We start from the raw sequence: 144,179 nt of genomic DNA on the forward strand, positions 1-144,179 counted from the left end.
CCATAGACTATAAACTAGGAGACACTGGAACATATCCAGGGACATAAAACAAGGTGTAAAAATTTCATGGTCTAAAGGTATTGAAATCATGCAGCATCTGCTTTCTTATTATCCACACTAACCCATTTGAAAAGCAATGTGCAAATGTCAAGAATCTTAGAGATGGTTTATATGTGTTAACATCTTTAATCCAATTCTAGACATCTGTCCTAAGATTTCTATCCCAGAAAAACCTCAGGTAACAGGGTGATTGGGTAATGGTAGTGACATTTCCATAATCTGCCCAACTCCTGTGTTTCAGCTAAACATTCCAATCACCATTCTTCTAAAATGGATTTTTGAAAAACAAAACAAAAGAAGGCAGAGAGAGTAAAAATAAAAGGAATGCTAAACATTTGGGAGCAATAGAAATATTAAATTATGAGAGGTATTGTTATCAATTCAATGAAACACTTTTACATCTAAAAATGCATGATTAGATGGAGATAAATCATCAAATATGGTAGATTTAAACACAAGTATAATGATAATTTTTTTAAATTAGAGTCTCATTGCTTTACAATGTTGTTAGTTTCTGCTCTACAACAAAGTGAATCAGCTATATGTATACATGTATCTCCTCCCTCTTGAGCCTCCCTCCCACTCCCCCCAATGATAATTATATTAAATGTAAATTATCTAAAGACTCCAATTAAAAGTTGTTAGTTTTGTTCAAAAAGCAAGATCCAAGTATGCCATATAAAGAAACCAACTTTACACATGAAGCTATTATAACATTTGAAAAAATTGGAGGTATACCAGAGGTATCTGCCATCATGGAAAAACTTTAGTAGAGTGATCCATTTTATTAATTTTCTCTAACATAGTTCTATTAATTTGACTTATCAGAAGCAAAAATAAAAGATATAAATGAAGAAGGACTCTTGCTTAGATTTCTAAATTTCTGGATCATAAAGCAAAATCAGATTAGTCATCAAAAGACTTGTTAGGAAGCAAAAAGGAAATCATGTATTATCTCTCTGATCTTTGTTTTTGAGTTGCTTTTAACCTCCTTTCTCTGTTCTTCACACCTACCTGCCCAGAACTGGTATTGGGATTTGTGGAAACACAAACACATCTTATTGGCCAAGGTGGGTTTCCAGACCACACCTGTCCACGGTTCCCACTCACAAGTGGCTTACAGTCCTTTAAAAACATGGCCAGGCAGGTCAGGCTCAGAGATGAGGAAAACAATGAGCAATTCTCTGGTCTTCTGATGGTTGCTGCTTCTTAACCCTTTCACCATTTTTGTTAGTGTAAAGAAAAGCTCTTGTCATTTCGACCATATTAGCTAGTTTTGCCTCATAATAGGAGCACTAGTTAGAAATGAAATTGAGTAATAGGAAATCCTCCCACTTGTGTAAGGCACACATTACCCACTACTAAAGACACTGAATATTTTTCCTTCAGGGTTGTTTCATTATTGACTGTTTTTCTGTCAGACTTCTCTACCAGCTCTAAGTTTTTTCAGACTGGGAACTGTGTCTTGTTCATCTTTATGTGTCTTAGTCTGTAGCACACAGCCTGGCGCATAATGCCCACTGAATGAATGAATTTCCCTTTCCTAATTTCCATCTTCATCCAGGCCCACTGAATGAATGAATTTCCCTTTCCTAATTTCCATCTTCATCCAGGCCCACTGAATGAGTGAATTTCCCTTTCCTAATTTCCATCTTCATCCAGGCCCACTGAATGAATGAATTTCCCTTTCCTAATTTCCATCTTCATCCATTGTGAATTTTTGAATGGGTGCAAGGAAGCTTTTACTTGGAAGGCAGGAGGCACTGTATTTCACTGACACTCTAAATCCCTGTTCTCAGTAATCAATAAATCAGGATTCACATTTCACAGATTTATAATAAAGATTTTAATCTCTTGGAGCCAGTTTCAAGCAGGGTTCTGACAACCATTAATTTTTAGTCCTGTCAAATACTAGTATAAGTGTATCAGGCACAAATTTTTTATTTGACCTTCTATAGACTCTTCACTCTGCGCACCAAGAGCTCTGATGTAGGCTGTATAAATTATCATGGGGTAAAAATAGCCTACGCCAACATTTTGAGAACCTAAGAATTAACTTCCCCAGTCACACTTACTTTTTAACAGTACATCCATGTAGAAAAATACTCACTTTAGAAACTTTGGTTTATATATTTAATGGTAAAGTTCACAGAATTTTTCTAGTTTCTATAATAGATTCTGCCTATATTGAGATAATACTCCCCATTAAACTCTTCATTAGGACTGTTGACCCTTGGAACATAGTATTTTTTATATACTATAATTTATTCTTATTCTTCAAGCTATATTTTTAAAATGTCATTTGGATATGCAAACAGTTCTTAATGAGAATGGTTGAATAAATTCTGTTTTTGGCTTGCAGTGGAAGTGTCAATATATGCATAATTTATTGTTATTAATTTCTTCTGGAAATTAGCCAAGTAGGTGTTATAAACAACATGTCTATTTTTTCCTTTTTTCTTTTTTTCACCCACAAATATGACAGAACTCCAAGCAGGGTGCAAAGTGCTACAGAGTCTCTGGGTACACACATGACCTCTGTCCTTCCTCTTGCTCTCTGTGATGTGTGGGTGTGAACACACTCACACAAGGCACTTGCATGTGGGTGGAAAGGGCTTGTCAGTGAGTGGAGAAATAGCAAACATTGAGCTTGAGCTGTGAGGACTGAAATACCTGACACAAACCCTAGAACTGTAAAAATTCCATAACCAACATTTGCATTTAGGTGTCTGTGTGTCCATCCCAAATTCTTCTGAATCTTCCTCTATCCAATAACTGGACTCCAGCCTGGCTAGACTCATTTTTCCAGATCGGTCAAGGGGCATTAACAGCAGAACAAGGCTGTCCGCATGGGAGTGTTCTATTGTTATTGATTTTGTGAATAAACAAAAATACTAACAAACAAGTTAAACACCTCTGTCTAACAAATCCTGGCATGTCATGTTCATACCTGCTGGAAGATACTGAGGGTATCCAGAAGATGTGACACTCTATTCCTGGATCAAAAAACCATTTCCTCCAGTTTTTTATTTTCCAAGGTACATTGTCATGTAAGACACATTAGTGTTCAGCTTTGTGTAACTGCTCTAAGAGCATGCGTTGATCTGGCAGGGCCAGAAAAAAGGAAGGAATCTGGTCACAGGCAGGATTTGCGTTGTGATCGATGAAGCAAAGGTGATTTTCCATCTTCTCTGAAAGAAAGAAGCATTGGCTTTCTCCACGTACAGTCCCTGGAATATAGGAAGTGGTCAAAAATGTTTGTTCAATGAGTAAGGGAATGTGTAAATAAATACAATAAGCAGGAAAGAAGTTAAGGGGGTAATCACGATTTAAACCAGAGGAGCTGCTGCTGCTGCTAAGTCACTTCAGTCGTGTCCGACTCTGTGCGACCCCATAGACAGCAGCCCACCAGGCTCCCCAGTCCCTGGGATTCTCCAGGAGAGGAGACCATAAATGTACTAAAATATCATACTGAAATAGCTCTGTGAACCTACCTGTAAGGATCAAGTTAGAAATTTGAATGAGGTAAGAGGTGAGAAAAAAAGAGTTGTTATTAGTTTTCTAATTCTAAAACTTGGATTTAAATAATCACAAGAAGATACATAATATTATTAACCATGAGGACTTCAGTTCAGTTCAGTCAGTCACTCAGTCATGTCCAACTCTTTGCGATCCCATGGACTGCAGCACGCCAGGCTTCCCTGTCCATCACCAACTCCTAGAGCTTGCTCAAACTCATGTCCATTGAGCCAGTGATGCCATCCAACCATCTCATTCTCTATTGTCCCCTTCTCCTCCTGCCTTCAATCTTTCCCAGCATCAGGGTCATTTTTCAAATGAGTCAGTTCTTTGCATCAGGTGACCAAAGTATTGGAGTTTCAGCTTCAACATCAGTTCTTCCAATGAATATTCAGGACTGATTTCCTTTAGGATGGACTGGTTGGATCTCCTTGCAGTCCAAGAGACCCTCAAGAGTCTTCTCCAACACCACAGTTCAAAAGCATCGATTTTTCAGTTCTCAGCTTTCTTTATAGTCCAACTCTCACATCCATACATGACTACTGGAAAGACCATAGCTTTGACTATACGGACCTTTGTTGGCAAAGTGATGTCTCTGCTTTTTAATATGCTGTCTAGTTTGGTCATAGCTTTTCTTCCAAGGAGCAAGTGTCTTTTAATTTCATGGCTGCAGTCACCATCTGCAGTGATTTTGGAGCCCAAGAAAATAAAGTCTGTCACTGTTTCCATTGTTTCCCCATCTATTTGTCATGAAGTGATGGGACCAGATGCCATGATCTTCGTTTTTTGAATGTTGAGTTTTAAGCCAACTTTTTCACTGTCCTCTTTCACTTTCATCAAGAGGCTAGGTTTTGTTTGTGCCCACCAAGAGTCTGTTTCCCCAGTCCTGTGTAAGTTCTGAGGGCTGTATGGTGGGGTTAACGGCAACCTCCTCCAAGAAGACTTATGCCACACCGAGGTCTGCTGTATCCAGAGTCCCTGCCCTTCTGGCAGGCCACTGCTGACCCATACCTCCGCAAGAGATACTCAAACACTCAACGGCAGGTCTGGCTCAGTCTCTGTGGGGTCTCTGGGTCTTATTGAGGGCTTACTTTGTGTCAAAAATTTTTATAAGCATTTTACAGCTATCAGCTCATGTAATCTTCACAGTGATCCTGTGGTGTAGATACTATAATTATCCTCATTTTTATAGATCAGGAACTGGCAATAACAAGATATAAAAAAACCCAAACTTGTCCATAATCACATAGATGGTAAGTAGTTATAGAAGAGACAAAACGTGGTGACCTAGCAGTCTGTTTCATCTATTTTATCCACAAGTGGACAAACAAATGCATGATGATATAAAAGCCAGATTTTCTCCCCCAAGGGGAGAGAGAATCCAACAAGCAAGTGGAAGAAGAGAAACTGAGGGAACTTGGGGAGAGCTGAGAACCCCACGGGCGACTGAAATGAGTCTGATCTCTGCTCCTCCTCTTCTAGCTGAGCATTCACAACGGAAAGGATGGTGGGGGCCCCCAGTGCAGGGAGTATGCTTTGCTTTCCAGGTTGTAACCAGAGAAGACCTCACCTAGCAAGGCATGACCGGAGGAGGAGCCAAGACAGATAAATCAGGACAACCACTCCGATTCTCTTGTGTCCTTGGAGAACAGTAGTAAGTTTCCTATGTCCCTGAATAGGGCTCTGATGTAAGGCAGTTGAGAGCCAAAGATGAGAAGAAGCCTTAGGATGAGACAAGGGGAGTTAGATCTCTCCAGTCTGACTCTTACGGCAAGGAAAGAATCAAGGCAAGTTTTCAAAATGGATCTTCATGTCTACTGATGGCGCCATAGAAATTTGATTACTATATGTGAACTTTTGCTATTTATGAACATTTGACCATAATGTAATTTTTAAAAACTATTTTAAAAATAAGCTTAACATTTTTGCTCAAATTTACTTTTGTCCCATGTATATCTGATGACCTGCAGAAGTAAAACAACTGGTTTAATTCATTTTGTCACATAAAATAAAGAAGTACCAGTATATTTCATTACCTAGAGGTAAGGTCATCATCAGCTATATGGGTTAGACTGGGACCTCCTCATTTTAACATAGAAAGTCTTTTGTATCAGGAGATCCTCAGTCTTTGGTAAACCAGGGTAGTTAGCACCTGCACACAAATCGTATTTCGCTAACATTAAGGGAATTCAGATGTCAGTCCAAGTATGACTGGTTTTAAGCTCTGCAGAATGTACTGATGTTCCATCTTAAGCTCTAAGTAGCCTCTCCTCATTCAGACTCATTGAGGACTTCTTGAGTCTTCAGCAGGTCTCTGAATTGTGGGTTTGAAATTTTTCTTAATATTTTCTAGGAAGATGCAAAATATCTAAGTCTGTGAAACAGCAGGAGCTAGGTGATAAAGAAGCATCTGTGATAGCTTCACAGACCATGCAGGGGTAACATAGGAGCAGGTGCTTTTGATTTTTGTGTCTCTGGAGATTAGGAGTCAGGACAGGACAAGAAATTCTCTGACAGCCTCTTTTGCCCTAGCAGCTGCCAGGAGCCAGGATTTTGGACTTTGTTGTCAGCTCTCTTATTAATTCCCTCAGCAGTCCTTGGCATCATAGCCAAACATCATTTTAAGCTCTCAGTCTGTCAACTCTGGGTAATTCTTAGCTATCTCACAGTGTTGTTGTGGGAATTGATTAATATTTATGAACACATTTAAATGGAGAAGTGCAGTATAAATATTATTGAATGAATTGAAAAATTGTTTCCTACATAATATTATGCATAAAGGAAAATAAGCCATAGAGTGTAGTGTCTTCTTGGAAGAGTTTTAAAATAATGATCAGTTATCTGCCATTTCCCCTTTCATCTTTAATAAGTTTAGTGTTTTGTTATTTAATGTTTCCAACAATGATTTTTGCTAAATTTATTTGTTTTTATTGTTATTGTATTGACGCATTTTGTTTCCTGTTAAGTTCAATTCATCTCTTTATTTCCAGTTAAGGTTTTATAAATCACTGACCATGGTTTTTCTTCCATTGAAATTTATCTAGTCTAAAAGGGACATTTGTCATTACTTAAGAGTAACTATTTAAACTCATTGCTTAAGAGAATAGATATTTCTCTAGTCAGGATTATTGCCTCAGATTTCTGTTACATAAATTCTTGCCCCCTTCTTACATTTTTCTGGATAAAATTAAAAATACATTTACCTGGAAGAAAATGGGATTTTCAGCATAATAAAATTCTACTTAAGTTTTTGGTTAAGCTTATGAATTATGTAAAATAGGGAAGTAAGACCTTTTAACAAAACACAATAACAATTTTCAAAATATTCATAACGGTAGTATTTTACAAATGGCAAAAAATACAATCAATGTTAAAAGACAGTCCATTTCAGAAAGATTATTTTAAGAAAATGCTGCCTCATATGTTGTGACATCAAGGAGTGCTGCCTGCTGTTGTTTTAACAATTCAACACATAACTGCTTAACTTCTGTATCATGTCTAAGACCAAAATTATTATTGTAAATATTTCTTTCCTTTCTCATAGCTTCAACATACGTAACTCTTGCCAGCCATAGCTGCTATTTAGTTAAGACCCTGACAATGCTGTCTCCCATCACCAAATGCTGTGTCACCTAAGGATGGCAGGCATTTCAGACTGAGTGTCTTGGAGCATCAATACCTTAGTAGAGTCAATGCTGATGCAGGGCCTGGTTCTCAATAATATATATTTCGAAACTTTAAAAAAATCAATTTACTCCAAATGATTGAATTTATAAAATATATCCTAGTTAGCCATATTCCCGGGAGAATGACTTATGAAACACACATCAAAATTTTAACTCCAAATTAAAGGTATACTTGCTGAAACTAGTAAGGTACATGCAGGAGCCCCACACAAAGAAAACTGCTTACTGAACACAGAATCTAGAAAAGTAAATTGTTACTTAGAAGATGAGACTTCACTCTAATATATTCTAGAATGGGAGCCTTTCTCATTCTTACCAAAATTCTGTAATTATAACTGATAACCAAAAGTAGAGTACATACAGCAGAGACACATTAAAGTATTCTTTATGTTTACTCCTTTCAATTCTTCTTGTCAGTAACATACCCGGAAAATCCTTCATAATTATCTAACAAATTTCCTCATGACAAACGTATTACGTTTATTGGAATCTATTTCAAAGGGCTACTTCCTTTTTCAGGGAGCACCCTAAGTCTTTTGCTGAGATTTGAGAATCACTCTAATCTTACCAGAGGTTTATTTGATGTTCTTCTAAATGTCTCCCACTGCCCAACTCTCTGGTAGTTTCCACAGAGGTCTAACTTTATCTGCATTATCAGTCAGTTAGGGTTAGGTTAAAGTCTGCAAGAAACAATACTTAAAATCTCTGAGGCTTAAAACAACCAAGGTTATGCCTCCTTTAGGTTGTATGTATCTGCCTGGTAAGTGAGGTTGCTTCCCATGTTTTGCTTAGTCAGGGATGTAGGCTAATAATCACCTTTTGTCTGGAACACTGTTGTCATGGTAGGGAAGGAAATGCAGTTAATTGCACTCTTCCTCTTACAGGCTTCTCCTTGGAAGTGATACATACTAGTTCTAATAACGTTTCATTGGTCAAAGCAAGTCATATGGTCATGCTTACCTTCAACGGGATCAGTTCAGTTCAGTTCAGTCAACGGGATAGGAAAGAACAATTCCACTATGTACTTGGAAGAGGAAAACTAGAAATATCTTATAACAGCAATAATAAATACCACATCTAGTTATTTTGATTAATATTTTCATTTTTAAGGAGCAGTGTTTTCTGATCTAGTTCTCAAATGAAAGGCTCACTCAACAAATATTCATTTGAGTGTCAACTTTTTCAATCTATTTTGCCAAATGCTATGAATGATACAAAGATGCAAGAAGTATGGATCTAAGGACTTGTGTATAATGGAGTACAACAGTATTTTTATAGAGCTTGGTACTTCTGCTTCATAGTCCTTAGCAAGCAGTGATTATTTCTGCAACTATTTGTGTCGTGTTGTCTCCTACCCCCGTTTATATATTCTATATATAGGTTATGGGCTGTATCTCTTTTCATGTCTATTAATATAACCTCAAGAGCAAGCACCATGCCTAATACCTAGTAGATGATGTTCAGTGATAATCTACTGAATACACTATAAAAGAAAAAAACTCATGAGGAAGTCAAAGAGAGAGACATTACCTCCAAACAAATATATACCTTATTTAGACTTGTATCTCCCTTTGTATTGACAGTATTTATCTGATCAGTATATTGGTTTGCAATAACGTCGCTTGCGTGTGTGCTAAGTCACTTCAGTCATGTCTGACTCTTTGCGACCCCGTGGACTGTAGCCTGCCAGGCTCCTCATCCAAGGGATTCTCTAGGCAAGAATACTGGAGTGAGTAGCCATTCCTTCTTCCAAGGGATCTTCCTGACCCAGGGACTGAACCTGTGTCTCTTTACGTCTCTTGCATTGGCAGGTGGGTTCTTTACCACTAGCGCCACCTGGGAAGCCCAATAATGTCCTAACACAGGAAAAACAATGCTTGTTTGACTTATTTTGTATCCCCAAGCACTAACCCAGTGCCTGACACATGATAGGGGCTCAGTAATCTTCGTTGACTCAGAGAAGCAAAGGAGATAAGCCCTGAGGACGACTGAAGTAAATAACTGTCAATAGATAAGCCACTGTTATACAGCAGTCACTAGAGTGTGCTTTCTTCAGTCAGTTAGTAATATATGGTTTAATTTTCTAAAGCATAAGTGTTACACACAGTTGCTTCTGATAGGCTAATAGATGGGTGTTTCGGTAATTGAACAAAATTCCAATTGCATTGGACACAACGGGGCAGTGGAGCTTTAACAGATGACTTCTAGTGTCTGGAGACCTTCCCTCGCTGGATGACAGAGTAAAGAGTGACAAGAGGGAGGTCTGTCGCAGTCTATACAGTTGGGGCTAGGTTTGTAGCATGGGTTTGTGTCTCAGTTCATATGTACTATTTTAAGTTTTGGTATTCTGAATTTCTCTTAACTGGGGAGATGTAAAAATGTATACAAAGGAGCCTGGTGGGCTACAGTCCATGGAGTTGCAAACAACAACAAAAATGTGTACAATCAACCGTAGTATAATGAATACTTTTTTCCAAAGATGAATATAGCACACAGATTATAGGTCCTTCAGGTTAACATGAAGCAAATGCATGTATCTCTCTGCACATGAGGGTCCAGATGTGACTTGTAGTTTAACTTCAACTGAGGAAATGCAAACTACCTTCTAATAGGCTTTTATTATATGCTGAATATATTTTCTTTGATAATTCTCCAAGGAACATAAATACTGAGACTTGGTTACATTTCCAAGATGATCAACCACCTTGCAAGGTACAGGACAGCAATTACACCAAGTAGAAGTCTGTAAATCATTGTGCCATATGCACCTCTACATATTATATGGTTTAACAAGAGATTTTCAACATAAATGTTGCTAAAACATCATTAATATGAGCTTAGTTATTAAAATGCCAGGAGTTTGAAAAAAAAATCTAACCATCATAAAGAGTCTTTTGTTATTTTTGAAAATTTATTAGAGGTATTTATCTGAAGTCAACCCAAATATTTCCTTAATCTTGACTTTCAATAGTAGGAATTTATGAAAATAATAGGATTTGTTTTTCTTTTAAATCAAGGAACAAAGGAAAAGAAATGCTTAAAATTGAGACAATTAGGTAATAACCACCTATGTAAGCAGTGTAAATCTAAATGCGGTTACTTAGGAATAGTTCAATATCAAAATAAAGAATGCCAAATATACTACTTATTTATTGAGATACAGAAAAAGGACTGGCAGAACAGGAAATTCTTGAAGCTCTGCCCAATTACTTGGCATGGACATCGGAAAATTCTAAATCTGGGAAGTTTAGTGTATTTAATAATATTTTCTTTGTGTTTATATAAAATCATGTATGTATAAGTAAGAACCAGTGCATTTGTTATTGTTGATAATGAATAACAGAAATAAACCTAATGTAATCTCTTTTAATTGGAGAATGCCTGTTGGACATATGGCAATATTCCTTTCACCCTTTGGGTTAGGATTTTGTGAAAAAATTTTTGCAAGTACTAAGAATACTAAAGAAAAGTACTATTGGGACTTATCGTATCATAAATGAGGCATTTTAAGAAAGGGAAGCCTAGGTTCAGGTTAGATGATTCATGGACACCTTAATTGTTGGTGGTGTTGTTCAGTCACTAAGCTGTGTCTGACTCTTTGCAACCCCATGGACTATAGCCCACCAAGCCCCTCTGTCCATGGATTTCCTAGGTAAGAATACTGGAGTGGGTTGCCATCTCCTTCTTGAGGAAATCTTCCAGACCCAAGGATCAAACCCATGTCTCCTGCTTGGCAGGTGGATTCTTTACTGCTGAGCCACCTGGGAAGTCCAGACACCATAATTAGAAGGATACAAAATAGGTTGTCCAGACTGAAAATCAGGAGACTGGAGCCCTATCCTGAAGCTAACATAACCTGGTTCTGGGATCTTGAATAGGGCCATATCAAAATTATCCTTGGTCCTCTTCATCTTCTGTTTCTTGATTCCTCTTCCCCCAGCTATGACACCAAAGATTGTATGGAATCCTCTTTTGACTGAACTTCTTGAAGCAGAATTCTATGTGGTGGAGAGGAAGGAACCTCCAGGGCAGGAATGCTGGATATTCCTGACTTTATCATCAATAATAGCTCAGTGACCTGAAGCAACTCACTTCTTGTTTCTGAGCTATTTCTTTCATTCTAAAAATGAGGTGACTGGGGCTTCCTTAGTGGTCTGGTGGTTAAGAATCTGCCTGCCAGTGCAGGCAGGGACATGGGTTTCATCCCTGGACCAGGAAGATCCCACATGCTACGAGGCAACTAAGGCACAACTTCTGAGGCTTGTGTGCCCCAGAGCCTGCAACAGGAGCACTCACTGCAGTGAGAAGCCCAGGCACCAAAACTAGAGTCGTGTCTGCTCACTGCAACTAGAGAAAGCCCTTGTGCAGCAATGAAGATGCAGTGCAGCCAAAATAAAATAAATCAAATAAATTAAAAAAAACACAACGAGGTAACTGGACTAAATGGTCTTTAAAATCTCTTTCAGGATAAAAAAAATCTAAGAGACTAGACAATAGCATTACTTTCAAAGGTAACTGATTGCCAACTGAGCATTTATTTGCTGATGTCTTGCTCAGAGAGTTGTCACCAAATTTCTGCTACACAAACTGTGGTCTAGAAATCAGCAGTGAAGGCATCTTCTGAGTCCTCTTTAGAAATGCAGATTCCCAGACCTCATCCCAGACCTAAATCCCAGAATTTATGTTTTTACACAAGCAGATTCAAGTTTGAGGAGCAGCCAGGCTAGATCAAATTCATCAATGTTGATGCCGTCTCAGCTATGCTTTGGGTCAGAGGTGAGACGAACAGAAGGAAGTCCAAAGCCCAGCCAGTTTCCCTTGACCATCTGCAGGTCCCTCAGCTTGAGTCCTTTCTTGTTTGATGTGAGAAGTTAAGCAGAGTTGAGACTTCTCTGGATCTGGGTGAGATTTCCTGGAATTGTCAAGTGAGGATAGCCTTTAGTTTTCAAAGCACACCAGTTCTTCCATTCCCTCTGGATCTCTACACTTGCTTTCCTTCTGCCTGACACACTTTCCATCTTTCACTCCCCCTTTCACTTCTTTTTTCACTTATTCTTATTTCACTTACTCTTTCTTCCAGAGTAAGAAACTCTTATGTAACTCTTATGAAACTCTTGTGTAACTCTTATTCTTTCTTCAAGTCTCAGTTTAGATGTCACTTTTTCTAAATGCCCCCTTTCCCACATGCTTATCTGAGATAGATATTGGTAGGTTCAGTATATCTCATTAACAGAAATATTGTGGCGTGTGTGTGCATGGGCACGCACACACACAATCTATTTACTAATGACTCTGTTAACTTACATGGCTCATGCAGACCCATTCTCAGACTTTTCAAAGGCCCTTTCGTATTGAAAACAAGAGCAAGAAAGAGACTCCTCCACCCCATTCATGGGGCTAGGACATAACAGATGTGAACAAAGGCATTCTAGTGTTTCTGTAACATTATTTTATCATTTAAAATTGTATAGCAAATTTTGGTATTTTGGTGTCTTTTATCACCAAATATTAAAATAACACAAAATATAAGATGGAAACATATTTTAGTTGATCTACTTGGGTGATGCAGGTATAATTTTAATGGTAGTTCACACAAACTTATAAATTGTTATTTTCCTGACAGAAAAATGCAAATGAAAGAATGGTGAGAGATGAGGAAAGGGGTACAGTTGGGGAGGGTGAGAACTCAGAAATGATGGGTAGGATAGTAGTCATATGGAGAGAATTTCTGGGGAAAATCAGAGATTTTAAAGGATGTTTTCCCATGCAATCTAACTGTTTCCTTCATATGCTCACAGAACAATAGTTTTGGCTATGTATGTAGCAATGCTTTTGAAACTGGATATGTAGCCAGCCTTTTGCTTTTGTTTAAAGAGGGAAGTGAGTTGGAAATGTGACAATTTCCTTAGTCGCTTTCAGTAGTACAAGTGAGGTGGCCCAGTTCATATTTTCACATTAATGACTAATATTTATTGGACATCTTTGTGTTTTGGACAGTGGGATACAAATTTTATTGCATTTTCTCATTTAATTTTTATAACTTTATAGGGTAAACATTACTGTTTAGGAATTGTCAGCGTTTTACAGAAGAAGAAACTGAGGCTCGGCAGTCAAGAATTTATCCAAGAACACACGGCCAAAGAGTGCCAAGGGAACAGGAAATCTCACCCACAAGACCTAATGCCTCCTTGTGACAGTACACCGGAGCCCTCCACCCAAATGACATTGCTTAACAAGCAGTGCCATTTGGGTTCATTTCTTCAGCCAGTTGTGATTCTATCTAACTTCACTGTTATCTGATGTTCACTAGAAAAATATTACTCCTAGCAATGTTGATTAAGACTTAATCTTTTGACAGGAGTTAAGCCCCAACAGAGGCATGGCTCTGCTAATCTTATTTTGCACATGAAGTTTGGAATTAGTCAAGAAACTTAGAAGATTAACAGTAGGAAGCATACTTTAATACTACACATGCTCATGCTCTGTCTATCCAGCCAGAAATTTTCTATCTCAAGTTTGTCAAAATAACAGAAGAGCTTAAGGAAAAAGCAAACAAACAAACAGAGACTTCTAGGTGTTTTCATTTTTATCATTTGGGGAAATTGTTATGGTCGCTAACAGACTAGAGAGAGTCCTGAAGATTACTAAAATAATTTTGCTGCTAGATAAATGAGAACCTTGATTAATGAAGTGTTTGTTTAACAGGGAAGGACAAACCACCTGAGTGAACCATGCATATCTATCTCCATCTTAGAAAAGGCTTATCAGTTGCTTCCAGGAGATTGTATATATGAGAATATTAACTCCTTTTTGAAAGCAAGTGGAAGTTCCATTGGTGCGCCAATGGTTAAGACTACACTTCCCCTGCATGCTTGACCCCTGGTCAGGAAACTAAGATCCTACATGCCAAGTGGTGCCACCAAAAAAAATTAAAGAAAGAAAGAAAATTCATTACCCCTTTACAGATATCTCTAGAATATTTGGTTAGTATCATGCTGAAATCTAGACATATTATGTCTATTTCAAGTCCTTGATAGTGACAAGAACAAAACAAAGACATTTAAATAGGTTTTACCTTTCTTTAGTTAAAAATTTTAAAAGCTTTCTCTCTGAAGCTGAATTGATTTACTTGTAGGTAAGAGAATTCATATAAGTAAAGAAATTCACTGCATAGTTTACTGAGGGGAAAAAATGGTGGTTTGTGAAGTGTTAGAAATGGAGTTTCCTGGCTATACTCTTGAAAACATACCCTCTGGATAGGACAGAACGAGTTCAGCATTTGCCTATGTTTAAAGTAGTCTATTGTCATTGGTCAGGAAGGATGCCTTAGCTACAGTAAGGATCTAGCATGTCCCTCAAAATTCATATCCTTCAACAGTTTTATCTTGTTTCAACTAATTCTGAAACACAGGTTTGGCTTTGATATTCCCCTAAGTGAGAGTTGGACTGTGAAGAAAGCTGAGCACCGAAAAATTGATGCTTTTGAACTGTGGTGTTGGAGAAGACTCTTGAGAGTCCCTTGGACTACAAGGAGATCCAACCAGTCCATCCTAAAGGAGATCAGTCCTGGGTGTTCATTGGAAGGACTGATGCTGAAGCTGAAACTCCAGCACTTTGGCCACCTCATGCGAAGAGTTGACTCATTGGAAAAGACCCTGATGCTGGGAGGGATTGGGGGCAGGAGGAGAAGGGGGCGACAGAGGATGAGATGGCTGGATGGCATCACCAACTCGATGGGCATGAGTTTGAGTAAACTCCAGGAGTTGGTGATGGACAGGGAGGCCTGGTGTGCTGCGATTCATGGGGTCGCAAAGAGTTGGACACGACTGAGCGACTGAACTGAACTGAACTGAAGTGCTTCTATCCAAAGTGGCCCAGAGGTAAAGAATCCACCTGCCAATGCAGGAGATGCAGGTTTGATCCCTGGGTTGGGAAGATCCCCTGGAGTAGAAAATGGCAACCCACTCCAGTATTCTTGCCTGGGAAATTCTGTGGACAGAGGAGACTGGCAGGCTACAGTCCATGGGGTCACAGAAGAGTTGGACACCACTAAGTGACCAAACATACAAGCATGCATAAGTGCTACTAAAAGTGAAACATTTTCCCTTTGCAAAAATTGGAGTGAATTAGGCATCTTTTTTTCCCCCATTTTTGAGTCCATGTTGGCTTCTGATAATCAAGATGTCTGCTGGACCTCTAGCCATCTCAACTCAACCGAGTTTCAGGCAAGAGGAAAACGAAGAGAGGGAAGGGGAAAAGAGTAGATTCTCCAGCTGAGTATGTTTTCTTAAGGGATTTTTCTGAAACTCCAACTAATGACTTTTGCTTACTTTCTTTTCTAATTTTAACTGGAGGATAATTGCTTTACAATGTTGTATTGGTTTCTGCCATACAACAATGTGAACCTGCCCTAAGTATTGACCACTTCTGGTTGTAAGGAAGGGTGAGAAATGTAGTCTCCAGCATTTCACTTCTGTAAAAGTAAGGTTCTGTTAGTAGGAAGAAGAAACTGGACACTGGGCAGGCAAGTAAATGGTTTCGTCTCAGAAGGAAAGAAATGTGCAGGGATTTGCAGATGCAGATATATCTTTTTGATGCAGGAGGAGGACATTGAATCTGTTCATGTTGAAGAGATTTGGAATTTCTGTGAATTTCAGTGACAAGTTCATCACTAGAGAAAAGGGATATTTGCAGACAGTCTGAGAAGTATGGGGGGTGATTTGGAATAATGCTATGAAAAAATGACAAGGACCACATCTTAGTTGACCGGCACATAAAAGAATGGTGATAAGGGCTTAGCAGGAGCTGGACATCATTAATTTGTCCTGGTACAGAACTGAGTAGCTGTGGGATTTTCAGCTATTCAGTGCTCAACAAATCAGATATAGGAGCGTGGCTAAATTCATTTAACGTTGTGTGTGTGTTGGGTGTGGGGCTGTAGGAGCTAGAAAAAAATCAAGGAAGAGAAAAATTATTTTGGCAGAAACAGACAAAGTAATTCGAAAGGAGGTGTGGGGTTTTTATTCAGGCCTCAAAATGCAGGCCGGAGTCTGCTGAGAAAGGAAGGAACCCCAAGCAAAAGAATGGAAACAGGATCAGGGATGGGAATGAGCAAGACCTATTGAAGATACAGTAAGTCTATTTGGCTGAGGAGGAGGGTTAATCTAAGGCAGTAATAGAAGGCGGATGTTGAAACAGTACATCTGATAAAGACCGAATAAAGAACAAATTCTTTAGTCCTGAATTCCAGGCTGTATTTTCCAGGCAATGAGGACCTGTTGAAGGTTACTATGCAGGAGACTGATTTAAGAAGACTGATGTGGAGGCAGGGTGCTGTAAGATGAGAAGAGAGTGGTTGTGGAAAGGAAAACTGGTTTAAGAGGCTGGCGAAGGACTAACATTCGGGAAACAACGCATAGAAAGGAGGGGGCTGGGAGGCAATGGACAGAAGGTCACTAACCTTCGTGCTCCCCGTTTCCACATTCTGGCTCTCATTTGTGAGTACTTGTCAAAGTGTTTATCTTACCCCACTGGCTCCTTCCTGGCCCTTCCTTCCTTCCTTCCTTCTTTCCCCTCCCCTCTGCCCCATCCCTCTTCCCTCCCTTCTCTCCCTCCCTCCCTCTTTCTTCTTTCCTTCCCTCCTTTCTTTCTACAAATACTTACTGAATATTTACTACTTACATACTGGACATTGTATAAGGCACTGCAGAGTCAGAGAAGGAAATTTTATTCCCTTGGGGAATGCAAACAAGTAAGGAAATCAAGTGGAATTTAATAGGGGATCAAGTGGAAGTGTGTGTGCCAGGTTTTAAGGGCACAGAGAGGAGGGTCCTCTAGTCCATTGTGGCAGAGAAGATGCTATTTTAACCTGCCTGGAAAAATCACCAGGGAAGCAAGTAGAAGAGGGAGCAAAGATGCAGCAGGAAAGAGGAGCCCGGGCCTCAGGGGCGGCTGGTGGCTTGGTGAACTGACCACACTGTGTCTGTGCGGGAGCAAAGGGCCGTGAGGCCCAAGAAATTGCCAGAAGCTTGTGTGTCCTGCTAAGGACATTAGATTCTATTCCAAACATGTTTTGGAATAGAATTTTACAAAGGATTTTACGAAGAATATTAGCCTTTTAAAGAGTCACTGAAGGGGCTTCCTGGGTGGCTCAGTGGTAAAGAATTTGCCTGCCAATGCAGGAGACCCAGAGACGCAGGAGACGTGGGTTCAGTCCCTGGGTCAGGAAGATTCCCTGGAGGAGGAAATGGCAACCCACTCCAGTATTCTTGCCTGGAAAATTCCATGGGCAGAGGAGTCTGGTGGGCTACAGTCCATGGGGTCACAAAGAGTCCAACGCGATTTAGCGACAAAGCATGCAGGCAGAGTCATTGAAACAAAGGAGTTAACATTTCAGGGCTGGAGTCAGATTGAGACCAGGGTGTTACTTGTGGTTCAGCTACTTGGGAACTGTGTGACCTTGGGCAAGTAACTTAACCTCTCTGCTTCAGTTTCTTCTTCATTAAAAAAAGAAAAGAAAAAATAACAATAACAACAAAAACTACCTTCCTCATAGGTTTTTTTTTTTTTTCTTGATAGTTAAATAAATCACCACGTGTAATATTCTTAGCACAGTGCCTGGCCCTGAGAAAGCCCTCAAAACTGATAGCTACTTTTACCAGTACTCATATCACCTCTGGCATTATTACTACGACAATAACTGTCCTGGGAGTGGTGTGGAAGATGAGAAAAGCTGGAGGAAAGGAGATTTGTTAGGAGGCCTCTGCAATACTCTAGGGAAGAATATTTGTTTTATCCAATATCCAAATGTCATTCAGAAGGAATTAAAAATGTAGAATAAATGAAAAGATGGACAAGTAGAATTTAGTGACTGATTAGCTCAAAGAAACCAAGGAAAGAGTAAAAGATGACTGCAAGGTTTCAGGCTCAGGTGACTGTAGAATTCTGATACTATCTACACAAGGAAGCTCTTTCTCTTTCTACCCATTATCTCAAGCTTCTCAGGCCATTGCTCGCCTGACATCTTTGGAAGGCCAGTTCCTTTTTCACTTTCATTCACTAGGTCAGTGGCTATGCTGTGCAGGTCTGCCACTCTGTCTTTTTCTGGAATGCACTGTCAAAATCATAATGAAGGCATATTTCAATTTAGAACCTTCAAATTTCTGAAGTCTTAAACTCCACTTAGAAATCGGTTTTGAATAAATCTTTCTATGCTTATGTCCTAAGTCACTTCAGTTGTGTCTGACTCTTTGTGACCCTATGGACTGTAGCTGCCAGGCTCTTCTGTCCATGGGATTCTCCAGGCAAGAACACTGGAGTGGGTTGCCGTGCCCTTCTCCAGGGGATCTTCCTGATTCCTGGGAACCTGCTTCTCTTACATCTCCTGCATTGACAGGCAGGTTCTTTACCCCTAGCACCACCTGGGAAGCCCATATAGCTCTCTAGTTACTTCCAAACCTTATTTCATATTCTAGATCATATGTTTCATATTCTAGATATTCTAGATCACATAGCTATCTCTAGAAAGACTTTAACATCTATGCCTCTGTTTAGAAGCGTTAATAGAATTCTATACTTCTTACAGTTTACATTGCGTTTGGAACAAAATTTTATTATGCCTTCTTAATGTTATATACTCTTTATTTTCTCTTCTGTTTTATATTGGAATTATATTTTTGGTCTCATATCACAAATAAAAAGGCAGTCAAACCCGGCTCGGCTTTTGGCTTTTCTCTTTCTGCCAAGTTAGTACTTCTGCTCTGACTCTGAAGGCTTCCCTGGTGCCTCAGTGGTAAAGAATCTACCTGCCAACGCAGGAGACACGGGTTCGATCCCTAGGTCAGGGAGATCCTCTGGAGTGGGAAATGGCAATCCACTCCAATATTCTTGCCTGGAAAATTCCATGGACAGACAGCCCGATGGGCTACAGTCCACGCGGTTGCAAAGAATCGGACACAACTGAATGACTAAGACACAAACACACATACAATCTGACTCTGGAGACAATTGGGGAAATCTGGAAGTATGACTTGAGATCTTGTTTTAACCAAATGATCTGTCCATCATGAATGCTTGGTTTCAGTACAAGGAAATAGGAAGGAAGACTAAGGCCACAGTTCTTTTCTTTCTTTTCTTCTTTTTTCCTCTTTTCCTTGAGTTGAGTTATTCTGATTACTAAAAATGCTTTGCTGATTGACAAAGAACAGAAATTCTGAGTTTGGATGGGGTTCAGGGATCCAGTAACATTCAGAGAAATTGTTTTTAAGAGAGAAACTTTAAAATAAATGCCTTATACAAAAATGAGTGACACAGCCTAAACAAGTTGGCAGAGTACTCTCCTAGTGAAAATGGCCTTGTGTTGATCTGTCTAAACTCTTTGCCTAGGTTTCTTGGGATCCAGGGCACCTATCTGTGAGACATCTGTCTTGAACTAGGGGAAGTAGAACAAAACTCACTGCCTATTGGAATCTCCGTCCAAGATTTTGGCTTCCTTAGTCTGAATTCCTGCCAATGAAGTTAGCAAGAACTAGTGCAGGCTTAGAGGTCAAAGTTGAACAGAAAGAGCCTCCACACCAGTTCATATGCAACCCTTATACTCTTTCTCTCCACTGGTCACCTAGTCTGTGTGTGTGTGTGTGTGCCCCCGTGTTTCATAAATAGTACATGAGGGATGGGAAATTATCTCTGTGGGAAAAGGTAGTATTTTGGGTTCTCAGCATTTTAGTCATCTGCTCTTGTATTTTTCCAGACTGTGAACTTATTTTGAGGCTATTAAAATCTATTCACAGTGATTAAAAAAAAAAAGGTAGGGACTCAATAACTTTCCCAATTGCCCTTTTGTCTAGTAGCAAATACTCAAACACTTTAATTTCTCTTTCTATTCCCTGGTGACAAAACAATCCTACTCATCTTTATGAAAGGACCTATCTCTGCCTTTATTTTCTGTGCTGGTAGCTCAGCAGGACAAAACAGTCCCTGGGCTAGCTTGTCTGTCCAGGAGTAAGGATTTTGGCAGCTGCTTCAAGAATTGGCTCCCTGGTGAGGGCGCTGGTCTCCCTTGGGTGTGGGAGAAGGGAGAGGTAGAGGCGACCAGAATCCCATTAAGGTCACAGGCACAAAGGAATCAGGAAGTAAGAAGAAATTATTACAGTCTGTTCATCGCTCAGGATGTTAAAGGCAATAGCCTGGGCCGGTTGGTTAGTCATTAGCAGAAAAGAAAGAGCAGTGAGGGTCAGGACTGGTCAAACCTCTGAGACGGACTTGAGGCGGGGAGAGAGCTGCTGGCAAAGGCAAGACGTGGAGACAGACTTACTTGGAGTTCACCTGTTTCTCTTGGTAACTTTTTCCTGGGCCAAGAACCAAGATGCCTCTTTTCTCTTCTCAGGCATTTGTCTAAATAAGGCGTTCTCAAATTTCTTTTTGTGGTGGGAATCCTGAGAAACCTTGCCACCGATCAGCTGCCCACTTTCTACCGGGTTTTGCCCTGGGGCCACAGAAAGGGAGCCGGTGAGTCTCTGCAAGCAGGTTGGCCTGCTGTGAACGGGGCTTTGTACACTCTCCCAGAGCCGGCAGGATTGGTGCTGATTGCAAAGTTTCCGGGTGGAGGAAGAGAAAGTGGATTGCAGCGGGTGAGGGGAGAGGGAGAAGCCCCTCTCCCCCACTCTCCCCGCGGCCGCCATGGGTAACCTCTGCCTGAGGCTCCGGCCCTGCCTGGATCGGTGTCCCCACTGCTGGTGGTCTGAGGAGGCGGACAAGCCCGGGGTGATTCAGAACCCCTGGGCTGACAGCCCTCCCGATCCTCCCCGGCCGCCGGCTCCCGAGCCCGAGAGAAGCCAGGGCCAGTTCTTTGTGGCTCTATTTGATTACCAGGCTCGGACGGCCGAGGACCTGAGCTTCCACGCGGGTGACAAGCTCCAGGTCCTGGACAAGTCTCACGAGGGCTGGTGGCTGGCCAGGCGCTGGGAGAAGAGGGCCGACAGCTCCGGCCGGCAGCTGCAGGGCTACATTCCTTCTAACTACGTGGCTGAAGACAGGAGCCTCCAGGCAGAGCCGTGAGTCTTTCTCAACTCTCTGAGGGCGGGTAACGGGTTTTTCTTTCTTACCTAGCTGCAAACCCATTAATTTTCAAAGAGCTACTTAGAAAGTTATGAGGAAGTACTGGAAAAAATCCCTCTAATTGAAACACAGCTCCCCTGAGAGGGGAGAGTGAAACTGGAAGGTAATTGTTGAAGTGACTTCCGTTACAGTGGTATACTCCACCTGTCCTAGGTACATTTTCACCAACGTAAACAAATGGTGTATTTAATACTCTCTCTTTTCTTTGGCTGTAAAAGAAGTCCGGCTTCCCCGGTGGCTCAGACGGTAAAGAATATGCCTGCAACAATGCAGGAGACCCGGGTTTGATCCCTGGTCGGGGAAGATCCCCTGGAGAAGAAAATGGCAACCCACTCCAGTATTCTTGCCTGGAAAACCCCATGGACAGAGGAGCCTGGCAGGCTACAGTCCATGGGGTCACAAAAGAGTCAGATACGACTGAGTGAGCACAAAAGAAGTCATGCCACACATTAACATAGAAGTGTTTTCTTTAGCAGGTGTATCATAGATCTTCCTTAAACCACACCTTCAAACCTAAAGTCCAGCTCGCTCTTTTTCTAAACTTTTGAAGCATCAGCTCCAGTCCTGATAGACACACAAAGCCTAACTAACGAATTAATAGAAGGTCACATTTAGAAGATGTCATCTTTTCCTAGTAAAATCATGACTGGATATTCTTCTTTGAATCCCATTTGGTTTTTATTATAACTAGAAATTAGCCAGCTACAGATGTTCAAGAGGTTTTAAAAAGGAAAATAATGACAGTATTTCTCCAGAGAATGGGATAGACTTTACCCTGATATTTGAATAAATCCTATGACTTATAGTGGAACCAAGGAAAAAAATTTTATGTACTTAGACACTTATCCATCCATCTGTGCACCTATCCGTCCATCCATGCAAGTGGCAGGTGGAGCAGTGGCATGGGGAGTTGGGGGAAGGGCAAGGTTATGTTCGTGCTGGTTTCAATATAAAATAGATAGAGCAAAGTCTTGACAATGGATACTTGGGGTGTGGTGAGTTGAGAAGCAGGCTGACTGTTACTTGCTGAAACTGTTTCCACCTCGTTCCAATGAAACCCAAGACTGGGAATGTTTCTCAGGACTCATTTTATAGAGTGGATTCTTAGTAAAGGAACCTCTGGGGACTCACTCATTTTCTTATGTGTTTTCTCTTTTGATATGAACTGCAGCATTTTTTACTGGCCTGGGGAAAAATATTGTAGGAAGAGCTATGGTGCATTGTTGCTGCTTTCCAAACTCAAATTCAAATACAGAAGAGGGTTAGGGGACTTTGAGATTTTTTTTCCAACATCAGGGGTCTATGAATGTTAAGAAGCACCTTATTTTAAACCTACATAGAAATGAATTGAAATCTAGACTTCTGACAAATGGAATTGATCTGTTCTCAGATAAGAAAATCACCTGTATGAACATTTATTTCTGTGATAATCTATATGAAATGTCTTTATTCACTGAATGCTTAGTTATATGCATGTATAGTATGATTTTTTTCTACTACATGATTTCCATGTAAGATATGGTATTATATATGTTTTATATTTAGTGTAACAACATTAATGCTAGTGCTTTGAATTCATAATATACTAGTTTTGAATATATTCAATTCATTTAACTGCTTAGGACTCTGTTTCCTAATCTGTAAGTTCTCTGGAGTCTCCTAGAGCTCTAGATTTCTCTATTATATAGGAATGTCATGACCTCTTATGTTTCAAATGTAGTGGTTCAACTACATTCATACTTGACAGAACAATAAGTGCTGAAGGCAGCAAGTGAATTGAAATAAGCATTTCAAAAGCAATAATGTTTTGGGTAACAGGATCAAACACAGCACCCCTTCTTTAGATTCTTTTTGCCTAACAAAGTAAGACAGTTGCATTATCATGGCTATTTTTCGATTCTCAGGGGTTGTCTGTAGCCAAGAATACTTTTTCCCTCTGTATGTAACTCCTGACCTTTCTTCTTGGAATTAGTTCTCAGCAGTGTTCCCATGTGTTACTACCATCCTGGATCTTTGAGGTAGGTTTTTCTTGGGATCTTCACATCCACCGGCATAAAAACGTGATACCCAGGAATAGAGACGCAGATGTAGAGAATGAAGCTGTGGACACAAGGGCAGAAAGAGGGTGGGACAAACTGAGACAGTAACATTGACATATATACCCTACCCTGTGTAAAGTAGAAAGCTAGCGGGCAGCTGCTGTGTAGGCAGGGAGTTCAGCTTGGTGCTCTGTGATGACCTAGAGGGGTGGGATGAGAGGGGGTGTGTGGGAGGGAGGCTGGAGAGGGAGGAGATATGTGTATACATATAGCTGATTCACATTGCCATATAGCAGAAACTAACACAACATTGCAAAGCAATTATACTCCAGTTAGAAAATAATTTTTTAAAAAAACGTTTGATGCTCACATACTGCTCTCATGCCTCCTGGTCAGCATGAGCCACTTGTTTCCTTTTAAGTGTACACCATGACTTTCACCTGTGAACCCAGGTTGCTAATGAGCTTCTTGCAACTAAACGGCTAAATTGCTTCAATGCTTTTTTGCAGGTGGCTGTAGCCTCTAGAATTTCACCCCATTTCAAGTAGAAGCAATTTTCACTTAGTCTTCTAAGTGAAAGTATCCAAGTGATCCACAGTGCCTTAATACCCGGGGAATTATTTTTTTTTAAAAGAAGCTTCTTTTAATAGCTTTCTTATGTGAGTTTTAAAACTTCTATTCCTTATGAATAAATAAATAAACTTCCTCTTTCTCCTTATGAATTCTATGAAAGTTAATGTTTATTTTACAAGGAGCTCAGTATATAGTATTAAGTAAAGATTATTATCTTCACATGTGTGCGATGAGTGGCAGTGGGAAATCAATGAAAATCATCATTCAGTTCCTTATTAGACTAGTTTAGTGCAATGCATTTTAGTATTTATTGTTAATGTCTTTATCTTTGACTTGCATTAATAAGAAAACAGTGCAAATACTTTTGGAGTAATTAGTGGCAGGGCATGTCAGTTAAGTTTCAGTGTTGGTTTGTTCCTTTGTTTCTTTTCATGTTAGGAAATAAAGATGTTAGAAAAAGAACTAGACTATTATTAAAAGACAATTAAAAGACAATATAATAATTGATTACTAAATTCCACCTAGAAATGCTTTACCTTTTCTGAATACTTTACATTAGATGATATAATAAATTCATTCTTAATGATTTATTTTGTTTCTAGGAAGAATCACTGTTTTGTCTTCATTTTTAATTCCTAGATCCTTTCATAGATGAGTGTTTTTCTTCCACATCTTCAACATGGAATCCCTCTAAAAATCTTACTCTTAGGCTCTGATTACTCAGAACTCACTGCACCCTTTTAAATTTCGATGTTCTTAGAGATATAGTTTAAGTTCTCCCAGAAAATAATGTCATGGAAATTACCTATGAATCTTGGAGTCAAGAACAATGGCTTTAAATTCTATTGCTAAAAAAATTCAAGTGATGAAATAGATTGATGAAAAGCAAAAAGATGAGTAACTGTATAATTTCCACAAAGCATCATTCATCTATGAAGGGTTTAAAAGTTGTTTCCATAATTGTTTCTGTGCATTTGGTGGTTCCCACCTTTGATGTTAAACTGGACTAGACTCACAAGTACTTTGTGAAAAGATTTTCCTACTCTTATTGCCATGTAAAGGTAGATTGGGCTTCCTTCATGGTTCAGTGGTAAAGAATCTTCCTGCAATGCAGGAGATGGGTTCAATTCCTGGGTTGGAAAGATCCCCTGGAGAAGGAAATGGCAACCTACTCCAGTATTCTTGCCTGGGAAACCCCATGGGCAGAGGAGCCTGGTGGGCTACAGTCCATGGGGTTGCAAAAGAGTTGGACATCGACTTAAGGACTAAACAATAATAACAAAAGGTATATTGTTTACAGTTCCTCTCCTATTCACCATGATGTAGACGGCCTTGAAAAAGAGCACAAGGATAAATATTTGTAACTTGTAAACTTATTGTTAATTTATGCTTGTCAGATAAAAGTGTTAGAATTTTATGAAGTTTTAAGATAATAGAATTTCTGTTTGTTTAAGGAATATTTTTCTAATCATGCTCCTCTTTAATGTGTCAGACTAAAATTCTGTCAAGATTTTATCTAACTTAAAGTCATTGCTACTGTCTAGCTTGAAGAAAGTAGCATGGGGAAATAAACTAGTATATGCTCAGAAAGAGAATTGTCTTACACCACTACCTAAAAATACAATTGCAGCTTTACCACTTGGTTATTTGAATGCTGTTGAATTTAACAATAATTATCCAATATAAGTTGTACACAATGTTCCTAGTTGTTTTCAGCCTAGATGTCAGTAGATGTCTTTCTCTGCTAGGATATGAAGCCTGCCTTTGAATCTTAAAGAGAGTGGAACAATGTGTTTTAAAAATTATTTACCATCAATAAATAAATAAATAAATAAATAAATAAATAAAAAGGCATCAGGATATTCACAAATCAATCTAGCATATCTACTTTGAGTAGTTGAAATCATTAGAAAATCACCGATGGGTAAGCAGTCACATAAATATTCTTAATCTACACCATTTCTTTCTTTTTCTTTGTTCTAGTTTTCAGGGAAGACTAAATGCATATAGGTAGAATTGGAAAATAACATATTTTCGATTTCTCTCCTTGAAGACAAAGTATTCTTAGATCTATAGTTTAAAAAACTAAGTAAAATGTTTATTTTTATATAAAAGTAAAATGCATTATAAGAATACATGTGGCTATTTATCAAATTAAATGTTTTGGATAATCCCAAGATAAGAATTTTCAGACAAACAGTTTAAATCAATAAAAGCATACTTCTATGCTGAGATTACCTGGAAAACTCTGTAATTAAATGACTGCATTTCTTATAAAATTATGATGTAATCTTATTTCTTTATCGTTTGCTATAAAATAACAGTGTGATAAATTTATTGCTCAAATACTTTGTAAAAATTAAGACCCAGCAAAGCCAGAAATAAATAAATAAAATTTAAATAAAAGAAGTAAAATAAGTACTTTTAAGATTTATTAAAAAAGGGGGAGGGGGGTTCAGGATGGGGAACACATGTAAATCCATGGCTGATTCATGTCACTGTATGGTAAAAACCACTACAATATTGTAAAGTAATTAGCCTCCAACTAATAAAAATAAATGGAAAAAAAATTACATTTCAGGTAGTGTTACATGATTTTTCATATTAATATAATTGTACTACATTTATGTTTATATAGCTGTGTTTATATCCATTATTTAATGCATTATATGTATTTTTCATCATTTTTAAGAAAAATGATAATTAACTGCTACATTAAATGCATTTTATAAGAACAATGGCAAAATTACAGAAATGAGGAAAAGAGAAATCAGAATTTCATTAAAATCAGAGTAAAAGTATAATTAATAACAGTTTAAAATAGTTGACTAATAGCAGTAAAACTTGATTACATGCATCTCAAAATATTATTCCTTTGAGAAGCAATGAAGTACCATAGTATGGAATTATTAAAATAAGTCAGAAGTCAGTCATTTAATTGGTAAACTTTATTTGGAAGTTTCAGCTGCAACATGCCATTCAGAACCACTCTCTCTTAATAAAAGTGTGGGTTATTTTTTCCTTTTCAGATTTTCAACAAATTTTTAGTGAGGGAAAACATTATATGTGTATGGAATATTAATAACTCATAAACTACTGTGCTTCAGTCCTAAAGATTAGAATTTAAATTCCAGCTTGATTGAATTCCTTCTTTGAGAAACGAGGAAAGATTCTATTGGTTTGTTTTTTTTCAAATTGGTTTGATTTTGTTTAAGTGAATTTATTTAAAAGTTTGATTTGTCTCTGTAGATAGATCTTAGTATTACTTTTTCAAGCATTTCACAAAACTGACATAAAAGTAGACACAACCTTCTATATAGTAAAGTAGGACTATTGTTAAGCAACCGCTGTGTCCTATGGACTAGGTCCTGAGGCTTCCCAAAGAGAAACAAACAAGACTTTGCCTCAATTAAGTGTCTGATTTTCAGCTCAGAAAGCTTTGTATTTTGCAACTGCCTATACCACAGTGAGAATCTATACAGTAAATGAAAATCAGAGATATTTTTTAGTTCTTCTGGTGGATATTTTAACTTGGTCCAAATGTTAATGGTATAGAATTTTGATTGAGGTATAATGCTGGTTGCCCTTTTTGATCTGGCCTGTGGTGTGCTGAAAAACCAGGCTATGGGTCCCAAAGATCTGAATTTGAATTTGGCTCTGTCATGACTTTGAGTGACTTACAGTAAATAGGAATAAAAATGACCCCTATCTCATTGGATCAACATGTGACATAAATTAATTAGGTTGTTATACAGAAAGCACGCACCATAGAGAACCTGACACATAAGTCAGGGCTTAAGAAATGTTATCTCTTATTTAGCTGGTCAGCTCTTTCTTTACCCCTGCCTAAATGGATAAAGGAATTGACAACCCACTCCAGTCCTCTTGCCTGGAAAATCCCATGGACGGAGGAGCCTGGTGGGCCACAGCCCACGGGGTTGCAAAGAGTCAGACACGACTGAGCGACTTCACTTTCAAATGGATAACATTTTGCACACCCCACTCCAGCCTCAACTCACAATATTCTTTCCCTATAGCAGCATTCACATGATGAGCATCTTTCCATCTTTCTCCCATACACTCCTTTCCCTGTGGTCTTTAGCTTCCTGTTTGTGCCTGCTCAGTCACTCAGTCGTGTCCGACTCTTTGCGACCCCCATGGACTGTAGCCTGTCAGGCTCCTCTGTTCATGGGATTTTCCAGGCAAGAATACTGGAGTGGGTTGCCATGCCCTCCTCCAGGGGATCTTCCCGACCTGTGGATTGAACCTGCGTCTTTTGCATCTTCTGCCTTCTTTACCCCTGCGCCACCTGGGAAACCCCAGAAGTGGGTTATTGTGCTTGCAAACTCTCCCTCTTTTTTTTCCCTGACCAATTCTCATTCATCCCTCAGGTCTTACTTTGCTTGTTCCTCTCTCCCTGAAGGCTTTCCTGACTTTCTAGAAGACATCAGGTCTTCCTGCTCAGAGCCTTTAGTATCAGCTTTCATTATTCTCATTATTTTCTCTAAGACTCTAAGCTTTGTTTGTGGGAGGTGGGGAGATGAGCTATTGCCTTGGGCTCTGAAACTTTGTGTAGTGCCTGTGCGTAATAAACACTCATAAATGTTGGTTGAGTAAATGAATAATTAAATGGTGATTGCTTATCTATAAATCTCAGATCTTCTATTGAAATAAGAAGCAGCTGTCTTATGGAAATAAGAACCACCTCTTCGACTTTTTCTCTCTGAGTTGCTTTTTTTTTAACCTACCAAGAAAATTACTGAGTTTCCTCATTTGAGGGATAGACCATTTTGCATTTTTTTCTCAATGAATTGTCCATGTCTCAATTTCTGGTTATACTCATAGTCATAATAGCATAATTTCCAGGCTCCTAGAAATTAGTGGCTTCATTCGGTCCCTAAGGGAAAAATATTTAGGGGGTTATAGACTGATTTGAATATTCTATGTAATGTAGAATGAATACCAAGCCAGGAACTGATTGTGAATTTCACTGAAGTGATATCTAAAAATAGCATATATACATACCTAAACTATACTGTGGTTAATTTAAAGTAAAGGAATCACTGGCCTGAGCTTTTAATGGATGGAAAACCAAAACCCAATTTACAAAATTAATGTTGTGGGACCAGAGTTATAATTTCAGTTTTTATGCTGAACATATACAACTTCAAATTATTATGTGTATGAAATATTTTTCAGTTTGTGCATGCTGAAAGTTTGACTTTTTTTTTAACTGAATATTAGGATTGTCACTATTACCTTCTAAAACATTACCGAACAAAATAATTACATGTTTTTTTTTTTACCAGCTTTCTTACTAATTAGCTATTAATTTCTCTGCAGCATTCTCTCATTCCCAGTTCTTAGCATATCATAGCACTTGAAGGACTTTCTGGGGAAGGTAGTTGTGCAGATTAATTTCAGCTTCAATAATATTTCAGACCTCCTAAAGCTCTTTTCCTGAAGACTGCAACTTTAGCAGTTAGTCTATGTGAATGTTTCTTTGAAGATGAACGTAACAGAAGAATTTTTCTAAAATGCATAGATGCAAATGTAGAACATGTGATCTGTATTACCCAACTTATTGCTCATTTGGCTAATTTCAGATACTATAATAAATTACCCTTGTGTAATATCTTTGTCATGTCATTTTTTTTCCCCACAAAGTTTTTCAGTTAGATTTTTTTTTCTATTTAAAAACTGAACTAATTTTAATGTTAGCCTTTAATTTTTTTTTATGTTTTCTTTTTTACTCATATGACATTATTTTATACAGCCTTTACATTCAGAATAAATTTCTCAATTAGAGTTTTTATCCATTACTTTTGTGCCTTCTTAAGGGTAAAGTGAAAATACAATTCAAGAAATATTATTGCTGAGGACTTTTGAACTTTATAAAAGTGACAGTGTTAGTTACTCAGTTATATCTGACTCTGCGACCCATAGACTGTAGCCTGCCAGGATCCTCTGTCCATGGAATTTTCCAGGCAAGAATACTGGAGTGGGTAGTCATTCCCTTCTCCAGGGGATCCTCCTGACCCAGGGATTGAACCCGGGTCTCCTCCATGGCAGGCGAATTTTTTATTTTTTTTTTAACCACTGAGCCACTAGGGAAACCCTTGAACTTTATATTAGGTTTCTAATATGAAGAGCTTTTAGAATCTTATTTTAAAATAAATCTTTCCACAAACACAAATGTTGCATAACACACGGCAGTTGATTTGGATGATTCAGAAAAATCCTATATGTGTGCTCAGTTGTTTAGTCGTGTTGGACTTTTTATGACTCCATAGACTATAGCCCGCCAGGCTCCTTTGTCCATGGAATTCTTCAGGCAAGAATACTGGAGTGGGTTGCCATTTCCATCTCCAGGGGACTCTTCCCAACCCAGGGATCGAAACCAGTCTCTGTGTCTCCTGCACTGAAAGGTGGATTCTTTACCACTAATGTCACCTGGGAAGCCTATATAGTTCCAGTGAAAGGCCAGTAATTTGACAGAATAAAGTCACCCCACTATCACATATATCTTTTAGCCATTTCTGAAAATTAGTTACAACATACCAAGATTCCCATAAGGGACACTATTGCAAGCTCCAGAATTGTGCTCCTTGTAAAGTCGCTGCCAGAATGTCGTCTCTGGAGGTGCCTGTGTTATTTCTCTGAAGTTGGACTCAGGATACTTTCTGCATATCTTTTCAGCATTTCTAGTCACTGAAGAAGATAGAGTCTACCAGATCCATGTATCCATTCAATACACTTTTTGTGTATATTTACCATGTTAAAAGCACTGTTTTTTGAACAATGGGAGATAACAAAATGAATAAGACAGTGCTTTTTCTCCAGATAATTTTACAGTTTCTGGAGGTAAGACTATTAAACCAAGAATGTATGTCAATGCCTATTAGACAAAGACTACCAAGAACACACCTTTAGTAGTTTATTATTCATTACAAGGAAAGAGACGACACCCCATGGACAACAGTGGAGCATCTCAGTAGGAGTATTAGAACACATGAGAGAATTTGGGGCAGTGACTTTGGGGAGATTTTAAGAAGCAAGACTCCTCTGGATGGATTGCTGTCAGGAAGCAGGGTAACTGTATGGTTTCGTATCTTAATCTTATTGAGAAAGAGGGAAGACTAGATCAAGATTAAAGTCATGGTTGGTGAAGAAATAGCAGTCATTTATGTTAACCAAAATAGATGGATGCTTGGTCATTTTTGTGCTTGGACAATGTCCATTTTTTGTGCTTTGGACAATATAATTAAGAGTGAGCTGATCTTGTTTTTGTCTTGATCTGTCATGGTCACAGAGTGGCCTTGTGTGCTGTTGGTGTTTTGTGAGGTTGTTTATGTTCAACAGGAGAACTCCCAGGCCTAGTCTGAAGTGCCAGGCAAACTCTTGGGTGCCAGAGCTGCTTTCCTCTCTCAGTCACGTAGGACAGATGCTGATAAATGCCGTAGAGTAGCACAACTGTCTGTCATATAGCTTGCACTTAAAAATAGTATTTTAAAGGATGTTGAAGAAACGAATACATGGATGAATATGTGCAGAGGTAGAAGAGATATATTCTGGCTTGGGGAAAATCTCACCCTTCTTTCAGGGTTCTGCTCTCATGACCCCTTTCCAAGAGCCTTTTTCTAACCTTTATAGAAATAATTCATAGTTTGTTTTCCCCATAATTTTGTATATCTTGTTAGTAGAACAGTAATAAATAATGTGCACGCTAGGTCTCTTCAGTTGTGTCCAACTCTTTGTGACCCTATGGACTGTAGTCCCCACATACTTTTCTGTCCTTGGGATTCTCCAGGCAAGAATAACGAAGTAGGTTGCCATGCCCTCCTTCAGAATAATAAAAAATAACTGGTATTTATTGAGACTTTATCATTATGCTATTCAAAAAATACAAAGTAATTGCACTTGTATTACCTTATATATTACAACCTGCTGAGGTAGCTACTTTCCCTGGTGGCTCAGAAGGTAAAGAATCTGCCTGCAATGCAGGAGACCTGAGTTTGATCCCTGGGTCAGGAAGATCCCCTGGAGAAGGGAATGGCAACCCACTCCAGTATTCCTGCCTAGAGAATTCCATGGACAGAGGAGGCCAGCCAGCTATAGTCCATGGCATCGTAAAGAATCGGACACGACTGAGTGAATAGCACTACACTTCACAGATGAGGAAATTGAAGCTAAGAGAATTTAAGCAAATTGCTCAAAGCTACACAGCTGATAAATGAGGAAACTGAGATTTGCCTGCCTCCATCCTGCCTCTGGAGTCTCTACTTTTATCATATAATGGCTAGTTGCATAACTTTCGTCTTTCATATGAGACTGTGAAGTCTTAGAGGGCAGGATACTTAACATTTCCTGCATCATGACTGGAAAACTGTTTAAGACAATGTCTGTGCTCCAGTCAATTTGTAATCCCAGGAGGTGAGACTCTCTATTGTGTCCTGAAGTTGCAAATTCCCTGTAGTAGAAGCACTGTCTGATTTAATTTTACTCAATGCTTATCCATGAGACAATTCAGTACAAATTGTTGAACATGCGGGCAGGGAAGTAAAAGTATATCCAGGGAATGGAAAGTTGTGTAATTTAACTGAAGTATTTATGGAGAGAGCTATGAGAAATAAATCTGGAGAAAGAGGTTGGCACAAGGTTTTGGAAAAGACCATGTATGCCAGGTTAAAGAGTTTGGGTTTTGTCTGATAAGAAACAGATGGAAAGTCATGCTTTGAACAGACAGTGATGATGTGTAAATAAAATGGACAAGAGAGAGGCTAGGGCTTAATTTCTAATTGTGGTACTGTTAAAAAAGGAAGAGTAGGAATATAGCAATTTCATGAATGAAAAATCAAGAGGACTTAGGGGAAGAGAAATAATTAACATTTTTAAGTATCTTTGATGGGCTGAACACACAAAACTGTATACATGAGCTAATTTAATCTTTGTAATAGTCCTGCAAGGCAAGTTTTCTTATCACTGCTTTTAGGACAAGAAAACTGAAACTCAGATTCAAATAAATGCAAGATAAAATAAATGCAAAATATCTGGTAAATACTAGAGGCAAAACTAATTAGATGTAGAAGAAGAAAAAGAGAGGATTTAAAAATATGTTTTTTGAGACCATGTGAAATATTAAGAGAAATATACATTTCATAAAGTCCTCTTTTTATTGGGGGCATGGATGAAACAGAAAAAAAAGACAATACGTTCACTTTTAAGAATGTCGAATGTGAAGTACTAATGAGTCATCTCAGTGGAAATGTCCAGGAGAAATGCAAAAATACAAAAATATGGGCAAAAAGAGGTCTATCTTATAAAGATAGATTTTTGAAGGCATTCACTCTGAGGTGTTATAGATGTTACAGGAATATGAGAACTGCAGGGCATTGTAGATTTCAGAACTATAGTGTGAGAGGCTAAGAAACAGAAGGAGTCAAAGATTATCTCTTTAGAAATGCCCATAGTTTAGGTGTGTAGACGCTGTGAGTAGATTATAATAATGACTCTGTTGTTCACACCTCCTTGCTACACACTCTTGGGTAATCTCCTCCCATACAGACTCTCAGTTGGCCAAGAAACTTGCTTTGTCCAGTGGAACAATTATAAACGTGACAAAAATAGAGATAAAAAAGGGCTTACACGTTGGGGCTTGCTTTTTTATTGTTCTTGGAGTTCTGCAACTACTATGGAAAAGCTCAAGCAACCTCCTGGAAGATGGAAGATTATGTGAAGAGAGGCCCTGTTTGTCCCAGGTGACTCACAAGCTGAGTGGAGACTCATGATCAAGCCCAGCTAAGATCAGCTGAACTCACTCCAAATTGCTCACTTTTAGATTCCTGAGTTAACCAAATATAGTCAGCTCTTCATATCTGTAGGTTCTGTATCTGTGTATTGGGGTCGCAAAGAGTTGGACATGACTGAGTGACTGAACTGAACTGATTCAACTAAATATGATAGAAAATATTTGGGAAAAAAGTTCCAAAAGATGAAACTTGAATTGTCACATGTTGGCAACAGTTTACATAGCATTTATGTTGTATTAAGTATTATAAACAATCCAGAGATGATTTAAAGTATCTCTAAAGGATATGTGTAGATTGCATGCAAATAATATATGATTTTATAAATATAGGGGACTTGAGCATCCACAGATATTGGTATTCTGGAACCAACCCCCTCTGATAAGGACGGAAGACTAGCTATTAGAAAGCAAGACCTAACTAATATAGGGAAGAAGAGCTCCTGAAGGAAAGAGTGAAGAATTCAAAAAGAAGAAAAACAAACGGCATCTTATCAAAATGGAATGTCAAGAGAGAGGTTTGGGGTCAAATGCTAAACAAAGGTCAGAGTAATGAGGAAGAGGTAAAGACCATTAGATTTACTGGAAGATTACTGGTGACACTAAAAAGCAGTTTTATCATGTAATTATGGATGCTATCATGCATTGAAGAGTGTAGGTGAGTTATAACACGGAACTTCATGCTCTGACTGGGACTCTGCCCTGGGAGGCGTAGGCTGGGTTGAGCCATAGTTTTGTATGATAGGGCTCTACTCATTGGACTTGGGTCCATCCTGAGAATCAGAGCCGAGGAAAGACAAAATCAAAAGAGGCAGTGGAACTTAGCTGCCTCCATCTCTGAGCAGAGTATGCAGGGTCTTAAGGACTATGTTTCGTTGGGATTTTCCAAAAGTGTCACCCTCTTTAGGGCATCAGAGTTGGTAGCTTTGCCACATCCTTCAGTGAGTTAGGTATTTGGATTTGGAAGTTAAGGCAGAATGAGGATAAATAAAGGGTTCAGCTTTGGTGCAGTTTGGGCTTCCCAAAATTGTTGGAAAAATTAAAAAATTTTCTCTTGGGTGCTATAGTCTCAAGTTTTAGGGTCATGTGGAAAGACTGAGCGTAGTTCAAGGTCTTAAAGTAGAAGCAGCAAATATGTAAATAACTTTTAAATAAGTTTGTCTGTGAAGGAAAAGAAACATATAGGAAAATGCAGATGGTCCCTAACTTTCAATGATTTGACTTACGATTTTTCAACTTTATGATGGTGTGAAACCAATCTGTATTCAGCAGAAATCATAATTTGAATTTTGAATTTTGACCTTTTCCTGGACTAGTGTTACAGGGTCCTATGCTCACTCATGATATTGAACTGTGGCAGTGAGCCTTGGTTCCCAGTCAGCCATGCGATGGTGAGCTTTTAAACAATCTGTACTCTTAAAATCATCCTGTACCCATACTCCCATCCTGTTTTTCACTTTCAGTATATTATTCAATAAATTACATAAGATATTCATCACTGTATTATAAAATAGCCTTATATCAGATGGTTTTGCTCAACTGTAGGCTGATGTAAGTGTTGTGAGCACATAAAATGTAGGTTATGCTAAGCTATGACGTTCAGAAGGTTAAGTATAATGAATGAATTTTTGACTTACAATATTTCCAACTTATGATAAGTTTATTGGGACATAACCTCCATCCTAAGTCTAGGAAGATCTGTATATTAAATAGGCTTGACGATCAAAACTTACTTGGAAATACTTAGTCACTTTAAAAGTTCTTTGAAAATACTTCATACTTTATTATATATCTTCATCTACATTTTTAATCCTTCTTTTTTATGGTGTAGTTGTAGTACTATTTCACAAAATAAAAAGAATGAACTCAGATACACCTGTTTCAGAATAAAAAAGCAATATGTAGTCCTACTTTGAATAAAAAGGCTAGGTAGTCCTCTTTGCATTTTCTTAGAAGACAAATAGGGAGTCCGTTAGGCAAGCCCTGATTGTCTTCTATTATATACTATAGTTATAGGATACTCCTGGTTTAACTTCAGGGTATTATCATAGAGAGAATAGAATAATATTTCAAATAAAAAGAGTACAAAAGTGATTCAGTTTCTTGTATCTGTATTATGCAATAGTTTATAGGCACATGCTGGTCTTGATGCTGAATCACTCTGAACTCTGTACTATCTCTTATCAAAAACTTTACTTTAAAAAGCAGTAGTTAAGAAAAATGGAAAGTCATGCTATTGATTTTGTAGGTCCTGGTAAAACGGTAGAAAGTGAAATAGTTACATGAGAATTAATTGACATCAAAGGATCTCAATAGATGATTTTTCTCTTATGATAGTTTTGGTGCTTAGTGAAACCACTGAAAGCTTTTAAAGCATTATGGTTCACTTTATGAAAAAATTAATATTACAAAATATTCCAGTTTACCAATGGCTTTTAAAAAGTTATATTTAAAAAACACATTCTATAAATACAAAAGAATGTGTGAAACTTAAGGTAAGATTTAAAGAATGATGAATAATGAACATCCATTTAACTAGCTAGCTCATGACCTTGACTGTTACTAGCAAATAATCTGTGAGTTCTTCCCCTCCCCCTTCTCCATGGTAAATTTAACCTTTGCCTAGGAAATGTAGATAGCAATTCAATTTCTAGTAGTGAAAGACTGGCATCAATCCAAATGTCCATTATAAGAGAGGGGTAAACTGTGGTTTGTTTATCCAATGAAATATTATACATTAATGAAAATGATGAATTGAGTGGCATGCAACAACATGGTATGTTTTCAAAGTATAATGTTGAGTGGAAAGAAAATTTTAAGAGATTGCATATAATATGATTCTCTTTTCTGAAGTCTACAAATAAAACCAAATAATATATTGTTTGGGCATATATGTTAGTAAACTAAAATAAGGTAAGGGAATGACAAACAGCTGTTGGATTTGTTTATCTGAGTCTTGTAGATTCTGTGTTTCTGTTGAACATTTAAAGAAATGAGTAGAAGAGTGATTTTCATGCACCAATCAGGAAAATTAAAAGTAACAAATATGCTGGCCAAAAGGTCAAATGTAGATATTGTGATTAATTTTATATTGTTCATGACTTTGCCTTTCTCACAATATGGTGTTCACTGACTTATTCTTTAATATTGTCCTCCTAATATAAGAAAGACCTAAAAATAGAGCTTTTGCAATTACCGTTGTCATTATCCACTATGACTTTTAAGATACTCCTCCAAATTTCGGTGACAGTAATTCTTAACCTATAGGCTGTGGACTCCTAAAGGTTCCAGAGAGGGGCCTGAGAGAGTTCATGAGCCCTCTGAAATGGCAGATAAAATTTGTGTGATATATATTCGTGCATTTTTTAGGATAAGGTGTTATAGGTTTTATCATGTTCTAAAAGGAATCATGTTTTTAAAAATATAGGAACCTGCCATTAAATTAGCACACATAGTTTGTTTCTCTTGAGAAATTGATTTACTTCCTTATAGCAGATAGTAAATTCTTAATTTATTACACATCACATTTTTATTCTTAGCTACGAGGAAGCTCAGAGTCCAGTTAAATGTGTGTTCATAACAACTGGATTTGACCTTAAGTCTATCTTATTTTCTTCCTTGTCTCTCTTTCTGTTTTTGAATTCTTTTTGTATTTCTACTCTCGAGAATATATATTGAGTTTTATAGGGGTCTGTAGAGGTCTAGACATGTTTAATGTTTTAGGATTGAATTATAAAGAAAATAATTTTATGTCTTAATCTACTTACTTTAAAGAGTACTTAAAAAACCTGTCTTTTCTTGAGCTTTGTTGAGACACTAATTCTAAGCCAAACTAACAGGTTGCTTGATAGAATACAATGAAAGACTTGGTCGAAAACCTACCTCACTGTTCCCTTACCTTGCTCCAAGTTGCTTTTCTGGTTCTAACACTAGTTGGTGCTGTCTCTCCTGCCTCGTACTTGTCTGTTTCATTTCTTTTTTTATTTCAACCAGGGACACCTATCTTTGTCTGCTGGGGAATTTGATGCAACCTCCTGGCCCTTCCTCCTTGTTTCCAGGATAGCGGTTAGTGTGTTTGTGCGCATGTGTAGGATTCATTCTGGTTTTCTCTTGATCCATAGGGAAGTCAGAAAAGTGCCCTCCCTAGAGACTTTAGCCTTCTGTGAGGTCCACATGCATTAGAGGAGAAACACGCAAAGAGCCAAGAACAAAAGGGAAGGAAGGCACACAGTGGTTCAAAATGTGAATAAAAAGGCAGATGATTTTTTTTTCTAACTTTTTATTTTACACTGGGGTATAGCCAATTAACAAACAATGTTGGGACAGTTTTCAGGTCAACAGCAAAGGGACTCAGAGAAAGCGGATGAATTTTTAATAAACCCCATCAGAAGAAGAGATGTAAGGAACAAACTGAAGATCTCATAAGCTACAATAAAAGAATATAAAGTAAAACTGGTGTTTAAGGAAAACAAAGTGAGAGTATGTGAGGGATTAGAGAGAATGGGAAAGGGAAAGAATTGATGAGTAGACAGACAATAGCATGGCTTTGTTTGTAGTTGAGGAAAGACTGGTAAGGATACTTAGCATCTCCATGCTAAGAATGGAAGTCAGACAAATGTGTGTATGCAGGGAAGTCCATAATTCTAGGCTTATAGTATGTTAACAGTATTAAAAAATATCCCTCGAGTTTTTGCATTTGTGTTACATAAGTGTTTATACTAAGGAGACTATAACCAGATGTAACTTTTCAAAGGCAGGCTTTCTGTTGGGTCCTATAGTGAAGAAAATAAAATGCTAATCATTACATCCTTTTCTTCCCTCATTCTACCTTTTTCTACCATGCAAATGATATGTTACATTTTAGTGCTGATCACCTTTCACAATGTGAAAACAAACGAACCCACAAAAATATTCCTCATACTGAGATGAAACCAAGTGATTGATTCAGTGACCCAAGAATGACTTGACCTCCTGCCTGGACTGTGGCCAGTTTGGGTTAAAGCAACTCCATAGTGATATAAGAAGTCTTTTGTATTTTGTATTCACTATGGAAAATTGGCTGTATGGGCAAAGTAGTAAAACAGAAGACTTCTGCAGGGACTTAGAGGAATTAATAGCCTTGCTCATTCCCACTGATGGAGAAGGTCTCACAAAGAAAGTCTGACATTCTCCATTTAGGCAAACAAGAAGGATTTGTTTGCTGATTTAATAGTCAAACAAATACTATGTTCATAATAGTAAAACCACTTTTGTTCTGATGACATGTTCACATATAGACTATGAAATCTTTTGAGGATTTAAAAGAATAGACAGTTGAATATTTATCAGGTAAAGTTTGCATAAGCTTCTGCACAGTTCCAATGATGATTTTTCACTTTTCATTTACTTTGTTCACCTTATCTATACATTTACATTTGCAGTTAAGAAGACTCATATTTATCTTGTAAAACTATTTCATTTATATAATGGACAAAATAGTATTTTTTTTTTTCCTTTTTGGAACTTTTTCAGTTTATTTGACTTTGAAATTAACTTAATAGAAGCTAATCTTCAAATGCAAAGGAAGAACATCTCCCAGGAAGTTTTGCTCAACAGTTCTGGGAACATAAAATATTTAGAAAGCATTTTGTTTTAGCATTCTAACTGCATTGTTGCAGCTGATGGAGGTCACTGAACACACTTACTGATTTAGTTTTGTACAGAGGGTATTGTGAGATGAGTGATCCCAAGTTGTTTTTCAAACCTATGTTCTTATTCATTCGGCATATGTCAGCAACTTGTAGTTGCTCTAGTTTTGGGCCATTGTAAAAAAAAGATCAGTATCAGTCCAGTCACTAGGTTGTGTTCGACTCTTTGTGACCCCATGAACTGCAGCACCCCAGGCCTCCCTGTCCATCACCAACTCCCGGAGTTTACTCAAACTCATGCCCATTGAGTCGGTGATGCTATCCAACCATCTCATCCTCCGTTGTCCCCTTCTCCTCCTGCCCTCAATCTTTCGCAGCATCAGGGTCTTTTCCAATGAGTCCGCTCTTCACATCAGGTGGCCAAAGTATTGAGTTTCAGTTTCAACACTGTGTTTCCACTGTTTCCCCATCTATTTGCCATGAAGTGATGGGACCAGATGCCATGATCTTAGTTTTCTGAATGTTGAGCTTTAAGCCAACTTTTTCACTCTCCTTTTTCACTTTCATCAAGAGGCTCTTTAGTTCTTCGACTTTCTGCCATAAGGGTGGTGTCATCTGCATATCTGAGGTTATTGATATTTCTCCCGACAATCTTGATTCCAGCTTGTGCTTCCTCCAGCCCAGCGTTTCTCATGATGTACTCTGCATATAAGTTAAATAAGCAGGGTGACAATATACAGCCTTGATGTACTCCTTTTCCTATTTGGAACCAATCTGTTGTTCCATGTCCAGTTCTAACTATTGCTTCCTGACCTGCATACAGGTTTCTCAAGAGGCAGGTCAGGTGGTCTGGTATGCCCATCTCTTTCAGAATTTTCCACAGTTTATTGTGATTCACACAGTCAAAGGCTTTGGCATAGTCAATAAAGCAGAAATAGATGTTTTTCTGGAACTCTCTTGCTTTTTCAGTGATCCAGCGGATGTTGGCAATTTGATCTAAAAAAAGATAGGATTATACATAACATATGGTTTAGTTTGATCCAGCAGAAAGTAAGTATATTTGCTAAGTGCAACCCAAGTAATTGGCAAGGTTACTGCATTCCTGTAGCTTACCTTATCTGCTGGATCTTAGTCTCTGCTGAAAGAGAGGAGCAAACTAGTCTTATCCCTGGAGGATTTGTCATGAGAGAAGCTTTGTCCAAGCGAAGAAAGTACCTGTTATTACTTCTTAAATTGCAGCTCTATTTTAGAAACCAAGTATTTTGTAAGATAAACTTTTTAAAAAAGGGCAGATAGATCTCCTACGGCATGTCCCTTTTCTTGTACAGACACTTTTCCTGGAATGAAAAATTGAAATCATGTTTAATGGAACCTAGAGGTAGGGGTCATTGAGAAAGAGAGTCAGATGAAGGGAAAGAAAATGGAGTGAAGATAAGATGGAAGAGATGAAGGAGAGGATAAGAAGGCAATACTTAAATTTCTGTGACAGAGGAAAGTAACATGTCAAACAATCACTGTGCATGTTCTTCTCTACTGTAAACAGAAACCATAGAAACAGACATTCACCTGCTCACTATTTATTTGTGAGAAGTTGTTGCAACACAAAAACTCATTACCTGTTAGTTTAGCCACCAATATTGAAAAAAAAGTCAGTACGTTGGAGTATTAAGGAAAATCTTTAATAATAACTCTATTAAGAGGTCAATGAGTTGGAAAGCTTGATTGTAAACAGTGGCTACACAATTTAAACAACAATTTCTCTTGCTTCTACCATTTTTGATTCAGTCATTTGTTACATTTAATTCAAATGAATTAACTATCATGCACAATACTTGGCTAACCAAGTATGTTGGCAGATTATAACTTTGAAACTGAATTTTCAATCGTTGTTATTAGGTAGAAGGTTTCTGACCGTATGTTTTTAGTGAATGAATAGGAGTGAAAAACGGCTGTGGGCATATTGGAAAAGAATTAACAAGTTTAGAATGTGCTTGAATCTTTAGCATTCTGTAGGTTCAACTGAAATTGAATCTATGGATATTGATTTCTTCTAAAAATTCTTGACCTCTCTTAAGTTCACCACTATAATTTACATCCCAGTTAGTAAAGAATTAAATTATCTTTCAGAACTAATTTCCTCTTGGAAAGCCATGCAGCAGCAAGCAAATAAAATCAACATTCTTAAATCTTAAAAACAACCCTTCACTCCTCTCCGCCTCTGGCTATTGCACATTAATCTCCTCTCCTATACAGCAAAGTTGTGAAAAAGTTGCCTTTACTTGGAGTCTTTTCTTTTTCTCTCCCTCAACCATGCTACTCCTTTAAATGTCTTTACATAGAAATTTTCAAACATTTACAAAACTATAGAAAACTGTATCCCATGTCTCATCACTCAGCTGAACAAATTTCTTGATAATCCTTCTTCCAACTCCTACTCCCACCCTACCAATGGGTTATTTTGGAGCAAATACTAGGCATCAGGGGCTTCCCTGGTGGCTCAAGTGGTAAAGAATCTGTCTACAATGTAGGAGTCACAGGAGACACAGGTTCAATCCCTGGGTCAAGAAGATCCCCTGGAGGAAGAATGGCAACCCACTCCAGTATTCTTGCCTGGAGAATCCCATGGACAGAGGAGCCTGGTGGGCTATAGTCTATGGGGTCACAAAGAGTTGGACATGATTGAAGTGACTTAGCATGCACGCAGCAGGCATCATATAATTCTATCCATAAATTCTTTTGTAGCTATCTCTGAAATATAATTCACAAAATACTTTTAAGAAACAAGAAACCAAACATAATTACAATATAATGATTACTCCTAAAAATATTAAATAACCTAAAATATAAAATATCATCAACTACCTTGTTAATGTGAAACTTCCCACAGTTTTATAAATGTATTTTTAATACTTTGAATCTAAATTTTTATGGATTTACTTTGTGATTTGTTCATCAATCCATTTAAAGCCTACACATTACAATTGGTTTATCTCTTTTAATATCTCTTAACATGGATTCCTCTTCTATGTTTATTCCTTGCCATGTATTTCTTTTGCTTTCCAAACTGGATTTTGCTGACTGATTCTTTCTTGAACTAACTGCAGTTAGACTTTTATCACTCGGGAAGCTGCTCTTATTAAAGGTCTCCAAGAAAACTCCACACAGAAAGTCCATTGGTCCAGTCTTAGTCCTCATCTTAGTTATTTTATCAATACTATTTTTTTAAAATTAATTTATTTTAATTGGAGGCTAATTACTTTACAATATTGTGGTGGTTTTGCCATACATTGACATGAATCAGCCACGGGTGTACATGTGTTCCCCATCCTGAACCCCCCTCCCACCTCCCTCCCCATCCCATCCCTCAGGGTCATCCCAGTGCACCAGCCCTGAGCACCCTGTCTCATGCATCGAACCTGGACTGGCGATCTGTTTCACATATGATAATATACATGTTTCAATGCTATTCTCTCAAATCATCCCACCCTCGCCTTCTCCCACAGAGTCCAAAAGACTGTTCTATACATCTGTGTCTCTTTTGCTGTCTCACATATAGGGTTATTGTTACCATCTTTCTAAATTCCATATATATGTGTTAATATACTGTATTGGTGTTTTTCTTTCTGACTTACTTCACTCTGTATAATAGGCTCCAGTTTCATCCATCTCATTAGAACTGATTCAAATGTATTTTTTTTAATGGCTGAGTAATATTCCATTGTGTATATGTACCATAGCTTTCTTATCCATTCATCTGCTGATGGACATCTAGGTTGCTTCCATGTCCTGGCTATTATAAACAGTGCTGCAATGAACATTGGGGTACATGTGTCTCTTTCAATTCTGGTTTCCTCGGTGTGTATGCCCAGCAGTGGGATTGCTGGGTCATATGGCAGTTCTGTTTCCAGTTTTTTAAGGAATCTCCACTTGTAAAATAATGAAACTAGAACACTTTCTAACACCATACACAAAAATAAACTCAAAATGGATTAAAGCTCTAAACATAAGACCAGAAACTATAAAACTCCTAGAGAAAAACATAGGCAAAACACTCTGACATAAATCACAGCAGGATCCTCTATGACCCACCTCCCAGAGTAATGGAAATAAAAGCAAAAATAAACAAATGGGACCTAATGAAACTTAAAAGCTTTTGCACAATGAAGGAAACTATAAGCAAGGTGAAAAGACAGCCTTCAGAATGGGAGAAAATAATAGCAAATGAAGCAACTGACAAAGAATTAATCTCAAAAAATACATAAGCAACCCCTGCAGCTCAATTCCAGAAAAATAAATGACCCAATCATAAAATGGGCCAAAAAACTAAACAGACATTTCTCCAAAGAAGGCATACAGATGGCTAACAAATACATGAAAAGACGCTCAACATCACTCAGTATCAGAGAAATGCAAATCAAAACCACAATGAGGTACCATTTCACACTGGTCAGAATGGCTGCTATCCAAAAGTCTACAAACAATAAACGCTGGAGAGGGTGTGGAGAAAAGGGAACCTTCTTATACTGTTGGTGGGAATGCAAACTTATCAATACTATTTAACACACTTGATAATTCCACCGTCCTCGATAACACTTCTTTTAATTGATCACAAGGACACCCACTCACCTGGCACCTGGTTTACTCCTGTCACTGCACCTTTTCTTCTCCTTGACCACTAAATATAGGAGTGCTCAGTCCTTTAACTTGGATCCTCTTCTCAATCTGGCCTCATTTTCTGTGTCAGCTCATTCAACCTGATGAGTGTATATTCAGTGATCTACTTGACCTCACTATATCCTCATGGGAATTTCCAAATTCCAGGCATTTCCAACATTCCAACATTTCCAAAACTGAGCTTCTATGTTTCTCCTGTGAACCTCTCCCACTGTCTTCCCCAGCTCTGTCAATAGCAATCTCTCCATTTACTCAGGCCAAATATCTTGGAATCACGGACTGCCATTTTCCTTTCAGTTCTCACCTCTAGTCAGAACGTCATTAGGCCTCCATCCTCAATAAATATCAACAAGTCAGTACCTCACCAGCCTCTGCCACCATCTGGTCCAACTCACCTTGATCTTTCAGTCTGGCTTACTGTGATAGCATCCTAACTGGCCTCCTTGGTTTGACTGTTGCCTTAGATATAGTCTGTACCCAACCTAGAAGGTAGAGTGTTAAAATGCCAAGAAGTTAAAATAACTTCTCTGCTTGAAACTCTCCGGCAATTTCCTATCTCACTCAGAGCTAGTGACCCCAAGTCTCCTTGAAGTGACCCCCCCCCCCCATTTCCACCTTTGCTTCTCTGATTTCACTCTTCATTTCTCTCCCTTTGACTTTTCTTCTGCCACATGATTGTTTTGGGAAGGTGCGGGCAGAGGGAGTGTGGGTCTAACTGAAAATGATGTTGTTAAGTGGTGTTTACGGGCTGGAATTTGAGTTAGTATCGCTCATTCAACCTGTAAGAAATAGGCAGAAATGAAGAACATTGTAGATGGTCTCACAGATGCAATGTCTTGCTTTACCCTGAACCATTGATTTACAAGGTATGGCTAAATTACTCCCAAATTGTTTATTTTGATATTAAGGGAGACGTCTTTCTTGGTCCATGAATGTGTACATTCATCCTAAGAATATTGGTGAACATAACCAGTTTTAGTTGTATTAATTCGTGTAGGAAAGATTATGATTTTCGCTTAGATTTTCAGAATTGAAGAGTGGCCTTTTAATTAGCTTGTGCTGATGTTTCATCTGTATTTGGCATTTCAAACTGACTGTTATTAATAAGGGGCATCCTGTAGGCCATTGTACAGTTTTGAGAGCACAGTCTTTCTTGCCCATGAATGCTGAGGGCAAAAAGGGAAAATCTGGGAGTTGAACAAATTGATCCCTTGTACTTCTAACATCAGTGAAAGGCTGTGTTATTAATAAACGGGTATCTAGATTTCAGTCCTAGGCATTTCAAAACCTTTCATATTGCGTTTGCTTTTCTCTTATTTATCTCTTTTATAAGACAGTTTTTCTTAATGGATTCAATGCAATGTATGCACTTCTAAAAATAGCTCTGAATACAAAAATATTATGAGTAATTCTGTGTTGTCATCATGTAAAATTACCCTGTACATCTCAAACATGTTTCTCCCTCCACTAAGAAATTAAACACAGACATGAAATATAAATAAATATGTGTTTGCTGTAATGCTACTTGACATTTTAGTTGTAATTAACAGGGCTTCAAATATTAGCCAACATTAATTAACAATGTAAAATACCTTAAACATGAAGTGTCGTAACAGTGCTGAGCAGATTAGGCACATTCATCAATATACCTCATGGTTATTAAAGATTTGTTTTTGAGTACTGCATTATTAAACAGGTTTATTATGTCTCCCACGTGAATCTTTGGTTTCTGCTGTATTTGTTCTGTAGATATTACTCCTTCCTGAGGCTGTTGTGGTGTTGAGCACAGGCTCCATGGTCTGAGTATGCAGAGTGAGAGGCTGATTTGAGGTGTGGTTTTGGGAGAAGCAAAGCTGCCTTCTGTATTTGATTTTGGTTATGTTAGTATTTTATTTTTCTTAAGTGTCAAAGTGAGTGGGGCAGGGGAGGGGAGAGCAGAAGGCAGAGAGAATGACCCTTCAGGTGTCCCACAAATGCTATTTCTTTGGGTGTGGTATGCCCGGCATCTCTATGATATTGTAAACTTACTTCCAATGAATCCAAGAACTCAGAAAAAAGCATTTCCCAGGTGGTGCTACTTGTGGATTCTGTTCACTCATAACATCGATATCCTTAGTTTTCATTCAAGGAGCGCGTGTCTAGAATGGCTTTGTGCCTTAGCCACCCATCGTCTCATGACATTATGTTACACAGTCCCTGCCTTGGACACTTTTTATGAATATTACAGTGATTTTCACTTTTCCTTTCTTGTAGATACTGGCTGGCTTCTCCCTTGAGCCCCGATCCTACTTCTGAATAGTTCTTTTTGATTAGTGTCTCCAACTACCCTGCCTTACTCCTGGGTGTGTGTGTGTGTAAAGTTGCTCAGTCATGTCCAACTCTTTGCAACCCCATGGACTGTGACCCACCAGGCTCCTGCTGTCCATGGGATTCTCAAGGCAAGAATACTGGAGTGGGTTGCCATTTCCTTCTCAAGGGGATCTTCCCAATCCAGGGATGGAACCCATGTCTCTTATGTCTCTTGTCCTGGCAGGCAAGTTCTTTACCTCTGCACCCCCTGGGGAGCCCCCTACTCCTGTACATTAGCATGAAAAGAAATTAAAAAACCTGCAAAGTTCTTGTTTCACTTTGAAGTTTTCTTCTAATTGATCTCAATCTTTTTAATAATTTTTTTTCTTCTTTAAGCCATTAACATATTTTTGTTTACTGCATCTGCTGTAGACCTATAATACTGTATTAAAAATCTCCTGTTTTCACTTTTAATTTCAAATAGTTCTTGCTTTATGTTATTTTGATTTATCCTATTACACATATGAACATATTTTAATTTTTAACTATAATTTTTTATCAATTACAATGACTTTATTTTGATGCTATTAAAAAACTCCAAACTCCTCTTTTTCTAAATTAATGTTTTTTTTGAGATTAAAAATTTAAGTGGATAAGCAGCTATCTAACATTGACTTTTATTATCTCTAGGTCTTTCTACTTTCTATCTTTGGTGCCCCAAACAATAAGTCACATAGTTAGGTTTGGTCTTATAAACAGTCTTAAATTCTATGACTTGATGGACCATTTAGTCTGCTTATATCCATTATTCATTAAATAATATTAATTTGCTTATATAATGTTTATTGTTATACGTATTGTCACTTATCATTCTATTTGACACCTTAAAAATTATAACTCCTTTTCTTGAGGGTCTTTATTTGAGACTTTTTATTTTGCTCTATTAATACGATGGATAGACATTATTTCATCTTAAAGAATAGAAGTGCTTAAACACTGCTAGATGATTTAAATGTTTTCTCATTAGTCCCTTCATCATGTGAAGTTATTAATATTTATTATCTTCACCACAGCAGTCAGTTTAGGATGTCCCATGGCCAGCTCTTTAAGGCCCGATCCTAACCCTGTTGTGAGCATATCACTCTGCATAAAGCAAATATGATGGCCATGTGCAATACATTTTGAGATTTATTACTCCTTATCACCCCTTCCCTGATCAATACCCTTATTTCTTGCCCCATTTGACACATCTCCTCAGGTCCCAAGTCATGCCATCATTTATTATAGGCTGTGTTTTCCTTCTTCTGGTAAATCAGTTACAAGGATTCTCTCTCTAATAACTCAGCTTTTGTCTTCTCAAAACCTTTTCTTTCCTGATTACTCTTCTAGGAAGAGTAGCCAGCTTTCTCTAACTTAAATCCTTAAGAACTTGGCTCCTTGAAGGATGTATTATTCACATTCTTGACACTTTTTCATTAGTGAAAACAAATCGAATTTTCTATTTATTGATCTATCATCTATTAATATTACTTTCTTATACTAACTGACGTTTGGTCTACTTTGGCCCCTTTGTTGTCTCTGTTATGTTTTACCATGAATGTGGTAACTATTTAAAGAACAGTAATAACAACACCGAGCTTCCCTGATAGTTCAGTTGGTAAAGAATCCACCTGCAATGCAGGAGACCCTGGTTCGATTCCTGGGTCAGGAAGATCCCCTGGAGAAGGGATAGGCTACCCACTCCAGTATTCTTGGGCTTCCCTGGTGGCTCAGCTGGTAAAGAATCCATCTGCAATGCAGGAGACCTGGGTTTGATCCCTGTGTTGGGAAGACCCCTGGAGAAGGGAAATGCTACCCACTCCAGTATTCTGGCCTGGAGAATTCCATGGGGTCGCAAAGAGTCGGATACAACTGAATGACTTTCACTTTCATTTCACTTTCAATAACAGCAAATTTTGGGACACTGTTACTCAAGAATTGCTCTAGGTACATCTCTTCTTCAATCACTTAGAATTTCCTTACTAATCAATAGGTCTTGTTCATCATCTCATTGACTTCAAACATTTAACTGGGAAACTGGAGCCCAGGAATCGGTGCCCTGTGGCTTTTTCCTTGTCATCTTTCTAGAAGTGGATGTTTCTCTTCTCTTGTTTTTTTCTTTACTTTCTTTTTTGTTCTATCAATATATGTTATTTTTGTTTGCTGTTCCAATTTGGATCCTTGAGAACAGTAGCAGATCAATTACAATTAATACTAATAATTTGGATACTTTTAAACACAAGACACAGTTTATATTTCAGCATCTTGTGCCACAGTAATCTGTAATTGCTACAACTACTCATGCCTGATGGCACAGATGAAATAAACCTGTTTCTTCTATTAATGACTCTTTTATTTATTAAACAATAAAGCACATTGAATTTTAAGCAAGTGAAATAACTGATTCCACTCTGAGTTTTAAGAAACTGGGCAATCTGTAAGCATCAGTTTTTTTGTTTGTTTTTTTTTTAAATTGAAGGGTAGTTGATTTATAATGTTGAGCTAATCTCTGCTGCACAGTGAAGTGACTCAGTTTTACAGATATACATATTTTTAAAAAAGTATTATTTTCCATTATGGTTTATTTCAGGGGCTTCCCTGGTGGCTCAAATGTTAAAGAATCTGCCTGCAATGCGGGAGACCTGGGTTCAGTCCCTGGGTAGGGAAGATCCCCTGGAGAAGGAAATGGCAATCCACTCCAGTGTTCTTGCCTGGAAAATCCCATGGACAGAGGAACCTGGTGGGCTACAGTCCGTGGGGTTGCAAAGAGTCAGACACAACTAAATGACTAACACTGTACTTTTTATGGTTTGTTCCAGGAGATTGGACATAGTTCTGTGTTCTAACAGTAGGACTTTATTGTTCATCCATTCTAAATGTACTAGCTGTAAATATCAGCTTTTGAGTTAATCATTTTATTTTGAGAGAATGGAAAGTTCACGTGGAGTGGACAGAGATTATACAGAGATATTTGGCATCTCTTTTGCCCTCTTTTCCCTAATGGTAACATTTTTCAAAACTGTACTGTTGGGATTCCCTGGTGGCCCGCTGGTAAAGAATCTGCCTTTACCAATGCAGGAGACATAGGTTCGATCTCTGATCCAGGAAGATCCCACGTACCTCAGGGCAGCTAAGCCCATGCACCTCAACTGTTGAGTCTGTGCTCTAAGCCCGGGAGCTGCAACTCCTGAGCCCACATGCTGCAACTGCTGAAACCCATGCACCCCAGAGCCCGTGCTCTGCAAGAGATGCCCCTGCCATGAGAAGCTTGCACACCACAATGAATAGTACCTCCACTCACCGCAGCTAGAAAAAAGCCTGCATAGCCAAGGAAGACAGTGCAATTAAAAAAACAAAAAACACCCCAAAAACTGTACTTTAATGTCAGGACCAAGAAATTGATATGGAAGCTGTCAGGATTCAGGCAGTTCCATCGCCACAAGAATCCCTCTTCTTATTCTTTTGTGTCAACCACTGCCCTGCTTCTCACCAGTCCCAGCCCTTCCAGCCCCCGGCCCCAACCCCTGAAAACTATTAACCCCCATATCCTTAATTTTACTTCAAGAATCTTACATAACTGAAGTTATACATTTTGAGACTGGATTTTTTTCCTGACCAGTGTAGTTGCCCAGCAATTCATGTAGGTTGTTGCGGGTATTAGTAGTTTGTTCTGTTTCATTGCTGAATAGTATTCCATGATGTGGATGCACACAGTTTGTTTAACCATTCATCCACTGAAGGGCATTTGAGTTATTTTCATATTTTGGCTATTATAAGTAAAGCTTCTATAAACATTCTTATTCAGGTTTTTGTGAATATAAGTTTTCATTTCTCTAGGATGCATGCCCAAGAGTACAATTGCTAAGCCTATGGTAACTGCATTTTGTTGTTCAGTTGCTAAGTCATGTCTGACTCTTTGCAACCCCATGGACTGCAGCACACCAGGCTTCCCTGTCCTTCACTGTCTCCTGGAGTTTGCTCAAACTCATGTCCATGAGTTGGTGATGCCATCCAACCATCTCATCCTCTATCATCCCCTTCTCCTCCTGCCCTCAATCTTTCCCAGAATCAGGGTCTTTTCCAATGAGGCAGTTCCTTGCATCAGATGGCCAAAATATTGGAGCTTCAGCCTTAGCATCAGTCCTTCTAATGAATATTCAGTATTGATTTTCTTTAGGATTGACTGGTTTGATCTCCTTGCTGTCCAAGCTGCATTTTAGTTTCGTACAAATCAGCCAAACTGTTGTCCAGAATGGCTGTGCCATTTTATGTTCCCACCAGCAATGTATGAGTGATTCAGTTGCTCTGCATCTTCACCAGCATTTAATATTGTCATTATCTTTTATTTTAGTCATTTTGAAAAGTAGTAATGATATCTTTAGATTTTATTTTGCATTTCCTTAGTGGTTAATGATGTTGAACATCCTTTAATGTGTTTATTTACCCTTTGTATAACCTCTTCCATGAAGTGTCTCTTTATGTCTTCTGCTCATTTCCTTAAGGAACTTTTTTCTATTATTGATTTTTAAGAATTCTTTATACATTCTAGACACTAATCTTTTGTCAGATACATGGTTTGCTTATATCACATGTCATTTTCTTTCAGTCTGTAAATTGTCTCTTATCTCCTTAATGGGATCTTTCACAGAGCAAGAGTTTTTAATTTTCCTGAGGTTAATTTTATCATGTTTTCCTAATATGTGTCATACTTTTGGTGGAAAGTTTAAGATCTCTTTGTGTAGCCCTAGATTCTGAAGATTTTGTTTTTGATTTTACCTTAGTGCATTTTAATTGGAGCCTTACTTCCTGCACTCTTCTGAACTGAAATCAGTTCAGTAGTCTTGATTCCGAAGTCATAAACTATGTAAATGAATACATGGATGAATTAGCCATAGTCTCTATATTTGCTGGAGTCTTTAAAAAATATTTTTGATGGCTCTAGCATTGTCAAGAAATACAGAGTGCCTCAACTGTAGGTACTGTCATGAAGGAAGAAGAGCATGGAAAGTTAGGACCCTTGCTCTCTGTACCTTATAGCGCTATTGGTAGATTACCAGAATAAGGGACATCCTATAGAAATGTTGAGAAGGAAGCTGAGGTCAGAGGTCATACAGCATGTGAACAAATTTATAGCCAGAGATTAAATGGAAGACTTTGGACTTCAGCATCAATGGAGAACTTTTAGCTTGTTCTCCTAAGAGTGTTTACCATCCTGGATTATGAAATCCATGTAACATGACTCATAGTGTTCACAAAGGATTATGACACATGAAAGGTTAGTAATAGTTGAGAACATTGCTGAAAAATAGACTATCAGAGAAAGATATCATCACATACCTTGAGTGTTTGGGCCTTCTTATAAATCTGGTCTTTCAAAAGGTCAAAATTATAAAGGTGTGGCTTGCAGCTTCATTATTTCTAAAAAGGGCTTGATTACTTTGAAAATATGTTTGTGGTTCAGGCATAAGTTCACAATGACATCATCAGTAGGGGTAGATTCCTTTTAGTACTGAAATTTAAAGTACTTTTTTATAGTTAAATAAGCATAGAGTCCATATATAGATTTTAATATGAAACTTATGGTCATTTTTCAAAGAGAGACAGCAAACAGTGTGTTTTTGTTTACTTCTTGGCCTTAATATTTCCCTTCTAAGAAAACTAGCTAACCAGAAGCACAACTTTGTATGACATATTGAAGATTAGATACCTGCTTTCCTGTCTTCTGGTTTTAAGCCCCAGTTTAGTCCCCTGAAAATGTATATCTATATTGTCATAATCAAAGAAGCAGTGGCAGTCTTATATGGTATCATTTGACAGATGTTATGAGGCTGCACTAATCCCAACTTTCCTTTACATGGAGCCTGGAATTTTTGCTGTCCTTTGAGTTAAAGCCTTCTTTCCAGAAGATTTTTTTTTACAAAGGAAAATAACTTACCAGGGAAGTAGATATTAATATCTTCAATAGATTCACATAGCCATACCCAGCCATTTCCCTGAGAATATGACCCTAAGGAAGCACAAGCCAGGACAGTTATATTCATGTGGGACATCTAAAAAGTGGGGGTTTCTAGAAAGCTGACTGCTGAAGAATCGATGCTGTTGAACTGTGGTGTTGGAGAAGACTCTTGAGAGTCCCTTGGACTGCAGGAAGAGCCAACCAAGTCCATCCTAAAGGAAATCATCCCTGAATATTCATTGGAAGGACTGATGCTGAAGCTGAAACTCCAATACTTTGGCCACCTGATGTGAAGAACTGACTCACTAGAAAAGACCCTGATGCTGGGAAAGATTGAAGTGGGAGGAGAAGGGGATGACAGAGGATGAGATGGTTAGACGGCATCACTGACTCAATGGACATGAGTCTGAGTAAGCTCCAGGAGTTGGTGATGGACAGGGAGGCCTGGTGTGCTGCTGTCCATGGGGTTGCAAAGAGTCGGACACGACTGAGCAACTGAACTGAACTGAACTGATGGGAGCGCAGGTACATTTTATTAAAGGGAGATTTCTGAGAAGCTCAGACTTTCCAAGTGAATCTTTTTCACAAATGCCAACCTATGTATTTTCAAGTTTAACTAAGGGAGTATTGGCATTATAGAAACTAAATAGTATTAGCTTTTAAAAAAGTAAATTTTACGAAGTACAGAGTACACACCACAAAATGCTCATATCCTAAACTTCAGTGGACTTTGATCAATGTGTACTTATGCCTGTAGAAACGACACAGCAGTTAAGATGTGAATGTTCCCATCACCTGAGAAAGACCTCTCATAGTCCTTTTCCAGACACCTCCCTTCTTTTGTCTCTGGACAAACACTGTTGTGATTTCTTCATTTTGCTGCCTCTTCTGCTCCTTCACATAAATGGAGCCCTATAACATTTACTTTTTGGGGCCTTGCTTCTTTTGCTCAAGATAATGGTTCTGGGATACAACCATGTTGTTGCATGTATCATTAGTTTGATTTCTAGCATTAAGTACTAGTTCACTGTATGACTGTACCACAGTTTGATTTTTCATTCTCTTCTTGATGGATGTTTGGGCTGTTTCCCAACTTTCCCCATTACAAGTAAAACTGCTCTCAGTATGGTCTATTTATGACCATGTTTTCATTTTTCTTAAGTAAGCATCCAAGAGTGGAATGGCTGTGTCCTAGGTTTACCCTATGTATGTTTAACTTTATAAGGTATTGCCAAATAGGTCTCCAAAGGGTTGTACTCTTTTACACTCTTACAACAACAGGTGAAAGATGTTTTGTATCTTGCCTGTGTTTGATATTCTTGGTCTTTTTTTAAATTTTAGCCTTTCTACTGGGTATAAATATCTTATGCTAAGTTGCTTCAGTTGTGTCCGACTCTGTGTGACCCTATGGACTGCAGCCCACCAGGCTCCTCTGTCCACAGAATTCTTCAGGCAAGAATACTGGAGTGGGTTGCCATTCCCTTTTTGATCTTCCCTACCCAGGGATCAAACCTGGGTCTCCTGCATTGCAGGCAGACTCTTTACAGTCTGAGCTACAGGGAAGTCCCACTCACTGTGGTTTAAATTTGCATTTCCTTGATGACTAATGATGTTGAGCACATTTTCTTGTGTATGTTGGCCAGTCTTATACCTCCTTTTGTGAAGTGTCTGTTCTTTTTGCCCATTTTTTTTTAACCCAGTATCTAGGCCTACTTGGAGTTAATTTCTATTGACTGCATTGTTTTTTTCCTTGAGTGTGAATCATACTTTCCTGTTTCTTTGCAGTACTGCTAACTTTTGAATGAATACAGGACATCCTTGTAGCTACTCTAGATTCTGTCACATTCTTCTAAGAATTCAGTTCAGTTCAGTAACATTCTATTTTAGTAGGTAGCTAAACTGACTGGGCTCTAGAGATAAACTTTGCCTCCTACAAGAAATATAACTGCTTGTATCTTTATTCTGTAAGATATATCTTACTAGCACATGGGGTTTATACATAACTACATAACCTAACCTAATATTGAAGTCAGTGGTAAAGTCAGAGTCTATGTATCAGTTCAGTTTATCAGTCAGTTGCTCAGTCGTGTTTGACTTTGTGAGCCCATGAACCGCAGCACACCAGGCCTCCCTGTCCATCACCAGCTCCCGGAGTCCACCCAAACCCATGTCCATCGAGTCGGTGATGCCATCCAACCATCTCATCCTCTGTCGTCCCCTTCTCCTCCTGCCCTCAATCTTTCCCAGCATCAGTATATATATATATATATATATATATATATATGAATATATTCTTGGAATTATTTTACCAATATATTTTAAAGGTCCTGCATCTGAGCTAATGAGAGACACTTTTCTTGAAATGTCTTTGATTTTGATACCAGGTAATTCTGACCGTATAAAATAAATTGGAAAATATTCTTGTATTTTTTGAAAGGGTTTATGTATAAGATTGATATTATTTCTTCCTTAAATTTTCACAGAATTCACCTGTAAAGCCTTGGGGATAGGGAGTTTTCTTTGTGGGAAGGTTTTAAATTACAAACACAATTTCTTTAATGAATATAAGGTTATTAAGATTTTATGTCTCCTTGTGTTTGTTGTGTTAGATGTTTTTTATCAAGGGACATGTCTATTTCATCCAAATTGTCAGATTTTTTGACATATGGTTGTTAACAATATTCCTTTATTGTTATTTTAATGTCTGTGGGAATTTGTGGTGGTTCCTTCTTTAATTATAGATATTGATAATTTGTTTTTGATTGTTTTCTTGACTGATATTGCTAGAGGCTTATACCTTTTATTAATCTTTTCAAAAAATCAATTTTTGTCTTGTGGATTTTTTCTATTTTTTGTTTTTCCCACCATGGTTTTTATTATTTCTTTCTGACTGTCTCTTAGGTTTAATTTTTTTTTTCTATTATTTTCAAGGGACTATTTGGTATGATTTCAGAAAAGCACTAGAGAGATATGTATATGTATGCTTAGGAAATTTGTTAAACAGTTTTGTAATCTTATTCTTATTATCAGGGATTTCTTTTCAAGTGACCTAATTATTGCTGTAAATTTAATTTTAATTAACTACATATAATAGATGTGAATATTTACAATAGAGAAATAATAAGGTATAGAGAAATAATAAGGCAGAAAAGCCTTGTTTTTTGTTTGTCAAATCAAACACCTAAAAACAGCACTTTAATTTGAAAGTAGAAATATAGTTATGTATTTCAAGCAAGTATACTGCATAGGTCTTTGTTCTTTTCATAGTCTCTGTCTTATCAGCCATTATATGTTAAATTTTGTCTGCACCATTGATGTATTGATCATACATGTCACATTAGGGAGCATTTTCTCACAATACATTTCTTTTAAAATGTATTTCTCCAATTATCTGACATCACAATGATGTATGATATGGTTAGGTAGCATATATTTTTTGACTTTTTGTCTTTTTATATTGGTATACATGTATGTTTTTCCATTATAATGTAAACTTGTAAGTAAGCCTAGTCTTAGAGTTCAGTTCAGTTCAGTTCAGTTCAGTCGCTCAGTCGTGTCCGACTCTTTGCTACCCCATGAATCACAGCACGCCAGGCCTCCCTGTCCATCACCAACTCCCAGAGGTTTACTCAAACTCATGCCCATCGAGTCAGTGATGCCATCCAGCCATCTCATCCTCTGTTGCCCCCTTCTCCTCCTGCCCCCAATCCCTCCAAGCATCAGGGTCTTTTCCAATGAATCAACTCTTCACATGAGGTGGCCAAAGTATTGGAGTTTCAGCTTCAGCATCAGTCCTTCCAATGAACACCCAGGACTGATCTCCTTCAGGATGGACTGGTTGGATCTCCTTGCAGTCCAAGGGACTCTCAAGAGTCTTCTCCAACACCACAGTTCAAAAGCATCAATTTTTCGGTGCTCAGCTTTCTTCACAGTCCAGCTCTCACATCCATACATGACCACTGGAAAAACCATAGCCTTGACCAGACAGACCTTTGTTGACAAAGTAATGTCTCTGCTTTTTAATATGCTATCTAGGTTGGTCATAACTTTCCTTCCAAGGAGTAAATGTCTTTTAATTTCATGGCTGCAGTCACCATCCACAGTGATTTTGGAGCCCAAAAAACATATGAAGTCTGACACTGTTTCCACTGTCTCCCCATCTATTTCCCATGAGGTGATGGGACCAGATGTCATGATCTTAGTTTTCTGAATGTTAAGCTTTAAGCCAACTTTTTCACTCTCCTCTTTCACTTTCATCAAGAGGCTTTTTAGTTCCTTTTCACTTTCTGCCATAAGGGTGGTGTCATCTGCATATCTGAGGTTATTAATATTTCTCCCGGCAATCTTGATTCCAGCTTGTGCTTCTTCCAGCCCAGCGTTTCTCATGATGTACTCTGCATATAATTTAAATAAGCAGGGTGACAATATACAGCCTTGATGTACTCCTTTTCCTATTTGGAACCAGTCTGTTGTTCCATGTCCAGTTCTAACTGTTGCTTCCTGACCTGCATACAGGTTTCTCAAGAGGTAGGTCAGGTGGTCTGGTATGCCCATCTTTTTCAGAATTTTCCACAGTTTATTGTGATCCACACAATAAACCTTTCGTGTAGTCAATAAAGCAGAAATAGATGTTTTTCTGGAACTCTCTTGCTTTTTTGATGATCCAGTGGATATTGGCAATTTGATCTCTGGTTCCTCTGCCTTTTCTAAAACCAGCTTGAACATCTGGAAGTTCTCGGTTCACGTATTGCTGAAGCCTGGCTTGGAGAATTTTGAGCATTACTTTACTAGCGTGTGAGATGAGTGCAATTGTGCGGTAGTTTGAGCATTCTTTGGCATTGCCTTTCTTAGGGATTGGAATGAAAACTGACCTTTTCCAGTCCTGTGGCCACTGCTGAGTTTTCCAAATTTGCTGGCATATTGATTAGGCCTCAGTAAATATTTATTGTAATGTTTTTCATTTTAGAGAATTCTCAACATTTAAAACATTTTAAAATCTACTTGTTTAGTTTCTAAAGAACAAGCAGAATCTGATTTTAAAAGTTAGTGGATCATAAAATATCATTTTTAAAAACTAACATAACACCATTGAAATTTTTGTAGTTATTTTTTTCACTATAATTTTCTCACCAAATTTTGGAAACCATTTGTACTCATATCAGTTAGATATATACAGGCATGTGCTGTGCTGTGCTTAGTTGCTCAGTCGTGTCTGACTCTTTGTGACCCCATGGACTGCAGCCCGCCAGGCTCCTCTGTCCATGGGATTCTCCAGGCAAGAATACTGGAGTGGGTTGCCATGCCCTCCTCCAGGGGATCTTCCTGACCCAGGGATTGAACCCAGGTCTCCTGCATTGCAGGCAGATTCTTTACTCACTGAGCTACCAGGGAAGCCCCAAAACACTGGAGTGGGTAGCCTATCCCTTCTCCAGGGGATCTTCCCGACCCAGGAATTGAACCAGGGTCTCCAGCATTGCAGGCGGATTCTTTACCAGCTGAGCTACCAGGGAAGCCCCATATACAGTCATATCTTGTTTAAATTTGCTTTGCTTTATTGCATTTCTCAGATATTGCATTTTTCACAGATTAGAGTAAGTCTGCTAGGGCCATTTTTTCAACACCTTTTGTTCACTCTATGTCTTTGTCACATTTTTGTAATTCATGCTGTATTTCAAACTTTATTAATATATTTATTATACTGATCTGTGATCACTGAGCTTTGATGTTAGTATTGTAATTGTTTTGGGGCTCCATGACCACATACAAAACAGAGAACTTAATTGATAAATGTTGGGTGTGTTCTGACAGCTTCACCAATGGGCTTTTCCCTCATCTTTCTGCTTCTTTTCCAGCAGACATCCCTGTTCCTTGAAACACAGCTATAATGAAGTTAGGCCAGTTAATAACCCTACAGTGGCCTCTAAGTGTTCAAGTGAAAGGAAGAGGTGTATGTCTCTCACTTTAAATAAAAAGCTAGAAATGATTAAGCTTAGTGAGGAAGGCATGTTGAAAGCCAAGATAAGCTGAAAGCTGGCCTTCTTGTGCCAAACAGTTAGCCAAGCTATGAACAGAAAGAAAAAGTTCTTGAAGGAAATTAAAAGTACTGCTTCAGTGAGCACATGAATGATAAGGAAACAAAACGGCCTTACTGTTCATACGGGAAAAGCTCTAGTGGTCTGGTTGGAAGATCAAACGAGCCACAACATTTCCTTAAACCCAAGCTTAATTCAGAGCAATGTGCTAACTCTCTCCACTTCTAGAAGGCTTAAAGAGGTGAGGAAGCTGCAGAAGAAACTTTGAAGCTAGCACACATTAATTCAGGAGGCTTAAGGAAAGAAGTCGTCCATCAGTGTGGCAAAATTTATTGTCTTATTTTAAGAAATTGCCACAACTGTCTCAACCTTCAGTAACCACTGCCCTGATGAGTCAGCAGCCATCAACATTAAGTGGCAAGACCTTTCACCAGCAAAAAGATTACAACTCACTGAAGGCTCAGATGATAGTTACCATTTTAAAGCAATAAAGTGTTTTTAAATTATTCCGCACAGTGCTATCCCATACTTTATTGTTGTTTAGTCGCTAAGTCATGTCCTACTCTTTCAAGACCCCATGGGCTGCAGCCTGCCAGGCTTCTCTGTCCAAAGGATTTCCCAGGCAGAAATACTGGAGTGGGTTGCCATTTCCTTTTCCAAGGGATCTTCCTGACCCAGGAATCGAACCCATGTCTCCTGCATTGCAGCTGGAGTCCTTACGACTGAGCCACTAAGGAAGCCCATCGCATACTTAATAGGCTACAGTATGTGTAGACATAAATTTATATGCCCTGGGAAATTAAAAAATTCATGTGATTCATTTATTATTGGGATGAGTGAGTGAGTGAAAGTCACTCAGTTGTGTCTGACTCTTTGCGACCCCATGGACTATACAGTCCATGGAATTCTCCAGGCCAGAATACTGGAGTGGGTAGCCTTTCCCTTCTCCAGGGGATCTTCCCAACCCAGGAATTGAACTGGGGTCTCCTGCATTGCGGGCAGATTCTTTATTATTGTGATAATCACTTTATTTTGATGGTCTGGAACCATCGAGAATGCTCAGTATCTCCAAGGTTTGCCTGTCCTACAAAAAATAAGACTTCAAAAATGTTGATAAAGCTAAAGTAAGTTATTAAACTATTCTTTCTACTTTGGAAGATGTCTGCAAATTGCTATAATACTAAGCTTAAAAATTTGTTATGAGTATGAAACCAAAGGAAATGGGAAGCTTGTGTCTTATTGAGATTTTTTTAAGAAAATATTTCTGAACATGGGTGGATCTAGGTTTCATGAATCTACTGCTTACATAGTCTAGAGGAGGAGGTTCTCTTTAAATAAAGAATTAAAAACTATGTGGACCAAATTTGGTAAGAAGGAGAATATTTATCTAGAAGGTTAAAGCACTGCAAATTATTTAAAGAAGCTGGCAAATAATAAACATAACATCACATTTATTAGATGAACTGCCTACTCTATGAATTTTTTTCCTTCATATTTTGACTTCATTTTCTTTGATTGGCTCTTCATGTGAAAATGATTTTATAATACCGTTTTCTATAGAAAGAGAAGTAATAGTTTAGATTTATTTTTGAGATGTCTAATCAATTTTTTTGGTTGGTATTGTAGAAAATCTGCTTTAAGCTTCATAATTCATTATCTGCAATATCATCTATAATTTTAGGGATGTTTTGCTTATTTAAATATTTATTTGAATCTTATTTTGCTTTCCATTTTCAAATTTTGGTCTTTGTGCAGCAAAAGATCATGATTTTGATCTTTGAACAACAAACAGGAATTAGTGTTTAACTTTTTAAAGGTATATTCTTTTATTCTATGAGAACATTTTTAATAAGTTGATTCACAGAAAGTCTAGACTATTCAAATTGAACAGTCCTTTGTGTTGTATGTAGTATTTTTTTTAGGCAGGATGTCAAAGAAAATAAAAAGTAAATATCCTCATGTGATTTTCTTTTTTTGTAGAAAATCAGTGAAGTTGAAGAGAAATGTAAAAAATGAAAAACAAAAATATGTGATTTGTTACAATAGTCCAATGCGATGGTTCCCTCTGTTTAGCATTCTCTCTGGAAGATAGCATAAGAGATTATTAAAAAAAAAAAGAGAGAGAGAGATTATCTACTCACAATGAAAGGGATGTATCCCTAAATAACCTGTTTTTTTACTAAAACCACATGGTTGGGGCAGTTTTCTACAAATTTAGGTAAAATTTTAAAAATATCTTTTTATAATATTTTTAATTCCTTTATGCAATAATTTCTTTTTATTTCTGACCCACTCTGTAGAGTAAAATTTTGATTTGTGGACACGTTTCTCACTGCACATTCTGTACAGTGTTAGAGAAATTTCACCGAAGTGCTTTGCACATCTGCCAACACTCTGGCACTGCTTATTACCTCCATGACTTGACCAGGTTATGCTGTTTCTCTTGGCTGTAGTTTCCTCCTCCACACAATGAGGATATTGAAGCACCTGCTTTGACTACCCCAAGCTTTGCCATGAGAATGAGTGCCGTGATGTAGGTATGATGACACTGTGACTTGTAGAGTGAAACCTAGGTGCTATCCTTATGGTGATTGTTGTTACTGTCCCCTTATTTGTAGGACTGTGATCATCTGATTGGCTATGAGAATATTAATGACTGATAAAATCTGACTTACTTTTTTGTTCTCTGTTCCAAACCTTCAGACGATTCTCTCTATATTAATGTCTTATTTTTAAAAGTTATTTGGTCAACTTTAACTTCATAGGACTCATTTTAACTTGATAAGACATAATCATTTGTTCATTCATTCATGGTCTTTACTAAGAGTATACTTAATACCAGGTGTTGTGGTAGGCTCTGAGCATTGGAGTGATAAGCAGAAAAATAGGGTTTTGCTCTCTTGGCACTTACAAGTATGGTAGGGAAGTGAGAATTAATCAAATAATATTTTTAAAAAAAAACAACAAGGAAAGGAACATGGTGCGCCTATTCACCTGGCCTGCAGACAAGGATTTCCTAACCTGAGATATTTGAGCTACAATCCAAAGAAAGAATAGGAATTAACTGGGAATGAGGGGGTCTTATATAATTAATCTACCATCACTCAGCCTGGCAAAAAACTCATGCCTATTGAGAGTCCCAATCTTGAAGCTCTTGAGTGTTCCTGTCCTGTGTTGTCATTCCAACAGCAGGAATGACATTTGTCATTTCAAATCTATAAGGTTTAAAAATCTCTTTTTTGTAGCACCAAAACATATACATTACCATATGTAAAATAGTAGGTAGTGGAAAGCTGCTGGATAACACAGGGAGCTCAACCTGGTGTTCTGTGATAATAACTTGGAGGATGGGATGGAGGTTGGGAAGGAGGCTCAAGAGGAGGGATATATGTATACTTACAGCTGACTCACACTGTTGTATGCCAGAAACCAGCACAACATTGTAAGCAATTATCCTCCAATTAAAAAAAAAATCTCTTGTTTGGGACACAACTGACTGGTTAGAGTTTACTATACTATATATTTCACTGAGTTCTTTAATTAATCCCAGGCTACTAATGTTTTAGTAGCTGGGAAAGTCTTTGTATCATGAAAAGTATGAAATGAAATCTTACTGAATTACAGTTGGTTAATTAGTAAGGTGGCCATCCATGCAGGGCATAGTTCAGCTTCTTAGAACACATACCAATTTACCAATGTGTGCGTGCTCACTGGTATTGGACTCTGTGACTCCATGGACTATAGCCTGCCCATATTCCTCTGTCCATAGAGTTTTCCAGGCAAGAATACTGGAGTGGGCTGCTATTTCCTTCTCCAGGGGATCTTCCCGACCAAGGGATCGAGCCCGCATCTCTTTTATCTCCTACCTTGACAGGTGGACTCTTTAACACTGACGCCACCTGGGAACTTGTATACAAATAGCTTATATGCTATTTATAAATAATATTTGCATTGTGTATTATTGGAATGTATCCCCTTATTAAGACACTTTGAGAGAGCAAATATTTTAACCTAATTCAAGAAATTCATTATTTTAATAAACTTGCATTATTTAAAGGATAATTGTAACTGGAAGAAACTCTGTCCCTTCACCCTTAAGCTTGGGTGTGTCCTTGCCCTTGACACAAGAATATGCATAACTACGTGGCCATGCTCTGATATGGCCAGTGGTGGGAGACCTGCTTGCCTAAGGATTTGATGTGCTGAAGAAAATTCTATTTTCAAAACTCTCACTGTTGGTGTTGATAAGAATCAAGACCTGGAGTGCATGGACCTTTACTGAAAGAATAATTTGATGTCTGTTGGAATCTCCAGAAGGAGGCCCAGACCAAATTGCCTTGACTGCAGAAGCAGGGGTATTTCATTGTAAAACTATGTAAAAGTAGGGCCCTGGATCTGAGGGAAAAGAAGATGTTGGCAAGTTTTCTCTTTAGGGGAAAGGATATTAAAATTTTAAGAACAGAGATTTCTAGTTTGTGTGAGCTTGCTTTCTATTCTAGATTGTCCCTAAGTATTTGCTTTACATTTTTAAATTTATGACTTGTTGGATGGGTTGAAAATAAGAGAGTGAAGTCCAACATGGGGCAGAGTGGGCCAGAGAGAACAAAGGTTTGAGCTCGAAGATACAGATGTAAGAGAAAGGCTGTCTCCTCAAATCACAGACCTGAGCGCCGAGCTGAACTCCCTGTTCTACATAGCAGCTTCCCACTAGCTACCTATTTCACATGTGTGCATATGTCAAGAGGAAACTCCAATACTTTGGCCACCTGATGGGAAGAACTGACTCATTTGAAAAGACCCTGATGCTGGGAAAGATTGAAGGCAGGAGGAGAAGGGGATGACAGAGGATGAGATGGTTGGATGGCATCACTGACTCAGTGGACATGAGTTTGAGTAAACTCAGGAGTTGGTGATGGACAGGGAGGCCTGGCGTGCTGGGCTCACAAAAAGTCTGACACCACTAAGCGACTGAAGTGAACTGAACTGATACATATCAATGATGCTCTCTCAATTCGTCCCCCCTGTTGTCCCCCAATTCCCCATCCCATATCCACAAGTCTGTTCTAAAAAAAAAAAAAAAAACCTAAACAAGGCTGTAATTTGTAGGCCCTGGGTACTTGGCTTCCCGCCTCTGAATTGTGTGCTCCACTTGGGAACTTCCAGCATCCTCAGCTCCACCTCAGGCCTGGAGGCATTCACTTGGGACCCTTGCTGCCTGGCATTCTTATGCAGACTTAGGGGGTGGGAAACTGAGGCCCTGGAGGAAGTGAGTGGTGTTGGTTGGTGTGTGTGTGTGGCAGAGTGGGTGATGAGTGACAGCTTTCCTTCTCTCAGACGGCCTTTCCTCCTAATAGTTCCCAGGAGTGAGGTTTTAATATACTCGTGCAAATGCCGTTTCCTCTAACTCTAAGCAGAAACAAGCAGAGAAGCAATTTTCAGGTTCAGAAACATCTCCCAGGGCTGGTGGAGCCTTCCTTTTGTTTCCTGACAAATAGCTTGTTGACACTGAAAGCAAAAGGTGTGTTTTCTGGCACTGCTTCTGGCTTTCCTTTTGACGAGAACCAGCTGCTCTATGGACTGTTCAGCTTCTAGCATTTCAAAGTCCAGTGGGTGGCATTTATGAAGGTTATAAGCTTCAGTTATTTATGCTAGGGTTATTATTGGTAATTGTTAATTATATCCAATTTTAGTGGGTGCACGGGGTCAGATTATGGAAAGAAAAAGGAAAAGCAATGTTTTTTCTGACCTTTACTGAATTCTTTGTCTCACTCCTTGTCTGCCTGGGAACACCTGTTTCATTTAAATCCCTAAAATTTCAGTGCAATTAGTGCACAACTGTGATGGTAGCTGCAGACACATTCCCCGCCCCCACATACACATATTTACACATCCATTTCCACACATATGTGTGTGTCTTTTTGCCATGTATGGGTTAAGATAAGACAGAGATTTTGTTCTTCATTCTATATTTGCCAAATGTGAAAGATAATTTCATTTAAATAGTTTGATTTTATATGGCTTTAAGAGATATCTATGAATGAATCCTACTTTATTTATTCTATTATAATCAGAAATAGTATTTTTTATCCTATGTATAGTTATTTTTCATAAAACAATACTCTTCCCGTTAAACAGGTTGCTCACTTTTCTTTGGCTAAAGAGCCACTGCTTCCCAGGAGGCCCTTGGAGGATACTTGTAGCTCCTGGTGTTTTGCATTTTCATAAATGTCACTGATAAAACATGAGTGAAGTTGATGGGCATTGTTTGTTCTTTAATTAGAAAAAAAATCTGCCTACAGATCTTGGCCAAATTGCAGTTGAAAAATCTGGATATTGGCTTCAATCCTAGAGTAGATTATGATCCTCACTCGTTTACTCCTCTCAAAGATGCAATTCAGTTTTTCTCCACATCTCTGTTTATTTTGATTACTTTGAGTTTAGGAACACAAGGCAAAGCCCTCTGGAATTCCACCTGCCACATACTGCTGCCTACTAAGAGTGATTCTAAAAATGCAATCTCCCTCTTCCTTCCTTTGCTTCTTTTTCCTTTCTCTTTTGCACATATCACCTTTGAACACACTGTATAATTACTCATGTATTTTGTTTGTTGCTGTTCTTCCCCATTAGTATGCAAGATCCACAGAGGCAGGATTTCTTGTTCCTTCCATTCTCAGCTGTAATTCTACCAGCCTGAACTGTGCATGCACAGAGTAGGTGTTTGAATGAATCCTTGTTGCACTGTTGAGTGAAAAATGAATGAGTGGATGAATTTTATGCTGGTAGACTGTAGTTATAGCTTTGTCATCAGTTCTTGTGTGAACCTGAAAAAAACCACTTAAACTTACTGAGGAAAATGAGTATCTTCTGTCATAGGCGTCATTGAGAATTTAAAGAAATGATGGATTCATGTCCCAGAAAAATGCACATACTCATTAAAACACATTTACAGTGAATTTCAAAGATTTACTCATGGACTCACATAAAAATGTCTTTCTAGCTCTAAACTTCTGATCAGCTCTTCTGTGTCCCTCCCACAGAAGAAATCTTTCTTGTTTCCACACTCCATATTGTCATCTCTTAAATTTGTTCATTAAATAATTTTTAAAGTGCAAGTCAAAATTGTCTGTCATTTTTGCTGGTGTGCCTCAAACTTAATACTATCTCCCATTTAAAATCTTAAGTGGAATGTCTTATTTAAAATGTTGCTGATGATCTGTTTCTCTCATTGAGTTAGTAGTTTCCACCTGCAATTACCTGTAAACATCAAAGAACTGGTTTTCTTGCTTCTTCCTTTAATGGTCCCTCCCCCCTCACTGTTACCAACCAAACCAACCTGCTCACAGACACCTTGTTGGTTCTTCAGTTGTGCATATGCCCTTGCCCTTCATTTCTTTGGACTTCTCATCTTTTCCAAACCTGTATTCAAAGTGTGTTTTCTTTAAAAAGGCTTCCATCATTGACTCACTGTTAGTTGTTCATATCTCTGACAGAGATCCCTTGGTGATTAAATGTTCTTTTTGCTTGATCACTTTCTCTTTGAGTTATTACTCAGTTAAAATGACCTTTTGTCTCTCCCTTGATACTCTAAGATTCTCAAAGGAAAAGAAATGCACTCTTCTTTTCCTCTTTTGCTTTTTCATCTGTTCTTCATATACTTATGAAGTAAATATAACTGATATATTTCAGCATATAAAGCATATAGAATATTATATCAATATTACCCTGTATGGTAATGAGAAGGTAAAGATACTTTAAAGATGTTTCCTATCTTTTATATGGAGTAAAGAATTCAATGAAAGTGAGAGATGACACAGTGCATCATTTAGAGTTAAAATGATAAGTACCATGGTTGAAAGTTAAACATGAGCTTCTGGTTTTTCTGGTGTCTATTCTAATAATCACTCAGTCATGTCCACCTCTTTGAGACCCCATGGACTGTAGCCTACCAGGCTCCTCCCTCCATGGGATTCTCCAGGCAAGAGTACTAGAGTGGGTTGCCATTTCCTTCTCCAGGGGATCTTCCAAACTCAGGGATCGAACCCAGGTCTCCCGCATTCCAGGCAGACGCTTTAACCTCTGAGCCAACCAGGGAAGCCCATTCTAATAATGGGTACCTGTGCTGTATCAGTCACAAAATATTTTGAATATAATCTCTGACATTTATAAAAAGGATATAGACACTCCTTCTTTTTTTCTTTTTGTATGAGAAACTTGTTATCCAGAAAGTTCAGACTGGCCTGCCAAATCCAGAAAATGGCTTTATGAACCCATCCAGAGCAGGTGCCCACAGGGACCATCCACTGATTAGACTCAAACCTTTGGTCTTGTTTTTTTTCCATGAAGGTGGTTGTCAAAGAAAAAGTTATTTTGCTGCTTTTTAAAGAATACTCAATGGTTTAAATGAAGTGTGTTGAGATAAATATCATTCATGACACTGGAAATTAAAATTCTATAAAGTTAAGTGAATTAAAAAGTTCCTTTTAGTTTTCTGTCTTGGAGTGAAAAAGAAAATGATTCATGAAGGAAGGTAACTATTTTTGAGGGGTAGGAAACTAAATCACTCTGAAATTAGTGACCCATATAACTATTAAAAAGAAATGTTAGTACCTCAAACCTTATTCATGTAAGAAAGAAATGTGAATGAACAGGTGTGGTGTTTTGTGAAGCAGAGCATTTCCCCAGGAATTACCAAATCAGTTTACTTTCTTTGGATGTGACAAAGATAGAAACTATTTAATGTTTAATGCTTTCAACTCTAACCCATATTCCTCTAGTTTCTAGGACAAGCATGATCACAAATGTACAAAACAGAGTACATAGGTTAAATTTTACACTTTTATTTCAGGCTTGATGAACATCATATATGTACACATTGTGTTTTTTATTTTAAAAATATTAACTTTTATTTCCTTTTACACTGTTGAAATGGTTGGTTTATTTCAGGCTTGATGAACATCATATATGTACACATTGTGTTTTTTATTTTAAAAATATTAACTTTTATTTCCTTTTACACTGTTGAAATGGTTGGGAAGGAAAAGCAGTGCCTTGAGACTGACTGCTTGTCTAAGCTTTGTTGTATTCTTCTTAAACCTTTTGTGAGGAATTGTGTACTTTTGATGACTAGACTCAGGGAAGTGGATTCAGGTTACAGTCAGATGCTTTCATAAACACGTGGTACTGTACCTTCCTCAGTGGGGAAAGTACCAATTAGTTAACCTTACTTCCTCCCTGAGAAAATTCCTTCAAAAGTCCCCTTTCATGATGACTACAGAGGTGACCAATAGCAACAACAAAGCTTTATCAAACGACCCATACAAGGAATTTCCTGGTTTTTCTGTGACTGCAAGTCCTACCTCAGATACTGAATGTGACATTGTCACTTTATCACACATGCTTTCCTCTGTGCAGCCCTAATATCCCTGTGTTTTGGAGGACAGAAGAGTCAGCCTCATTTTTGGTCTCTACATTCATGCAGGACTGTTCCCTTGGGCAGAAAAGAGTGGTTAGATCTGTGGTCTGAGGCCAATTAACATTCGAATCTGTGCTGTGACTGGCCCAGAGAAGATAAGGCTTCTTCCTTAAATGCTTTGCCCTCCACACTCTTTGGGAAGAACAAATAAAAGATTACGTGAAACACAGGCATTATGTTAAGTCCAACATTCAGTATAAATCAAAAGACTATATAAAATGCCCACACTGAGATACAATGTGTTAACGGCTTCATCAGCAAGTATTTATTTAAATGCTCCAAAAAGCATATCTGGTGTTGTCAGACTCAGTCTTTATGCCAGAGAGGTCTGCAGCCTCAGGTGAACACAGGGACTAATCTCAAAGTAAAAAGTAATACTTTGCAGCACTAGTTTTTGTGTGCGTCTTGCCAAACCAGAGGAGTAGTGGCTCAGCACTGAAGGAATTCTGGGGAGGCAGGTTTTAAGTGATGCTACCACCAATAGTGGGAAGAGGATGTGTTTAGCTGGAGCAGAATTGGTATAGGGAAGATAAGGCTGAAGAAATGGCTAGTGGCCACATGGAGGTGAGTTAATAAAGGTTTTACTCCATGAGCAAAGGGAACCCTTAAAACTTTTTTTATGTGTATGTACTGGTGAGGTGTACCAAGCCTGGTACATCATGTTTCCTGATGATTAATCTAGTGGTGGTGGTGAGCAAGTGGGATAGAGACTGAGGTGATGCACATAAAACTTGTAGCCACAGTGCCTGGCTCCTTGTGTGTGATCTGCAAGCAGAAGTTATGAAGATTAAAGGTAGCAGTAAAACACTTCCATAGTCCAAATGTGATGATGCATGGGACAAAGGTTGTGGTGGCAGAAATGGAAAGGAGGGAAAACAAAGAGAATACATTGATCAGTATTATTATTATCTTTTTGTCCTTATCATAATAGGGGATTGGGGAAAAGTGACAGGGCTAATTACTGCAAGCCAAGAGCCATGCTGAGCCAAAGGGAAGGGCCAGGGAGGAAAAGGGAAAGGACATGAAAATTACCTGGACCATAGGGAACTTTGATAGAGACTTTCCTGGAAATGTTACTGAAACACAGATTAGTGCAGGCAAGTCATATAGAACCCCCATAGCTTAAGGGGTCATGATTCCAAGCCTTAGGTACCATAAATGGCTAAATGTGATTATGAATGTACCCTGTAAACTGTAGGTATTTTGCAAAAATGTTAGTCTCGCTGATTCTCCCAGACCACACTGGTGGGGACAATAGGTAGTTTTTTATCCATAATAACCTGTGTTACTGTGATGACAGCAATAAAAACACCCCTAACCTGCCTTCCACCAGGGGACTCATCCCCGGGAACTTTCCCATGGGTGGCTATGCCAAGTCGATCTACCCACTTTCTTTTTTGCTATTTTTGGGGAGGATGCAAGTATTGGTATTAGAGATCTATTTTTTTTTTAGAGTCTAGCTAGCCATCTTTAGAGTTTAAGTCTAGCCGTCTTAGTTGTTCAAACTACCACACAATTGCAGTCATCTCACATGCTAGCAAAGTAATGCTCAAAATTCTCCAAGTGAGGCTTCAACAGTATGTGAACCAAGAACTTCCAGATGTTCAAGCTGGATTTAGAAAAGACAGAGGAACCAGAGATCAAATTGCCAACATCCGTTGGATCATAGAAAAAGCAAGAGAATTCCAGAAAAACATCTACTTCTGCTTCATTGACTACACTAAAGCCTTTGACTGTGTGGATCACAACAAACTGTGGAAAATTCTTCAAGAGATGGGAATACCAGACCACTTTACCTTCCTCCTGAGAAATCTGTTAGGTCAAGAAGCTACAGTTAGAACTGGACATGGACTAATAGACTGGTTCCAAATTGGGAAAGGAGTACGTCAAGGTTGTATATTGTCACCCTGCTTATTTAACTTATATGCAGAGTACATCATGCAAAATGCCAGACTGGATGAATCACAAGCTGGAATCAAGATTTCTGGGAGAAATATCAATAACCTCAGATATGCAGATGACACTACCCTTATGACAGAAAGTGAAGAACTAAAGAGCCTCTTGATGAAAGTGAAAGAAGAGAGTGAAAAAGTTTGCCTAAAACTCAGCATTTAAAAAAAACTAAGATCATGGCATCTGGTTCCATCACTTCATGGCAAATAGATGGGGAAACAGTGGAAACAGTGAGAAACTTTATTTTCTTAGCCTCCAAAATCACTGCAGATAGTGATGGCAGCCTTGAAATTAAAAGACGCTTGCTCCTTGGAAGAAAAGCTTTGACAAACCTAGATAGCATATTAAAAAGCAGAGACATTACTTTGCCAACAAAGGTCCATCTAGTCAAAGCTATGGTTTTTCCAGTAGTCATGTATGGATGTGAGAGTTGGACCATAAAGAAGGCTGAGCACCGAAGAATTGATGCTTTTGAACTGTGTTGGTGTTGGAGTTGGTGTTGGAGAAGACTCTTGAGAGTCCTTTGGACTGCAAGGAGATCCAACCAGTCAATCCTAAAGGAAATCAGTGCTGAATATTCATTGGAAGGACTGATGCTGAAGCTGAAGCTCCAATACTTTGGCCACCTGATGTGAAGAACTGACTCATTGGAAAAGACCCTGAATGCTGGGAAAGATTGAAGGCAGGAGGAGAAGGGGACAACAGAGGATGAGATGGTTGGATGGCATCACCGACTCGATGGACATGAAGTTTGAGCAAGCTCCGGGAGTCGGTGATGGACAGGAAAGCCTGGTGTGCTGCAGTCCATGGGGTTGGAAAGAGTCAGACGGACGGAGGGACAGAACTGCACTGAACTGACTGCTGTAGTTCGCTTTTTTGGATTAGTAAAATGGACTACTGCCACCTCGTGGCGGCATGGCCTAGTCAAGACTAGACAGGCAGGACAGAGAAGTCAGTTCAGACAGAGACCTAAGATCAGGTTCACGTATTCACTTGTGTTCTATCATTTCCCCCAAGCCACCATGTCTAAAAACAAATATATAACTTGTCCCTTCAATCAGTTCTCTTAAAGTAAGTGCTATTTATTAAGTGTGAGTTTGGCCAGGCATTGATCACTTTACACATGTGATTTTCCTTAATCTCAAAACAAGACTGCAGGGTAATGATTATAATTCCCATGTACAAATGAGGAAATACAGGCATAACTTCCCAGTGAGATGTGGTAGCTCTTACTTCTCATTGCACTCTGCCTTCTGATGTGTTGCTGAGTACGTTGTCCTTCTGTGATACAGTTTTGATACCCTGGTGTCATGTTTGATCTTCCATCTGTTTCACTGCTCATCCACTTTCACTCATTCCATACTCCTTTGAGATTTTTCTTGTAGCTTTCAATTCTAACTGCCCAAATTTCTAGTCCAGATCTTAATAATGTGCAGTTTTTTTTGTAGCATGTACCTGATTTATTTCTTTCAACATTTTTTGTAAATAAATTGTGAAATGATATAACTGCATCTTATTATAAACATATAAATTACAGAGAAGAATGCAGAATGAAAATTGAAAGTCCTTTGTTATAATTTTTTGTCTGTTCCTAATCTCCAAAGAAGTAAGCACATATAATTTTTGACTTGTTGGCTTTTGGAATATAAATAAAACTATAATATTCCTAGTACTTTGCAATTTACCCTTTCGTATCCAGCAATATGTCTTGCAGATCTTTCTATGTCAGGGCTATATAATTTATATACAATAGACACTCAAATGTTTGCAAAATAAATCTTAGATTTCAATTACATATTATTTTTGTCTAAAAAAATTATAATTTTTTCTCCATTTTCATCTAATTGAAGCATTTTTCTCCAAGGTTATTTTTTTTTTCCCATTTATTTTTATTAGTTGGAGGCTAATTACTTTACAGCATTGCAGTGGTTTTTGTCATACATTGAATTAGCCATGGATTTACATGTATTCCCCATCCCGGTCCCCCCTCTCCAAGGTTATAAGTTAGCATGGAGCTCCTCTTCTTTTTGGTTAGTCTTAATCAAGGTCTCTTTCATGGTGGATAAGGCATAGTAATAAAGTTTATTTTCATTAAATATCAATAAAATGTATATGTGTGAGTGTGTGTAGTGTCATTTTATTGGATATTTGTTCACATCTAAGTGCCAAATCTAACTTGTTCTCAGATGTCTTAGGTAAATTTCTAAATTTCTAAATTTCTCTTCACTGTTTCTGTACCGCAGTAGTTCTCAGTCTTTGGTGTGTATCAGATTTACTGGGGGACAAGTCATTAAAACCCAGGTTGCCGGGCCTCACCTTCAGAGTTTCTGATTCAGTAGGTATGACGTAAAGCCTACAAATTTCCAAGTGTCCATGCGATGCTGACCCACATTTTGAGGATCATGCTCTATAAGACTCTTCTTTGATGTTTTATAACCTCTTAGGATTTCTTGATTTCTTGGCATTCACTGTTTGCTGCACATAAGAACTACAGCTTACAGAGAGCACGCAAATGGCCGTGGTGGATGTACTCTTCCAGAATGCGGCCAGCAAGGGCTCTGAAGGCAGAACTGAGGAGAATGACAGTTCTGCCCGAGGCTCAGGCCACAAATTAAGGAACAATTTTCACATGTGCAGAGGGTGGAACGAACTATCGAGTGCCCATTAGTCTATGCAACAGCATACGCTCTAGTGATCACAATCTATAGCAGATGCATCATCTTTGAGTATGAAAGATGGCATTATAATGCCACTGCATCCAGAAACCTATTTTTATTCATCTTCTTCAGTTATTTAAAATATTTATTTGCTTTTTGGCTGTGGTGGGTCTTCATTGCTGCACAGAGGCTTTCTCTAGCTGTGAGGAGTGGGGGCTACTCTCTGCCTGTGGTTTCCCATTGCACTGGCTTCTCTTGGGGAGCGCGGGCTCTGGAGCGCGTGGGCTTCAGTAGTTGCAGCGCGTGAGCGCAGTAGTTGAGGCTCCCAGGCTTTAGGGAACAGCTTCAGTAGCTGTGGTACACAGGCTTAGTTGCTTCATTACACATGTGATCTTTCCAGGCCAGGGATCAAACTGGTGTCCCTTGCATTGCAAGGCAAATTCTTTTGATCCAACAGGGAAGCCCTATTTTCTTCACTTCTTGATGGTAGCTCAGCCAAGTCAAATTCCAGATATTAAGTGAGCTGATACATCCAGTTAAATATTGGGATGGTCGAAAAGATTGTTCGGTTTTTTCCACAAGATGGTATGGGAAGACCTGAACGAACTTTTTGGCCAAACCAATAGTTTCATGTATTTCATTGTTATTATCATCGATTTTTTTACTGGTGTGATTTGCCTTGTAAAGTGATTGTCCAAGAGTCCAGAATGGGTGAGATAGAAGTTCCTCTCTTCAAGTGTAGTAAATTGACTGTATCTTTAACCATTTGGTTTACAGAATTGTTTGCTTATATGTATATTGGGCAGAGAAAACACGTCATTTTATAAACTTGATTATCCAAAATACAAATGTAATGTTTGTATGTAAAGCTTACAGAATGGAGTGTTTATTCTTTAGAAAAGTGAGATATAGGAGAAATAGTTGTACTTCTAAGAATTTAATCTGCAAGATAAATTATAATTCTTATAGAAGTTTACATATTTACATTTGGACCAAACATTTTAATGTTGCTGGATAATTAATGCACTAGAAATCAGGAAAATGTATGGGATTGATCAGTATATTTGATCCATGTTGCTTCTTTGCTTGAAATATTTGTCTGAAGAAATTTTGCCATTGCTGGAAATGGAGTCTAAAAAGAAATTGCCTGAGTACTTTAACTATCAGTTCAGTTCAGTCACTCAGTCATGTCCAACACTTTGTGACCCCATGGACTGCAGTACGCCCGGGATCCCTGTCCATTGCCAACTCCCAGAGCTTGCTCAGACTCATGTCCATTGAGTCAGTGATGCCATCCAACCATCTCACCCTCTGTCGTCCCCTTCTCCTCTTGCCTTCAATCTTTCCCAGCATCAGGGTCTTTTCAAATGAGTCAGTTCTTTGCATCAGGTGGCCAAAGTATTGGAGTTTCAGCTTCAGCATCAGTCCTTCCAATGAACACTCAGGACTGATCTCCTTTAGGATGGACTGGTTGGATCTCCTTGCAGTCCAAGGGACTCTCAAGAGTCTTCTTCAACACCACAGTTCAAAAGCATCAATTCTTCGGCACTCAGCTTTCTTTATAGTCCAACTCTCACATCCATACATGACCACTGGAAAAACCATAGCCTTGACTAGATGGACCTTTGTTGGCAAAGTAATGTCTCTGCTTTTTAATATGCTGTCTAGCTTGGTCATAACTTTCCTTCCAAGGAGTATATGTCTTTTAATTTCGTGGCTGCAGTCACCATCTGCAGTGACATTGGAACCCCCCAAAATAAAGTCTGTCACTGTTTCCACCATTTCCCCATCTATTTGCCATGAAGGGATGGGACCAGATCTGAATGTTGAGCTTTAAGCCAACTTTTTTCACTCTTTTTTCACTTTTCTTTCCCTACTCTCTTCTTTCACTTTCATCAAGAGGCTCTTTAGTTCTTCACTTTCTGCCGTAACGGTGGTGTCATCTGCATATCTGGGGTTATTGATATTTCTCCCAGTAATCTTGATTCCAGCTTGTGCTTTATCCAGCCCAGTGTTTCTCTTGATGTACTCTGCATATAGGTTAAATAAGCAGGGTGACAACATACAGCCTTGACAGTACTCCTTTTCCTATTTGGAACCAGTCTGTTGTTCCATGTGCAGTTTTAACTGTTGCTTCCTGACCTGTATGCAGAGTTCTCAAGAGGCAGGTCAGGTGGTCTGGTATTCCCATATCTTTCAGAATTTTCAACATTAGCTTTCACTAAATAGGCATTTATCCATAAAAATCTATGTCTTTTTTTAGTGTGTTTGCTTAAACTTTGTATAAATGGCATTATAATGTTATGAATCATCCTTGAATTTCCTTTTGTCCCTCAACAATATATTTGCTTTAACTCTGACATAGTAATCCATTTTTGTGCATAATTAAGTTTAGTTATCAATTCCCCTGAAGTGAACATTTAGGTTGTTTCCAGTTTTCAGTGTGAGAATTCTTTAGTAAATGTTTTTGTGGTATATTTCCTTGAGCACATAGAGTATACAACCTAGAAATGAAATTAAGTAGTATACAAATATTCAGTTTTACCAGGTATTGCCAAATGCTCTCTGAATGAATTGTACCAATTACCTTGCCACTAGTATTAGTATTGTATAAAGGTTCTTGTTTCATATTTTCCCCAATGTCTGAATGTGAAAGTTTTAAATTTTGTCCAGCCTGAAAAGTGAAATCACATTTCATTTTTATATTTAAATATTCTTAATATTCATAGTTACTGGCAATAGATAAAAGCTATACTTCTTTTTTTTTTTTTTTTTTTAACTGGTTATTAGGTTTTCTTTTCTGCCAGCTATCAAGTATATACTATGTCAATTTTTGTCATAGTATATACTGTGACTTATTTATTTTTTTAGTGAATATAGATCTCTATATAATCTGAATAGTAATCCTATTCTTGGTTATATGCTGTGCAAGTACCTTTTCCAGGTCTGTGGCTTATATTTAAAATTTATTTCATGGCGATCTTCGTGTTGTTAGCTTTTAATTGTGATGCAAGAAATATCATCAGTCTTTCCCCTTAAGCCTTATATGTCTTTCTTTTCTTTTTGTATTGTTGAGGAAAACTTCCCTACTCCAATATCCTTAGAATGTTTTAAAGTCTGCTTTTTATATTAGGTCTTTAATCTATGTAAAATTATTGTTATGCTGTAAGTAGCATCAATTAATATTTTCATATGGATTATGAATGGTACCAGCATCATTTATTGACTAATCTATACTTTTGTCACCAATTTATATGTTTGGTTCTGTTTGTGTTTTTAATTATGTTCCATTATTCTATTTACTTATTTATGCAGTGATGGAAAACATAAATTTCTATTTTTCTATGAATTTATTCCATCACCACCTTGGAACATTTCCAATCAGTTCAGTTCAGTCACTCAGTTGTGGCCAACTCTTTGAGACCCCATGGACTGCAGCACGCCAGGCTTCCCTGTCCATCACCAACTCCTGGAGCTTGCTCAAATTTATGTCCATCGAGTTGGTTTTGCTATCCAACATCTCATCCTCTTCTCCTCCTGCCTTCAATCTTTCCCAGTATCACGGTCTTTTCAAATGAGTCAGTTCTTAACATCAGGTGGTCAAAGTATTGGAGTTTCAGCATTAGTCCTTCCAATGAATATTCAGTCCAACTCTCACATCCATACATGACTACTGGAAAAACCATAGCCTTGACTAGATGGACCTTTGTTGGCGAAGTAATGTCTCTGCTTTTTAATATGTTGTCTAGGTTCAAGCCTTTTATAATTTCAATTGGGCAAACAATAGTCTATGGATATTAATTTGGTTCCTGTTATTGAATCAGTGTGGTAGTCATTAGTGTAGTCTATACAGTGTTTCCATGTTTTCTGCCTTCGAGGAAATCATAGGATTGCATTTTCTCTTTGCATTTAGGCACGAACATACAACTTATTTGTCCATAGGCTCATTCTTGAGCAGAAGCTTTAAATAGATGCTCCAGAAATCAGCCTGTGATTTGCCACAGTTTCTAATCCTGCCTTCCTGGCCAGTCATGGAAGCATGGAGATGGAAATTCTTTGGTAGACATAGAGATGGATGTAGCACAGATGAGCTTCAGTGGATGTGCAGCTGAGTACAAAATAAACCTCTGTTGTCTCTAAACCACTGAGATTTTTGGAGTTGTTCATTGCTCTAACATACTCTGGCATTTCCTAGCTAATACAGTTAATATTATACAATTTGAAATTTGATCATTAGGAAAATGGTAAACAAACATCTTACTTTTGTCAGGAGGTAATTATATTTTAATGTCTTTTTTTTTTTTCCAACTTCTTCCACTTCTTCTTTCAATTATATCACCCTTCATGCACTCATACTCCCTGATACACATGACCTCGCCAAACAACTGGAGCCAATTTTGAGGGCCTCTTCCAGCCTGCAGTTCCTCACTCAGCTTGTATCTTTTCCCTCAAGCCTACATTTCTTTTTGAGTGCTTATATTTTAAAAGATGATAACCTGGAAAGATAAATGTTTTACCTAAAATCTTTAATGATAAAGATCAAAATTATAACCCCATAGTGAAAGTTTATACATGAAAAGCTGGCTATTTCAGTTTCCTCTTTATCATATTGGTGTCTACTGACTTGACATAGTTTTTAAACTGGCTCAGATATTAATATCCATAATTCTTTGTTGGAGTTCATCACAGTCACATTTATTGACTCTTGTAGTTCTGGAATGTTATGGATAAGAGGATAAAGATAAGAAGTGGAGGGGACACTGAGAAGATACTACCCAGGCAGAAGTATCTTTTTCATATAATCTTTCCATGGATAAAGGAGCTTCCTTGATAGCTCAGTTGGTAAAGAATCCACCTGCAATGCAGGAGACCCCAGTTCAATTCCTGGGTGGAGAAGATCTGCTGGAGAAAGGATAGGCTACCCACTCCAGTATTCTTGGGCTTCCCTTGTGGCTCAGCTGGTAAAGAATCCACCCACAATGTGGGAGACCTGGGTTCAATCCCTGGGGTTGGGAAGATCCCCTGGAGAAGGGAAAGGCTACCCACTCCAGTATTCTGGCCTGGAGGACTCCATGGATAGTCCATGGGTTGCAAAGGGTCAGACACGACTGAGTGACTTTCACTTACTCACTCCATGGATGAAAACTTCCTTCTAAACATGTGAAATCATCTCACATTACTGGAGGAGTTGACAGCGATGGAGATGGGGAAAGGTCGAAATTAAAGCCCAGAGAAGGGCTTCCCTAGTGGTCCAGTGTTTAAGAATCTTGCCTTGCAATGGAGGGGACATGGGTTTGATCCCTGGTTGGGGAACTAAAATCCTACACCCCACATGCTATGGACAGCTAACCCTGTGTGCTGCAAAAAGGAATAATAAAAAGAAGAAGAAGAAAAGCTCAAAGAACTACATTTTTGACTGTTCATAGTTTGATGTGAAATATATGAATCCCTGGATTGGAATGTTTGCCTCCTAACACCTACAGGTGTTAGGAGAGTTAGTGGTCTGATACTGATGATGAGCAATTTTGGAGCATGGAGCATGAAGCATGTCAGGCTTAACCATGTGGTGGTAAGCCCACCTTGGAAGCTTTGCATTTGACAGAAAGTGAATACAGGATTTCTCAGACAGAATGCACGTGTGAGAAGGGATGTCGTAGCGGACATCACCCAAATTCCTATTTGTAATGTATCAAAGACTCCTGATGAGGATTGAAGACATCCAGAAGAATCATGTCAAGTATCCACAACTACTCTTTATACCTGTTATAGTTTCACTGAAGAGTATCAAGCCTCTGTGGTATTGAAATACTTTCTTGCCAAACTTCTTCCTCCTTAAAAAAAATGAATGTTGATTGGTTAATTAAAGTTTATCTCTCTCTCTCTTTTTAGGTGGTTCTTTGGAGCAATCAAGAGAACAGATGCTGAAAAACAACTATTATATTCAGAAAATCAGACAGGAGCTTTTCTAATCAGAGAAAGTGAAAGTCAGAAAGGCGATTTCGCCCTTTCAGGTATGGGAGTTGTTTTATGTGATTTAAGTATGGATTTGAGAGTCTGTAGTCATGTCCTTCTGTGTGAACATGGACATGTTCATTTTAAGTTTGCCTTCTTTATCTTCAGAATAGTACCAACAATAAATGTACTGAACCACCCGAGTAATATAAAAATTAGCAAAAAAAAAATTTCTATCTATGGTTAGTAGTATCTATAAATAGTTTCAAATATATACTCTCTAAGTATGAAATGAAAACTATATGGATCTGCCTGTGTTTTTGCACTTTTGCATAATCTACTAGCCTATCCTAGAGAAATGATAAGCAAGAAGCAGAGTCTAAACTTGTCAGAACTGATCTTGTCATAATACCTTTTTTTTTTTTTTTTTTACATTTCATTTGTATTTGCCTGGTAAATAGAAAGTGAATTGAAATTCTGAATGCCAATGCACTTAATTAACCCATGACATGTAACATTTGGTCAAATGTAGTTTTCTGGCTAAGAGTCAAGTATGTGTTTACTTTATAATATCCTAGAAGACAAGAAACATAGGGGACCTCAGAGTTATCTTAAGCATTACAGGTGCTTATATATTAGGTAGTCATCAGCCAAAAGCTAGATTAAATGTTTTAGATCCTAGCATTAAAAATATAGAAGAAGAATATTTCCATGAGGAAAACACAGGAAAAGTAGGATTACTTGAGTCATATCTTTAAATAATTCCCAGGCTACAGTGACTGTTCTGAACACTTTCTAAGTAGAATATTATGGAACAAAACAGCTTTGTAGGCTTAGAATAAAATTACAAGGATATTGGCTGTTATGTGCTGAGAATACTCTAGTGCTTGCCTATGGATTTAGGAAGCTTTGTAGGCTCTACTTGGAGACCAGCATATCATTATAAATTCCTTTTCAATGAAGTCAAACCATTTAGAGTCTTGCAAACAAATTATCTGATTGCTGTGTATTCACTGGGGGGGGGGGGGGGGCAAGTAAATGTAGACCTTTATGTTCTGCTGAAAGGGAAATTTTCTCATTTGCCAGAAGGAGGGTGATACAGGAGAAAAATGGGGAAAACGGGTCTTTGATATATCTACATTCAAACAAACAAATGAACGAACAAGCCAATTGCTGACTTTGATTACCACTAACGATCTTCAGGTATATCAGTCATGAATTTATTTCTTAGTGCACTTGTCTCCTAATCAGTCTGAATTGATGGTCTTCAATTTTGCTGATGGTTGTGCACTAAAGGAAGGCAAATAATATCCCTTTTCTATCTCTGTCTTTCCCACATGAGTTTTCCTTTGAAGTATTGTCGTTATTCCTCCGGCGGCAATGGTTCCTAGCTGTCAGAGAAGAGCTTCATGAGGAAGCGTGATTTATTGATGCTGGGGCAGTCGCTGAGAAGCAGCCGCCCAAGGTTGGGGTGGGTGCTAATTGGCTTGTTGTGATCCTTGCAAGGCTGTCAGCTCTTGTGAGGTCTGCGTTGATCTGGGGAGAGAGTTAGGGCCGTGACACCTCTCATAATGGCGTGACACTAATTAGCTGTGAATTAGAGCACTGCTTTTGGATATTACATATTATATGTGGTAGCCGGAGAATCTGTCTTCATTAGATGCATGACAGGTAGTTTTAGTGGCCTTACTGTTATTTGTCATTGGTAGAGAATTGTTTTTCTGATGAAAAATATAAAATTCTGACTACATGTCAACTGGTTCGGCTATTTCTTGACTTCAATCAATTACTTTAAAGGAAATGATTATTGTTATTGCTATTAACATTAATTTGATTTGGTGTCCCATAAGCATTTATGTTATTGTTTAAGGTACACTTTCAGAAAAATACACCTTGAGGGCTAAAAAATGACTTTCAGGTGAGTTTTTCAGAGAAAACACTGCATTGCACATAATGATTTTACTTTAGGTAACTCTGCATGGGAAAATCTCTAGAGGAGGAGAGGGAGATCCAGATTCATCCTCAGCGAAACCCTTTCAAGAGCAGATGATACTAGACTGAAGATAATAAAAAAATGACCACCCCGAGGGCATGAGGCGAAAAGGCTTATCACTAGTATTCAGGTTGATGCATCTAATAGCTGATATCATTTTTTTATACTGTTTATTTCTGGAGCAAACGTTTGAGTGCCTACTCTGTGCCAGGCCTTTGGTAAATCGAGGGCATCAAGGAGAGCAGGGCACTGTCTCAGGAGGGTTATAACATGGCTGTCTCGTTGTGAGATGAGAGGGGGCAGGGGCCAAGTCTAGGAGAGGGCATTAGGAAGGATTCACAGAGGCCGAATTTGTGTTCAGTTTGCATCACAAGGTAGCGGAGTGACAGTGATTATTTCTGGCAAGGACAATGAGCAGAGTTGTGATATGTCTGGTGTTATGTGGAATGGAGGGTGAGAAGGGGGAAAGAATAGTGCAGGGGTGTGTGTGTGTGTGTGTGTGTGTGTGTGTGTGTGTGTGTGTGTGTGTAAAGCAGTGATGGAGGAGAGCAGGAATGGCCAAAAATGAGCCTGAAAAGTTGGAGCTAAACTGTTCAGGGCCTTGTATACTAGCCTGAGAAATACAGACCTTTTTCTCTAGGTTCGAATATAGAAGGAGGTGTTAGGTAGAAAGTGCCTTGGGCTAAACGGTGGTGGCAGTGTGGAAAGCAGAACGGGTGAATGATTTATAGGTGATGGTCTGGGGAGAAAGGCTTCCCTGGTGGCTCAGATGGTAAAGAGTCTGCCTGCAATGCAGGAGACCGGGTTCAATCCCTGGGTCGGGAAGATCCCCTGGAGAAGGAAATGGCAATCCACTCCAGTATTCTTGCCTGGAAAATCCCATGGATGGAGAAGCCTGGTGGGTTACAGTTCATGGGGTTGCAAAAAGTCGGACATGACTGAGCGACTTCACTCACTCTGGGGAGAAATGACCAGTAAACAGAAGCATCATCGCTGCTCTCTGAAATCACAGATGTGAGACAGCAGAGTCAGTCAGCATTCCAAGGAGTGGGGCCTGGGAACCTACAGTTAGCCAGCTGCACTGAGGCTTTGCTTGTGTCCAGAAGCCGCACGGCCCCTCTGTTCCTCTCCTTTTTTAATGCGGCAAGTGCAGAAGTGGCCTTAGGGCCCTCGAGAGCAGCCTGAGTTTGCTGTTCTTGTTCAGTTGCTAAGCCATGTCTGACTCTTTGTGAGTCCATGGACTGCAGCACACCAGGCTTCCCTGTCCTTCACACTCCCAGAGTTTGCTCAAACTCATGTCCATTGAGCCGGTGACACCATCCAACCATCTCATCCTCTGTCGTCCCCTTCTTCTCCTGCCCTCAGTCTTTCCCAGCATCAGGGTTTCTTCCAATAAGTCTGCTTTTTGCATTAAGTGGCCAAAGTATTGGAGTCTCAGCTTCAGAATCAGTCCTTCCAATGGATATTCAGGGTTGATTTCCTTTAGGACTGACTGGTTTGATCTCCTTGCTGTCCAAAGGACTCTCAAGAGTCTTCTCCAGCACCACAGTTTGAAAGCATCAATTCTTCAGTGCTCAGCCTTCTTTATGGTTCAGCTCTCACATCCATACATGACTACTGGAAAAACCATAGCTTTGACTATATGGGCGTTTGTTGGCAAAGTGGTATCTCTGGTCTTTAATACAGCTGTCTAGGTTTGTCATAGCTTTTCTTCCAAGGAGCAAGTGTCTTTTAATTTCATGGTTGCAGTCACCATCTGCAGTGATTTTGGAGCCCAAGAAAATAAAATCTGTCACTGTTTCCACTTTTCCCCCATCTATTTGCCATGAAGTGATGGGACTGGATACCATGATCTTAGTTTTTTAAATGTTGAGTTTTAAGCCAGCTTTTTCAGTCATCTTCTCCTGTGAGCACACCAAAACTGCAACTAGCTGCAACATCCATCAACAGAAGGACACTGGAACCCACCAAAAAACATACTCCATGTCCAAGGACATAGGAGAAGCAGCAATGAGATGACAGGAGGGCAGAGTCACATTAAAATCACCTACCAGGTGGGCGACCCACAGACGGGAAGAACAATAATACCAAAGAACTTCTCATGCTGTTGCAAATGTTCTAGGTCCCACATCAGACTTCCCAGCCTGAGGATCTGGCAAAGGGACTGGGACTCTGCAGGGAATCTGACTTTGAAGGACAGTGGGATTTGATTACAGAACTTCCACAGGACTTGGGGAAACAGAGACACTTGGAGGGCACAGACAAAGCCTTGTGCGTACCAGGACCCAGGGGAAAGGAGCAGTGACCCCACAGGAGACTGAGCCAGACCTGCCTGTGAGTGTGTGAGGGTCTCCTTCAGAGGAGTGGGTCGGTAGTGGTCGCCGCAGACAGGGGCGCCGGCGGCAGCAGCAGCAGACCTGGGAGGTCCGTGTTGCCAGAAGTCCTCTTGGAGGTCCTCTTCAGCTCTGCCGTGGAGCCTGAGGACTCCAGGACTGGTTTGCCTTTCCAGGAATGGGTCGCCTCAAGCCTAACAACTAACAGGGAGGGAGCACAGGCCCACCCATCAGCAAATTGGATTAAAGGTTTACGGAGCATGACCCTGCCCACTAGAGCAGGACCCTGTTTTCCCCACAGCCAGTCCCTCTCATCAGGAAACTTGCACACACCTCTTAGCCTGATTTTGGATATCAGCTATTTGCAGGGTGGTTTGAAAAGCCCAGCTCCTCTGGGCTTTGGCACTGTGGAAAATTGTAGCTCCTCTTTTGTGGAAAAGGAAATCATAGGACCTGTCAGAAGTAGAATTCAGGTGCAGCCCTTCTTACTGCTCAAAGAGGGCAGTGGGGGGACAGGCCCAGTGGCCCTGGTATCATGCAGTTTAGAAATAGCTCCTGGGGCTTTTTGCTGAAGAGTCTTGTTTATCTCTATCAGTGATGGCTTGAATCAGGGCAGAGGTTTAGAGGATAGGGCATGGAGGTGAGAAATATTTAAAAGATAAAGCCAACAGGAATTGGTGGCTGATCAGAAATGAGGTAAAATAAAGGAGAATACCTAATCTAGGGTAACTGTGATTGGGGGAAACTAGTCACCTGAGCCATGATGAAGTCCATGAGAAGAAATACTAAGAGTAGAAAGAAGAGGGAACCAAAGGAAATAAGTTTAGAGGGTTGAATCAATTGCAGGAGGACATATCTCTTTTTAAACTTGTGTCTGCTGAGCTGAGAACTCACTGTGATACATCTCCATTACATTGAACATGTAGGTCCCATGGAAAGTGCAGCACTTTTACAATAGTACTTTGTGATTGCTTTGAAGCCTGCTACCTACTCTTGAGAATATAAGGTTGGTCTCTGCAGTAACATAATTTAATTTTTAAAATAAATAGACTAGAATTTCTAGAACTGAAGTATCTCACAAATAGCAGAACTGCCTTTACAGAAAAGATATCACTTTATGTGAAAGGCCATAGCTGGGGCAATTATTATGTTCATTAAGGGCAGTTTTGATACTTGGGAATGGCCAGAATCACTGGAAGAAATTTCTGAATCATATGGCTGATTAACCTGAGTGATACCATGAGCTTATAACTTGGTAAATATTTCTTCATGCCTTATAAATTCATTCTGAAGGCAATTCAAAAAATAATGGGAACAACAGCAGCTTCGTTAGGGAAGAAGTGTACCCTTTCATGTTGACCTTGTGTGTATCATGCTGAACTTACGTATTCAAAGATTCATTTAAATTTGAATTACTCTTTCACTGTAGGTAAAAATGTGCTTTTCAAACTAGGTTATGCACTCCTTGAGCTGAAGCAACATATGTTTATTGCTTCTGTTTCACGCTTCTTCTCTGTCTCCATAGTTGCCAGTACAGTTTGTAAGGACGGTAGATGCTCAAACGCTCACGTCTTTACCCTGTCATCTACCAGCAGCAAAGATAAGCAAGGCCATTGTCGCTTTCTTAAACCTCTGAAGTCTGGACCATGTAAGATCACAAATAATCCTATTTGCTATGTTTCAGACTTATTTTAGAAAGACAGCTTCTCACCTTAACAAATTAGTTGTTTCCAGATAATAAGGCTTGTAGGGAAGACAGAATTGGAGAAGGATGTCATTGGCATTATGGCCCTGTATCTCTCTGCCTGGCCCAGAATTTAGACCCAAACTCACTTTTCACTAACTGCTGAGATCCCACTATTGCTCCCAAACTTTCTAAGACCTGCTGACTCATTCTAATCCGATGCTGACCAATGGCAAAAGGCTGTGTATTTCATTATCAGTCCCCCAGCCTCCATTTATTTTTCATTTAAAATTAATGTGGACATAGTGGCCACAAGAGAATGTCAGGAATTCTATTACTATTAGCCATGGATGTAAATACAACAGTATATCTCAAGGAGGGGCAAGTAATAATTGGTTGGAAAAAAAGTGCTCCTTCAATTTATTATGCAATGAAGTGTCTATGGATTCTGGGAGCATTTTGATATTGGTTAGAGATGTTTTGCTTTTTAAAAAGTGCACACGGTGCAGAAAGAAAATTCTATGTTAACAACTCCAGTATCTCATATAAAATGTATTAAATTTTAAACATGTTGGTGCCATCTTAGAAAATGCCTTTTAATTAAAGTCATAATTTAGTTTTGTTCAACTTAATTGGAAATATCATTGCCCATAATAGCAAGTGGTGTTTTTTGGTAAGTAATCATATTATGCCTCCCTTTTCTTAACATTACTACTGATAAATTATATTTCAGATGTTTTACTCTATAAAGTTAAATTAACATTTTATTATGTAGTACATATATCTGTGTTTATGTCTGTACACACACACATGCACGCACACACACACACAGATACACAGGCAAAATACTTTTTTCTCTAGGCACCCAAATTCAATATGGGTTTGGATAGCAGGACATTGCCACACCTGAGGTGTCAAACCAGTTCTCTCTGGATCTTGGGCATTGATAATATATGAACTTGATGATCTCAAACTGGGGAAAAAGGGGAAGGATTAAGCGCAGAGTTGAGCAGGGGAATACAAAAGGAGGCATAGATAAGGAAGAATATTTGAGACATGGTGCTGAGTTTTTGATTGAACAGGAAACTAAGATACCTTGACTTTGGAAATGAAAGTCAGAGAGTCACAGGCCTTCCAATTCCTCCTCCTTACCACCAGCCTTGAGAAAGTTTAGTTTATATTTCATGGAAATAATAACTAAATAAATGTTTATATTTCAAGGTTGCTGCTACTGCTGCTGCTAAGTCGCTTCAGTCGTGTCCGACTCCGTGTGATCCCATAGACGGCAGCCCACCAGGCTCCGCCGTCCCTGGGATTCTCCAGGCAAGAACACTGGAGTGGGTTGCCATTGCCTTCTCCAATGCATGCAAGTGAAAAGTGAAAGTGAAGTCGCTCAGTCGTGTCCGACTCTTAGCGACCCCATGGACTGCAGCCCAACAGGCTCCTCTGTCCATGGGATTTTCCAGGCAAGAGGACTGGAGTGGGTTGCCACTGCCTTCTCCTATATTTCAAGGTTAACCTAATTCTTAAATACAGTGTCTAAGTGGCGAAAACGTGTTATTGAAAAAACAAACAAACAAACAAACACTGTGAAATTAAGCCTAATGAGAATATTTCACATGGTGTTTACACAAACATGGATGTTATCTACAATGCTGAATGCTATATGTGTACCTTTATTTTAAAACCAAAACACCACGCGGACTTCCACTTTCTGGTCCCCCCTCTTCGCAACTGCAGCCAAGGAGGGCTTTTAGTCAAGCATGTGCTCCCTCTAGTGGCATGTCAAGAAATAGCATGCCGTTATGGAAACAATACAGGAGGTTTTTTAGTTTAGATTTTCTGTTTCCACGACTCATTAATTTAAAGAAAGGGGAAGGATATATGACTTTTAGTTTAAAAGAAGTTTCTAATTTTAAAATATCTCTATCAACTTGTGCTATAAATAAAATCACATCCTACTGGCAATAATTTTATTAATTTCAAAAAATTGACCAATCTTTGTATTTTCTTAATGATTCAAGTTACCTATTTTCCGTGTCCTGATAGTTACATAAGACGTGTTCATGATATACAAAGTAAATGAAATAGACACAATCCAATTTAATAAATGAATAGCTCTAATTTTTAAACTATGTATTTCAAATGATACATGTATATTAGCTACTTTATAACTATTTGTCAGCATTGCATCAATCATGAAATCATTTCTAATGCATCTTAGAAACATGCTTTGCATCAGGTTATTAGATGCTTTGGCACGGGAACTACAAATTAAGGAAGTATTCTGTTGTCTTAAAAGCCTAGCCATGGCAGAGATTAAATTTATTTTCCTATTTGTTTCAGTGGGGCAGGAACCTTCTTTAAATCCTCTCTCATAGCTATCTCCTTTTCACCTGCAGAAACTTTAAAAAATCTTTTGCCAGAAGTAAAATATGGAGGAAAAAATATAAAAGGAAAGAAGCAAAACTTATATTTCTATTTTCATATAATTTTAGTAAGCATAATTTTCTTTATATCTTTTATGTGTATAATCCTGAACAAAATGATGACCCAAGCCTTAAAGAACTTGTGATTTATTCATTCATTCATCAAATACTTATTTAATGCCTACTATGTGCAGTTGGTATTCAGAAGGCTGGGCTACAATGGTAAACAAGACAGTCCCTGCCCTCATGAAGTGTATCTTCTAGTTGGTAGTGGAGGGGAAATGCCAACTGAATAGAAAAGACACACTTTTATAGGAAAGGTATCTACTTACTTGTGTTAACTCTGGTTTTTACAAGACTAAGCAAATAGTTGAAATCAGGGAAAATATTTTGATTTTCTATATTGAATAATGATGGATTGGAGTAGAAATGAGGATTACTTTCTTACATTGGAAATTTGAGAGAAATCTGGAAGCAGAATTTTATTCTGAGATTATCTAGGTTGGGAAGATGAGGTCATCAGAGTGATAGTTGGATTCTCCCGTCAACAGGAAGAAACTCAGCAGCCTGGTTGCATGGGTTTGGCTTTTTTCTCTTAGGAGCAATGTGGCTTTGGGCAAATCACTTAGCCTCTTTGTGCTTCAGGCTCCTCTTTAGGAAGCAAGCAAGAAAGAGTTTCTCAGTCGTGTCCAACTCTTTGCGACCCATGGACTGTAACCTGCCAGGCTCCTCTGTCCATGGGATTCTCCAGGCAAGAATACTGGAGTGGGTTGCCATTTCCTTCTCCGGGGGATCTTCCTGACCCAGGGATTGAACCAGGGTCTCTGGCCTTGCAGGCAGACTCTACTGTGTAAGCCGCCAGGAAGTCCTCTTGGTAAAATGGAGATTAAATATAGTATCTGCCTCCTGGTGTTATTGTTTGGATTAGATGAGTTAATGCATGAAAAGTGCTTAGAACACTGCCTGGCACCAAGTTGGCAATGTAGATACATGTTATTGTCATTAAAATTCAAACCAAGCCTTTGGAGAGCTTGTCCCATGATCCTAGCTTAGTGTCATGGCTTAATGATGGGACTCTGAAATTAACAATATGATCAGTGCTGTCTGGGATGGCAGGAAGAAGACATTGGCTTTGTTCTTTCCTCTTTGAAATTTGTGGTGTGACCAGCACTTTGCTGTGGTAGTTTTGGTAATTTAGGTTGCAAAAAATGAGGGTTGGATACTTTAATGGAGCTGCTGTTGTTGGGTGGGAGGGCTGCCCAGTAGACAGGGCAGAATCCTAAGCATCAAGCACGTTACTCCACATGCAGCCCACTGTCTTTCCCTGCAGGTGCCTTTGTCATAACGACGAGTCTTCAGAATTTTCAGGTTTTATTTAAATGTTGAAGCTTGTGTCCCAGTTTTCTCTTTTGGAAAGTAGCAGTCATAATTTTTCTCTACCTCATTCGAATGTTACGATGGCTATATTTATTTCCTTGTTAGAATGGTAGACATTAGAGAATCTGAACTGGAAAGGACTTTTAAGACACTTTCTTTGTAATTGATGGAATTGGAGACAAGACAGAGTAAGTTGCTCATCAAAGGTAACCTAACTAGATCTGAGCATAGCTAGTTCCAAAATCAGATCTTTTGGCAGCTTTTAAATCTCTTTCAGAAGTCACATTGCTTTCTTTAAAATGTTCTGTATCAAGCAGATTTTGCTCCTGAATCTCAGTGGTTTACTCATGTGACATGTTGCTTGATCACGCTTGGTTAGATTCTGTCCCAGATAGAAAGCCTAGGTTCATTTCCATATGGCTTTCGTTCTGGGACTTAGGTCAAAGGCGTAGCCACTGTCCCAGGCATGGCACTCTCCTGGTGGAGAGCAGAAGATTGAAGGGGCAAGGGGGGAGGAGACCTACTATTCAGACTCTTTACTGCTTCTGCTAGGATGTGCCATATGTTGCTTGCCCCCACTCCATAGCAAGTCACACACCCACACCCTAAGTCAATGGGATGGGGAAGGATGCTGCACCTATTAGAAGCCAAGAAAGAGTGATTGATTCACTGGCCTCATGTCTCACATAATTGTGTGTATGTATGCGTACATGTATGCATGGTCAGTCGCTTAGTCATATTTAACTCTTTGCGACCCTATGGACGATAGCCCACCAGGCTCCTCTGTCCATGGAATTCTCCAGGCAAGAATACTGAAGTGGGTTGCCATTTCCTTCTCCAGGGGATCTTCCTGACCCAGGGATTGAACCCACGTCTCTTACATCTCCTGCACCGGCAGGCAAGTTCTTTACCACTCGCACCTCCAGTTAAATGCGATCAAAGGGCTCAGAAGCCAGTAGGAGAGGTCCAGTGTAAATACCCAGGAGCAACACTGTGGAATGAGTTCAGTAGCAGAAGTCTATTAACAGTGGGATATGCAGGACCAAGTGAGTCACTCTGCTTGCCCAGGTCTGCAGGCTTAATTGAGGAGAAGGGCCTGAGCTGGACCTTGAAAAATGAACTTGTTTCTAATAGGTAACTAGAACAGCATTCTACTTGGAGTAAACAGTTCATGCAAGTGCACAGAAACAGGAAGCATCATGGTGCCTTCCAGAAACTACTGATAAGTGTTGAAACCTTGAGGGTAGGGTGCAAAAGAGAATTCTGTTAAGGTGTATGACCATTAGGCAATGGGGTACACTTGAAGAGCTTTAAAAAGGAGAATCATAAATTCAGATCTGGGTTTTAGAAGGTGATTCTGGTGACTGTGGAAGATGGACAGAGATGTTGGAGACAGGGAAAGCAGTGGTCCAGAAGAGAGAAACTGAGGGGACATGCTGTAGGGTGATGGTGATGGGGAGTACAAGTTGATAGGATATAATGCTCGGTTGGAGATGAGAAATCAGGAAGGCAGAGGAATCAGGGGTGACCCCTGAATCTCTAGCTTTGCTGTCTGGGTTTCAGGATGGCAATGCCATTCGCTGAGAGAGAATATTCAAGTGGGGAGGAAACTGGGGAATACGATCATGGGAATTAAAGTTGTGACTTTACATTTAGTACAGTCAGCTGAAGCCGTGTATCTGCAGTGTTAGCAAGGACGATTGTGAAAGCTGAGGTGGTGGTCCAGGTCAGAACCAATATAGAAGGAGAAGATGTAGGTGGAGAAGATTCAGAACTAGTAAGAATAAGAAAAGTGGAATCACAGCATTAGATGGAAGAATGTTCAACCTACGTCTCCCTTAAAAAGGTGTCAGTTGCAGAAATAGACCTTCTCCGTAGCATTATCCTCATCTCAGGATTAAATAGTACCCATAAGCCTACTTGCTCCCAGAGCTGTGAGCAGTGACTTGTGAGAGTAGCCTAAAAATACTTGCTGTTTGGCAAGAGAGGGAGACAGTTGGTGGAGGGATTAAGTGTGTGGTGTGGGATTCAGCATTTTGTTGCCTGGTTTCGACTCATAGAATGAATATTTACCTGCTTTGTATCCAGGGGAAATTTACTTAATCTCCCTCTACTTTGTTTTCTCCTCTGTAAAACAATGAAGAAATATCCACATCCCTTAGGGTTGGTATGAGAATTAAATAAACTATGACATAAAAATGCACTTAGCACAGTGCTTGCTCAAGGCGGGTGCTCAATAAAAATCCAATTGGTTTTATGTTTGTGCGTAAAGAGTATTACCTTTTGCACAGGAAGATGGAGGTGTTGACCCCCCTTGCATTGAAACATGTACTTTGGACTCTTTTTCTGGGGATAGTGGTGAATCATGCTGAGTATCCATGATTGTTCACCTGATTCACACCTGAACTAGTAAAAGGCATTAGGAAGATGGTTGGCTAGCCTTCCAAAAGTAGCCTATGATTTGGAGATGGTTGGTCTTTATGTGACATGTTTACTTGAACATGACCAGAGCTGTTTGCCACCAGCTATGACAAATGAAGCCAAATCTAAACAGACTTGTGTACACTTCACCTAATACTTGTCTGAAATAAACAGCAGGAACATAATGAGCAAATGACCAAAAGTGGTCTTGCATATGTGAAAACAATGAAAAATGGAAGGAGACAGTATTCTGCTATGAAAATCAATTAGTTAATACATGAGAAAGTCCTTTGTATTTTCCCAAGGAGGTAAAACTTCATTTCGAAGTATTTCAATTGCCTTTCATCACATTTCTCCATGACTTTCGTGTTCATTCTGTTTAACTTGCCTGCTACTTACTGAGCTGGGGTGCAAAGAAGGAGAAGAGGGATTCAGGCTTGAGTTCTCCATCACTGAGAAGGCTTCCTGAGAGTTTGGGGTGAGTTTGATAGGGAAGATAAAGGTGGTATTCTAAAAGTCCTCAAACGTTCTCCTAAGAAATCAGTCAATTATTTCTTGAAAAAAAAGAGAAACAAAACAGGAAACAGGAAATAAATTGTTAAAAGTTTTCTACTATTTCTACTGTCATTAATAGGACACCCTAGATGACTAGACTTGGATTCCAGCCTTGCAAACTACTAGTAGTTTATTTTGAGACTCTAGGTTCATCAGTAAAAGAGGGATTTAGACTCAGTCATATGTAAAGTTTCTTGCCATTCACATATCATGGTTTCCTTTTTTTGATAGACTAGTAGAATTTGCAAAAACTGTCTAAACTAATATAGCTTCTTCCAAGAAATCCCTTATAATTTTAACTTTCTAAGTGGAGCATTAAACCTCCCAGAAACCCCAGAGAACCAGCCTGTTCCAGTGTTGTGCAATTCATTTAATTAGAAATTCTTTCTTATGTTTGGCAGATATGCCATTTTATTTGATTATATATCATTTCATTTGTGAATGTGTTTTCTTCTACAAAAGCTTTCAAGTTGGCTTACGTTGCTGAAACAGAGCTAAACATAAAAAAATAAGCAAACATTAAAAAAACATAAAATACAGCTAAACATTAAAAAAGACAAATCAATGAAAAAAACAGAAAAAATAGATCTTGCTGAGCCTCTAATGGGAGATAATTATCACAATTTAGAAATCACTTTAGCTTGGGGTTCTTTTGCAGTTAAGGCAGAAATGGAACCATATTGTGCTTCTCACTGGGTTATGTGAGAAGAGATGCATTATGATTTTAAGTGTCAAGTTCAAAGAGAAATGAGTTCATAGAGGTCTTTATATAAAGAATATCAAGTATCTTATTAGACAGTCTTGAATAATATGTGTGGACATTGTCTCAGGTGGTTAATTATGTTGCCTCTCTATAAAGTGGGAAGCATTATGTATATGCTTTTATTTTAAATTCACTATACTTTTATTACAGTTGGTTTGAAAAAACAGAATGAGTTAAATATTCACAAATCTGCCAATCTAGCACAACTATTATTCTGTTGGCAAATTAAATCATCTTAGCTCTCATGCAATTATGGTTTTCACAAGGAACCTCAGCTGGGTTTCTTCAGCAGGAAAGGACCCCAGGAAATAGTAGCAGCCAAATGTATCCTCATGTTTGCAATTATACTCTTAATTTTTTACCCCACTTATTACACTGAACACATTATATATTTTTCTTGTTACTACATAATTTTTATTATTTTATTTTTAATTCTCAATTTTAAGATTTGCTGCAATTTACCAGTCATTTTATGCTATAAAAATGTTGCATAAATATCCTTACACTTATTGCTTTCCCTGTTTTGGATGATGAACAGTGTTTAGTTTCCCATACAATGCTTTCATTGAATTTCAGGTTGGAAATTGGCTCACCTTAGTGGACAGTCTAATAACCAGCCCTTTGCAATGTGTTGATGTATTTACTCTTAAGAATGTTGTTGGTGATATTGCTTATTACATTTTCTGTGTTTTTCTTTATGAGGACTCATGCAAAAAATTTCTCTCATTTCAGTACCAGAAATCATGTGTTTTTTTTGAATAAGGATTTATTAATATTTTCTTCAGGGAATCAGGTAACTGAATGATTTTCCCTCATGTCTGTGAGCTGTCAAAAATGCAGAGAGCCAAATCTTTGGTGCATATCTAGCAAACATGAATGGAATGGAAATCTAAAGAATACCTTACATACAGTATACCAGCCTTGTTTCTGGAGTCATCATCCTTTTCTTTCCTTTTTGTCCTAATTCCTTCATCCACTTCCCTTAAATTTTATTCTATTTTGATGATTTATGCAAGCTTTTGGAGCTTTCTGGAACAAAGCAGAGATATAACTAAATAAATACATGTAAATACTTGGATTATTTCCTTAGGGTAAGTTTTGAAAAGTAGAAGCACTGGCTTTCGTGTCACATTAAATCTTAACCTAGTGAAAAATTTTCTGTAGGAAACTGAGATAATATAATCCATGAATGTAAATTCCTGGTGATTTATTGCCGATGTAATACTAAGTGAGAAGTTAGAGTCCTGAGAGGAATAAAGAGTCAAATTGTTTCCCTGAGACTTTCTGTGCAATATCAGTTCAGTTCAGTTCAGTCGCTCAGTCATGTCTGACTCTTTACGACCCCATGGACTGCAGCACCTGTCCATCCTGTCCATCACCAACTCCTGGAGCTTACTCAAACTCATGTCCATTGAGTTGGTGATGCCATCCAACCATCTCATCCTCTGTCATCCCCTTCTCCTCCCACCTTCAATCTTTCCCAGCATCAGGGTCTTTTCCAATGAGTCTAGTTCTTCGCATCAGGTGGCCAAAGTATTGGAGCTTCAGCTTCAGCATCAACATCATGTCTCTAGCTCTGCAATATCAGAGGCTGCAAATGCTCTTTTCATGCAAAACGGTGGTAGATATTTTTAAATTAAATTATGACAAAATATTGATTGCTATAATTATGTATTAATGAAAGTGATGCTCATCTTCATATCATATCATAGGTATAAACAACAAAATTGATATTTTGTTCTGAAAATTTAAGAGCCAGCTTTGACAGGGGATTGGTCTGCCTTTATAAAGAATTAGACCATAAAGTTCTTGAGGATAAGACCAGTGGTTTTCTCAAAAATATTCTAAGTATTTGGACAGACATGTGGTTTAGGCTCATGGATTTCTATGCTATATAATATGGAAAAGGCAGTTGATTTTTGCCTGTAAGCATAATTGTTCATATTGTCTTTGACTAAAAAGTACATCAATGGGTTTCCTTGACCAGTAACCATGCTGGAAGATCTCAGGACACAAGAGCTATCAGATGTACCCTCAAATAGCTTTTCTCAAAAAATTCTTTTTTTTTTTTTCATTTATTTATATTAGTTGGAGGCTAATTACTTTACAATATTGTAGTGGTTTTTGCCATACATTGATATGAATCAGCCATGGATTTACATGTGTTCCCCATCCTGAAACCCCCTCCCACCTCACTCAAAAAATTCTTAACTGGAGTATAATTGGTTTACAATGTTGTTTTTGTTTCTGTTACATTGTTACAACAAGGTGACTCAACCATAAGTATATATACATCCCCTCCCTCATGAACCTCCCTCCCATGCCCCACCCTTCAAATAGCTTTTTTTAGTAAGTTGTTTGAGTCACCTAATAGAGATATTCTCTTAAAGAGTCTTCACTTAACCTAGCAGTTTAGCAGTCAGACTTACTGACTGATGTTCATATCTCACTGAGTATGCCTTGCAGGGAGGCAGGTGACCTTGGGGACCAACCCAGTAGTTGAGTTTTATGCATGAAAAGAGTCAAATCCGTTTGTTCTCTTTGGTTTTGGTGGATTCTTTTTTTTTCCCACCAAAAAAGAACACGTCTTCTATATGATTCCACTTTAATATTTTGAGATAGCTGTATCAATACTTTGTTCTTTCAAAACTACTTGTACTGGAATTCTACTCTGTTTGCTGTAGAACAAAATAGTGCAAAATGGATGTTTGTCTTGGATTCTGTTTTAACGGGAGCTTCCCTGATAGCTTAGTTGGTAAAGAATCTGCCTGCAATGCAGGAGACCCCAGTTTGATTCCTGGGTCAGGAAGATCTGGGGAGAAGGGATAGGCTACCCACTCCAGTATTCTTGGGCTTCCCTTGTGGCTCAGCTGGTAAAGAATCCGCCTGCAATGTGGGAGACCTGGGTTCAATCCCTGGGTTGGGAAGATCCCTGGAGAAGGGAAAGGCTACCCACTCCAGTATTCTGGCCTGGAGAATTCCATGGACTGTATAGTCCATGGGGTCACAAAGAGTCAGACATGACTGAGCGACTTTCACTTTCATTACTTTCACTTCTGTTTTAATGGGGGATACAGTATAATGACTCAAATAGTATTTACTTACTGGTGTAGAACTATCTTGACATCATTTCTGAAGCAATGGCATAGTAGGTATTATCATGAGCGTAATAGTTTTGAAAAGTAAAAACCAACCTACTAAAGAGAAACCAACTAAACAGGGGTTTACATGTGAAGGAGTTCTCACACAGAATTTATAGCAGTTTCTTTACATAATACGTTTGGTAGCCACTATGTTATGTAGTCATTATTGTGCAAAGAGTGGAAAATTTTACTTTGGAAGTGGCTCTCTTTTGTTGACAATGCTATTTGATAATACTGATATTCTAATATAGTACTCACACATTGGACATTTAGAAATATCTATCATCCTTTGTGAATAATGACACTCAAACTACCCCTGTGGGAGTATATAGATAAGATGATTATTTTCATTTTCTAGATAAGGAAACTGAAATGAAATTCTTTGCCGAAGGTCAAAGAACAAATCACTGGCAGAATAAGATTAGAGCAGTGAGTTCTTGATTTTCAATCATTTGCTCAATCATCTAAGTCACATTGTTTTACTCAGTATGAGAGCAGATTATTATCAGTCATAGGAATAAGGCTATGCCCAGATGATGCAAGAAGACCAGCTGAAAAATGAAAATCTGCTCATTCAACCATTTGTTTATCTGTAAAATGCCAAACTGCTCATTATACTGATATTTTTCACTAAGCCTAATAAGTTGTCTTCATGTCTCACAGACACAGCCTTTAACTTAATGTTTATACTGCATTCTAAAGTTAATTTCTAGAGGCTCTGTCTTTTAAAAGCTTAATTTTGGAATATCAGAATTACTTAATATGTTCTGAATAAATTAGTCATGTGGTAAATTGAGGAAAAAACTCTTTGAAAGTGTTTTTGGATGAAATCTCACTCCTTTGTGCAGTGGTAAACAAACACCTTTTCTAACATTAGAGACTAAAATAAGATCTCACCATTAGGAGAAAATTGGGCTTTTATAACTGCCACCAACTCCTTGTAAATGCATTTGGGCCTGACATATGGGACTGAAATCATAAGACTGCATCTGTATCACATGGATTTCTGCACAATCAGTTACCTTGGTTGTGAAGGTGGCCAAATAATCAGGTGACCAGTGTCATGATCCTTATAGAAGGTTGTGGGCAGAAATAGCTGAATTCTTTCAATGTTCAATAAGCCTTTATTGTACTCCACATACATGCTTACCTGCGTTGCTGCAATATATCCTAATTCTTGGACATGTTCTGGTAGATTAATCAGTTGACAAGTGAAACATTTTCCCCTAGGTCAAATAGTATAAATGTGAGTCAAGACACAAGCTTGGGATGTCTGGCCTTCTAGTAGCTCAATTCATTCAACTGTGCTGCTCCTGAGTTTGTTGATGGATGATCCCATTGTATAGCTAGCCTTGTATGTTTTGCAGTTAAACTACTAAAATACTTTAACTAGTCTGAACTCAGTAATTCACAATAAGAATGGCATGAGCATTATCATTCACTCATAGCCTGTAGAATGTAGAATAGGTTTGATTCAATAATAAAGATTACGGTGAACTAGAACAGGAATAGAAAACTCATTTTTCCTTGGTTCTGAGATCATCTGAATTCAATCTTTATTAGGAATGGGCAATTTAGTAATGCGTGTGGACTCATTACTAACAAATTAAAACCACTTTAAGGAAACAACATGAATTTTGGATCTGATTACTCAGGAATATAACATTAAAAGTGCTTTCATCCTAACCCAGTGTATTGAATTTACCTTAGGTGGCTTATGTGATCTAATTTTAAAATATATGTGTGTGTGTGTGTGTGTGTGTGTGTGTGTATATATATCTTATAATCTTGCCTAGACTGAAAATTTGAATGAACTACACATATATAGTCTGTGATGTTGATCAGAGATGAAGTACACATCCTGTGTTATTGCAAAACTTAAAAAATTAGATATAAACATGAATGATTGTCTTTTAGTTGTATTTATATGCTGGGGTTAGATTTGTTTTCCTCTACTTAAAAATAAAATTCTGGGGAAGTCTTGACTTCAAAGTACTGATATTTGTAAAATTTGTTGCTGTTGTTGCCCAGTTGCTAAGGCATGTCCAGCTTTTTGCCACCCCACAGACTGCAGCATGCCAGGCTTCCCTGTCCTTCACTATCTCTGGGAGTTTGTTCAAATTCATGTCTGTTGAATCAGTAATGCTAGCTATTTAATTTTGCAGCAGACATTTCAGAAGCTTACATTTCATTTCAAATCTAAAAGTTAGTGACATCGTTCATTAAACTAGCAAATATTTATATTAGTTGTTACCCTGTGTCAGGATCTGAGTAGACATTAGTTCAAGACACAGAGACCCTGTAATTCACAGAGCCACCTCTACTGAGATAAATCCACCATCACAATTAACCTGGGTGATGTGAGAGAAAGGAGCTGGAAAGGTACACGCAACAGGGTGATGGGAGGAGGCTGGTCTGAGGATTTAAATTGAGACCCGAAGAAGATCTGGCTTTTAGAAAATTCATGAAAAAACCATTCGAAGGGTGTTTAAGGTTGCAAGGTGGGAATGACTTTTTCTTTTGGTAATGTGTAGTTTTCGCAATTTGTAGTTTTCTGAAAGGACTACAAAAAGAAATGAGAATTCAGAAAGAGAAAACAACAGTTAATTATAAATGTTGGAACATTAAGGTAGAAACGTTTGGAAATTTTGAAATTTTTTAAAGCCTGCTCTTTTATTTTAATGTTGAAGAAATGGAGGTTCGGTGACATTGCCGTGTTTTGGTCATGTACCAGTTAGAAAATACTGGTTTTTACAGTTGAGAGCTTAAATTTTTACCTATAAATAGTTGGTAAACATTTACTTAGGTTTTCTCTATAATCAATAGCAATTGCCAAAGCCATATCAATCATTGGGATTTGCATCCCTTGTTGAGAAAAGCACGAGTATTTTGACACTTCAGTCAACTGTTGACTTTAGTCTCTGGCTTAGAAGTCACTAGGCCTTTTCTGATGCATTAAAATATAATTCTTAAGTTTAATTTCCATGTAGTCCATTTCAGTTTGGAGCCAGATATGGTCCATCTTGATTAAAAAAGAATTTTTTTATTGGAAAAAATGTGGTGATGCTTCCCATCATTTCCAGTTAGAGACATATTGCTTTGCTAGACATCTCAGTTACAATTTATGTACTATTCTTTTTGATAAATGGCAAAATTGAATTTTCAGGCCAATATTTATATAAATTGCAGGTATAATTTATAACATAGCTACCTACTTCTAATATTTTTTATTGCTTTGTGGAGAAATACTTTGAGGTTAATACTGTTTACATCTCTCTTTATTTTTCTTTTTAGCTTTTTAATCCATATACAGAAATCTGTATGAGTTTAGTTCTATATCCTAATAAAACCCTTCTATTTGGTGATGATTATATAAGGCAATTAACATTGTCTCAAGAGTTATAGTCAATGGGAATGGTAACTTGACAGATCAGAGAGTACAAAATATGTTCTAGACACTTAAAAAATTATGATTTAAGAACCTTGTGTTATTTTTGGAAGAGCTAAATATTTGGCTGCCCTCTGCATTTAATATAAAGAACTGAAAGTAAAATATTTTCATGTGTGCAGATGATATGATTTTTTTCAGTTTTATTGAGGTTTAATTGGCAAAGATATTTAAATGTACAACATGATGATTTGAAATACATATACGTCATGAAAGGATTCCCTCTCCCTACATTGAGTTAATTAAAATATCTGTCACTTCATATATTTCTCTCTTTTCTTTGGTGAGAACATGTGACAATTACTCTCAGCAAATTTCAACTATATAATATAGTGTTATCAGCTACTGTCACCATGTTATATACTAGATGTTTAGACCTTATTCATTTTACAGCTGAAATTTTATGCCCTTTTATCAGTTTCTCCCTATTCCTATTCCTCCCATGCCACCCCCAGGCAGCTATTTGTCTACTCTATTTCTATAAGTTCATTTTTAAAAAATTCTACATATAAATGATACTATGCAGTGTTTGTCTTCCTCTGTCTTATTTTACTTAGCACAGTGGCCTCCAGTTTCATTCATTGTTGCAAATGACAGGATCTCCTTTTTTTTTTTAGGCTGAATAATGTTTTTCTCTGTCTCTCCTTCCTTCCCTTTCTATATCTGTATCTATATATCTATACATAGATTTTGTTTCCTGAGAGCACTTTTATTTCAGTGTCCATGTTATATAATTTAATGGGAGAAAATTATCCTTTGTCTCTGTACCAGAAAGAACTGTTTTTAAATATCTTTTGTGATTTTATCTTGTGAACACTGTGATTTCTGAAACTATTTCCTTCTTTACATTGTTAGAATAATACAGTCACTTTTATAGCTTGTTTTAAACAAGTATACTAAGCCTCAAAGCTTGGTTTTTTTAGTGCTAACCATACTCTTTTATTTTTATATTTCCTTTAAAATATGATTTTCCCATTCTTTTTTCCTTTTTATTCTGCTATATATGCTTTTGTAAGCCTCCTGAAGCCTTTTCTGAAAGAAAAGTTGAGAAATAAATAGAATTTGTTGAAATTTTATTCCATGCATGGAACTATCATCACAAAATAAGCAAATCTCTTTTGCTTTGGCAAGTTTATTAAAAGGACTTATTCTGGGTTCCAGTTTTAGATGAAGGGGTTGTGAAACACTACAGAATCAGACAACTGGATGAAGGGGGCTTTTTCCTCACCCGGAGAAGAACCTTTTCAACACTGAATGAATTCGTGAGTCACTACACCAAGACAAGTGATGGCCTGTGTGTCAAGCTGGGAAAACCATGCTTAAAGGTGAACTGCTTTCAAGCTGTGTTCCTTAATTTTGAAGTCACTTTTTTCCTTCAGATATTGGAGTTTTTTGTCATATGATATGTTAGCTCGGGAAAAAAAAGGTCATTGAACATCTAAGGCATGGATAGGCAAACTATGGCCTATGAGCCAACACTACCCCACATTTATTAATACTTTTATGAAAGTGTAAAGTGTTAGTCGCTCAGTCGTGCCTGACTCTTTGTGACCCCATGGACTGCAGCCCACCAGGCTCCTCTGTCCTTGGGATTTTCCAGGCAAGAATACTGCAGTGGGTTGCCATTTTCTTCTCCAGGGGATCTTCCTGACCCAGGGATCGAACCCCGGTCTCCTGCACTGCAGGCAGATTCTTTACTGACTGAGCTACCAGGGAAGCCCCAATATTTTTATAAATAAGTTTTATTGGAACATAGACTTGCTCATTCATTTACAATCGTCTTTGCCTTTTTGCTGTAATTTTGCAGAGTTTGGTAGTTGAAACAGAGACTATATGGCTCACAAAGTCTAAAATATTTACAATCTCATTCTTTTCAGAAGAAGTTTGCCGAGTCCTGACCTTAAGCAATCACTGAACACAGAAAATATTCTTTCTTTGCACTAAGACACTAATCTAACATCCTGATATTGGAGCATTTAATGATATGGCTGGAGGAGAAAAAAGTGCTGGAATATAATTCTTACTTAGATGATCTGTATTCAAGAATATTAACATGAAATGACCAGGTTCATTATCCAGTTGTCTGCATATAATAGATATCATTTAACTGTTGAACAGTTTGTTTGGCCTGGTTTTTGGTGGAAGGAGATAATATTTATAGAATTTTTATCTACATCTGTCATTAAATTCCATTGTTTGCATGTTTTACCTAAATGTGTTTAAAGTTAGATAGTGGTTAGTCACCCTAGTTGGGCAAAGCCTCAGCTCTTCATCAGAGTTCAGGTCTCATGTACAATCAATGGTATAGCCAGTCCTGTGGTTTATACCTGGATGACTGCTGAAAGCTTCCTGGTGATGCTTGATTATAATGCTATAGACAAATAGAAGCCGAAGAATTCTGATCATTATGTAGGCAATTTATTGAGCTAAATCCTGCCAGGTGAATATGCAATTTGGTATAAGCATATACATCTTGGGGTATCCACAGTGGCTCAGTGGTAAAGAATCCACCTGCCAATGCAGGAGACGAGGGTTCGATCCCTAGGTCGGGAAGATCCCCTGGAGGAGGAAAATGTAATCCACTCCAATATTCTTGCCTGGAAAATCCCATGGACAGAGGATCCTGGTGGGCTGCAATCCATGGGGTCACAAAGAGTCAGACACGACTGAGCAACTGAGCATGCATGCATATACATCTTAGATGGTACAGAAATGACCTCACAAGAGTATTTAAGCTTATGCTAAGAAATAGCTCACCTGATACCAAGACATGACTTAAAAATACTTAGTTTAACTAATAGTGTTGAATTCAGATAGGGAAAAGATTTACAAAACATAGGTGACCTTCTGTGCCCTCAAGATGCCAATGACTTAGTGGAGGAAATAAGATAAATATCTAATGACAGATGACAAACTAGACTGAAGTATGAGAGCAGAGGCCTTGCCTGTTTAGTTTACACAGTGAAGCCTAGTTGGTGCTTGAAAAATATTTATTTATTAAGTAAATGAATGAACAGATAAGTAAATTTAATTGAAAAAAGATGAAATTAATTATGAGAAATTTGATGATACATATGGTAGATGCTATGGGTCAGAGAGTTGGGGAAATAACTGTGGATGAGATGGAACTTCATTTGACCTTGACCCTTGATTTAGGTAGGCAAGGATACAGAGAGAATGCTCACCAGGTAAGTGGGAGGAGGACATTTGGGTTTGGGGTGGGACAGATGGACAGCAAAGTGTCTGATGTAACAGGATTTGGGAGGAGAGCAGCTGGATGAGGTAATAGCACAGATTCTACCACTATTGCTTTTCATTTTAAAGTAATTGGGATAAAATTTACAATATTTTGTTTTTAAGAGTGATGTCTCTAAAACTACCTAGGTTATTATTTTCAAACAAAAAAATTGTTAAATATAACTTTTTTCTTACCAGTATTCTAATTATTCTGTGAAACAGATAGAAGTCCCAGCTCCCTTTGATTTGTCATATAAAACTGTGGACCAGTGGGAGATTGACCGCAACTCCATACAACTTTTGAAGCGATTAGGATCCGGTCAGTTCGGTGAAGTGTGGGAAGGCCTGTGGAACAATACCACTCCAGTAGCAGTAAAAACATTAAAGCCAGGTATGGGCACCAGGATGGCATACATTGATTTTTATAACCTACTTGCCATTATAAATGTTCAAGAGGTCATGGGACAGCTGGTTTGGACACCAAGCAAGTGTTTTGCTAGGTGACCACAGTACTCGATCCCAGCACCTGAGATTTTCACAATTACTGCAGATGTGTGGTTTTGAACCCTAATCCTGTTGAAAACTGAGACTAACCTTTACTGTCCAATCTTATCATCTTTTTTCCAAAAAAGCAGCAGCTAGCTATCCATCCTAACATCACTCTCTAAGGAAGGCCTTTCACAGGTCAAAAGAGAACAAAAAAATTAGATTCTTATATTAAAAAAAAAGCTCCACGATAGTTTTCTCTCCAGCAGGAATAATTATTATTGATTTACAGTGTAATAGCAGCAAACAGCTTTGGTGATTGCTTAAATGTCTTCACTTCACTGGGGCCATTAATCAATCTTCTCAGCTATTTATTGCTTAGCAGACTGCCATGCAATAAAGACGAGCCTGAAATCAACTCCCACAGTAGCTTTGACAGGCAAAAATTAATATTTAATGTTGCATTGAGATTGGGTCTGCTTGCTGTGCAGCTGGTCCAGCTTCCCCTGCAGAAGCTCCTGATGTCCTCTGGTTCCAGCTCTAGTGGATGGTCTGATTTGGCAATGATTTAAGCTTTGCTGATAGTTCAGATGGTAAAGAATCTGCCTGCCATGCAGGAGACCTGGGTTCAATCCCTGGGTTGGGAAGATCCCCTGGAGAAGGGAATGGCAACCCACTCCAGTATTCTTCCTTGCCTGGAGAATTCCATGGACAGAGGAGCCTGGCAGGCTGTAGTCCATGGGGTCACAAAGAGTTGGACACAACTGAACAACTAAAACCTACACGTACATAAGTGGCCAGTATCCCATGAATCTGATAACCACCCAAAGCATCAACATAGAAACATACTGTAGATAAATTGTCTGAATCATAATTGATTCTGATAATTATGAAAGATCATAATTGATGCTTTTACTGGAAAGTTCATGAATCAGATTATTTGGGGGGTGGGGGCAGGATCCCACTATATATGTAATTGACCATAGGCCAAACTAATTATAACAACCCTAAGTGGTCCCTTATTATGGTGTGGGTGCCTCTTTTATTCTTAGCTCCATTTTGCCACAGTGATTCAAGACTTTAATCCTATTTGATTATGTGGAGCAAACCAGTGGTAGAAACTGAAATGAGGGAGCTCAGTAAAAATTGATGGAGAAGAGAATAGGCCATTTCCCCATATTCTTCCTCTGTAAGTCCTTGCCTCTTCTCCTTAGTCAGTGAAGAGATATTTATAGTTGATCTGTTTGGTTTTCCTAAGAATATGATTGCGAATAATAGTACAAACATGGTCAACACTCATTGAAAACATACGTGCCAGACAATACTATTACCCTGACATTGATTCTATGATGTTGGTGGAATTATTAGTCATGTTTTAGAGATGAAGAAACTGAGGTTCAGAGATGTTTGGTAATTTGTTCAAGATCACAAAGTGAGGTAGGGCTTGATTGAACCTGGGTAGTGAACTTTTAGAGTCTCAAATGGCATACCAAAGGATAGATTGCCTCTGTGAAATAGACTGCAGGTCACATGTAACTCCTTCTAACCAAGTATTAATGAACAAGTCAGAGTATTAGCTTGGAGTGTCAAAGCTTATCCATGCTTGAGGTTCAAATATTAGCTGTGAAGTCTTCAAAATGAGAGAATAGGAACAAAATGGACTCTCTGAACATCAGTGAAAATGTTTGCACTATTGATAGTGAAATGACAGTATTCCTTCAATTACATCAGTGACTCTGAAACATCATATTGTATAAGAAATAAAATATTTTTAAATGACTAATGAAATGTAAACTCCAGGTAGCCTTCTTTCTATTAAATTCTATGTGATTGTAACTACTTGGCATTTTGCATGTTGAGTCAGAGTGGAGTCAATATAAATGCAATTTAACTTAGATGAGTCTGCAAAACAGGCTCCAATGTCTCCCTTATCAAGCTATTAAAACTCCAACTGTGGAGGTATTAATACATGAGAAAATGTGGAATGTCAGTTTCAAGTGGTGAAAAAAACATTAATTTGGGGGAGGGACCCATGAATGTTTTCTGCTTGGTCTATACTATATGTCCCTACAGAATTAAAGACACAAACATGGTAGAATGTCATTGCTTTTTAGGATAATTTTCAAGCTCTTCCCACAGTGGGTACCAAGGACAGGGCAATGATTAGTCTTTGGATTCTGGGCAGAAAAACTCACTGCAGTAATTAAACATTCAGTGTCTTCCAGTGTTCATGTTATTAGACTGTCTTCTCTTTGTATCCCTAAGATGCCTGCCTTATTTTATCAATTAGACTGTCAGTCTCTCCTTTTCCCTTCATTTTTCATATGGACCTGAATCAACCTCTCTTCACCTGCAGGTCATAATATATAAGCTGCACAGCCCTGATGCACCAACACATCAGTTATTAGGTTGCCCTGGTTGAACTGATTCTCTTCCTTGATAAATCTGAAGATTTGTGGCACCAATACTCTTACTTTACTGAGAGGCAGGAAGCAATCTCGGTGATTCCCACCAGGCTGCTCTGAGGACAGGAATGCCTCAATAACATAAAGTGATTTTCCCCTCTTCTTGTTTCAGGTTCAATGGATCCAAATGACTTCCTCAGGGAGGCACAGATAATGAAGAACCTAAGACATCCAAAGCTTATCCAGCTTTATGCTGTTTGCACTTTAGAAGATCCAATTTATATTATTACAGAGTTGATGAGACATGGAAGTCTGCAAGAATATCTCCAAAGTAAGCTGAAGACTTAATAAAAGGAAAAAAAAAGAGGAATTTAGTTTAGTGAATCCTATAAATGTCAATTTAGCAAGCCTTCTATAACCCAAAGGATATTTACTATGGCATATCTGTGACAATGAATGTCTTAACATTGAATTGCTCAACTACTTTTTAATAGGCTGTATGCTGTGCACTCAAAGGGAGGAAAAATATTTATGTAGTGGAAGAACAAATTGTTCACCATAGACATATCAGAGTACTTAAATGTAATGTGGAAAATTGAAGAATAGATGTTTTGCCTGATCCTTTGTTTCCTACAGTAACTAATTGAACAATATCAGTCATGGAGCAGTATTTTCCATGGCCCAGAATTAGGAGACATAGAATATTTTTGGGGGAAGGGAGGGAAAGTTACCCTCATTTTCATCTTTGTCAGTTTTTGACAACACTGTGCTTATTGGTATTTAAAATACTTCCAACTGCTAGAAAACATTAGAATCAGTTCAGTTCAGTTCAGTCGCTCAGGTGTGTCCGACTCTTTGTGACCCCATGAACCACAGCATGCCAGGCCTCCCTGTCCATCACCAACTCCCGGAGTCCACCCAAACCCATGTCCATTGAGTCAGTGATGCCATCCAGCCATCTCATCCTCTGTCGTCCCCTTCTCCTCCTGCCCTCAATCTTTCCTAGCATCAGGATCTTTTCTAATGAGTCAGCTCTTCGCATCAGGTGGCCAAAGTATTGGAGTTTCAGCTTCAACATCAGTCCTTCCAATGAACACCCAGGACTGATCTGCTTTAGGATGGACTGGTTGGATCTCCTTGCAGTCCAAGGGACTCTCAAGAGTCTTCTCCAACACCACAGTTCAAAAGCATCAATTCTTCAGTGCTCAGCTTTCTTTATAGTCCAACTCTCACATCCATACATGACTACTGGAAAAACCATAGCTTTGACTAGACGGACCTTTGTTCTGGCAAAATAATGCCTCTGCTTTTTAATATGCTGTCTAGGTTGGTCATAACTTTCCTTCTAAGGAGTAAGCGTCTTTTAATTTCATGGCTGCAATCACCATCTGCAGTGATTTTGGAGCCCAGAAAAATAAAGTCAGCCACTGTTTCCACTGTTTCCCCATCTATTTGCCATGAAGTGATGGGACCGGATGCCATGATCTTAGTTTTCTGAATGTTGAGCTTTAAGTCAACTTTTTCAGTCTCCTCTTTCACTTTCATCAAGAGGCTCTTTAGTTCTTCACTTTCTGCCATAAGGGTGGTGTCATCTGCATATCTGAGGCTATTGATATTTCAGGCTTAAAAGCAGACATATACTATTACTTTATTTTTACATCTGCTTCCTGTAGTCTGAGAAGACTTAATGGTACTGTAGAATTTTGATGTTTATTACAAATGAATAATTTAATAAACAGAAATATTATAAGCATTAAAATGAGATGTTCAAAGAAATGGAGATCAAGTACTGAGAGAACAATTCATGCTTAAAGAAGAGGCATTTTCTTTACTTTCTTGACGTGTCAGAGGGGGACTGATACAATGTATGAGGTAAAGAGAGGTGAGAATAACAGAATAAAGATATCAGAAAGATAGGAGAATTTTCTTATTTCAGGGTGACTGGTGAAGCTGGTGATATTAAATTGCAAAACTAGATAAGAACAAAGAGCATAAGACCTGCCAACTGATGTTAAAAACAGAAAATATACCTAGCTCCCTTGCATAAAGATAAAATATTTAACAGTCCTGTGTTACCCACCATAGAGAGACTAACCTCAGCACTGACTCCTTTTGCCTTATCCCCAAGGACAAAAGTACAGGTGCCATCTCAGGTTATCTGTAACAAAAATGTTTTGTCAAATGATAAGCCTTCATGCTGTTAAATAGCACTGTCAATTCTCAGTCCTAAGAACTATCAACAGTGTTCAATTCAATGGATACTCTCTCCTTCTGGAACCACTACCTTCATTTGGCTACTGGGACATGTCATCCAATGGCCTTTTCTCCTTTTTTTCTTTCTGGTTCTTCTCAATTTATGTGATTTCCCTCATCTCCCTGACCTCTGGATATCTTGGGATTTTCCAAGACTCTTTTGCAACATCACTAGATTTCTTGCTAATCTCAACACTCTTATTGTTTAATAATATGTTTTACCAATTGCCCAAATCATATCCCTCCATTACTTCAGAGTCATATATCCAACTGCCTTTGTAACTTCTCTATGTGAATGCTGTATCAGTCTGGATGATGTGGGATAATATGGGTATAATGCAGTAATAAACTCCTGCAAATCCCAGAGGCTTGACACAAGTATTTATTCTTGCTCATGCTACATATGAAAAATAGACTGGCTGGTGTCTCAGGTCTGTTGATCCCCTTGTCAGGAGCCAGAAATATGACTAATCTCATTCTGTCTCTTAAAGTTTCTGACCAGGAGTGACAGCGGTGATTTCTGTGCCCTGTTCATTTGGTTAAATCAAGTCAAAGGGAAGGGGAGCACAACCCTCTAAAGTACTTAAAAGCAAGAAAAAAAAAAATTTATAAATAGCCCTCATTTCTGCTACATATGTCTATTGGATATCTCAAAATAACATGTCCAAAAACCAACCTCTGATATTAGCCTTGGTAATCTGCCCCTCTTGAGGTTTTTCCTTCTCTGATGATGCCAACACACAGGCTTACTATCTCAATCTTCCCTACTCTCACATCCTATATCAGACCAACCAGAAAATCCCACTGGCTTGCTCTTGAAATATATCCAGGATTTTACCACTTCTCAACACCGCTACTCCAGTGCAAATCATCATCAACTTTCTCCTGGTTTCTGCAGTAGCCTTCTAATTGGAGTCCCTCTTTAGGTTCTTAACCCCTTACATTTCTTCTTAACACAGTAGCTGTGGTGCTAAATCTCTTCAGTTGTGTCTGACTCGGTGTAACCCTAGGGCCTGTAACCTGCCAGGCTCCTCTATCCATGGGATTCTCCAGGCAAGAATACTGGAGTGGGTTGCCATGCCCTCCTCTAGGGGATCTTCCCAACCCAGGGATCAAACCTGTGTCTCCTATGTCTCTTGCATTGCAGGTGGATTCTTTGCTCACTGAACCTGGGAAGCCCCTACTCATTTTGTAATGCATGATTTATTTAGATAGCTTATTTTTAGTCTCTTCTAAAATACAACTCAGTTTTAGTGCTTGAACAACGTCAGGCACACAGAAGGTGTGCACTAATTGTGTGTTGACTAACTGAATGAATAAATGATGAATAGATTAAGTTGGGGTTATTCTGAACCTAATCTGGGACTTGGGGTTACACTTGTTTTAAGACTCTTGATATTCAGCTTGAATGCCAAGGTACACTTATATTACATTGCAGACTCCTTTGACATTGAGGATTTCTGTAGCTGTTGATGTGTTTTACTCAGGGTTGAGCATGAATTCTGTTGTCTTTTGGGTTGATCCATCAGGGTCGAGTTGACAAAGGCCTTCATTTGCCAGGATTCTTAGTAGCCAGGGGGAATAAGGAAGGTGTGCTCATTACAGGCAATTCCTTCCGAATCAAGAGGGTTTCATTTCAACAAAGTGATCTTAAAATGAATCTGCCACTCTTAAACAGACCATCATGATAAATATTATTAAGCTGAAAGGCTCTTGAGTAATGGAACATAATGAAAATATTTCCTTGCTGCAGATGTAAATTGTCGCAGGTCTGTGAACCTTTATATCAGTTTTGACATAGGGCTGTTGTATTAGAAGTGTGCTCTGAGGCTGTACACATTTCCTAGGCCACTGCAGTCTTTCAGGGCAGGAAATGTGTTACTCAATTTCCTTCACTATTGTGCCTGTCAGTGAAAACCTTTTTATATCCACTGTAATAGGATTAGATGTTGTATTTGATAGTTGAAATAACACATTTTTCTATAGAACCATCTTTGTAGTCCCTAAGTTTGGCTGAATATTTTTTTTTTGTAATAAACTTCTCCAAAATGGGAGAAGCCTGTCAAAAAACTTTAGCACTATGGGTAATTGATGCCTGGTATTTCTTATTGAAACTTAAAGAGGATAAATACCTGCATCTTTTAAGTTTAGTTGGGCTTGTTTGCTTTCCAATAAATACTTGTAGAGCATCTAGTATATATCAGTATATTTTCTTTTCCTACGAATCAAGCTCCAGCATATAGTTCATCATTCTCATGGACAGTCCACCTATGGATTGATGCAGACAGGAATGTTTTCACTGAGATACCCTTTAACTGAACACAACTATATAGCTATTTACTGTGTGTATGAATTGAAGTCTCTTCATAGCCCCTGACTTTTTGGTGCTCTGGAGTGTCAGGCAGATTTTAGGGAGGCAGTATAGAATAAATTTATGAATCATGAAATTTCAGTCTCCAACATATCGTGGATTTGAATCTCTGCAACTTATTACCAGACAACCCCGATGGTCCAGTGGTTAAGAATCTGCCTGCCCAGTGCAGGGGACATGGGTTCGATCCCTGGTCTGGGAAGATTCCACATGCAACTAAGCCCCCGCATCACGACTACTGAGTCTGTGCTCTGGAACCTGTGAGCCACAACTACTGAACCCAAACATCCTAGAGCCTGTGTGCCCAACAAGTGAAGTCATGGCAGTGAGAAGCCTGTGCGCCACGACTGGGCAGTAGCCACAGCTCATGGCAACCAGAGGAAGCCCACACAGCAAGGAAGGCTCAGGACAGCCAAAAATAAATAAATAAATAAATATTAACAGAAATTATTATCTTTTCCTCCGAATGCCAGGAATCCCTATCAAACTGGGCAAACTACCTCCTGTAGTTGCTCTGAGTATGAGATGAGGTGACTTCCTGGAAATCAACCATATGGGATGGTTGGAGAGGAGCATATATTTTTAATTTTTTCCTGTAAAGACAACTATGTAGCACTTACTATGTGCCAGGAATGCTTCTAAGTCATACACTAGTATTAATTTAGTTCATTCTTCTAACAACCTCATGAATTCTTAGCATTATCATCCCCACTTAGCAGTTGAAGAAACTGAGGAGTGGAGAGGTTAAGTATAGTAACTTATTCAAGGCGGTTGAGTGAGAATTCAAACCCAGGAAATCTGGCTCCATAATCCATTAAAAATTTTTTTTATTTACTTATTTCTGTGCCTGGTCTTCATTGCTGCCCAGGCTTTTCTCTAGCTGTGGCCAGTGGCTACTCACTAGTTGCTGTGCATGATTTCTCATCGCGGGGCCTTCTCTTGTTGCAGAGCGCAGGCTCTAGGGAATGCGGGTCTCAGCAGTCGTGACTTCCCGGGCTCCAGAGCACAGCCTCATTGTTGTGGAGCACGAGATGGGTTGCTCCGCAGCATGTGGGATCTTCCCGGATCAGGGATCCAGTACGTGTCTCCTGCATTGGCAGGGGGGTTCTTTACCACTGAGTCACTAGAGAAGTCCCAGGGTCCATATTTTTAATTGCATACATAGCACTGATCTTATTTTCCAAATATCAACCTTTTATCTATTGCTGCATGATAAATTACTCCAAAACTTAGTAGCTTAAAGCAGCAAACATTTATTTCCTCACAGCTTTTGCAATCAGGAATCCAGGTGCAGATGAGCCAGGTCTCCTGGCTCAGGGTTTCTCACAAGGCTGCCGTCTTTTTATTTGCTTGTAAACAGGATTGTTTTATTGTTTTCTCTTTCTGATAGTTCATTATTACTGTATGGAAATGTAAATGATTTCTGTATATTAATTTTGTATCCTAAATGTTACTGAATTTATTTATTAGCTCTAGGAGTATTTTTGATGGGGTCTTTAAGATTTTCTGTATACAGTGTCATGTCATCTGCCAATAGTTAAAATTTTACTGCTCCTCTTCCAGTTTCTTTCTTTCTCTTGTTGATTACTGTGGCTCAGACTTCCAGTACTTTGTTAAATAGAAGTGGCGAGAGTGGGCATACTTACCTTATTCTGGATATTAGAGGAAAAACTTTCTGCTTTTCACTATTGAGTATGATGTTAGCTGTAAGTTTGTCATAAGTGGCCTTTATTACTAAGATCCTATTTAAATACACTGCTTGTATTAAACACACACACACAGTGCTTAGGTCTTTCTCATTTGAAAACTTTCCTTGGTTCTATTTAATTTCATTTTCTTAATTATAAAAGATGACAGACATGTAGAAAGGAACATGTATGATTTATGCCCTTTAGACATATAGATTTATTCTGTAATTGTAAAGTGAGCAAATAAACAACTATGCAGCTAATATGCAAATCAAGAATAAGAATATACTCAGCATTTCAGAAACTGCTCTAGTACGTTATCAATGACAATCCCTCACTATTATGAACTTCATGATAATTGCTCTCTCTTCCTTGACTTCATTTTCTTTGCTGGCTTTTTGTTATTTTCCCTTCTTGATTAGGTTTTTGGAAATTGATTTCTCCTCTTGCTATCTTCATGTCCTCAATTCCCACTCAGCCCTTCACCCTTTATACCCCATCTCCAGTGAGATTTTCTTCCTGTCACCAGTGTTTCCAATGACTTCTTAGTTGCTATATTTAAGAAATGCTTTTTAGTTCTTATCTTGCTGGGCTTATTTGACACTGGTGGTGACATTCTCGTCTCAAACTTTTGACTGTTAGGATGTTCTATCCTGGTTCTTCTCTCATTTTGCAGGCTGATTCCTCTCAGTTTTCTTGCAGGTTTATTTTTCTATGCCCACTGTAAATGTTGGCATTTCTGATGATTCTATCACCTCCCAGCAATCTCAGCAACTGTTAATGTTTAACTTCCACCCATATTCAATGACCCTTAAATCCATATCTCTAGCTGAATGCTTTCCTTTGAGCTTCAGAACCATATGCTTGTCTCCTTTTAGACATTTCCACTTGGGTAATCCACATGCATCTCTAGTTTCACAAATCTTAAACTGTTTAATTCGGATTAGGCAGCAACAATGATAGATAATAAGAACAGGTAGACTTTACTGAATTCTTCCTATATCAAGTACTATTTTAAGTGCTTTATGTGTATTAACTCATTTTAATTCTCTTTTAACAACTAATCCATGCGGTAAGGGCTTCCCTGGTGGCTCAGATGATAAAGAATCCACCTGCAATGTGGGAGACCTGGGTTTGACCCCTGGGTTGGGAAGATCCCCTGGAGGAGGGCATGGCAACCCACTCCAGTATTCTTGCCTGGAGAATCCCCATGGGCAGAGGAGCCTGGTGGGCTACAGTCCATGGGGTCACAAAGAGTCGGACAGGACTGAGTGACTAAGCGCACCATGAGGTAATAATAATTATTGCTGTATATATGGGGAAATCGAGGCACGGGAGTATTAAGCAGCTTGCCCAAAGTCAGGGAGAAATCTAAGGTGGAGCCCTGATTCAAATCTGGCACTCTAGCTTCAAACCAGTATTCCTCCCTCCTGCACTATCATTACCTCTCAGGTCAGGAGTTGTGTGTAAGACTCTTGCCCATAAATTCAATGCATTTTTGATGTTCGGCTTATTCAGACAAGGATAATGATAGTTTGGATTTATGTGAGACAATTTCAATTCTCCAAAAACTTGAAGACATCTATTAACAGTATAGCATCTCAACTATGCAGGGATGGCTGGCACTGTTTCACAAAGCAACATAAGATAACACTAATCTCTCTTTAATTATCAGACTGATTCTACTACATAAATTTCCTGTACTTCATTATACAGCATCAGCAATAGGAGAAACTATGTCTATGAAAGGTATACCATGTCTAGAGAGATGAGCAACCTATTCTAAGAATAACAGACTAAGAAAGGAACTTTAACACATGTATCAAATGGAGTACAAATGTAATATACACAGTTTATAACTACACATATAGAGCCTACATTTTTTTTTGTGAGCTAGTTTTTAAGAACAATATAATGGAAGAATGAGAACTTTTCATTGGCTCAACCATGCAAATTAGCATTATTTTTAGGTTCAAAGACTAAAACAAACTATACAATGAAAGAAATCCAGAACAACCAAATAACAATTTCCAGGAAGAGATGAGTCAGTGACATGTGGTATTCAAAATGGCAATAGCTGGACTCTTTCAGATATTTATAGCTGTGTTTGGATCATGTGGTTCTTTTGCTCCTTTCTCTCAGTAATGTTCATTTAGGGAAGGGAGGGACTCAGCTTTGAAATGTGTTTGAACTCTGAAAATTGCTGCCTCATTAACCCTTCATAGGAGATGGAACAGCTTGTACTGATTATATTTATTTTCTCAACAGATCATCACTATGGCACTTAATCCCACTGAGAGCTCACTCATCAGAATTCTTAGAATTTACTTCAATATTTCAAATGTTCTCCAAACTGAATCTCTTATTTTCTCTTTTTGCCTAGATGATGCTGGATCAAAAATCCATCTGACGCAGCAGGTAGACATGGCAGCCCAGGTTGCCTCTGGAATGGCCTATTTGGAATCCCAGAACTATATCCATAGAGATTTGGCTGCCAGAAATGTCCTTGTTGGGGAACATAATATCTACAAAGTGGCAGATTTTGGACTGGCACGAGTTTTTAAGGTGGATTTGGCTTTGTTTTAATTAGTTGGTAATGAGTCAAAAGGCTAACAGGCCAGTAGACTAGTAGCATTCCTGCTGTTTTTTTCCACAATATTTCTGAGAGTCCTGTGGTCCAAAGATCATGTCAGGATACCAAGGTTCTACAGACAAAACTACCTTCTGTTTCCGTTCACCAACTTGAAAGAAAAAGAGAAAACAACGACCAACCACATGGGAAAGTATGTAATTAAGTTTGCGGTTGAATTAATGATCAGTTTTTCATACCCAGTCTCTGGTGGCTCAGTGGTGAAGACTCCGCCTGCAATGCAGGAGACGTGGGCTCAATTCCTGGGTCGAGACGATCCTCTGGAGGAGGAAATGGAAAGCCACTTCACTATTCTTGCCTGGAAAATCCCACGGACAGAGGATCCTGGTGGGCTATAATCCATGGGCTCTCAGAAGAGTTGGACATGACTTAGCGATTAAACAACAATAGCCTCTGTCTGCCTTTGTTTATTTAGAAGCGGCACACTTTGTGCAGTTACTATATGTATTGCTGTTCACTTTGTGCCAGACTAATATGCATGCTGCCAGAACTCAACAGCAATCATTGGTTTTTAAAATACTGCCTCCCCCTACCTCCCTCAATTTTGTGACATCAGGCCACAAGACACTGATATGGAAAGTGTAGTATTAGCTGCTTTTCTCTGACTTTAAATGTTTATTTCTACATTATGTCCTAAAATATGAGTGTGGAGCATGAAACACAAGTATATGATTCTCTTCTGATCTTTATGACGTTGTCTTTTCTCTTTGTAAATTAATTAGATCCCCAGTGAGTTGATATAATAATTTAAATCATTTGGATCCTACTTTTCAGTAGTAGAAAATGGTTACATGGTAATTCTCAAAGTCAGTGGCTCTTCAATACCAGCAGTAAATAAAAAAAACAGGCTTTGTTTTCACTTTTTTTAGCTTGTTAAAGACCAGGTATAAAACCTGGTAGTGCTTCCAGCACTACTTTTAACACACAGTAGGATCTCAAACGGCTGTCCCAGTGGCTCAGCAATAAAGAATCCACCCGCAAAGCAGGGGCCACAGGAGTCTTGGTTTCCATCGCTGGGTTGGGAAGATCCCCTGGAGGAGGGCATGGCAATGTACTCCAGTGTTCTTGCCTGGAGAATCCCATGGACAGAGGAGCCTGGTAGGCTACAGTCCAGGGAATTGCAGAGTCAGACATGACTGAAGCAACTTAGCATGCAGGCACAGGCTCTCAAATAGGGTTTCCCTGGTGGGTCAGATGGTAAAGAATCTGACTGCAATGCAAGAGATGGGAGATTTGATCCCTGGGTCAGGAAGATCCCCTGTATAAAGGAAAGGCTACCCACTCCATTTATTCTTGCCTGGAGAATTTCATGGACAGAGGAGTCAGGGCACTGCAAAGAGTCAGATAGGACTGAGTGACTAACACTTTCACTTCAGGCTCTCAAATAATGTTTCATTAATGACTAATTTGCTACTGTACTTATCACCTGAACTAAACTCATTTTGAATCTTTTCCCTCTATATTTTAATGAGAAGTAGATTACAGATGGATGAGGGTGGCCAAAAAAAATACCACTTTAACTTGGCTTGATTCCTTAATGCATTAACAGGTAGAGAATGAAGACATCTATGAATCTAAACACGAAATAAAGCTGCCGGTGAAGTGGACTGCGCCTGAAGCCATTCGTACTAATAAATTCAGCATTAAGTCCGATGTGTGGTCATTTGGAATCCTTCTTTATGAAATCATTACTTATGGCAAAATGCCTTATAGTGGTGAGTAATTCTAAAGCGGGCCTTTCTGCTGTAGGTCACTTACTTAGGTGTGACTTTAACTGCTTTGCCCAGACTTAGAGGGCAGAGTTATGAGGCTGACCACACCATGCGCCTGTGGGAGCATAATAGATAAAATTTGATGATAATGATTTGCATTAATGAGGTGCTTTATTGCCTCCTTATCCTTTGCTCTTGAATTTCCATCTTATAGACAGTACTTGCTGTAGGATTTAGTCTTGACAGCCTGGGAAGAGAATGGAGGACTTCACAGTCTCTCCGAGGAAGTCAATTTGCTTTGTCCTCTAGGGTATCAGTATCTATGGATTTAAGACTCTGATTTTCAATTTGTTTTTTGTTGGTTCCATTGTATATATTTTAGGTATGACGGGTGCTCAGGTAATCCAGATGTTGGGTCAAAACTATAGACTCCCTCAACCATCTAACTGTCCATTGCAATTCTACAATATCATGTTGGAGTGCTGGAATGCAGAGCCTAAGGACCGGCCGACATTTGAGACACTGCACTGGAAATTTGAGGATTATTTTGTAACAGATTCTTCATATTCGGATACAAATAACTTTCTATGATGAACACTGAAGAGGAAGAACAAATAATGAAGCAGCAATAAAACCCAATAATCAGTTCAGCAATACAATCATATTAACCAGCTGTAAAAATGAATTTCTCTTCACATATTCAAGTAATAAGGTAAACTTGGCCACATGATATAAAAAAGATTAAATGTACATTTTACCAACTGGGCAATACCGAAGGACAGTCTAAGATGAAATATCATCTCCCCACTGCCTGGCCAAATCAAACGTACTAAACAGAGTTATTTTTCTTTTTAAAAGAGACTTACATTTCTATTTATTGTTTGAAATGCCGATCAAGAGGATCAACAGATGATACTCAATTTTTACTCAGTGACTGTTGTAGCATTTTCCTGTTTACTGATTAAAGTGGTTATTCATTATTCCTTGAATTGCTGAATCCCATCAGGCTGTTATTATGAAGGAATTTGATTGCTTTTCTGCACAGCAGGACCTGTGCTTTGAGATTTTTTTTTTTCTCATTTAAAATATCCTGTAACTACAATGATGGCAAAGCCATGTTAAATGACTTGATTGTACTTGGAGTAATTGCACATATTTTTTTCCCATGCATAAAAAAATGAAGCAGCTGTTGAGAAAAAGAATTAAAATCTCCCTCATTTTGTAGAAGGAAATGATGGAATTTTTCTATACCTCAATGTGTGTCATCTGAGATTCATCTACATTAGTTTTAGGCTCTTAATGTTAAGAATCAGATTGCAAAGCTGATGAGTTATTATCTATGGAAATATGCAAGAAACATCTAATAGCCTGCAAGATCTGAGAAATAAGTATCAAAATAGTTTAGGAAAACGAGAGATCAGTAGGATTGCTTTATGACCTAGGATTTCTGAATAATAAAAAAAATGTACTTTTGGCATATAGGCCAGATTTTCAAACTGACTACAAAACAGGTCAAATTCTGCTTCAGATCTAGAAAATAAGAATCAGGAATAATAAGGTTTCATAACCTTGGTTTTAACACTGTATTTTTTGTCTGGTTAGGCCAAAAGGGTTTTTTACTCATCTTAAGTTTTAATTAACCTTTGCAAGAATCTTATTTCTTTTAAGCAGTTGGTTTATCAAGTTTTGTGCCTTATTAGATAAGTATAGAGAGTCCTCAAAGAAATATATGAAAAGATCTTCTAATGTAAAGCAATATGAATGAAACAATTCATAAAATTTTGAGTACATTGAGAATATTTTGAGTATATTCTCTCATCTTTCTTTAAAAGTAAGGAAGAGCATTTCTAAGCAGTTACAGAAGCCCCAACACAATGTCGATTAAGCACTAAGTAAATCTGTAACTCTCTAATTGGAAGACAGAAGTCGTTAAAAAGGAGATAACAGGTCCCAGATGGGGAGTCGCTTGTGCTAAGCCCCAAGTCAGCAAACCTAGACCTAACACTTACCCTAATTGTAGTTTCAGCCTCTCCCAAGAATGTAACCTTTAACCAACCAGTCAACCTGGAATTACTGGGTCAGCACAAGGGTGGTAATCTGCTGGATAGACCCCTTCCATCCCACTTAGGAGGACAACCTTGTCCAAAACAATGCATTCTTGGCTAATAACTTCCTTTCCCCACCCCCTTTCCTGTTTTTAAAAGTCCTTCCTTTTCTATGGCATGGCCTAGCTGTTTTCTATTTGTTAAATGAGATGCTGTCTTGATTCAAGAATCACTGAATAAAGCCAATTTGATCTTTAAATTTACTCAGTTGCATTTTTGTTATTTAGCAAAGGAGAGAGGGTTTCATGAACAATACCATTAGCAATTCAGTGATGTTCTTGTTGCCCAACTCTTTTGAGGCCCCATGGACTGTAACCTGCCTGTCTCCTCTGTCTATGGGATTTCCCAGACAAGAACACTGGAGTGGGTTGCCATTTCCTTCTCTGGGGCAACTTCCTGACGCAGAGATCCAACCTGCATCTCCTGCACTGGCAGATGGATTCTTTACCAATGGCCACCTGGGAATCCCATCAATGGTGTTAACAAAGATCGAAGTCCTTTCCCAACCTTCCCTCTGCCATCAGCATTGTTCTCATTCCTATGATCACAGATGGCCATCAGAACCAACTGGGGTTCCCCTTTCTCCATCCAGCAAGAAAAATGGGATGTCTCTGTCTTTGCATTTTCAGTTGGATAAAAATCATTCTTCTTTTCAGGCAAGGTGGGGTCATATGCCCAGTCCTAGACCAATAACAGACTGTTTTGTGCTGACTTAGAATAAGTTTTGGGCTTCTGTGGTGGTTCAGATGGTAAAGAATCCACCTGCAATGCAGGAGATCTGGGTTTAATCCCTGGGTCAGGAAGATACTCTGGAGAAGGAAATGGCTACCCACTCCAGTATTCTTGTCTGGAGAATTTCATGGACAGAGGAGCCTGGTGGGCTAAAGTCCATGGGGTCACAAAGAGTCAGACACAACTGAGTGACTAACACTATTTTTCCCCCAGAATATGTTCTGCCACTGAAGCTGGGAATATGGGTACCTTTTCTGGAGACAGGCTGGGAGGTTGGCTTATCTGAATAAAATTAGAGAAGTCTGGGTAGGCGTCCATTAAGGAGAAATTCCCCTAGAATGAAGTAGCTATGCTATATACACATAATAGTATGTGTGTGTATACACTTAAGCTTTTTGAAACTAAAATGGGCCTTGTGGAGCTAACAATTATAGAGTCACTTGGTTCCTTCGTGTGTGTGTGTGTATGTGTGTTAGTTGCTCAGTTGTGTCCGGCTCCCATGGACTGAAGCCTGCCAGGCTCCTCTGTCCATAGAATTCTCCAGGCAAGGGTACCGGAGTGGGTTGCCATGCTCTTCTTCAGGGGATTTTCCCAACTCAGGGGTTGAACCCCAGTCTCCTGCATTGCAGGCAGATTCTTTACAGTTTGAGCCACAAGGATTATTGGACAGCAAATATTTGTAAGGGAAGGTCAACACTAATCTTTCTAATTATTTGACTATGTATAAGGTAACTTCAATTACTTGAAGTCAAAGAGTCTAATGCAAAGAGCAAATGATAAATAACCAGTTATTAGAAATTAAAAGAAAACAGCTCATTCTCTTTGAGCTTATTTCTAGGAGTTCAATCCTGCTTGAACATATATAGAAATGAATTAAAATATTCCCATTTCATTGTGAAAATTCAACTACTATATCATTTTCTTTTTGTAGTAGCTAATAACAATAAATTTTTTAGTAAGGTCTGATTTTGAAATGTAAAAAGAAGGTTATCCTTTCTTGTTTTTATACTACCTGAAACCCTTTTGACTTAACATGTTTGATTCTTGGAGACATTTATGCTCAAGTTTCTGTCAAAGCAATCTATTATTCTTGTTTTTACCTGATGGATCATAGAGAAAAATAATAGATTCAGTTATGAGAAGCAGGAATAGATTTTTAAACTGATATAAATTTCCTTCCCTGTATAGAATAAAAGGATCAGGAAAAGATAAGTTGAATTCTCCTACAATGAGCCAGCCCTTGTTAAATTTACCTCCCATAAATTGAAGCAAAGCATTTTCTATGTAATGTTTTATTTATGTAATTCAATTATTTGGAGGTGGTGGTGAGGGATGTGAGTACGTAATTTCATGTGGTATTTCAAATCTCTTTTGACAAAAATCTAAGGAATTTTAAAATAGAAAAAAACCTCAAAATTCCAATAAGCCTCTCTTAAGAAGGTTATGAAGGAAATAGCTTTATGTTGTCTAAGGTCAAAGGAAGCATAAATCGAAGTGACCAGAAACCTGCAAACGGGGCGGTGCCCTGGGTCGTCTTAAAGGACACCAAAGAACCAGCCGTGGGGAAATCTCAGGCCGGGCACATCAACTCTCATGCTTTGCTCACAGTGTGTGTCTGCACGGTGCCTGCACGGATGACTGGACTATAGGGGCCCCAGGTCTTTCCACTCCCTGATGGCCCAGTGGGAACCACCGCCCTTGCAAGGATGCCGACTGTCACCCAGCTGGTGTTTCCTGGAGGAAGCAAGGCTCAGCTGGGGACCCGTGGCTTTGCCAAGCCTATGCCCGACCTGCAATCCTGTTTTTCATGGTGAACTCGAGCATGTGGTTTCTGGTCCAAATGGCCTGGTTGGAAGTGTGTTTTTTGGTGACTTTTCAGGACTCTTCAGAAAGATATGTGAACTACAATGGTGATAATTTGGATACTTACTCAGATTGTGTGAAAGGCTACTTAAAAAAAAAAAAAAAGGTAAATGAGTGGAGTTACCAGTGAGTTCATCTGGAAATATTCAGTTTTTGTATTTCCTGGCATCATTACAGAGAAGTTTTGGTCTATAGTCTTCAACATAATCCCCAAATTCCATGGAGTAGGCTAAAAAAAAAGTGGGACATTTGATGGAGAATACTTAGAAATCTTTAAAATCCATGATCCCAGAAATATTATAATTTTCACTGTATCATCCTTTTACTGCCTACATTGCCCTATTAAACTCCTTCAGATTTGCCTTTTTTATATTAAGGAACTGATGGTAAAACTCAAATTATTTATGACATATAGAAATGAACTGGAGAATAAAAATAATGTACAAACCTTGAATCTCAGAACTTTAACTAGTTATGCTTCAGTCTGCACTCAGGTGATACTATCTATATAGGAGTTATAAGATTAAGTCATAAGGAAAGAGACACCCAATTATTTCCTTTTACTTTTCTTGCTTGGATGGTTAATCTATTAGTCATCTAAAGCAACAGACTTCAGTGTAACATCTTTTTCATCCTCATAGAAAATACTCAACTCTTCCAGAAAAGGGTAGCAAATCTTGAACATGCCTTAACCATCTAGTTATATGTATTGCTGTGCAGGAGATTCAAATCAAATAACATAAGAATCATGGAATCGTATGTTAGGGTGAAGTGGTTAAAAGCAACTAAAATTGCTTGGTTTGGAAGGATCTAAACATTGTCTAGGAAAATTTACTGAAATTTTAGAATAGAGGCTTTAATTGTACTAATTGTAAAGGAGAAAATTGGTTGATATTAGCCAAATTAGGTTTAATTTTTATGGTCCACTCAATTTCAGAATAAAATATGTCTTAGCTTTTAATCATTTTTCAACATCTACATTTAATGATAGATTCAGAAAGTGAGAAGCAAAGTAGATTAGCCAGGTTAGTATATTTTAAAGGTATCTCAGTGAGATTTTTTTCTCTAAAAAATGTGTATTTCTATATTGTACCCTTTAATAATATTTATGTTGTACAATTACATTTGAGTGTATTACACATGATTAACTTATCTGTGTAACAAAAGGTTAAAAAAGACCTCTTTTAATTGTACCACTTGTTATAAAGCTATTACTTGTTGTTCAGTTGCTCAGTCGTGTCTGATTCTTTGTGACCCCATGAACTGCAGCACACCAGGCTTCCCTGTCCTTCACCATCTCCCAGAGCTTGCTCAAACTCATGTCCACTGAGTCAGTGATGCCATCCAACCATCTCATCCTCTGTCGTCCCCTTCTCCTCCTGCCTTCTATCTTTCCCAGCATCAGGGTCTTTATTCCATGAGTCAGCTCTTTGAATCAGGTGGCCAAAGTATTGGAGCTTCAGCTTTAGCTTCAGTCCTTCCAATGAATATTCAGGACTGATTTCCTTTAGGATTGACTGGTTTGATCTTGCTGTCTAACAGACTCTTTAAGAGTCTTCTCCAACACTGCAGTTCCAAAGCATCAATTCTTCAGCGCTCAGCCTTCTTTATGGCCCAACTCTCACATCCATACATGACTACTGGAAAAACCATAGCTTTGACTAGATGACCTTCATTGGCAAAGTAATGTCTCTGCTTTTTAATATGCTGTCTAGGTTTGTCAAAGCTTTTCTTCCAAGGAGCAAGTGTCTTTTAATTTCATGGCTGCAGTCACCATCTGCAGTGATTTTGGAGCCCAAGAAAATAAAGTCTCTCATTGTTTCCATTGTTTCCCCATCTATTTGCCATGAAGTGATGAAACCAGATGCCATGATCTTAGTTTTTTGAATGTTGAGTTTTAAGCCAGCTTTTTCGCTCTCCTCTTTCACTTTCATCAAGAGGCTCTTTAGTTCTTCTTTGCTTTCTGCCATAAGGGTGGTGTCATCTGAGGTCATTGATATTTCTCCCAGAAATCTTGATTCCAGCTTGTGATTCATCCAGTCTGGCATTTCACATGATGTACTCTGCATATAAATTAAATAAACAGGGTGACAATATACAGCCTTGACATATTCCTTTCCCAATTTTGAATGAATCCATGTTCAGTTCTAACTTTTGCTTCTTGACTCGTATACTGGATTCTCAGGAGGCAGGTAAGGTGGTCTGGTATTCCCATCTTTTTAAGAATTTTCCACAGTTCATTGTGATCCACACAGTCAAAGGCTTTAGTGTAGTCAATAAAGCAGAAGTAGATGTTTTTCTGGAATTCTCTTGTTTTTTCTATGACCCCATGGATGTTGGTAATTTTGTCTCCGGCTCCTCTCTCTTTTCTAAATACAGCTTGAACATCTGGGAGTTCTCTGCTCACATACTATTAAAGCCTAGCTTGGAGGATTTTGAGCATCACCTTGTCAGCATGTTAAATGAATGCAGTAGTTTGAACATTTTTTGGTATTGCCCTTGTTTGGGATTGGAATGAAAACTGACCTTTTCTAGTCCTTTGGCTGCTGAGTTTTCCAAATTTGCTAGCATATTGAGTGCAGCACTTTAACAGCATCATTTTATGATTTGAAATAGTTCAGCTGGAATTATATAATCTCCACTAGCTTTGTTTGTAGTGATGCTTCCTAAGGCCCATTTGACTTCACACTCCAGGATGTCTGGCTTTAGGTGAATGATCACACCATCATGGTTATATGGGTCATTAAGATCTTTTTTGTTTAGCTCCTCTGTTCACTCTTGCCACCTCTTCTTATCTTCTGCTTCTGTTAGGTCCATATTGTTTCTGTCCTTTATTGTGCCTATCTTTGCATGAAATGTTCCCTTGGTATCTCTAATTTTCTTGAAGAGATCTCTAGTCTTTCCCATTCTATTGTGTTTCCTCTATTTCTTTGCATTGTTCACTTAGGAAGGCTTTCTTATCTCTCCTTGCTATTCTTTGGAACTCTGCATTCAGATGCATACATGTGCAAGTATTAAATTAAAAAAAATTAATTGTGTTCTTTAAAATACTAAAGCAAAGACTTTTCTTAAAAGTGTATTTTACCCTAAGTGTTCTGTCTTCATTCTCACTGGATTTGTTTATTATGCTAGTTGTTTCAAATTAATTATTTTAACTTGAATTTTATAGTTGATTTTGCTGTTTCAGAGTTCAAGATGGTTGTGAATTCACTAATGTATTTCATAGCAAGTAAAACGTTTCCTCAGTTGATTATATTAAAAGAATTTACATCTGTATGATGGGTAAAGTACATCTATGAACCTTGGGAATATGGTCTTTTTTTATGCCACATATTCACAGCAGGCTAGCTGCTTTATGTCACCTTTCTCAGGAACCCAAGCAAATGGAAAGACTACCAGCTCTTATGTTGTCTGTGGCTGTGGCAGTGGGAATGACAGTACTGGTGGGTCTCGTGTTGGCAATTACATCCTTGGCTTGCAATTCATTGGGCAGAGTGACACGACTTCGCCCAGACACAAGGAGCACTGTGTGTGTAATCCTGCCATGTACCCAGTGACAGGGTGCCAGAAATATTCAGTAAATAGCACTAACACTAGCATGCCACGTTAAAATGTCAAGTAATATTTAAAGGATGTTTGAGTCGTGGAAGGTCATGTATACTCATTTATCCATTACTTTTCCTTAATTATTTTATCCATTTCTTAAGCAAATATATATTGATTGCCTGTGAGTAGCGGATAGTGAGCTAAATGCTTGGATAAAATTGTGAACATGAGAGAAAAAGACTCTGCTTTCCTAAGTTTACAGTCTATCAGGAGAGGCAGATTGGGGTATGTGAACCTCAACCCATAAACCTATAAGCAATCTTCCTTTCTCCTATTCTCCCTAAGGATTAATTTATTGTCTCCAATCTGCTATCCACTACTCATTCTCTCCTTGCCCCTTAACAACAGAATCTGTGTTCTTGGATCCCAGCTAAAAGATCACATTTCTTAGCCTCTTTTTGTAGCTAGGAGTACCTATGAGATGTAAGAGAAGATTATTTGGCAAGACAGTGTGTGGAGTGAGGGGGAGAGGCACAAATTAGGATTGACCAGGCAAGTCCTGCCCCAATTGTGGGAGGCTGTGTAGTCTAGGTTAATAATGGACAAGACGTTGATGGCCTTTAAATTGGTAGTATAACCAAATTTGAACTTTTAAAATGTTATTGTCACTAATCTATGGAGAATGGATATGGGGAGACAATTTAGGAGGACTGATTGCCGGAACAGTGGTAATGGGTCAAGTGAGTGGATGGCAAGAGACAGCGAAAACGACAAAGCCACGTGAGCCTCTGGAGGTTGAAGCGATGGTACTGTTTGTTCCTGTGAATGAGGAATACTTGGGTATCAAGGAGGACCTGTCCTCTAGGAGAAACTAGATATGACATAACAGAAAAGAAGCAAGCAGGGGAGACAATGATCAGAGGAGCTAATGAGCTGACTGGTCATCATAAAACATCCAACTTGAGATGTGAGTTAAGGAGCTGAATATTTGCACCTGGAGTTCAGAAGTGTGAAGTGTACATTTGGAGGAGTTGGCATAAGAAAATCACATGAGCAAAGGGGACCACTGAAGGAGAGAGTGGAGAATAAGGACCAAAAAGGGCTCAGAGCTTTTCCCTGGGGAGGTGGGCATTTAAATTTGGGTGGAAAAGAAGAAGCCAGAAAAATGGTGGAAAATCAGGAGTGTTATCACAGAAGCTAAGAATTAAGGAGCAGACATTTGTATCCAATGTTAATGAGAGGTCAAAGACTTTGGAAAGTGAAAGTTTTCCACTAGCTTTTAGCAACTTGGCCCTCCTGAGGAAGTGCATTCTTGCTGGAGAAATGGGATCAAAAGGGAGACTGCAGTGGGCTGAGGCAGAAGGGAGAGGTGAGCGGGGACCTCATCTAGGGGCCTGGCAGTTCTTGCCCATGCGGGGTTGTGAATGTAAGAGAGAGGCAGCAGCTCACAGTGAATGTGGGGTTCAAGGTGGGGGTGTGTTTCTAAAAATTGGGGAGACCAGAAATCTTGTTTGGATGCCACTGGGATGCTTGTTGGACCTTATTTCAGCAGGAGTGGAGGCTGCACTCTAGGAACATTTACCAATTCAAATAAATCTGAAAGAATAACTGCTGTCTTGCTCACTGTTTGTATGAACTATATAATATGAATATTTCGTTGTTAAACTAAGTATCTTTGCCTTAGGGGAACTAAGGCCTGGAACCTATAAAAACACATTTTGAACAGATACATCTCTTATTCCAGGACCATTTAGTTTTAAGGCAAATGTCATGGTAAATTTTTCTTAGCTGTTTGCTCAAGATTGATCTAGTTTCCTAATATTCTGTAGTAGATAGGTGGCTTTTCTTTGGAAATGTAAGTTTTATCTGGAGGAAAGAAATAGGGCCAAAAAAAAAAAAAAAAGAATTCAAGTAATTTCAACTAAAGTATCTATTCATTTTCCTTGAGCATGGATGTCAGGTCTAATTGTTCAAAATATTACAATAAGGCTCATTGTAGATGAATTATGAACCCCATTTAAAGAGGTGATAAGAAAACTGGGGTTTTAATATTTCAGGGAGAAGACGTTTGAACTGCCCCCAACGAATATAATTATAAGAATAAAAGGGAAAAAGAAGGGAAAATAAAGCAAAGAAAAGCAAAGCTATTTTAAGAAAACCTATCATCAAATCTTAGGAGAAATGGTTCTTCCTTTATTTGGTTATTCAGCTTATGAATAATGCAGAAATGCTCTTATTTGATTTTAACATATCCTTAGTTCAAACTAAGTTTTAGGACCTGCATCAGACAAGTGATTTTGCAATAGAATCTTTCCTGGGCATTATCTGCATCGATCTATTTTCACAGAATTGCAGAATTTATTTGAGAGCTGGTAGAAACTTTGGAGATCATATTGTCAGTCTCTCAGGAGTGCTCTTTCTTTTGGAGTGAAAACTCAGAAACAAAAATAGTTAAAGCAAGGGGTATTTAGTCATTTGAGAGAGAGGTTTTTTTTTTTTTTTTTTTTTTCAGATAAAACTGCTTCATATACTTCTAAAATTCTTGCAGAATTACTTGAAAATCTTCAGGAAAAGGCTTGGCATAAATAAGATTGTTTCAAGTTAATTATCTCTTCCCTATATTTTTGGAGAAACTTACAGCTCTTAATTTAGAGAATAGTAAAGATAAAATTCAAGAGTTGATTTTGTGGCTGCACATTAAAAATATTTTAAAGCTAGTAAAGTGTGCAATGTTGTGCAAATGGGAAGGAGTGCCAATCTTGAGTAATAGCAAAAGTCAAAACAACAGGATAAATGAATTCCACAAGTTCTCAAACTGACCAGCAGGTGGGGGCCCAGATTGCTGCCAAAGAGTTTATAATTAGGAAAGAAAAAGAGACTTTAAAGTATTCTAAAATCCTTATATTTAGTCTATGTGAAAAAAAAAAATACTGGAAGTAAGCTCACTTGATCGTAAGTACCTCTGCTCAGACCTGCAGTGAAGACATTGATACAGACACAGTGCATTGACACAGTGCTCCCAGTTTTAGAGAAATTCAAGATTATGTAATTCCTTCTCACCAAACTCTAATTATCAAAGTAACAATGCTCCTCATCAAAGTAGAGTTAATGGTAGATGGTCCTCATGAATGTTTCTTTTTTGATATACAGTTTCTAGTATTTCAGCTCTTATTTTTATATGTATTTTTATATGCACTCTGATTATCTTCCTACAATGCCCAGTTATATTTCCAAAGCACTGAAATATTTTTTATGTATCTTTGCTTGCTTTCTTGGCTTATCCATTATTTTAACAAAGAAGTATGAAGAGACTTTTGTAAAATTAATTTTAAAAAATTACAGGTGTTTAGATTGTTATTAGCACAAAAAGTAAAACATTTTTGATCCTAACTTGCAAAACTGACAACTAATCATAGTCCATTTTTTCAACCATAGGAGAGTTAAATTATTATTATACCAGTGAAAAATTGAACAATTTTCCCTACTGTGGTTTAGAATTTTGAGTTCATGAAACAGTGAAAATGATATGTTGTTTGTGGCATTAACTCTACTTAATTTGGAACCTTAGAATAATTTTGTTTTCTTCCATTAAATCTTTAATGCATTTTCAGCACAAAATTTAAATATATTAATATGTCAAATATTGATTTTGTGTTAACATTTTAAGGCTATCTAAATCACATCGATACTTTTTGGTGGATCTGAAAACAAGTTGATCTGTACTTTATTATCTACTCAATATTATGATTTTTAGTTAATTTGTTGACTGAAGAAGAATCATGTCCTTCAAGTTCATTTCGATCATGATAATCAGATTTCTAATATTGTGAAAAAGACAGTAAGATTCATGCACTTTTTCTGAATAAATGATACAATTGTATTGGGTTGGCCAAAAACTTTGTTCGAGGTTTTCCATAACATCCTATGGAAAAAAACCTGAATGAATATTTTGGTGAATCCAATTTTTTCTTTTTAACCTTTGATATTACATGGTTAAATTCTGGTAGTCTCTTCCTTAGTGAGAAGGCTTTAAGAAAGGAAAGCATTACTTGATTAATGCTAGAAAAATGCCAATGAAAGATTGATTTTTTCATATTGTTGGTCTTATTTCCGGGGTAAAATGGATGAGAAAATGTAGAATGTTAGAATCCCAGTCTGGTTCTGACAGAATGCTGTGCTAAGAGAAAATTTGCTTTGGGGTCCATTTGAGAAAACACTTGATTTACTTGTTTTTAAAAAACTTTTTATTTTGTATTGGGGACAGCCAATTAACAAAGTTGTGATAGTTTCAGGAGAACAGTGAAGGGACTCAGCCATACATATACTGGTATCCATTCCCCCTCAAAGAATCGGACATGACTGGGTGACTAATACACATACACACATTTCCCCTCATAATACCTTTATAACTACTAAATATTTAGGGAAAAGACATGGGTTCCAGAAAGGGAAAGGGTGATGCTTTCTGAGGAATTCAGGGATTTTTTTCCTTAATGGATCTGACAAGGGTTGTCCTATTTTCCCTACAACATACTTCCTGTGTTTGGCAAAGGGTAGGAATGAGATAAGAGGGAAAAGCAGAAAAAGGGAAGTAGGAAGAAGAAAAAATGTAGTTAGCAAGATGGTGAGCTAGTGGAAGAAAACTAGTTCTTCTCTCCTGAGACTGAGTAGTCAGATTTATAGTATCTATTTCAGTCTTAGCTAGAGATTTACTGACAGATCTTTGCCAAATCAAATCACTTAATTCTATAAGCCATTTTTGGCTCTTGGTGAAATATTATTGTTAGTATTTATGAAATGCAATGAGGATTTCATAAACATAAAGCCATGAATATTTCATAAAGATCTGGAGATATTTGGATCTAAGTATGTGTTATTGAATACAGCCAACTCTCATATCTCACTTAGTGGGTTATGCGTGGATTTAGTTCCGGACTGATATCCCCTTGCTACGTAGTATATTTCTGAGCTATTGCCCTTCACAAGTTAGTCAGTGTATAGTTAAGGAAAGCAATCTAATTTAATTTCAGTCTGGGCAGTAAATCTCCTGCAATGAAGGTTGAGATATAAGGAAGTGGGGGAGTGGAGAAGGAGGAGGAACTAATTTGGGCTTTCATTCAATCATCAATCCAACACTTATTGAGCATCTGCTCCATCCGAGGGACTGGGTTAGAATTGGGAATAAAAATATGAATACTAGAGAAAGCCTGATGTGGTCATGTGGTAAGGCTTTGAGCTAGATTTGGGTTACTAGTCCTTAACCTTGAGCATGGTACTTAATCTCTTTGACCTGATATCTGTAAAATGAGGATAGTACCTAGGTCAGAGAGTTGTTTTGAAAATTAAATGAGAAAAGCATTTTGAGCATGCACTCAGTATATGTTAGCTATGAAAATCAAGTCTCAGGCATCTATGGGGAATCTGGGTAAGTGACTGATGAATATAACATTGTGGTAAGTGGTGTCACCCAGACACACATGGGCTATTAGGAAGACTCGGGGAAACACACTAAAATCAGACTAGAAGTTTAATGCAAATGGAAGAGGATGTCAACACTAGATTTTGAAGAGAATTTCATGCTAAGCCAAGGACCTGTATTCTAGTCTGAAAAAACATTGGTATAAAATTTACAAGCATCTAGTGTGAGTTTCGGGAGAAGGCAATGGCAACCCACTCCAGTACTCTTGCCTGGAGAATCCCAGGGACAGGGGAGCCTGGTGGGCTGCTGTCTGCGGGTCTCGCAGAGTCGGACACGACTGAAGCGACTTAGCAGTAGCAGCAGCAGTCTGAGTTTCAAGCTCAGATGATCTTTGAAAACTGTTTCCCTTGAGACATGGAAGAACTTGGTTTTACATCTTAAGCTTTTGACTCTTTAGCCCATCAAATATTTGATTTAATTTTTAAGGATCCCTTTATCTGATCAAAATGTTAAATATCATTTTTACATTTGACTGATTTTTATCTACCTTCATTAGCCATATTTCTCAATTTATTCTGTACATTTTTTTTCTACTTTAAAATTAATCTCTTTATTTAGAGGATTTTGGAATTCTTGGCCCTTGTAAAATACGTTTATTTGCCTCACGATTTCCTTTCAGTATGGAATATATTGTAGAAGAGAAAGCAGTGATTTAGGACAGGTGGCTCCAGGGTAGCAATGTAGCATGTAATGAAGTTTGTGGAAGAGAAGGCCTGCTCCCTAACTCTGTGACCTCCAGCAGACTAAGCAATCACTCTCAGCCTCATTTTTAAGACTCTTAAATATATGCATATCGCACGGGATAATGAATATGAAAATGGCCAGCACACCAAAGATACTGAAGAATCCAAGTTGGTTCTAGTTTGTGCTCATGGATAGAACTCCCCTTGGGGTTTACAGTGGTTTCCTTGTCCTAGAGGACGTTGGCCTCGCATTACAGATGACCAAATCTTAGTATAGCACTGGCATACAGCAGGCAACTGATATATAATATTTGCATGAACAAACTAGAAAGTGAGACAATGAAAACCTCCACAACTAAAGCACCGCTTCTGTCTCCCTCGGCAGGCTGCAGGTATATGCTAAAGGCACACTGGAATTGGTGTGGTTTGCTTACACCTAGATTAGCTGATTCTGGTTGTCCCGTGGTAAAAATGTCTGCTTCCAGTTAAGACATCATGCATTTGGTACCATAGAGCGGATGTGAATAATGTACCCTGAAAGTCAAGTCAAAAGACATTTTCCACTAGTCAGCTACTCACAATCCTGCTTCTACAAAAAAATTAGGTGATAATAAATCTTTTCTTGAAAGTTTTCTACTGAGAGACACATGATAAGGTTCCTGATACATTCATGAGAATACTTGCTTCCAGAGTAAATAGAAACAAAGGGATTATTAAATTCTTTTTTGTTTAGGGCTATATTTTGCAAGGATTCTTTATCTCCATTCCCTTCTTTCAAAGTGAAATCAAACAAATTAGCTGTGGTTGGGATTGATAGAATCCAAATTTAGTATAAAAATGGATCATCTCATTTACATAAACTAGATAAAAGAAGTACTTTTGTTATTTCTATTTTCACCCACACTAAGAAAAAAACTAAGTGCTCATGGAGTCCACCGTGGTTGATATGTTTGTTAGGATTGTGCCTTAATAATTTGAGGATATGTAAAAGTCAGAATAGGAAATGGTCTGTCAAATATTAGACTGAGAAGTTTTCACACTATGGGCTGGTTCTTAAAAAGAGCTCCCTGAATCATAAAGGAAATTTTCACAAATTTACCATTATACCTAGATCCCAGGGTGATTCACTGTAAGTGCTTTTCTCCATTCTGAAGAGACATGTTTTAGATCGGGTTAAAATGATTGTTCATTCTTTCATTTTCATTCAGCAACTATTTTTTGAGTGCTTATTATATGCCAGGTATTTTCCAGGAATAATGAAAGTGAAGTTGCTCAGTCGTGTCTGACTATTGCAACCCCGTGGACTGTAGCCCACCAGGCTCCTCCATCCGTGGGATTCTCCAGGCAAGAATACTGGAGTGGGTTGCCATTTCCTCCTCCAGGGGATCTTCCCAACCCAGGGATCGAACCCAGGTCTCCCACATTGCAGGCAGATGCTTTAACCTCTGAGCTACCAGGGAAGCTTCGGCAGCATGTATACTAAAATTGGAATGATACAGAGAAGTAATAATGAGGCAAACAAAATAGAGCAAGTCTCTGCCCCATATTCTAAGGATAATTTCATCCTTAACCTTACTATGACCCAGTATTCCTGCCTGAATCCTGCACTTAACACAATCAGAAGGGTAGTATTATGGGAATACAAGTGTGTGTGTATGTGTGTGTGTGTGTGTGTATGCTGAGTCACTTCAGTCATGTTTGACTCTTTGTGACATCCTATGGACTGTAGCCTGCCAGGCTCCTCTGTCCATGGGATTCTCCAGGGAAGAATACTGGAGTGGGTTGCCATGCCCTCCTCCAGGGGATCTTCCCAACCCAGGGATCGAACCCATGTCTCCTGTGGTTCCTGCATTGCAGATGGAATCTTTGAGGCTGAGCCACCAGGGAAACCCTATATAAGGGTGAAATAGAGCCCAAATGCTTCTACTATGTAGCTAATCTTCAAAGTTCTAAAAGACTCTGTCTACTCACACTGCATATATGGTTGAGTTTTACCTCAAACCAAGGGCTTGATGATTGTTTGAAACTGGTAGCAATTGTCCTATGTTGGGAAATAGAGAACTGACAATCTCATCTCTCGGTGAAATAAAGATTACTAGACTTTTTTTAATCCTATAAAATTTCTAGGAATATTTTAGGCAGAACTCATGAAATGATCTGAGTGTGTACATGTAAAATTTTTGTTTTGTAAAAATTGTAACATTTAAGGCATATATTATCATGGTGTACATTAGGGGAGCTATAAGTGGGCACTGTTAGCAGTCACAGGTCTTTTAATAGAGAAACTGAAAATACAAATACTGACAAGCTATTCACTCAGTTTTTCTACAAGGGTCTATCCAAATTTTGTCAGATGGAGTGTTTCTGCAACTATAACAAAAGCAACAATAATTCTGTGTTCTATTAAACTCTGATCGGTAGACCAGAGCTGAAAAGGGCCTTATGAGACTTCCTGTTGGCAAGAAGCTTAGATCCTGTCTTGAACTCTGGATCTCCAAAACTTTGCAAACATTCTAATTAACTCTGTTGTAGGTATTGTACACTAAATAGAAACTGGACTCTGTAGGTACGATTCTCTATAGGTTTGAAATGGAACTTTCTTTTTTGTCTGTTATCTTTTTCATGATTGTTTGCCCCCCTGCGTTTCCAGGTTCTCTGATAAAGCAGGACATTTTGATATCTACTTACTTCACCTTTTCCAAGTTTGCTTTTATAGTTAATTAGTGAAACTAATTTGTTTAGTGATATGGTGATTGCAGTCACTTGATTCCCCTCCCCCCCTTTTTTCCCACTACATTTGTCATTTTTTTTTCCTCTCCAGTGGACTCAAAGGCAGAACTTCACATTCTAATAAACACCACAAGCTTCAAAATAGATGAGAAATGTGTCTCAACTGAAATGTGGGATGGGAAAGTTGGTTATTGAAAATACTCATGGGTAAAATTATAGAATCAGCACATGAAAAATAGATATGAAAAAATGGGTGACATGCAGCAGATGTCACATTCCTTCCTTTTAACTCTTTTTCTTTTCTTGGTCCCTAAATATGGTCATAAGATTTGCTCCTGGATTTTTTGTTCATTTCTAAATATACTTCTGCTAGAATACTGGTCTATTCTTTTGGCTTTAATTGTCATCTCTACATTGATTAAACAACTACTAGTACTCACTGGATATGGTGTTGGTTATTCTCTAATTGCTCTTAAGTTCCTCTCTGCCCTGCTTTGTGGCATGAGCGGCTGATTGCTTATAGACTGCATTACTCTGGCTCCTTGCCCTGCCCTCTGGTTGTATTTAGACAATGGAAGGATGGGAAGAAAGTGAATTAGGGTCATTATATATCTTCCCTCCTCACTGTTGAACCTTGATTCTGGCTTTAACTCTTGTTGGCAGGTCTCTTCTCTACCACCAGCTCCCACTGGGCTCAGGTACCATGACTTTCTGCTCTTGCTCCTTTGTATCTGGAGTTAACTGTGGTTTCCTTCCATTGCTAGTTTAGGTGACTTTCTCTTTTGAGACCCTTAATCCTGCCACACTTCGGATCCTGACAGTGGCTGCCTGTCATTGGGTACCAGGAATCATGTATGTGTTAAGAGATTCAGTGGTGAACTAAACAGGTTCAGTGGAATTCAACATCCTAGTCTATGGGCATAGTTGATAAGCTAGCAAACTAAAAGTAAGAACAACTGCTGCCATTTATCATAAAACTTATGGTACCGAAAAAAAAAAAAAGGTGGTGAAAAATCAGACAGATGTGAGGATATGGAGGGTGAGCTAATTTAGACATGGAAATATGTTCCCATGGGGGTAATGCATAAGGTAAGACATCAGTGATTAGAAGTAAGGTAGGCATTGGAAGGGCAGGAGAAATAAATCAGCAAATATGGAGAGCCTGAGGCAGAAGAGAAGTCAATGAAACTTCAGTCTATACCTAGGTAGAAGGTCTCATATGTAAAATCTCTTCCTGCATCTGAAGCTGTTTACAGATGTATATTTATATAACAAAGACTTAGATTGTACTTGCCAAGTGCCAGACACTGTTCTAAGTGCTTAGTATTATCTCATTTAATCTTCAATTATATCTTAAAAGCCGAGGCTATTTTCCCCACTTTATAGAGGTGGAAACTGTAGCACAGAGAAGACATATCCTTTTGTCACCTCAGACTTAGCAGATCCAGGACCGATTTTATTATTTCTCCTTTTATCAGACTTACTTATATGAATGTAATTTTCATTATTTTAATTCCATGGGGTAGAAACTTTGCTATTTCACTTTTTTTTTTCTCTCATTCCCTTTATCAGGCATGAGCCCCCATAAATTGTTCCTTCCACAGATTTCTTACACATGTCAGTATATTTCCATTCTTACCAGCAATGCCCTAATGTAAGACCACTTCTTCCCTGGATCACTGGATTACCACAACATCCTCTGATTGTATGCCCCCTCTCCCCCGGCCATACCTCAGAAGGGTATGGTCTGAAGAAGCTACCAGATTATTTCTTCCTAGAAAAATCAATTCATCATGTTAGCCCCCCTTTAAAAAAAGCTACTAAAGTCCTCACAATTTCAACAAAAAGGACCCATCATTAGAGTGCATTGCAACCTAACCTCATTCTCTTTATCCTTAATCCCCTATTTTTTCAGCGCAGGTCTTCAGCACCTGATTTTCTGATTTCTGTACTCTTTTCTGAACATGCAGGAAACAGGAATTCCATGTATAACACTGTCTTCCACCATAAATTAGGTGAACATGTTAGTTGTAGGGGAAAACGTATCAATTTAGGAATCTTTTGTTATTTGGAAGATTCAACTAATATATATTACAAAAAGATTACACACATGTGACTGAGAACACATTTATAAATAGGAGAATTGACTCTTTCCTGCAGCCACCATGCAGATAAAATAACAAGATTCAGTTCAGTTCAGTCGCTCAGTCATGTCTGACTATTTGTGACCCCATGGACTGCAGCACGCCAGGCCTCCCTGTCCATCACCAACTCCTGGAGTTTACTCAAACTCATGTCCATTGAGTCAGTGATGCCATCCAACCATTTCATCCTCTGTCGTCCCCTTCTCCTCCTGCCTTCAATCTTTCCCAGCATCAGGATCTTTTCAAATGAGTCAGTTCTTCGCATCAGGTGGCCAAAGTATTGGGTTTCACTTTTTTTTTTCCATTTATTTTTATTAGTTGGAGGCTAATTACTTTACATCATTGCAGTGGTTTTTGTCATACATTGAAATGAATTAGCCATGGATTTACATGTATTCCCTATCCCAGTCCCCCCTCCCACCTCCCTCTCCACCTGATCCCTCTGGGTCTTCCCAGTGCACCAGGCCCGAGCACTTGTCTCATGCACACAACCTGGGCTGGTGATCTGTTTCACCCTAGATAACATACATGTTTCGATGCTGTTCTCTTGAAACATCCCACCCTCGCCTTCTCTCAGAGTCCACAAGTCTGTTCACTTTAACATCAGTCCTTCCAATGAATATTCAGGGCTGATTTCCTTTAGGATGGACTGGTTGGATCTCCTTGCAGTCCAAGGGACTCTCAAGAGTCTTCTCCAATGCCACAGTTCAAAAGCATCAATTCTTCGGTGTTCAGCCTTCTTCGTAGTCCAACTCACATCTATACATGACTACTGGAATAACCATAGCTTTGACTAGACAGACTTTGTTGGCAAAGTAATGTCTCTGCTTTTTAATATGCTGTCTAGGTTGGTCATAACTTTCCTTCCAAGGAGCAAGTGTCTTTTAATTTCATGGCTGCAATCACCATCTGCAGTGATTTTGGAGCCCCTCCCTCAAATAAAGTCTATACACTGTTTCCACTGTTTCCCCATCTATTTGCCATGAAGTGATGGGACCAGATGCCATGATCTTAGTTTTCTGAATGTTGAGCTTTAAGTCAACTTTTTCACTCTCCTTTTTCACTTTCATCAAGAGGCTCTTTAGTTCTTCTTCACTTTCTGCCATAAGGGTGGTATCACCTGCATATCTGAGGTTATTGATATTTCTCCTGGCAATCTTGATTCCAGCTTGTGCTTCCTCCAGCCCAGCGTTTCTCATGATGTACTCTGCATATAAGTTAATTAAGCAGGGTGACAATATATATACAGCCTTGAAGTACTCCTTTTCCTATTTGGAACCAGTCTGTTGTTCCAAGTCCAGTTCTAACTGTGGCTTCCTGACCTGTATACAGGTTTCTCAGGAGGCAGGTCAGGTGGTCTGGTATTGCCATCTCTTTAAGAATTTTCCACAGTTTCTTGTGATCCACACAGTCAAAGGCTTTGGCATAGTCAAAGATGTTTTTCTGGTAGTGTGTTTTAATTGTGTGTGATTATCACAATTTCATTTTCTTTAGTTAGCAGTGCTTTTGCTAACTTTAATGTTATATTTAACTGTGAGGAATGTATTTAAGGAAATTAAATCCAGTCATTTAATATAGTATGCTTATTGAGTCATTATTATGTGAAAATTCTGTTTTAAGACCCATAGGGAATGGGAGAATAGGATATACTTTTTCCAATAAAGGAAATTATAGACCACCAGAGTCCAAAATGAAGCTTGTAAGAGTTCACCTGGAGGGTTACTGGTGAATAGCGAAGGAGCTGTTAGATGAACCCAGGCACCAGGCATGTAGAAACCACTCATTAATTGATATGGTGAGGTGAACGTGATAACCACTACACTACGGAAACGCCATAATTGATATGGTATTTGGATTCACCACTTTGTAATGGAGTTTGACTTTTTCTCCCTTTAGCCTAAAGCTGCTCTCTGGTTCAGTGCTTAATCTTCACTTATACCTTTTAGCATTAAGAAACTGCCAATATTTGTCTGAAATTAAGGCTTAAGAAATCAATGGTTTTAAAAAAGTGCATAGTAACCAATTTCCTTGGGTATTTACTCACTTTCAGAATCACGTCTACTTCAATCAATGCAAAAGCTCTGGATTTATGGTCCTGCCTCGAGAGCTAGCCGCTTTTCCTCAGCATGACACGTTCTTGTGTCTGCATAACTCAGTCTAGAATAATGCCCCAGGGGTTCTAGTCTGTGGTGCTTTTTGTTCTTCTCTGCACCTCAGGGTAACTAGGGGACAGGAGAAGGAATCTTGGTATTTCAAATCCTTTAGAATGCATTGGGGTGGTCATGTCCACCCTGATTTCAGCTCTCCTTTGAGGTCTCTCTCTTAGTATATGTTGTGTATATGCCTCTTAGTTTTTCTCAGTGTCTGAAATAGTTACCACAGGAACACACACAGAGTCACTCCCGAAGACCAACATTAGTTCTCATAGACAATACAGTTTAAACTTGGGGGTCCCAAATTCAAATGTGCTGAGACCAGCCAGGAAGACCAGGTGAGTGTGGGGGCACAGTGTTTCAGGGGGAGATGAGACTGTGACAACCTCTGCTTGTCTCCATCTTTTTGTTACTACATGGGAATGAGGGTCTTTGGTGTTGCCATACAATCTGAATTATGTCAAGAGGAGCTAGAAATTCATATTTTCAAAGTAAGTAGAAATACATTTTAAGTATTGTAATGGTTAATTTTATGTGTTACCTTGACTGGGTGCCCAGACATCTAGTCAAACATTATTCTGGATGTGCTTGTGAGGGGGTTTTTAGATGAGATGAACATTTAAACAAATAGACCGAATAAAGCTGGTTGCCCTCCCTAACATGGATGGGACTCATCCCATTAATTAAAGACCTGACGAGAACAAAAATACTGAATAAGAGGGAATTCTTCCTGCTTGAGTGGCTGAGCTGGGACATTAATGTTTTTAAGCTTTTGGATTCAAACTGAAAAAGTGGCTCTTCTTGGGTCTCAAGATTGCTGGATTTAAAGTTGGAACTTACACCATCAGCATCAGCATTTCTGGTTCTCAGGTCTTTAAACTTGGATTGGAACTATACAGCCTTGGCTCTCCTGGGTCTCCAGTTGGTCTCCATCATCATATGAGCAATAAATCCAATCTCACTTGCTCTTTCTCTCCCCCACTCTCTCTGTATATACATACTTACACATATATACATACAGTGCTTATTGGCTTTGTTTCAAATAAAACACAACAATGGCATGAAGTCCTACATGACACGCCTGGAGACCAGTGCCATCATTTTGTATTTTATATTAAATATGTAAGAGTATAGGTCAGCATTTCTTGGCTGCTCCATACATTTCAAAGTCCATTGCATCTCAAAATGAAGATATGATCTTGGGTTAATATGTAGAATAGTGTTAGTGACTTTTCTTTCTTCATCTCCCTTTTCCTTTTAGTGATCTTTCTAGATCTTTCTAAAGCTTTCTAGGAATAAGAACCACTGCGTTACTGGGCCATATACTTGTCAGTGACTGTCCTATTAGTGATGCAAGAGCAATGCCAAAGCTTACTGGGATCAGTAAATTCTTAGCCCAGAAGTCTCTTTCTCTTTAATCCCCATTAGAGGAGGTATTAGGGAAGCAGAGAATGGAGTTTCATTTTTCCAATTTGCTAAGTAAAGAGGCTTTACTTTTAAACAAACCTAGCCATATATATCAAAAAGGTTGTTGATCATCAAAATAGCCTCCTTGAAAAATTATTCTTATTTTAATAAAGATTCCGCCATGTATTCAAAAAATATTTGCTATTCTTTCAGAATTGCCTTCTAAAACAATTTCACAAGAAAATTTTGGACAGTGTAAATTAGTTATTCTTTGTTTTTGACTAAAAACATGAGTAACCAAATCAGAATATTCACCTTTTCAAATAACTTTTGGTTATGAGCGAGTCAATTCCTAGGCAGGTTGATAAGAAGTCCGGGGTCCCCGAGGAGGAGAGAGGGGTCTGGGACCCTCGAGGAGGAGATAGGGGTCTGGAATTCTCAAGGAAGAGGAAAGGATATATATATTTTTTTCTCTACATTCCTTAATCTTAGTCACATAAAACATTTTTTTCTTTAAGCCCAGAACTGATGATTACACAACAAACAACTCAGTTTAAACTCTGTACTAAGGATTATATAACAACAATGTATCCTGCTTGAGGACAGTTTCTCCTTCTTGAAAACCTTCTGACTAATCCTGTTATCTTAGAATGTATATTATGGGAGTGGGTCTGGTAAGATCTTTCTATTGTTAGTTCTAATCCTGTCATCTTAAAATGTAAATTGTGGGAGTGGGTCTAGTAAGATCTTTACAACCTTGAGACATTCTTTTGATTTATTGTAATAACTAATTTAAAAAGTATATAGCTCCCTTGCTAAAGACTAGGTGGGGGGGCACTCTCTGTCCCCCTTCTGATGTCTATGTCAGAAGCTTTCTCTGTCTCTTTTCATACTTTAATAAAACTCTGCTACACAAAAGCTCTTGAGTGATCAAGCCTGGTCCCTGGTCCCAAAGCTAAATCTTCTTTGGAGATCAAGAATCTGACACCCAATCACCATAAGCTATCAGTTAAAAGGTAAATTTAAATATCCCCTCAAGGAAAAAAATTGCTACCACTAAGACTACACAAAAGAACGCACCATAGGTGGGTTACTAAATATTTTAAGCAATGGCTATGTCACTGGGATAAATGCATCTTATGCAAAGATGCCTGCTCTGAAGGGGTCCCATGGAATGGGTCGTTTTGGTGCATTTGTTTAGAACTCAGTCTTGTTACCACAAATCAGGGGTTGTAGACTCACTGAGTGACTTGGGTTGGGAATAAGACAGCAGGAAATATGGTGAGTTTGAGAATGAGGCTCTGGCAAGAGCAGGTGGCTGCTATTCAGCAACATCGGATGTTGTAGGGAGGCTCTGAACTGTGTGTTCCCACACTGCTGGTATCTCAGCCTCTGTGGAGAATGCAGAGGAGTCCAGTGACAGGGGGTGACGGGCACCACTGGTGGGTATGGTTTAGTCACGTGGTGGCCAGAACAAGGGGGAGGAAGTAGGAACCCTGAGTGCAGATTGTGCTCTTGAATTTGTCTGTAAAAGGAAGAAAATGAATCAGGACATCAGCAAGGTCCAGTGACTTCTCTTTAAGGTGGATATAAGCGGGAAGGAAGGATTACAAGGGTAGGAGATGAGTAAAGTGAGTGGAGAAGAAAGAGTGAAAATGTTGTGGACAGCAGGACTGAGGCAGATGGAACCAGGGAACTTGGAAAAGATTAAAGAAAGAGTTCAGGAAGATGGGAAGGTGGTGGGAATGAGGAAGGAGATCTCATCCTCTGAAAAAGAGATTTATTGTGGTGGAGTAAGATGATCAATTACTTGGATAAAAATAGAAAACACACTTATCAAATCTGTGCATGCTACCAATCTGTGTGGAGTAGCTAATGTGATTGATAATAGATGTAAGATTCAAGAAGTCATGCTGAAATGTGGGAATGATGAATTGAAACAAAATGAAGTTTAGTGGTGATAAATGCAAAATTTTCCCTTGATGCCAAAATGAATCACTTAAAGTACAGAAAGGAGAATAAATAACTTATACCATTTCATGTGGAAAAGAGTAGCATTTTACTTGATAAAAAGCTTACATACTAGTAATACCACAACGGGTAACATACTTGCTACAAAGCTAATGCAAATCTAAGTTTAATGAATTGGGAGAGTATAGAGTCCACCTCAGGAGAGTCTATAATTATGATATGTGAAATGTCTAAAATTGGGGCAGAAGGAGGACTCTAATTAGGGCACTAACTAAACAAACTATGATATATCCTCAAAATGAAATACTTGGTGGTTCTGAAAAAGAATAAGGAGGCTCTCTGTGTACTAATTGGGAAGGATTTCTAGAATATATTGTTAAGCAAAAGGGGGGGGAGGAATTTTGTACCTATAGCATGCTACCTCTTATTTATGAAATGGATAAAATAAGAGTATATAATTTTATTTTTTAAGTTCACATAAAAAATTCCAAAATAATAAAGAAAGGAATTAAAGCAATGTGGAATTAAAATAATAAAGGAATTAAAGCCCAGAGCAGGATGAATGGGAATAAAGTAGTTAGTGACAGGGTAGGAATAAGGTTTCTCAATGTACCCTTTTAAATTTAATTTTATTTTGACCATGTTAAAGTATTACTAAGTTTAAAAATATTTAAAACATGAAACTGGTGAAGTGGGTGGTTGAAATTTACAATGGAGTACATAAGCTACAGAGACACTATTCAAAATTATATTCTTCCTAGTGACAGGGTTTACACTTCATTTATCTGTTCTTCTTCTGTAGTGTCTTCTAATACTTGTCAGGTAGAAGGCTATCATTAAATATTTGCTGATCAAATGAGTAAATGAATGAATACATGAATGATATGACATGAGATGACATCTCTCCTCAAATGTACAAATGACTCATGTCAAATAAGACTTAGCCCTGTCTTTAGTTCTGTGTGATCAAACTAGAATGAAAGAATGACAGTTGTGGGGAGAAAAAAAAAAAAAAACACAACTGTTTGTTCTTTTAACAACCATTTTTGAGAGGCTATTTTGTAGCAGGTACTGGAATTCTCAAGCAGAAGAAGACATGATTTAAGCTTTCAAGTGGTAAAGAATCAAGGTGTCACGCTCAGAGATAATTTTATAACAAATTTTATAACAAAATGGACACAAAATGGTCATAGAAAGTGCTGAATAAATCCAGGATGAAAGTGTAAGTGTGGGTTGGGGGTGGTCATAGTTTGCTTCCTCAAGAGGGCATGTCTGAGCTCCATTTTAAAATAAAAAAGGGAATAGAAAGAAAAAGAGAAAGAAGGGATAAAACACAAAGAAGGAAGACAAAGGCAGAGACTCAAGACAGAAGAGTGGAGCATGTCGTGAGGAACATCAACCAATTCGTCTTAGTGGGAGCATAGAGATCAGAGCAGAAATGGCAGGAGACGTGACAAGACAGGGGCACAAATAACTTGTAATAAAGAGGTTTCTAGCAGGCTGCATCATCCAAAATGGGAATGGTTCTCGATGGAGGTTTTCATGTTCAAGCCCAGGCAGGCTACAAGTGCTATAGAAAATAAAAGAGCATGGGCTCAGAATTGAAAGTAGACTTTTGTCTTTTAAAAGAACTGCATTGCAGGAAAAAGGAGGATGGGATGATTACATCTGAGTTCCTTGACACATCAAAGTTGCAGGTTTTCTTTTACATAAGTGCTACTTGAGATCACGTCCCCCACTGCCTGCTGGCTAGCAGGAGGGGAGGGTGTCATGACACCCAGGGAAAGGAGAGGAGACTTTGTGATACTGTGTGATGTGGGGAAGGTGGATCTTGAAGTGAGTAAACCTAAAAAAGATTGTTTGCAAAAGGTGTTGATAACATGCATTTGAAAAAAACCTTGAAACCAGTAAAGTATTAAGCACCTATCATTTTCTTGAGGCTTAAACTTTCTCTCAGAACTGTCATATAGAACTGTCTTATTGTGGAGGAGCTGATTTTTTTTTTCTTCAGAAAAGATAGTAAAGAGAAGGAATCAAAGGGTAGTATAAGGGGTTGGACTAGATGGTCATTTATGATGCTTTGCAGCCCTGTGCTCGGAATGTGAAAGATTGCTATTAAAACCTGCATTTGGATTGTCTGACCTCATATCATTCTTAGAAAGAATCTCTTTGAGAGGAAGGAAGGTTTTTTTTTTTTTTTTTTGCTTCCCAGGACTTAATACAGAAGCCTGCTACCTAGTAGGGCCATTAAATTATTTGTTTTTATGAATGGATGTGTTAGAGGCACGCCAGTAGTTCTCTGATGTCTTCTATTTTTATACTAATAGCTAACGGTTCTATGTGCTAAGTTGTTTCTATGAATCTTTGAATATATACACAACACACATACACACCTTTTACAGGTGCAAAAGCTGAGGAATAGCAAGGTTAGGTGGAGAAGGAAATGGCAACCCACTCCAGTATTCTTGCGTGGAGAATCCCAGGGATGGAGGAGCCTGGTAGGCTACAGTCCATGGGGTCGCACAGAGTCGGACACGACTGAAGTGAGTTAGCAGCAGCAGCAGCAAGGTTAGCTAACCTGCCTGGGATCACACAACTGGTCAATGATGGAGCACATGAGCTTTTCTAACTTCCGAGCTCATGGTCAGAGACTACCATACTGGGAGATTAATTTGGCTTCTTCTATTATTCATTCCTTTTCTATGTATTTTAGATTTTAAATTATTTTCAAAAGCTACAAAAAGGAAACAGGGTGGGATTCTTTCCCTTTAAATTAAACCACAAGGTCCTCGTGCTTGTTAAGAAGGAATCTCAGGATAGCAGACTGCATCCCATGGGGAGCCTGTGTCTGCTTTAGAGATTTGTCCTGTAATTTGAAGAACTGCTGGACGCTGACAGTGTAGTGAAAAGGGTACAATCAGCTTCCTGACACGGGAAGAAAGCCTGTTAAGAGGTCAACTCCCTGGAGACTCTGGGTGCCAAGTGTGGGACAGCGCTAACAACTTCCAGGGGGAGTTGGGGCCAGCTCTCCCTCTCCAGATGGTTCATTGCAGGATGGTGGGTCCCACTGTGGGGGGCAGTGGAAGGGGCTGTCCTGGAGACAGGAGCAAGAGATAACAATGAAGAACCCTTTCCACACCAACTGGGGCACGCTATCCCTGAAAAAGAAGGATCCAAATGACTGTCGCCTCACACCAGGAAGCTGTCTCTCACACTGCTCAGCTGGACTCTCCCTGGCACTCCTTCTGATTGTGAATAATTATAAATACACCAGATACAATCTTGCCTATGTTTCATTCTTTGGCAAAAGTAATTATACTAATTCCTAGCATTTTGAGGCTGTGTCATTGTAGCCAGACACTTGAGGTGAACGCTTCTTTTTTTACCTCATAAGAGAAGCTATAACACCCTACACCTGTGGTACTGTGTTAATGAGTTACAGAGAATATAGTTTAACTAATTTGGGCTGTTTTCCTCCTATGTCTATTATTTTCTTCCTGCTCACCTGAGGGATTGTGCTGCCAAAGTCTGCAGCAAATGGAACCTTGTAGCCATCATTTCTCTAACAAACAAGAAGGAAAACCAAATATAAGTTGGTTTTGCTTCCTAAAGCTATGATTTTCTATCTTCCTCCTCCAATTAAAATCTAAGTGAAACATTACTTCCCAAGAAGGTTTTTTAGTCTTTCTAAGATTGTAATCATGAATTGTTTTACTTTTCAGTTCTATGCCTAACCCTAAAAGACCTACAGTTGCCGACATGAAATTGAACACACCTGGAAACCACTATTTGACTCATCATTTCATTATTGCCAATTTGTCAAATTGGTATAACCTTATACACGTTTTCGTTACTGGGAGGGGAGGCTGGGCCTGCCACCCACCCTCTAGCTTTCCCGCAGAACTCACCGCCGCCCGAGGCTTTGAGACCCTTGCCCGCTGACTGCATTGAGAGCTTGGGCAGGTGTGGC

At 38.5% G+C, this 144,179-nt stretch overlaps 1 protein-coding gene across 1 annotated transcript; it reads left to right on the forward strand.

Moving 5' to 3' along the window:
• The first annotated feature begins 20,353 nt into the window (after positions 1-20,353).
• Positions 20,354-117,704, forward strand: FRK (fyn related Src family tyrosine kinase). The gene is made up of 8 exons (XM_020894388.2): positions 20,354-21,316; positions 78,386-78,507; positions 99,756-99,919; positions 102,054-102,222; positions 104,895-105,053; positions 113,418-113,599; positions 115,234-115,399; positions 115,779-117,704. The coding sequence occupies exons 1-8, from the start codon at positions 20,943-20,945 to the stop codon at positions 115,985-115,987; spliced, it is 1,545 nt and encodes a 514-aa protein (XP_020750047.1). The 5' UTR covers positions 20,354-20,942; the 3' UTR covers positions 115,988-117,704.
• Positions 117,705-144,179: the final 26,475 nt, after the last annotated feature.

Source organism: Odocoileus virginianus, unplaced genomic scaffold (genome assembly GCF_023699985.2).
Source record: "Odocoileus virginianus isolate 20LAN1187 ecotype Illinois unplaced genomic scaffold, Ovbor_1.2 Unplaced_Contig_17, whole genome shotgun sequence".
NCBI lineage: Eukaryota > Metazoa > Chordata > Mammalia > Artiodactyla > Cervidae > Odocoileus > Odocoileus virginianus.

Coding starts and splice junctions, on each gene's coding strand:
- FRK (XM_020894388.2), top strand. CDS start 20,943: ATGGGTAACCTCTGCCTGAGGCTCCGGCCCTGCCTGGATCGGTGTCCC. Junction 102,223..104,894: donor AGTAAAAACATTAAAGCCAG/GTATGGGCACCA, acceptor TTCTTGTTTCAG/GTTCAATGGATCCAAATGAC. Junction 105,054..113,417: donor TCTGCAAGAATATCTCCAAA/GTAAGCTGAAGA, acceptor CTTTTTGCCTAG/ATGATGCTGGATCAAAAATC.